This window comes from Lynx rufus, unplaced genomic scaffold, assembly GCF_022079265.1.
Source record: "Lynx rufus isolate CCGP_SWC_20201006 ecotype Redwood Valley unplaced genomic scaffold, mLynRuf1.p SCAF_4, whole genome shotgun sequence".
Classification (NCBI taxonomy): Eukaryota; Metazoa; Chordata; class Mammalia; order Carnivora; family Felidae; genus Lynx; species Lynx rufus.
In genome coordinates this window covers 61555626-61669794 of record NW_025814856.1, presented here as the reverse complement: position 1 = coordinate 61669794, position 114169 = coordinate 61555626, and the positions used below count along the sequence as shown (strand labels likewise).

The window sequence follows — 114169 nt, the reverse complement described above, 5'->3', positions numbered from 1 at the left end:
CCAGCAGGGGTGGAACAGGGAGAGGGACAGAGGATCCAAAGCGGGCTCTGTACTGATAGGCTGACAGCAGCGAGCCCAGTGTCGGGCTATAACTCACAAACTGCGAGATCATGTCCTGAGCCAAAGTCAGGTGCTCAACCAACTGAGCCCCCCAGGTGCTCCTAGTTTAAAATTTTCTTAGGTGAGAACTAACACAGGGAAAAAGAGGTGACCCTGGAACTTGTTAGCCACGCAGACCTCTGGCTTGGGGCGCCTGGGGACTAAGGGCTGTGGCCGGGACTGTGGCTGTTCTGCTGGAGCCCGGGCTGAGGGAGGGCAGAAGACTACAGCTAAGAACCAGAGCAGGCTTCCAGTCTGTCCACTACAGACACAGTCAAGTGGATCTTGGTTATGCCAGTAGGTCTGTGAGTTCTGGGTTTCTTCTGTGAGGTTTTGAAAGGAAGGGGTATGGACCACTGATGGGGCAGGTCAATGAAAGATGATGGGCCAGCAAGTGGTGGCTGTGGAGAGGAGGATCTTCGTGCTGGTGTGTGACATTCACATACCTTGTGGTCTATGAAAGGTTTTTTGTTTTTTGGGGTTTTTTTTTAGAAAACAAGTTTGGCTAGATTCAGGGAAATCTGATTTATTCACAATACTACCCTGATTACATTCTGAAATTCTTCCTTTCTTAGTGTGACATCCTTAACCACAAAAAAACGGTAGGGGGAGAGGCCTGGTCTCCAGCTCTGGGCAAAGGAAAATGAAGGTTGCTATTAACTAGGGAGATTATTTTGGGTTATCTGGGTGAGTCCAGCGGCATCACAAGGTTCACTGAAAGTGGAGGCAAAAGACAGCCATGAGACGTGAGGACTCAACCCTCCATTGCTGGCGCTGAGGATGAAGGAAGTGGACCCCCAGACAAGCAGGGCAAAGCAAATAATTATTTGAGTCTGCAGAAGCAAATGCAGCGTTGCCAAAGTTATTTCAGCCTGGTGAGACCTCGTAAGAGTGAACTACAGAACCATAGGACAATAGTTGTGTTGTTTGCTGATTTGTTACAGCAGCAGTAGGGAATACAGGTGGCCACCGAGAATCCTTATTTTTAACCACGTTGTGCAGGTAACTGATGGGTAGCCACATTCGGGAACTTCAGGCCGCCGACCTTCCTCTCTCTCATGCTAGTCGTTTTTCCAGCCCTCATCCCAGTACGGCCTAGGTGCTGCAGCCTGTCTGTCCTATGGAGTGCCTCGGGGCCCTGAGCCCTTGTGCTGGTGCATGCAGGGTCACCTGTTTTCTCTGCAAGCCGCCACCCCCTGCTCGGTTCCCACTGCAGCCTGGACTCCACGGACGCCGCAGGTGCCGAGAAGGTGGCCTCAAGCGCGGCGGCCCGGGGGCGGCCTCGGGGGGCCCCCTCCCCGGCGGGGGGTGCACAGAGGCAGGCCCCGACACTAGTCTCCCGGTGGAGGCAGTGCGGGCGGGACTCCTAGGGCGAGGCTGACAGAGGCAGCGCTAACTGAAGGTGGACCCACAGGCAACAACTGCGGACAGGAGGCGGGTCCGGGCCCTTGGTGGGCGGGCGGAGGCGGGCACCGAGAAAACCCCACCGGCGTCCACGCAGCCCCGCCTCCGTCGCCGGAACACCAGCCCGGCCGGGCCTGAGGATGAGGCTCCGCCTGCGACCCCGGACCCTGCGCACGGCCGCAGCTGCACAGCCCAGCCGGAACGCCGGAAGCCCAGCCGCAGCACTTCCGGGGGGTGTGGCCCATGCGCAGTTGCGCTCCGACCGAGGTGCGTTTGCGCTGGCGTCGCAGAGAGGCGGCATGGCGGACCCAGAGCTGCTGGGCTTCGAGCACATGGGTCTGGACCCCCGGCTCCTGCAGGTACCAGGGAGGGCTGAGGAGCCGGGCCGACGGGGCGGGGGCGGCCACAGCGCCGCGCGCCGCCTGAGCCGCGCCTCGTGTCTCCTAGGCCGTCGCCGACCTGGGCTGGTCGCGCCCCACGCTGATCCAGGAGAAGGCCATCCCGCTGGCCCTGGAGGGGAAGGACCTCCTAGCTCGGGCGCGCACGGGCTCGGGGAAGACGGCCGCTTACGCCATTCCGATGTTGCAGCTGCTGCTCCACAGGAAGGCGGTGGGTCGGGGCGGGAGCCCGGGGGGCGGGAGGGGCGAGCCTGGTGCTGGTCCGCGCACTGGGCTGCAACCGAGGTTGCCTGGCCCCGGCCCAGGCGCTGCCAGCGTTGTTCTTTGCGTAGAGATTGCATTACACTCACTTCTCTGTGCCATGGAGAGCGGGTACCTTTCCCGGTTCTGCTTAACTCACGTGAACCTCTAGCGTTTAAGTAACTTTGTAACCGCAAAGTAAGTTGCCGTTCGTGAGGGTCGGCGCCTGCGGAAAGAGGATTCCGTTCTGAGAAGAATACAAGTGAGCGAGGGCTTGATGAGGACACAGCCAGGTGGTTATGGGGAAGCCCCCACGGTTGGGTCAGATTGCCCGGAAGAGACGGAGGAAAGGAAAGCAAAGCGTCCGATGGCTCTGCGGCTGCGGGCTGGCCCGCTGAAGTACGACGTTTGTGCTCTTGCAGACTGGCCCCGCGGTAGAGCAGGCTGTGAGAGGGCTCGTGCTGGTGCCCACCAAGGAGCTGGCGCGGCAGGCCCGGTCCATGGTTCAGCAGCTGGCCGCCTACTGCGCTCGGGACATCCGGGTGGCGGATGTCTCCGCTGCTGAAGACTCAGCCTCTCAGAGGTAGGTGAGAGCATCAGGGCCGTGGAGGAATGAAGGGCATGGGCCTGGGGGGGTTATGCAGTCATGAGGAGGAGCAGGAAGGGGTGAGGCCCCAGCTGCATTCTTCTCCCCCATACTGAGGTGTTGCCTGCCTGCAGAGCTGTGCTGATGGAGAAGCCTGATATAGTAGTGGGGACCCCGTCTCGCATCTTAAACCACTTGCAGCAAGACAGCTTGACCCTGCGAGACTCCCTGGAGCTGCTGGTGGTGGACGAGGCTGACCTTCTCTTCTCCTTTGGTTTTGAGGAGGAACTCAAGAGTCTGCTCTGGTAAGGAGGATGCGTGGGGTGGGAACAGGCTCCACGGCCTGGAGCAGGGGGCTGGAGCTTCACCTGCTACACTTGGTGGCTCGGAGCTGGAGTCTGACAGGTTCTGCTTTGTTCCAGTCACTTGCCCCGGATTTATCAGGCTTTTCTGATGTCAGCTACTTTCAACGAGGACGTGCAGGCCCTCAAGGAGCTGGTATTGCATAACCCGGTAAGGGCCCTGCAGTACCAGCTGGAGCCGCTGATGTGAAACTCCCTTCTCCAAGGAGCTCTTTGGTATCTCGGGTGGGACGGTTGTTAGGGCGTGAGCGTCTCTGGTTCTGAGGCGCTAGAGGCTGGTGGTTGTTAACACGCTGTCTGCTACAGACAACCACGCGGATGTCCACTGGGGTGGTTCAAGGTATGAGCAGGGACCCCCAAGGGTCAGAAAGGCTGCTTTGAGCAGCATGGCCGAAGCTGTCACCTTACGTGAGCTGGACTCTTCTGAAAGGTCACTGCCGTAGGGCTTTCCTCCTGAGGGCCATTCCTCATGTTGTGTTTCTCTGTCACGTGCCTCTAGCGCATCGTAGTCTTGTGTCCTCCACCCATACGACGGTTAGGGTGCGTTGAATTGTCATGGCGCCCAGATGAAGGGGATGCAGGGTGCCCTGGCTCACACTTTTGTGCCCTGGTTGGCCAGCAGCTTGCGGTAGCTGACCTGACTGCGGGCCGCGGGGCTGTCTTCCCGTAGGTTACTCTCAAGCTGCAGGAGTCCCAGCTGCCAGGGCCAGACCAGTTAAAGCAGTTTCAGGTGGTCTGTGAGACCGAGGAGGACAAGTTCCTGCTGCTGTACGCCCTGCTCAAGCTCTCGCTGATCCGGGGCAAGTCCCTGCTGTTTGTCAACACGCTGGAGAGGAGTTACAGGCTGCGCCTGTTCCTGGAGCAGTTTGGCATCCCCGCCTGCGTGCTCAACGGGGAGCTGCCACTGCGCTCCAGGTGGGCCACGCCACCCCCCAGCTGAGATGCGCCCGAGGGGGTTGGTGGGGGTGGGCGCGGCTGGCGTTTTCTCTTAAGCACAAAGTAGAGGCCTGGCTGTGGGCCTGACTGATCTTCGCTGACTTTCCCTGTCACAACTCCTGCCGTCGCTTTGTCTTCAGCTGAGGCTGTTGAGGCACGACGGTTGAGCAGGAACAGAGTTGGAGAGGAGGAAAGTGTCAGGGTGGTGGTTACGATGATGTCAGGGTGGGAGGGGGACTCCAGCTGCTTCCTGGGCCCGACGCTTCCTCTGCCCTCGGGCCACAGGTGCCACATCATCTCACAGTTCAACCAAGGCTTCTATGACTGTGTCATAGCGACCGACACCGAAGTTCTGGGAGCCCCGGTTAAGGGCAAGCGTCGAGGCAAGGGCCCCAAGGGAGACAGGTGAGTGCTGGTCTCTCTTCCCAGCCCCTGCAGGGAGTCTGGTGTTCAGGCCTGCGGGTCCACAGAAGAGGGGTGAAGGGTGTACCTGCATGCGCCCCAGGGCAGCGGTAGGGGCCAAACATGGCTTGTTGGTGGGCCGTCCTGCGCTGGGTGTGCGTCTGTGATGGGTGAGGAGTAGGTTCCCCAAGGGAACGTGAGCCTAACAGACTCCAGGTGTGGCTCTCGGATCGCTTTGTGACGCAGTGAGTCTGCCCCCCCCCCCCCCCCCCCCCCCCCCCGCGCTGAGGTCAGGGTGAAAGGTTTGGCTGCTGCCACTACCCCAGGTCCTGAAACAGTACCAATTCTAGGGTTTTAAACCCATTAGGGTTTTACGGTTTCTTATCAGGCTTTATTGAGAGATGTTGTGAATTAAGAGGCTTGAGAGGCTGGAGATCGCTGGTCTGGAGGAAGGAGGAGGTCAGTCTGACACTGGGATGTCTCCCCACAGGGCTTCTGATCCAGAGGCCGGCGTGGCCCGGGGCATAGACTTCCACCACGTGTGCGCTGTGCTCAACTTTGATCTGCCCCCTACCCCTGAAGCCTACATTCATCGGGCTGGCAGGTAGGAGAGCTGGGGCGTGGCGGGCAGGCAGTGGGCCTCGGGCTGGAGATTGATGCCGGGCCACGTGTCCTTGCAGGACGGCGCGCGCCAACAACCCAGGCATGGTTTTGACCTTCGTGCTGCCCGCTGAGCAGTCGCACCTGGACACGATCGAGGAGCTTCTCTGTGGAGGTGAGAGCCCAGCCCTCCTCTCCAGCCACACCTCAGACGCAGTGGTGGGGATGGCAGTGGGGACACCAGCGTGGGCAGTAGCACCCCTGCTCGGCCCTGCTCTGCTCGGCCCTGCCCTGCCCTGCCCCTCCCTCCTGCTCCACCTTCTCACACTCAGGGTGGCAGGTGGCATCCCCCACAAATGATTAAGCTGAGGTCCAGAGCTGTCGGGCAGGTGGTCAGAGTCACGTTTATTGTCTGATTCAAGGGGCAGAAGGGCCAAGGGAGGGGAGGGGGTTTGGAGAAAAGGGAGGGGGCTGGTGGTGTCCCAGGAGAGGACTTTGAGAGAGGAGGCTACGCAGGGTGTCCTTCCCTGACCCCCAGGTAGCCCAGCCGTGGTCTGGGCTCCTCTGTGTCTTCGAGGTTACGTTGCAGCAGCGTAGCTGGCATCTTTCCAGGCCGAGGGGCAGGCTGTGCAAGGGGCGTGGCTGGGGCTGCCCTCCAGCCAGGAGGTTCTGGAAGGAGGTCCGGGCAGGGCTTCTGTGGAGTCTCATTGCTGCCTGTGTTGGGGGTGCGGGAAAGACACCATTCACCACGTGGCATTAAGCCTGTGGGCTCGTGCAGAAGATGGGCTGGGGCACCGCTTGGCAGGCGTGCGAGGGGTGCGTTGTGCCCTGGCTTCTTCAGCTGGGACGCTGGTTTGTCACGGACGCTGAGTGTCCCAGCGTGGCCATTCCTGCTCAGAACGGAGTGTGGCTGCAGGTGGTGGTGTTCTGTGCTGCCCTTTGCCGTACTTTTGCTGCTCTTATGGCGAGAGTGGGTAGGTGGGCAGGTTGCGAGGCTGAGGATGTGTCTGGCACCCAGGGGATGATGGGTTGCCCCAGCCACAGTGTCCTGGAGCAGCTGTCGTGGGCCATCCACAAGACTCCGGTTTCTCGCTGCACATGAATGTCACAGGGAAGCAGTGGGCTGGGCTCTGGGCTGTTTCGCCCCAGGGAGGGGTTACAAGGGGCTCTGAGCAGGTGACCCCCCAGTAGACCCACCCTGAACCTTCAGCCCAGGGGACCCTCTGTGCTGTTCTCTCCACAGAGAATGAGGCCCCTGTCCTGCTTCCCTACCAGTTCCGCATGGAGGAGATCGAGGCCTTCCGGTATCGCTGCAGGGTGAGTGGAACGTGGGGTGGGGGGAGGGGGGTCCGTTCCTCAGGGACCTGGGTCAGACCCCTGCTGCTGAACGCCGGGCACGAGGGAGGATTGGGCAGCCTCGCTGTCCTGACCTCTGGTGTGCACACCCAGGACGCCATGCGCTCAGTGACAAAACAGGCCATCCGAGAGGCAAGGTTGAAGGAGATCAAGGAGGAACTTCTGCATTCAGAGAGGCTCAAGGTGAGGGCCAGTGGGGGGGGGACTCGGTCTCTGTGGGGGACACATGTGGCTCTGAGCAGGGAGCACGTGGGGCGCAGCTGCTCACAGGAGGGCCTCAGAAGGAAGAGCGAGCCTGCTGTTTGCCCGTGTCCCCTGCAGACATACTTCGAAGACAACCCCCGGGACCTCCAGCTGCTGCGGCACGATCTGCCTTTGCACCCTGCTGTGGTGAAGCCCCACCTGGGCCATGTCCCTGACTACCTAGGTGAGCGCGTACCCCTGTGTGGGCGGGGGCAGGGACCCCACGCTGCAGGCACTGGCAGAGGCCGCACCCAGGCCCAGCAGCACCATCCCAGCCGCTGGTTATGCAGCAGGGCCAGTGTGGAAGGGGGTCATGGCAGGCGGTGAAGCGGGGGTGGGGGATTGGGGAACAGGCCTGTCTGAGCCTCATGGGGACCAGAGATGCCCAGGTTACCGTTATGTCAGGAACGGACCATGAGTTCAGCTTGTGGGGTACAGTCAAGGCCAAAATTCAACCAGGTGGTCCAAGTGTCTAGTTTTCTTTGTGCAGCCGTAATCCTGGTAAAGGTGTCCAGTGTGTGGTGTCTCTGGTAATAAGCACATGTGTTTTTGTGCTGAACTTGCTGAAGACAGGTTAAGGGGGAAGGGCCAGTAAGAGTTGGCCCTCTCAAGCCCGTGGGTGTGCAGGAGAGGCTTGGGCCAGCAGCACAGAAGGATTCAGAACACGGGAAGGTGCCACAGAGACTGGTGGAGCAGGTTCCCCAGGACTGACCTGGAGGGACTGGTGGGGGCCAGGTTCTCTAAAGACTGGAGGGACTGGTGGGGGCCGAATTCCCCAGGACTGATCTGGAGGGATTGGTGGGGGCCGAGTTCCCCAGGACTGACCTTTAGGGATTGGTGGGGGCCAGGTTCCCCAAGGACTGACCTGGAGAGATTGGTGTGGTAGGGTTTCCCAGGACTGACCTGGAGGGATTGGTGGGGGCCGAGTTCCCCAGGACTGACCTGGAGGGACTGGTGGGGGCCAGGTCCCCAAGGACTGACCTGGAGAGACAGGGAGAAGGGGGTGAGGGAACCCTGTCCTGCATCCCACAGGAGCAAAATCTTTGGTAAGAGTGTGTGGCGGGGAGCCTAGGGGGCCAGGTGAGGTGGGAGAGGGCGGCAGTGGGATGTGGAGGCCTGTGGGGATTGGGTGGGTGCCCTGCCAAGGTCAGGTGGTGGTGAGGTCAGAGGCCAAGGATCACAGCAGGTGGCAGCAGTGACCATGTGGCCTGGTGGGTGTAGGAAGGATGTGGGGGAAGGGCTCTGCTTGGGTATGAATTTGTAATAACAGACCACGTGTGAAGAAGTTACACGTGGGCTTTTTTCCTGTTTCAGAAGTATCTTTTTTTGCCTTAAAAATGCATGTGATTTTATCTTTCTGCCACGTTCTTACCGCAGCAAACAAACACTGTCGGGGAGGGACTTAACCTGTGTCTTTGCAATCTCGCCCCAGAACACAGCCACCCTCGCAGCCCTGGGCACGTGGCGGGAGGCAGCGGGGGCTCCTGGGCCCCTTGGACATAGGGGCAGATTGGAGCCAGCCCACCGGTCACTGGGGGAGTGGGTGGGCGGGTGGGCTACGTGCAGGGGTGGTGGCAGCCATGGGGTCTATGTGTCTTTTAGTCCCTCCTGCTCTGCGTGGTCTCGTCCACCCTCCCAAGAAGCGGAAGAAGCTGGCCTCTAAGAAGGCCAAGGTCAAGGTAAGTTTTCTGGGTCCTTGGTGATGCTGCAGGGCTCTCCTACCTCGTTCCATTGTCCTAGGGGTGTGCGTGTCCCTTGCCCTTGGGAGGTGGGGGAAGGGCCCTGAGAACTCAGCCCATGCTCTTGGGCTGCGGGTTAGTCATGGGGGCAGACACTCCCTGGGCTGCTTGCCAGCGGCTTCAAGAACACATGAGAGTCTGCTCTGCCCCTGCTGCCCACTCTGTCTAGCGGGGACCACGCCTCCCATCTCTCCCCGTCTGTCTCCGCTGAACCCAATTTCCTGGCTAACCTGTGACTTTGCCCCGCAGAAGGCACGGACCCGGAACCCACTGCGCAGCTTCAGGCACAGAGAGGAGAGACGTAGGCCCACCGCTGTGCCTCCCTGAGGCTGTGCGTGCAGCCTCTGGTCTTGGGGATGCGTTCTGGGGCTGAGCAGGGAGCGGAGGCCAGCTTCCCGCCCTGGATGGTCTGGATGGTGGGGCAGGCAGCGCCGTGGTGGTGCTGGTTCCTGGTGCCACCAGGCTGGCACTTTGTTCCTCGACAGAATAAGGATTCTGGCTGGCCTGGCCTGTGCTTCCTCTCTGTGTGAAGGTATGCTCATCCCTGGAAACCTTGGGAATTAAACCGCATCCAGGAGGCGGCGCCTGGCTCTCTGCCTGCTGCGTGTGGTACCTGCCGGGCCAGCAGAGGTCAGCCGTGCGGCGCTGTGACCCACCTCGCCTGGGTCTCTGGCCCAACCACTGCCGCGCCCAGGACTTGGGATGACCTTGCTCCCCTGGAGCACCACAAGGAGGCGGGCCTTCCCAGCCGTGAGCCCCACACCTCCCCCTCCAAGCCTGGGTGCGTCGTAAATGCCTCCCGGAGGCAGGGAGCCCAGGGAGTCGTCACGGGGTGTGTGCATGTGCAGCGTTCCAGGCTCTCCACCCAGCCAGAAGGCCCCAGAAGGAGCAGATCCCAGCGTCTGCTGCTGTCCAAAGGCAGGGGTCTCCCTCGTGCCGTGTCCTGGTGTGACTGTCACCTGCTGTGGGCCTTGTGAGGCCGGGCTGGTTGGGAGAGAACATAGGGCAGCGAGGAAGCTGTGTCTTTGCTTCCTGTGAGGGTGTGGTGGCGCTTGGGGTTGCTGGGGCTTGACCTTTCCTGCTGCTGTTGCATTTGAGGGTTTCTGAGGTGTGCTGGTGGGGCTTTGTGAGTGAGCGCGGGGGGCCACTGGGGTTCTAACAGGCCTGAAGCTGCTTTATGAGGCGGGGAGGAGCTGAGGCCTGGCCCTGAGCACAGGAGGGCCCTGGGTGTTCTGGGCTGCCTACGAGGGCACAGCAGCCTTCTCCCCAAGGTTCCCTGTCCCGCTGACCCTACCACCTCCATGTGCTCCTGGCCAGTGAGCTTGCAGCCTAGATCCAGGTGCAGGAGGGTTTGGGTCCAAGGGGACTGCCCTGGGCCTGGTCCCCACTTGGAGACAGAGCTGAGGCTGTACACCTGTTGTCTTCAACAAGCTCTGGAGAAGGCCGGTCCCCATTCCCCGGGTGGGAAGCAGGGTTCAGAAGTTCCCGGCGCACTGAGCTCACGGGGCAAGTGAGGGCTGGTGGATGGGATGTGGGCCCTGTGCTGGCCCAGCGGCCACCCCAGTGGAGGAGCAGCTGGCCTGACCAGCACTCTCACCACCATGGGGCAGGTGCCGTCTGAGGCACGTGGGAGCTGGGCTGTGCCGACGCACCCCTCCCTGAGCTAGAATGTCAGCCAGCTGGGGCAGTGGAGAGAGTGGGGCATCCCTGCACCCTGATGCCACAGAGGGTCATCTAGTCCCCACCCCACCCTGGGGATAGGCCTTGCTGTGTCCATTTACTTAATTTACATGTGGGGAAACTTAATTTACATTCTGGGGCTAGACTTGTCCATCCAATGTTGTGTCCAAACCAGAGCCAGACAGGCCCTAGGGATGTGGGCGTGTGGGCGGACACCCTGGACCTAGAAGGGGTGGGGTGGGGTGGGGTGAGCCTGCTATAAGCCTGAAGCATAAGGCTCACAGCCGAAAGGTCGGCAGAGTGCAGGGACCATGTCACCCCAAGCCGGCAGAGTCACACCCACACGGACGCCTGAGTGGGTGCTTCTGGGAGGTGGGAATCCGCTCTTCACTGCACCCGAGCCGCAAACCACACACTTGCTGGGACCTGCCAGGTGCAGGGTTGGGGTGGGGGGCTGGGCAGCGCACTGAGACAGACCTGACTGGAAACAGCCTGTGGGATCCTGACGCATCTGAGGGCGAAAAGAAAACAAAGTGGTGTCTTCCAAATAGGGAAAGGCTGAGGAAGTAATTTATTTCTGAGATAAGAGTCCTGTGCTAAGTGCTGAGAAGGTGGAGGGAGGAACAGGTGGTTTTGGAGCAGAGGAGCGTCCAGATCAGATAGCTGAGGGGCCGTGGAGATAAAGGACGGAAGAACACTGTGCTCCTAGAAACCTCTGGACCCAGAGTGTTTCCAGCTAACTGATACCCATCTGCCGCGGGCCAGTGACTCAGGGGAACGCGTTCCAGGCACTTTGGTCCCTAGGGGCAGGGTCCCTGAGAGGTAGGGGCAGTCCAGTGGGGTACGTGCAGGGAGGCGCCCCTGACAAATGCTGGCCTCTGTCCTGCAGGAGGAAGTGCTGGGGTGCCGTTTCTGTCTGTCACAGCAATTTGTGCATGCACAAGGGGGTGGTGCTCACGCACCTGCGTGGGGAGTGGGCCAGGCACCACTGGACAGATGCCTCTCGGGACATTAGAGTTCAGTGTCTGCTCGCCCACGAGCCCACCAGCAGTCTGTCCACTGAGCAGAGTGGGCACATAGGCAGGGGCTCTTTGTGACACTGCGGTGCGCCGGCCCAGCTGGCTTCCAGGGGGGGACCTCGCCTCTCTTGGTTTCCCCCTGCGTCTCTGTGAGTGGAGTGAAGTGACCCATCCAAGTGTTCCTGTGTGGGACATGCCCACGGGGGCTCTGCTCACGGCACCCCTCCCCTCACTTCTGCGGACACCTGAGGCACAGGCTTCCCCTTACGATGCAGGGATGCAGGTCTGAGCCAGCAGGTCTCGGGCAGGGCTTGGGGCTCTGTGTTCCTCACGACCTTCCTGCCAGGGGAGGCTGATGGTGCTGGGCTCAAGACCCCTTGAGAGGTGAGCTTTCATGTCTATGCACCTATCCCATTCTACAGATGGGGAAACTGAGGCTCAGAGAAAAGCCAGGCCAGTGGCACCTGGCTGAGGGACAGACTGGGCTGGTTTTGGGATCTGCAGACCCCACTCTGGAACCCCAGGTGAGAGAGCTCAGGTTGAGTCCTGTCCCATCCCTTGTCGAGCCTGATCATCTGTAACATATGTGATGAGGGCTGTCACTTTTTAGCATAAGTGTGTCCCATGCAATGTGTGTGATCTACAAAATTATCCATTGTCTGAAATTCAGATCTACGTGGCTGACTTTTTTTTTGAATTTTTAAAAAAATTTTATTTATGAGAGATTGAACACAAGCAGGGGAGGGGCAGAGAGAGGGAGACACAGAATCTGAAGCAGGCTCCAGGCTGCAAGCTGTCAGCACAGAGCCCAACGTGGGGCTCGAACTCATGAACCATGAGATCGTGACCTGAGTCAAAGTTGGATGCTTAACCAACTGAGCCACGCAGGTGCCCTTGACCTTCTTTTCTAAATTTGGAAGTTCCCTTGCTGGAGCACAGCCTTGTCCAGCAAGCCCTCCTGACTCCCTGCCTGAGCTGGCCACCCTCCTCTGTGTCTCTAGTATGGACTTGGCCGTCCTGCTGTCCACCTTGGGATGCAAGACCCAGAGGTAGGGGCTCGACTAAGGGACTGTCCTGGTGCCAGAGGCTCCTGACTGTTTACAATGAAAAGTGAAAGGAAAGGATGTACCGACCGGGCTGGACTCTGCCCTCTGACACAGCGGGTTGGACGCACCTTGTGTGTCCCCTCCATGACTCAGGGCGGAGACCATGGGGCTGCCCCAGCCTGGGGCTGGCTGCCAAGCTGTTGGGTATCTATCTAGTGACGTCAGGCCCACCCCCACCTGCCCTTGCCCATTCCCTGGATGGGGGCTGTGGGACCCCTGGCTGGTGACCTGCTTCAGGTCCCTTCGCCGCCCAACTCAGCTCCAGATTAGAAAGTGCAGGGGCAGTGCCAACAGAGACCACTATGGAAGGGCTACCGTGAAGTTGCCTAGCCAGCTCCAAGGGCTGGGAAGGACACGAGGAGCCACATGCTTGTCAAGTAGAGACTAGGCATCAGGGGTCAGCTTTCCGGGCCTTGTCCCCACTCAGCCCGGGTGCCTGAACTCCAAGCCCTGTTTGGTGGTCTGACTTCTGTGTTCTCAGCCCTGCCCACATCTTGTCACGTTAACATCTAACGTCTTCTTTTGCCAGATCCTGGAGATGGGCCAGGGGTGCCCATGGAGGCAGCAGTGAGGGATGGATTGTCCTAGCTGCCCGTCCAGGGAGTCCTCGGGAAGGACCTGAGGTCTGTCCATGTAAGGGTTCTATAAAGCGGACAGCTGGCCTTGCTGCTGGCCCTTCCCCATGTCAGCAGTGGCCTTGGAGGAGTGGGCTCCCTCCTGAGATGCTGGTGGCTGCCCCATGGGCAAGTGGGAACAAAAGAGCAGACAGCCTGAGCTCTCGAGCTTCTGCAGCTGTCAGTCCTGACTGCTGCTGAGCTCTGGGGACAAAGGATCTAATCTGTCCACTGAAATGTCTTGATGGGACCCTTATGTGTGTTCAGGATCCCTGTACCCAGGAACCAGGAAGTCAGCCTCCAGGAGCAGGACACACACAGAGAAGGCAGCCAACCAAGTGCCATGCTGGGTGGAGCAGGGGAAGCCCGCTGGAGTCTGGGTGGTGGGTTGTTTTGTTTGTTTAATTTTTTTTTAACGTTTATTTATTATCGAGAGACAGAGTGTGGGCAGGGGGGGGGCAGAGAGAGAGGGAGACACAGAATCTGAAGCAGGCTCCAGGCCCCGAGCTGTCAGCACAGAGCCCGATGTGGGGCTCAAACTCACAGACTGAGATCATGACCTGAGCTGAAGTCGGATGCTCAACCGACTGAACCCGCCCCCCCAGGGGCCCTTTGTCTGTTTTTAAGTTGGGTGAGTTCCTTGGTTATTTTAGGAGTTCTTTATATATTCCGGATACTAATTCCTTATCAGATATGTTTCCGATACTTTGCAAATGTTTTCTCCCATTCTGTGGGTTACCAATGCACTCTCTTGATGGTGTCCTTCGATGCACAAAGGACTTCAACTTTGATGAATTCTAATTTATTTACTGTTCCTTTGGCCTGTGCTTTTGCTACGCTGAATTCAACATCGTGAAGAATTTCCTCTAAATTTTCTTCTAAGAGTTTTATAGGGGGAAGCTTGGGTGGCTCAGTTAGTTAAGCATCCAACTTTGGCTCAGTTCATGATCTCACAGTTCAGGGGTTCAAGCCCCACGTCCGGCTCTGTGCTGACAACTCAGAGCCTGGAGCCTGCTTTAGATTTTGTGTCTCCTTCTGTCTCTCTGCCCCTCCCCCTCTCACTCGTGCTCACTCGCTCTCTCAAAAATAAACACTAAAAGAAAATTTAAAAAAGTTTTATACTTTTACCTCTTGAGAGTTTGGTCCATTTTTTTTTTTTAAGTTTATTCATTTTGAGAGACAGTGTGAGTGGGAGAGGGGCAAAGAGAGAGAGAATCCCAATCAGGGTCTGCACTGTTAGCGTGGAGCCTGATGCAGGGCTCAATCTCATGAACCTCGAGATCATGATCTGAACCGAAAGCAAGAGTCAGATGCTTAACCAGCTAAGGCACCCAGGCGTCCCTGGTCTGCTTTTTAAAAATGTTGATTTACTTTGGAGAAAGAGGGAGTCAGCGGAAAAGGGGCAGACAAAAGGAGACAGAATTCCAAGTAGGCCCCACACTGTCAGCACAGAGCCTGACACAGGCTTCAAACCCACAAACTGCAACATTGTGATCTGAGCCGAAATTGGATGCTTAAGCTACTACTGAGCCACCAGGCACACCAATTTGGTGTATTTTGAGTTAGTTTTTGTGTACGGTGATAGGTAAGGGTCCAACCTTACTCTTTTGCGTGTGGACATCCAGCTTTCCCTGCACCATGTGATGGAAAGCCTGTCCCTGGTCTATACATCCGTCCTTCCTCCAGTACCACACTCGTCTTGAGGACTGTGACTTTGTAGGCATTGTTGAAACAGGAAGTGTTAGTTTTCCAACTTTGCTCTTTTTGTCAAGATTGTTTGGATATTTGGGGCCCCTCAAGTATCCGTATGCATTTCTGCAAAAGTGTCGTTGGGATTCTGATAGGAATCACACTGAATCTGTAGATTGCTTTGGGGTAGTATGGACATCTCGGCAACACAAGCTCTACTGGTTCACGAACCTGAGGTGTCCTTCCCTCCTTTGTGTCTCCTTTCATCTCTGCAATGTTTGGTAGTTTTCAGCGTACAAGTCCACCACCGCCTTGGATTTATCCCTGAGCAGTGTATTCTTTTTGAGCCTATTGCAAATGGAATTCTTTTATTAATTCTCTTTTCAGATTGCTCATTGTTTGTGTGTGAAAATGCAGCTGATTTTTGTGTAACTGATTTTTTTATCCTGCCCTTTGCTGAATTCATTTATCCTGCCCTAGTAACTTTCTTGTAGCTTCTTTGAGATTTTCTTTTTTTTTTTTTTTAATTTTTTTTTCAACGTTTATTTATTTTTGGGACAGAGAGAGACAGAGCATGAACGGGGGAGGGGCAGAGAGAGAGGGAGACACAGAATCGGAAACAGGCTCCAGGCTCCGAGCCATCAGCCCAGAGCCCGACGTGGGGCTCGAACTCACGGACCGCGAGATTGTGACCTGGCTGAAGTCGGACGCTTAACCGACTGCGCCACCCAGGCGCCCCGCTTCTTTGAGATTTTCTACATATAGGATGATGTGACCTGTGAATAGAGATAGTTTTACTTTATTTTCTCCAGTTTGGACGCCTTCTGTTTCTTTTTCTTGTCTACCTGATCAGACTGGAACATCCAGGACGATGTCAAATAGCAGTGCTGAGAGGCATCCTTGGCTTGTTCCTGGTCTTGGGGAAACGTTCAGCTGCTCATCATGGTGTGTGATGTTTGCTCTGGGATTTTCATGGATGTCCTTTATCATGTTAAAGAAGTTCACTTCTATTCCTGATGTTTTTGATGACAAAAAGGTGTTTGATTTTGTCAGATAGCTTGTGTGCATCATCTGAGAGAACCATGTGGCTTTTCCCCTTTGTTCTAGTAAGGTGACAATGTCATACTGATTGATTTCCTTATGTTGAACTGTCTTCGCATTCATGGGATGAATTCCGCTTCGTCATGACATACAATCCTCTCAACATGCTATTGGATTTGGTTTGCTAGTTCTTTGTTGATGATTTTTGCGTTTGTATCTATAAGGGATCTTGATCTAATGTTCTTTTCTTGTAATGTTTTTGTCTGGCTTTGGTATCAGTGTAATGCTGGCCTCATAGAATGAATTAGAAAGTGTTCCCTCCTCCTCAGTTTGTTGGAACAGTTTAAGTAGGATTGGTGATAATTCTTTTTGAGGGAGGGGCAGAGAGAGAGAGGGAGACACAATCCGAAGCAGGCTCCAGGCTCCAAGCTGTCAGCACAGAGCCCGACACAGAGCTCGCACTGCAGGCCACAAGATCATGACCTGAGCTGAAGTCGGATGCTCAACCCACTGAGCCACCCAGGTGCCCCTGTTGTTGTTTTATCAACATTTCTGAGGGGAATCAAGAGCTTGGATGGGGTGCCTGGGTGGCTCAGTAGATTGAGCACTTCGGCTCAGGTTATGATCTCACAGTCCGTGGGTTCAAACCCCACGTCAGGCTCTGTGCTGACAGCTCAGAGCCTGGAGCCTGCTTTGGATTCTGTGTCTCCATCTCTCTCTGCTCCTCCCCTGCTTGTGCTCTCTCAAAAATAAATAAATGTTTAAGAATTTTTAAAAACAAAATGTTTTTTAAAAAAAGACTAAGGCATTTTAAAGAATGATAAGCTTATGTTTGGGGGCACACACTGTATAAAGGTGTAATTTTGCATTAACTGCAAGAGGTGGGGACAGAGTTATAAAGAAGCAGAGGTTTTGTATATTACTTGCAATTAATCTGGGATAAATTCAAATCTGTTATAATTTTAGAATGTTAAATGTAATCCCCATGGCAACCACAAAGAAAACAGCTATGGAATGTACACAGAAGGAAATGAGAGAGGAATTTAAACATTTCACTATAAAATAAGAAAATGAAGGACAAAAAGCTACAGGATATATGAAAAACAAATGACACAAGGGCAGAAGTAAGTCCCTCCTTTTTAAATTACTAAATTTAAAGTAACTACTTTCAATGTAAATGAGTTAAACTCTTCCATGAAACATCAAAAGTTGGTAGAATGGGTAAGAAAACCCGATCCAGCCCTGTGCTGTCTACAAGAGACTCCCGTGCGATTCAAATACACCCACAGGTTGAAAGTGACAGGATGGAGAATGATATTCCATGCAAATGAAAGAAAGGAGGGTGCCTATAGGCATCGGTATACTGTTACAGTATATCATACTATGTATATCAGTATACTGATAGCACACAAAATAGGCTCTACATCAAAAAGATTATAAGAGACAAAGAAGGACATTGTATATTAATAAAAAGGTCAGTACAGGAAAAGTGTGTGTAAACATTTATGCACCTAATGACAGACCATCAAAATCTATGAAGGGAAATTAATAGAATTGAAAGGAGAATTAGGAATTCCTACAGCAAGAGTAAGAGAGTCCATGGCTCCATCTCTCGATAATGGATAGGACACCCAGACATAAGTAAGGAAATAGCACAAACAACACAATAAGCCAACTGGATCTAATGGACAAATACAAAGCACTCTGCCTGCCAGCAACAAAATACACATTTTTCTCAAATATACATGCAGTTAGTCCACAAATTAAATCTCCACATTTAAGAAATAATTATCATCGGACATATATTCTCTGATCACAACTGGATAAAGTTAGAAAGCAGAAACATAAAACTGTAAAGCTCAAACTTGTCGAAATTATACATCACACTCATAAAAACATCATGCAATGGCCCAAGGAATAAATCACAAAAGAAGTCAGAAAATACTTAAGGATGAATGAAAATGAAAACACAGCATACCAGAACTTAACAGCATGCAGTGAAAGCAGTTACTGAGGGGGGAAGTTACGATTCATAAATCTTTACATTTTTTTTTCAATGTTTATTTATTTTTGGGACAGAGAGAGACAGAGCATGAACGGGGGAGGGGCAGAGAGAGAGGGAGACACAGAATCGGAAACAGGCTCCAGGCTCCGAGCCATCAGCCCAGAGCCTGATGTGGGGCTCGAACTCACGAACCACGAGATCGTGACCTGGCTGAAGTCGGACGCTTAACCGACTGCGCCACCCAGGCGCCCCAAATCTTTACATTTTTAAAAAGATCTCAAATCATCATCCTACCTCTACAACTTAAGGTGCTAGAAAAAGAGGAAGAAACAAAACTCAAAGCTAGCAGGATGAAGGAAATCATAAAGATCAATGAAACAGTGGGAAAACAGCAAAGAAAATTAATGAACCCTAAAGTTGGTTCTTCAAAAAGATCAACAACATTGACAAACCTCTAGCTAGGTTGACTAAAGAAAGAAGCCTCCAATGACTAAAATCAAATGAAATCCAGGACAAATACTGCCAATTCTACAGATATATAGTGTTAATAATAGAGGACAGTGAACAATTGTGTGGCAACAAATTGAGTAACCCAGATAAAATAGATTCCTAGAAACACAAAACCTATTGAGACGGAATCACGAAAGATTAGACAATCTGAATAGACCTCCATTGCAAGGAGATTGAAGCATTAATAAAAAATCTTGGGCCGCCTTGGGGGCTCAGTCGCCTAAGCATCTGACTCTCAGTTTTGGATCAGGTCATGATCTCATGGTTTGGGAGTTCGAGCCCCACATCAGGCTTGGTGCTGATGGTGTGAAACCTGCTTGGGATTCTCTCTCATTCTCTAACCCTAACCCTCCTCCCCACCCCACTCGCTGATGGTGCTCGCTCGCTCTCTCTCTCTCTCTCTCTCTCTCTCTCAAAATAAATAAAAAAGAAAAAATCTTCCAGGGCACCTGGGTGGCTCAGTTAAGTGTCTGACTTTGGCTCAGGTCGTGATCTCGTGTTCGTGGGTTTGAGCCTCACATCAGGCTCTGTGCTGACAGCTCAGAGCCTGGACCCTGCTTCAGATTCTGTGTTTCCCCCTCTCTCTCTGCCCCTCCCCTGCTCGTGTTCTCTCAAAAATAAATAAACATTTAAAAAAAAAAATCTTCCAACAAGGAAAGCCCTGGTCCCAATGGCTTCACGGGCAAATTCTACCAAACATTTAAAGAAAAGTTAACACCAATACTCCTCAAATTTGTCTAAAAAATTGAAGAGGAGGGAACACTTTTGATTTATTTTAAGAAGCCAGCATTACCTTGATACCAAAGCCAGACAAAGACACTACAAGAAAAGGATATCCCTTGGGAATATTGATGCAAAAAATCCTTAACAAAATACTAGCAAATAAATGGCAGTACATGTTAACAGGATTAAACACCATGAGTAAGTAGGAGTTATCGAGAAATGCAAGGATGTTTCATCATACAAAGATCAAGCCATGTAATATGCCACATCAACTAAATGTATAGGAAAAGCCCACAGGATCATCTCAGTTGATGGAGAAAGGCATTTGACAAAATCCAACATGCTTTCATGATAAAAATGTGCAACAAACCATGAGTGAAAGGAATCCCTCAACATAATGAAAGTCATCTATGAATAATCCACAGCAAATATACTCAGTGGTGAGAGACTAAGAGCTTTTCCTGTAAGACCAGGAAGAAGATGGACAGATGCCCATGTTCACCACTTCTATACAACCTCGTGCTGGAATTCTCAGCCAGAGCAGGGAGTAGAGAAGAAGAAGAAAAGCATCCGAACTGGAAAGGAAGAAGTAAAATGATCTCTGCTTGTGAATGATGTGGTCTTATATAAAAAACCCTAAAGACAAGGGGTGCCTGGGTGGCTCAGTTGGTTAAGCATCCACTTCAGCTCAGGTCATGATCTCACAGCTTGTGAGTTGAGCCCTGCATTGAGCTCTGTGCTGACAGCTCAGAGCCTGGAGCGGTTTTGGATTCTGTCTCCCTCTCTCTCTGCCCCTCCCCCATTCTCTCTCTCTCTCTCTCTCTCTCTCTCTCTCAAAATAAAAAAAAATTTTTTTTTTTTTTTTATATCTGAAGACTTCACAAAAATACCTGTTGGAACAAATACATTTAGCAAAGTTGCAAAGTCACACAACAATCAGTTGTATTTCTATACAAGAACAATGAACAATCTGATAAAGAAATTGAGAAAAATAGTTTCATTTGCAATAGCATCAAAAGGAATAAGATATTTAGGAATTAACTTCATTGAGGAAGTGAATGATCTATACACTGAAAATGAGAAAGCATTGGTAAAAGAAAGGAGATGTAAATATGGAACAGAATCCAGTGTTCATGGACAGGTTGGAATAATATTGTTATCCAAAGTGAGCTACTGATTTAATGCATCCCTATCAAAATCCCAAAGTCATATTTTGTAGAAACAGAAAAATCTATCCTAAAACTCATAGTGGCACCTCAAGAGACCTCAAATAACCAATGAAACAAAACAAAAACAAACTTGGAAAAAGAACAGTTTGAGGACATCACATTTCCTGATTTCAAAACTTACCACAAAAATAGAGTAATCAAGACAGTGGTGCTGACTTAAGATGGACATATAGACTGTGGAATAGGATGAACAGCCCATAAGTAAGCCCTTGCAAATAAGGTGAAATGACTTGACAAGGTAGCCAAGGCAGTCTTTTCATGAAATGCTTGGAAAAGTATATATTCACTCTGTGAAATAATGAACAAAGTTGGACCCGTACTAACACAAGAATTAGCTCAAAATGGATCAAAGACGAAACAGCTCAAACTATGAAACTCTTGGAAGAAACAAAAGCTTTGTGACATTGGATCTGTCGGTGATTCATTGGCTATGACACCAAAAGCACAGTTAGCAAATCAGCAAATTTGACTTCATGAAAAATTTTAAATCTTACGTGTCAAAGGTCATTATCAAGAGAGTAAAAAGGCAAGCTACAGAATGGGAGAAAATATATGCAAACTACGTATCTGATAAAGGATTAATATCTAGATTTTATGACAACTAAATTCAACAAATAATAATTTAAAAAACACCCAGTCTGATTACAAAATGAGCAAAGATTTTGAATAGACATTTCTCCAAGGAAGATGTAGGAATGACCAATAAGCACATGAAAAGATTCTCAGTATCACTGATCATCAGGGAAATACAAACCAAAACCCAGTGAGATACTACATCACACTCATCAAGATGGCTGCCATTGAAACAACAGGAAACCACGTGGAAAATTTGAAGATCGAGGACCTGAATGTCCCCGTGCACTGTTGGTGGGAATATAAAATGGTGCAACCACTGTGGAAAACAGTATGCTGGTTCCTCACAAAATTAAAAATAGAATCACTGTATGACCTGGCAATTCCACATCTAGAACTGTACCCCAAAGATTTGAAACAGGATCTGGAAGAGATGTTGCACACCCATATCCATAACATTATTCACAGTGGCCCAAACACAGAAGCACCCCAAGTGTCCATCAATGGATGGTTGGATAAACAGTGTGTGGTGTGTCCACAGAGCAGAATATCACTCAGCCTTTAAAAAGGAACTTCTGGCACCTGCTACTACATGGACAAATCTTGAGGATGTGATGTTGCGTGAAATAAGCCAATCACAAGAAAGACAAGTACTGTGTGATTCCCTTCATGTGAGGTGCATGCAGTGGCCAAAATCGGACAGATAGAAAGCAGAACAGTGGTCGCCAGGGGCTGGGGGAGTCGGGGTTTGGCAGGGACAGGAGTTCATATTCACAGGATGGACAACGTCAGTGGCTGCACAATGGAGCACACATACGTAATACACTGAACTGTGTGCTTATAGATGGGTAAGACAGGAATGTTTGTGTTATGTGTCTTTTGTTTTTAAGTTTTTAAAAAATGTTTATTTTTGAGAGAAACACGGAGCATGAGCAGGGGAGGGGCAGAGACAGAGGGAGACACAGAATCTGAAGCAGGCTCCAGGCTCTGAGCTGTCAGCACAGGGCCCGACTCGGGGCTCGAACTCAGGAACTGCGAGATCATGACCTGAGCTGAAGTCAGATGCTCAACCGACTGAGTCCCCCAGGCACCCCCAGGCTATGTGTCTTTTGCCATGCAGAATAGCATCTGTGCAAAGAGCTGTGGCTGTCGGGGGTTTGAAGGGCAAGTAACAGGTGGAGCATGGGGTTTTTGGGCAGAGAGACTATTCTGTATGATAGGATAGTGGTCCCATTTCACTGCGTATCTGTAACATCCCCCAGAGTATTGAGACAAGAGCCAACTCTAACGTAAGCCACGGACTTGAGTTGATAACATGTCGCTATGGGGTAATCAATTGCGGCAGATGTGCCCCACAAATGTAAGAGTAACGGGCTGTGGGGAAGTGATGGGTCTACAGAAGCTCCTGTACTTTCTGCTCACTTTTTTTATTTGCAAACATGAGACTGCTCAAAGAAAATGACACCTATGTAAAAAGAAAAGACCTTCACGTGGGCCAGAATCAGGTCCCAGGGCCACCGCCAGCTACAGAGGAGCCTGGGAGAGCAGAGGACACAGTCCTTAGCAAATAGTGGCAGGGTTTGGACAACAGGGAAGATGAAGGCTGCCCTGAGGTGACTGGACCCCTGGTCTTCCCCTGCAGGCTGGCCACCATGTGGGCTGGTCAGTGCACGGCACACACACCCAGCCAGGTGCCATGGCCCCAGCCAAAGGCTGGCTGAGCGTCATGGCCTCACCCCTGGACCTTGCAGCAAGCCAGCAGTGCAGGACCGGGACAGACTGCCAGGCATCCACCAGACCCGACCCCGTGAGGCTTCCCTGCAGGCAGCTGGCACCTCCCACCCCTGTTGCCCCGTTCACTCCTGTCCAGCCTGAGCAGGCACACCCCTCTCCCTGGAAACAAAGGAGAGCGGGAAACGAGGTGTCATCTTACTGACTCTGTCAAGTCTGACAACATGCAATAGACGGTGAAGGTGAGGCCGCTGACTGGGTTGCTGGCATCTGTGGGAAGCATTTCAGTCCTGGGGGTTCAGTCATCTGAGCCCTAAACCGCATACTATGAAGCAAGAGTGTGGTAATCACTCGACGTGTTCTAGATTAGTGCACGGGAAGAGCTCCTGGGCCGTGCACTTAGCACGCACCTGCTACGCTGACGCACTAGCCTCATTTCTAGGGTCTCGGTTTACATCAATGTGGAGTCAAGGAAAATAGAGTTGGGCATGAGGACATTAACCCAAAACTAATGGGATGCCCAGCCTCCGGCTCCTGGAGACTGGATCTGTCACTCTGTAGGACACAAGCCAGAGGGAATGCGCTGATCAGAGGGAAGGAGGCGTGGGGGATGTGTGCTCAAAGAAGAAAGAGTGGCAGTCAAGAGCGAACATACACACTCACAACTCAGATCTGGGTGGCAGTGTGACCTCAGAGATGCCGAGGTGGGATTGTGGAGAGCAAGTTCATCTGCTCAGAGCCCAGGTCTGCTTTCACCCTGGGTGTGTTTCAGGGAAGATCCCAGACCACGCATCTGGGCTCCGCCTCTTTGGGCCTACCCCCTCCCTGCCCCCTGCCTCTGTGGGCCTCCCCCCCACCCCACTGCCTCTGCGAGCCTCCTTCATTTCTGCATGGCTCTTCCGTCTCTGGGGGCCTCCATCTGCCAGCCTCTGCTGGGACACAACTAGGACTAAGGGGGCAGTGGCTCCACACACCAGAGAAGCCTGGGGCTAAAGCTGTCACAGGTCCCCAACCGGCCACTGGAGGAGATGCGGTATGTGCCCCACAGTCTCCAGGAGTCCCTGGCAAGCCCCGGGGTGCCCATGTGGCTTCCTGCCCTTTCCCCGTCCCTGCTGGTGCCATGTGGGGTCACCTCTCCGTAAACTATTTGCAGGGAAATCCCTGTCTCGGGTGGGCTTCTTGGGGAGGGTACGCAGGAGCAGGGAAAGAGACCCCAAGTGGGGCTGGGGTCTCAGCATCTGGCAGCAGGTGTACAGGGGGCTGGGCCCACAGGGAACTGGATGGCGGCCGGCAGCCAGCACAGCCCCGGGCTGGGCCGGATTCTTCCCCAACCTGTGGCTGACTCAGGGCCTGGGGAGGGGCCTGAGCCCCCTCAGCTTGTCTGGCTTGTCGGCTTGCGTGGCTCCTCTGAGTCAGGCCAGGGTCCATGAAATACGTTTCCTTCCTGCTGTGCGGAGGCGGGCGGGCGACAGGAGTCGCTCCCCACAGGCTCCCTTATCAGCTCAGCCTTGGCATGGGGGCCAAGGTCTGGCCCATCTGGTGATAGGGAGAGCCCGGGGGAGGGAGAGAAGGTGTCTGCTGCACACCTGGGGCTCCGGCTGACACTCTGCCCCTGTAGGGACAGTAGAGAGGGGGATGAGATGGGAGAGCCGGGCAGGCAGAGGAGGGCTGTGGCTGTCACATCTGGGACCTCTAGGACTGTCAGACCCCTCGGGAGATGGTCTGCCCCCTCCACCCAGAGGGGGCTTTGTCACTGGTCACTCCACCCATAACAGTCCCCTCTGTTATCAGGCTGTTAATATTAATTAACTGTTGCTAAGCTTGACAGTGCAAAGGTGTGTCCCAGCCGGAGCTGGCTGGCTCCCAGGAGGGGGCTGAGAGAGAGGGGCTCTGGGCTGGGCTGGGTGAGGGGGGGCAGGCTGTGGCGAGCAGGCTGGTTCTGGGGGCCAGTCCTTGCTTTGGGAAGCGGATGAAGGGGAGACTCCAGCGCCTCCCCGGGAGGCTCGTGGAGAGGGTGGGACTCAGGTGGGAGGGCAGGAGAAGGTGGATCATTAACCAGCTGGGAGCTGTGGGGCTCAGCCCCATTGGTCCCTGACCAGTCAGGTCAGGCCCTCCCCAACGGGGACGCTGCCTTGCTGAGCACCCCCGGGTTAAGTGTATGTGCTGCCTGGACCGGCACTGTGTGTCCCCAGGAGCCAGCCCTCGGCTGTCCCCGTGGCCTGGCCCCTCTCCCCTAGACGCCTTCCCAGAGCCAGGATGGCGGAGGCCAGACTGAGGGGCTGGCTGCTATGGGCCCTGCTCCTGCACTCGGTGAGTCCCGGTGCCAGTGGTCACCCCTCCACTGCTGCCCGCAGAACTGTCGGGCAGGGGGCTGCTTGGCCACAGTGAGGAGGGCCTGACTCTGAGGGGCTGGTCTATGGATAGATGAGGGACCCCCAGGCGCCCCAAGAGAGGAGTGTGGGCGGGGGTCCTGGATGGCCCATAGCTCAGGGTCATAGGGTGAGGTGGACACGAGTGCTGGGGATGGGGGGTGCCTGTGTGCCTCCCATCCCTGGTGCCCGCGGATGTCCTGGCCTCAGGTGGCCAGTGGAGGGACGAAGGAGGGTCCCATCGTGGGATGCCTTTGGGGTGGGCTGGGGGTGCATGGGAATCACCCAATGAGGGTTGAACGCTAGGTGGGGAGGAGTTCCTGGGCTGTGGCACGTCTGGGGGGGGGGCGGCTGAAGGCTGCCAGCCCCAAGCAGGTGAGGGAAGGTCTGCACAGAATCTCCCAGAGGGGCCCTGGGCCCCCAGATGCAGCCTGCAGCCCCCCAACCTGTCGTGGCTGCCGTTTCTCAGCAGGACTAGGTGGCAGCCTCCAAGGGTGTCCCCGCCCCGCTCCGCCGTTCTCCCCACCTGTTTCCTCACCCTCCGGCATGACCTTGCTAAATGCAGGTCTGCCGGCCACCTCCCTCTCCTCAGTAACCCCATCACTTGGGACACAGGCCTGGCTTGTCCAGTCATCACGCCCCGAAAACTGCGGGAGCGCCCATCCCTCCCCAGGTCCCCGGGCTGTGCACCCCATGCCCGCCCCTGCCCTGAGGCCATCCGCTGCGAGTGGCGCTGGGCCCCATGGTGATGGCATCCCGCCGTAGGCCCGGGCCGAGCTGTACACACCCATCCACCGGTCTGGCTACTGCGCCTTCTACGACGAGTGTGGCAAGAACCCAGAGCTGTCCGGAGGCCTGGCTCCCCTGGCCAACGTGTCCTGCCTGTCCAACACACCTGCCCGCCTCCTGGCCGGCGAGCATCTGGCCCTCCTGCGGCGCATCTGCCCCCGCCTGTACGCTGGCCCCGACACCACCTACGCTTGCTGCTCCGCCAAGCAGCTGGTGTCCCTGGAGGCGAGCCTGGCGGTCACCAAGGCGCTCCTCGCACGCTGCCCCGCCTGCACCGACAACTTCGTGAGCCTGCACTGCCACAACACCTGCAGCCCCAACCAGAGCCTGTTCGTCAATGTGACGCGCGTGGCCCGGCGCGGGGACGGCCGGCCGCCGGCTGTAGTGGCCTACGAGGCCTTCTACCAGAGCAGCTTCGCCAGGCGGACCTACGACTCATGCAGCCGGGTGCGTGTCCCTGCGGCGGCCACGCTGGCTGTGGGCACCATGTGTGGCGTTTATGGCTCCGCCCTCTGCAACGCTCAGCGCTGGCTCAACTTCCAGGGGGACACAGGAAATGGCCTGGCCCCCCTGGACATCACCTTCTACCTCTTGGAGCCTGGTCAGACGCCGGGGAGTGGGGTGCAGCTTCTGAATGGGGAGGTGGCACCGTGCAACGAGTCCCAGGCGGACGGCGCAGCCGCCTGCTCCTGCCAAGACTGCGCCGCCTCGTGCCCCGCCATCGCCCGGCCCCAGGCCCTGGACGCCACCTTCTACATGGGCCGGATGGCAGGCGGGCTGGCCCTCGTCATCACCCTCTGTTCGGCCTTTGCTCTACTTACCGCCTTCCTGGTGGGGCCCCGCCTGGCCTCCCGCTGGGGCAAGGGCAAGATGCGGGACCCCACGGTGGGCACCAGCCTCTCCGACAAACTGAGCCTGTCCACGCATAGCCTCCTCAGCCGGTGCTTCCAGGGCTGGGGCACGTGGGTGGCCTCGTGGCCGCTGAGCATCCTGCTGGTGTCCATCGCCGTGGTGGTGGCCTTTTCAGGAGGCCTGGCCTTCATGGAGCTGACCACGGACCCCGTGGAGCTGTGGTCGGCCCCCAGCAGCCAGGCCCGGAGAGAGAAGGAGTTTCATGACCAGCATTTCGGCCCCTTCTTGCGGACCAACCAGGTGATCCTGACGGCACCCACACGGCCTGGCTCCAGCTACAACTCCCTGCTGCTGGGGCCCAAGAACTTCAGTGGGGTTCTGGCCCCCGACGTCCTGCTGGAGGTGCTGGAGCTGCAGGAGACGCTGCGACACCTGCAGGTGTGGTCACCCGAGGAGCAGCGCAATGTGTCGCTGCAGGACGTGTGCTTCGCGCCCCTCAACCCACACAACACCAGCCTCTCCGACTGTTGCGTCAACAGCCTCTTGCAGTATTTCCAGAACAATCGCACGCGCCTGCTGCTCACGGCCAACCAGACGCTGACCGGGCAGACCTCTCAAGTGGACTGGAGGGACCACTTTCTCTACTGCGCTAAGTGAGTCCTCGCCGGCTGGCCCTGGGGAGGGAGGGGGACTGCCAGGTCCCTGCAGCGGGGCTTGGCCCGGCCCCTGGGGTCCTGTGTGGCCCCGCGTCTCTGTCTCAGGGGCTGCAACACACCCTTCCTTTCCACACTCCTCCCTGCCACCCCCGCTGTGGCTCCCACTGGCTGGCGTGGGTTTGTGCGTGGCCATCATGGCCTCCCTGGTTCTGACCCGCTCAGACAGAGCAGTTGCCTCCTTGCTGTTCTTTCTTTGAGTGTGATGGAGCGATTTGATGTGTGTGTGTCCATGCAGGCCCCCAGCACCGCAGGGTCACCCAGCAGGGGCTGGGTGCCCCTGTGCAGGGTGCAGCCACACACCGTGGTAATCTTGGGGTCTGGTCCCCAGCTGCCTCCACTCTGCTGTGCTGCAAATGAGACAGCAGTGAGACTGCTGGGCCTTGGGGTTGAGAGTGAAGGCTCACCCGGGAGGGCAATGGGTGGGCGGGCAGTGGCCGAGGCTCCCTGAGATTATAGTGTGCAGAAGTCCACAATGCCTGGTCTGGGCCTGCTGACACTGTCACAAGAGACCGAATACCCCGGTTTGCTCTGGCCCAGGTAGAGGCTATATCTACTGACATCCACCACATGATGAGACGACAGTAACAAGCCCCATTACATGTCAACATGAATAGCATACTTTTATACAAAATAACTATTTTCCAAACAAGAAGAGTCAGTGATAAGAGTGACATTGTTTTACATCTTTACAGATCTCTTTGTTGTCTTGTTTAATGGGGGATAGCTGGCTTCTGGCTTCTGCGCGTGGCCTGCTGGCTGGGGCCGTAGTGAGAGTCTCTGACGTCACGCCCATGTGGCTGGACGAGGGGGGAGCGTCGTGAGAGCCTCCCCACATACTTGGCGGTTTTCTTTGATATACACCCAAACTCAGCATGTGGTTTTTCCTAAATGTTAGTTGCGATATGGACTCTGAAGGCACATCAGCAGACTGTCTCTATGCCTTATACCCGATGGCAAATGAAGGGGAAAAGGCGGAAAGCATCTTATATTATTATGAGATTGGTTTTGACCTTGCAGACCCTTGAAAGGGTGTCTAAGACTCCCGGGCCCTGACACCGCACTGAGAACCACTGGATTAGGTGAGGGACCCAGGGTTCCACCCCTCGGGCTGCTTCCCAGAACTGGTGTCTTGGTCCTGGCTGGCGCTCAGAACTGGCGAGTCAGGGAAGGAGCTCTGTCCCCAGGTCCAGTCCTTGTGTTGGCATTATTTTGATTTTGGATGTTCACAACATCTCTGGGGTGGTCTGATTATCTCCATTCCAGAGACAGGAAAACTGAGGGCCAGGGGTGTGGTGAGCTGCTCAAGGTCACATAGCAACCGGCATGCCCAGGATAGCTGGTGACCCACATGCTCACTCACAAAGACCACTTTGTCAGGGTACCCAACACGCACTTGCAGGAAGGCTCAGTAGAGACATGTCCAAGGGGTCTGGGCTAGTAATTTGTGCACAGAAAGGAAGATCTGGTCTCAGGGCCTGGGGGTTCCAGGCTGGCGGGGGGACAGGCTGAACACTGTGAGGCTGTCTTGTAGGAGTGGAACTTGTGCCAGATTCCCAGGGCTAAGTCCTGGTGACCCCCGGTAGTCCACGTGTGTGACACTCATGGACCTGCCTTGTCTGGGATGTGGTCTCGAGCCTGCAGAGTCAGCAGGTGTGAAGGGAGAGCTCACACAGCCCTGGTCACAGAGCTCTGCTCCACTCTGGGTCGGGCTGAGGGAAATTTTTTGGGGAAAAGTGGTTCTGACCATGGGTCAGGGGACAGTGCTGGCCGTCTGGGGCTGGCAATGGGCACGGGGCCAGGAAAGGTCCTTCCTTCTCCCCCCAGTGCCCCTCTCACCTTCAAGGACGGCACAGCCCTAGCCCTGAGCTGCATGGCTGACTACGGGGGCCCTGTCTTCCCTTTTCTTGCTGTGGGGGGCTACAGAGGTAAGCCGGGTGGCTCTGGGGAAGGCCAGCAAGGAGGCAATATGGGGCAGGGACGGTGGGTGGGAGGGTGGGAATACTGATGGGCTCTCACTGCCTGGGGTGGCCAGGCTTGTGGGGGGCTGGCTGGGGCCAAAGGACTGCTACCTTTTTCATCTTCTCCCAGCCTGCTCAGGCCCTCTGGTTCTGTGCCTGAGTTCACAGGCTTGCCCTTGGCTAAAAGAGGGAAGTGGGGTGGAGGAGTAAGACAATGACTTGGATATGGACGGTTGGGGAGGGACGAAGGGGTGCTGCTAGAGGCGGGGGGGCAGGGGTGAGGCTGGAAGGGGAAGGGGAGCAGGGGTGAGGCTGGAGTGGGGGAATGGAGCTGGAGTGAGCAGAGGTGAGGCCAGAGGGAGGGAGGTGAGCAGGGGTGAGGCTGGAGTGGGGAGGGGAGCAGGGGTGAGGAAGGAGGGTGGCTGAACATTTCTTATCCCAGGGAAAGACTACTCTGAGGCAGAGGCCCTGATCATGACCTTCTCCCTTAACAACTACGCCCCTCGGGACTCCCGGCTGGCACAGGCAAAGCTCTGGGAGGGGGCCTTCTTGGAGACGATGAGAGCTTTCCAGCAGCGGACAGCCGGCAGGTTCCAGGTCACATTCATGGCGGAGGTAGGCTTCAGGCTCCCTGCCTCTGGAGGGGCGGGCGACCCAGGTGGCTTTGGTGGGTCACCGTGTCCCCCTCCTGGACCCCCCCACCCCGGGCGACCCTGGGCCTGCAGCTGCCCACGAGGAAGACAGGACCCAGCGGCCTGGCTGGGCTCACGGAGCCTTCAGGTCAGCGGGGCTGGGGGGTGTGCATCCACAGCGCTCCCTGGAGGACGAGATCAATCGCACCACGGCCCAGGACCTGCCGGTCTTCGGGGTCAGCTACATTGTCATCTTCCTGTACATCTCCCTGGCCCTGGGCAGCTACTCCAGCTGGCGCCGGGTGGCGGTAAGGATCTGGAGGGGCCCAGTGGGGTGGGCTTGCCTGTCGGGGCATCCAGAACCTTCCACAGAGCAACCTGTAGACATCCCCACAGTGGCTCCCCAAGGAGTGATACTTCTGCTCAAAAGGCCTCATGATCGACTCCCATCCTCCTGGGGCAGGACCTGTGCTGGGGGATGCGGGAACGCAGAAACCCCCAGCACGCCTGCCCCAGGCCTGCCACCCTTCTCCAGCTCGGGGTGGGGGGCAGCTGAGGAGACTGAACCCCGCTCCATTGCAGGTGGATGCCAAGGCCACGCTGGGCCTGGGCGGGGTGGCCGTGGTGCTGGGAGCAGTCACGGCAGCCATGGGCTTCTTCTCGTACCTGGGCGTCCCCTCCTCCCTGGTGATCCTGCAGGTGGTGCCTTTCTTGGTGCTGGCCGTGGGTGCTGACAACATCTTTATCCTAGTGCTCGAGTACCAGGTGAGAGGGCGGGGCTCTCTTCTTCTCGCAGACCCAGCCCTGTACGGGTTTGGGCCTCTGGCGCACTCCTCTTCTGCACCAGCATTCGTGTCCACAGTCTGTGCAAAACGGAGCATCCTGTATCTTGCACACACGTGCGTTCCTACCACGTGTGCCTCCTTGCCCTGTGCTGAACGTCATGCGGCACTACTCGGCCTCCTCTGTAGCAGTCCACGGACATGCAATCCCCGTGGATTTAGCCTCTCCCACTGGTGCACTTTTAGGGACCCAGGGATGTATTGGAAGGAGTGTGCCGTGCATGGCCTGGAACACGCCAAGCACGTCTCCCGGCCAGACCCTGAGAAGCAGGGTGTTCGCAGGGTCTGCTCCTCACTGGGGCGGGGCCTTCCTGCCAGGGCTGTGCCCTCCCTGCTGGCCCTGGACGCTGTCCCTGGTGTCCCCACACAGAGGCTGCCGCGGAGGCCTGGAGAGCGGCGAGAGGACCACATCGGCCGCGCACTGGGCAGGGTGGCCCCCAGCATGCTGCTCTGCAGCCTGTCTGAGGCCATCTGCTTCTTTCTCGGTGAGGCTGGGCAGCCCCTCCCCACCGGGGTGGTGCCTGTGGGCGGCCCCTTCCCTCCACTGTGGCAGCAGATGCCACGCCCTGAGATTTACCCCTGAACCCCCAGGGGCCCTGACCCCCATGCCAGCGGTGAGGACCTTCGCCCTGACCTCCGGCTTGGCTGTCATCCTGGACTTTCTGCTGCAGGTGTCAGCCTTCGTGGCCCTGCTGTCCCTGGACAGTAGGCGGCAGGAGGTAGGGCTGGGGCAGGCCCTGGGACCCGCCCAGCAGAACCGGCTCACAGAGCGGGGCTGGGTGCAGGGACGGCATGTGGGGCTGTGCGGGCCACGCAGTCCCTAGGACCCCACGGAGAAGCAAGTTTGGTTTGATAACTTAGGGGAATAGGATCAAATCTGCAAGGTACAAAGGGCCAAGAAAAGCTAGAAGTGAGATGTTGAGAGGGACGGTGCAAAGTGTGGTGGTGTTTCATCACCGTGGAAAGTAAAAGTTGAGAACACAGCACGCTGGCATGTCCCCCCACCCTGCGCCCCTGCAGGCCTCCAGGATGGATGTGTGCTGCTGTGCTGGCGCTCGGGAGCTGCCCCCCCCAGGCCAAAGCGAGGGGCTCCTGCTGCGATTCTTCCGCAAGGTCTACGTCCCACTCCTGCTGCACCGGGTCACACGTGTGGTTGTGGTGAGTGGAGTGGGAGGGTCTGCCTGCCCGCAGGGACCTCGAGCTCGCCCGTGTGCGGGATGGTTGGGACGCCATCGGCCCAGCTCCAGAGTGCCCCCCTTGCCTCCCCGCCCCCCCACAGCTGCTGCTGTTCACGGGCCTGTTTGGAGCCGGGCTGTACCTCATGTGCCAGGCCAGTGTGGGACTGGATCAGGAGCTGGCCCTTCCCAAGGTGAGCTGTGCCCTGTGACCTCCGCTCGGTGGCTCAGGGTTCAGGGGGGACAGGGCACACCCCCGGGGGCCAGGTGTGGGCGGGGGGACCTGGTAGGCAATGTGGGGCTGTTCACGACGGGGACCTGGGAGAGCAGCTGAGCCGGTGTGTGGATGCACAGGGGCGGCGCCAGCCCCAAGGCTCCTGGGGGGCAGAAGCAGGCCATGGGGGGCTGGCCGTGTGGGGCGAGCATCCAGGCAGAGTGACTGACGGCTCACCTCATGCCTGCCCTGTGCTGGCACACCACCTCCTCGGGCCCGGGAGACACGGAAGGTCAGGGGCTCTGTGGAAGGTAAGACCTCCATGGCTGGAGGGGCCAGATGGCCTCGTGAGTGGAAGAGAGGCATGCGAAGGATCTGAGGAGGATGGCAATGAGGGTGACCGCACCAACTCCCCCTGCCCTACCCACCCTGGTACCCACCGTGTCCTCTCTGTCTCTGTGGACTGGACCCCTCTCAGGACCCCCCCCCCCCTTCAGTGCGTGTCCTTCTGTGTCTGGCTCCTTCCACTCGGTGTCAGGTTCTCCGGTGTCAGAGCGTCCTTTCCTGTCAAGGCCGACGATGCTCACACATTCATGCGTGCGCGCGTGTGCGCACACACACACACACACACACACACACACACACTCTGCATTGTCTTTACCCCTTGTCTCTGCACAAGGCTTCCTTCCTGTCTCAGCGTTTGTAATAAGGCTGCTGCAGACGCAGGTGCACAGAGATCTCTCTCCAAACCTGCATTCCATTCTTCCGGGTGTGTTCCCAGAGGGGGAACTGCTGGGCCACGTGATAACGCTAACTGTAATTTATTTTTAACTTTATTTATTTATTTTGAGAGAGAGAGAAAGAGCACGAGCAGGGGAGGGGCACAGAGAGAGGGAGACAGAATCCGAAGCAGGCTTCAGGCTCCGAGCTGTCAGCACAGCCTGACGAAGGGCTCAAACCCACCAACTGTGAGATCATGACCTGAGCTGAAGTCAGACACTTAACCGACTGAGCCACCCAGGCACCCCCACCCCCCCTTTTGATAGTACCATCCTGCCCGGTGTGAAGGGGCATCTCACTGAGGTTTTGATTTACATTTCCCAGATAATCAGTGATGCTGAGCATCTTTCCATATGTTTATTGGCTATTTGTGTGTCTTCTTTGGAGAAATGTGTGTTTAAGTCTTTTGTTCATTTTTTATCAGATTGGTTGTTTTTGTTTGTTTGTCTCTTTGCTCAGTTTTGGGAATTCTCTAGATATTCTGAGTATTTTTAATCAGATACATGATTGGCAAATGTCTTTTCCACTTCTGTTGGTTGCCTTTCTACTCTATCAGAGATGTCTTTTGATGAACAGAAGTTTTCAATTCTCACAGCACCTGGCTGGCCCAGTCGGAGTGTGCAACTCTTGATCTCGGGGTTGTGAGTTCAGGCCCTGTGCTGGGAGTAGCGATTACTTAAAAATAAAACCTTTTAAAAAACTTTTTTTAAGTTTTCATCAATTCCAATTTGCCTATTTTTCCATTTGTTACCCAGGCTTCTGGGGTCATTCAAGAAATAATCACCAAACTCAGTATCTGGAAGGTTTCCCCTGTGCTTTCCTCTCCGGGAGTTACAAATTCAGCCCTTAAGTGTTGGGTCCGTTGGAGTTAATTTTTGTGCATAGTTATGTATATTTTTGAAGGTCCAACTTCATTCTTTTGTGTGTAGACGTCCCGTGTCCCCAGCAGCAAGCGTTGAAGAGACTCCCCTTCCCCACAGAATGGTCTTGGCACCCTTGTCAGAGTCTATGTTGCCATACACGCAAGGGTTTACATCTGGGCTGTCTTCTGTCCCATCGGTCTGTGTGTCTGTCTTTATGCCAGCACCTCACTGCTTAGATTACTATGCTTTTGTGGTCAGTTTTGAGATCAGGAAATGTGAGTCCTCCAACTTTTATTCTTTTTAAAGATTATTTTGGCTCTTTGGAGTCCCTTATGAATTTTAAGATGAATTTTTCTATTTCTGTAAGAAATGTCATTGGGATCTTGATAGCATCACACTGAAGCTGGAGGCTCCTTGGTGACCTGGATAATATTCATCCTCCCAGCTCGTGGGCACAGGCATCTCCCCATTTATTTGTGTCTTAATTTCTTTCTGAGATATGGCATGGCTGTCAGCATGCGGGTCTTTCACACCCTCGGTAAAGTTAATCCCTAAGTATTTTATTCGCTTTATGCTCTTATAACTGCACTTCCCTTGGCTTCCTTTTTGGGTTCTTCATTGTTCATGTATAGAAATGAAACTGATTCTTGCGTGTTGATCTCGTAACTTGCCACTTTGCTGAATTTCTTTACCAGTTTTAAGGGGTTTTTTGGTGGAATGTTAGTTTTATATACATACCATCATGTCATCTATGAACAAAATTTTTCCTGTATTTCGCCTTCTCTCCAGCTCTGGAATTTGTTCCTGGTCTCTGTTTTATGTCTTCTATTTGTTGGTCTTTCCACTTTGTCCATACTTTCTTTTCTTGACTTTGTCCGTATCTTATTTTAGCTCTGTAAGCATTCCCAAGACAGATGTTTTAAAGTTTCTGTCTGATTCTGTCTGTTCTTTCTCAAGATCATCTGTTGATTAGTTTTTGTTCCTAGGTATGGGCCACACTTTGATTCTTTGTGTGTCTTGCGATTTTTGTTGTTGTTGAAAAACACACAGTTGAGTTGTATCATATGGTAACTCTGAAGATCAGATTCTCCTCCCTTCTCTAAGGTTTGCTTTTTTTTTTTTTTCCCAAATGTGACGTTGCTGTGTCTGTGTCTGGGAGATTAGCCTGTGGTATAAAATTAAAGTCTGATGAGCCTGTGCCTTTCCCTGGTAATGTGCGGTGACTTCGGTATTTGCGTTTGAATGTCCTATTCCTTAAATGGCTGGCTCCCCAAAGGAGAAAAAGGGGAAACATGAAGCGGAAAATAAGCCAGTCACTTGCCATTTAAATATCCTGGCAGTCGGGCCAGCTGGAGGCGGGGGAGACCACGGTACAGCCTGACTCTGCACCACCGAGATCAGAAGCTCAGTGACCGGCAATCAGAACGCAAATCCGCCATGTATAGAGTGTGGGGTCCTTATGTCCCACACTGGACTCCGCAAGCGGTATACAAACTGCCCCTGGGACACCTACATGTGCTGGGAGCTGAAGGTGTAGACACGAAGCACAGTTCACCATCCAGGCCTTTCCCTGGAAGCTGCGAGCCCTCAACTGCCCCCAGGGCTGCAGACCCCATCAGACGGGTTGTGCAGTTGTGTCTAGGTTGGGGGCGGGGGTGGACTCCTGGCTTCTCGTACTCCGTCTTCTCTTCCAGCGCTCAGAGGTTTTGGGAGAAAGGAACAGGCCATGCAGGTGCCTGACACACCGCCTGTCTCCACGTGCACACGCCTGTGGGCTGTGCTGGAAGGGAGATAATAGGAAGGGATCATGTTACATGTGCATGCATGTTTGTATGCCTGTCAGAGTGTATTCACGTGGGGCGGAGTATGTCGCTCTGTGTGTGTACTGGTGATTAGGATACGATGTGCACACGCACCTCTGTGAGCACGTCTCTATGAGCAGGTGCGCCCATGTGTGTACCTCCTGCACACACTTCTGTGAGTGTGTACGGACCTCTGTGAGCATGAGCTGGATCGCGCCCCTGGGTGTGCGGCAGACCTCCGTGAGCACCAGCTGGAGTGCGCCCCTGGGGTGAGTCTGGCCCCAGCCTCACTGGCCGTCCTCTGTTCCAGGACTCCTACCTGCTCGACTATTTCCTCTTTCTGAACCGCTACTTTGAGGTGGGGGCTCCAGTCTACTTCGTCACCACTGGAGGCTACAACTTCTCCAGCGAGGCGGGAATGAATGCCATTTGCTCGAGCGCAGGATGCGACAGCTTCTCCTTAACCCAGAAGATACAGTTCGCCACTGAGTTCCCCGACGAGTGAGTGGCCAGCTGCCCCCTCCTGACTCTCCGAGGAAGCCCAGTACCTTGGGGCCACCAGAAGAACTGCCCACCTGGTCCCCCTACCCCAGCCTCCTCTCCATGTGCCCTCAGGTCTTACCTGGCCATCCCTGCCTCTTCCTGGGTGGATGACTTCATTGACTGGCTGACCCCGTCCTCTTGCTGCCGCCTGTATGCCTTTGGTGCCAACAAAGACAAATTCTGCCCCTCGACCGTTAGTGAGTGCAGGGCCTCTGGGGGCTCAATGGCCTACCTAACACAGCTTGGGGAAACTGAGGCAAGAGAGGAGCAGACTGGCGAGGACCACTTGCAGGGTCGATTGGGGTGGGGGTGTGGGCTCAGAGCACACGTGTGGGTGACCACGCCCCACTGTGCAGGCGCCCCCTGAGTGGTGATCTCTGGGCACACCAACACTCGAGGGTGGTGGGTGGTGGAGGGCCAGGTTAGCATGTGGCTCTGGTCCCAGAGCAGATGCGATTGTAGGGGAAGTGGGGAGGCCCAAGGGGGTTGTTTCTTTGCCCTGCACATCTCTTCCTCACCTGCCTACAGCTGCCAGCAGTTTCCACAGCCCTGTCCTACAGAGACAAGGGCAGACCCCTCCAGACCACACGTGTCACATGGCTGTTGGGTGGTGGAAATATGTGGGGACCTTGGTGGGAATGGAGCCAGAGGGGGGGTGACGCCTCTGCCCAGAGCCCCCGCTCTCTTTGCAGACTCCCTGGCCTGCTTGAAGAGCTGTGTGAACTTCACTCTGGGCCCCGTCCGGCCATCAGTGGACCAGTTCCACAAATACCTGCCCTGGTTCCTGGAGGACCCACCCAACATCAAGTGTCCCAAAGGGTAAGCCTGGGGTGGGTGCTGGCGGGGGACGGTCCCCGAGTGTGGCCATGGCCTTGACAAAGCCTTTGCTCTGACTTTCTGGCAGTGGACTGGCAGCGTATAGCACCTCCGTGGATTTGGGACCTGGTAACCAAGTTTTAGGTAAGCGTGACCTCACCTGGCAGGGAAGACCAGAGTCAGCTGCTCCCAGGGCAGTGGCGGGGGGGGGGGGGCAGGTCCCTGCAAGCCCCGGGGAAGAGCCTCTCAGCCTCCAGTCTTCTCTCCTCCCTCCTCCATGGGGGCTTTGGCCTGCCCTGGCCCTGTCCTCAGAGGTCGTGTTACCCGGCTCCACGTTCTCAGACTTCACCCCTGTGTGCCCTGCTTTTTTCTCCCCCACGCCCTGCCCCAAATCCTCAGTCGGTGAGACATTCACGGACTCTCACCAGTTGGTGCCGCACCAAGCCACCCACACCTCTTCCTCACATGCACAAATCACGCCCAGAGGCAGTCACCTGGTTAAGCGAATGGCTATTGCACCTGCCCAGGGGTCACCCACAGCACAGCCCTGTCAGGTGAACTACTTGCAGGGTTTTGTCTCCCTTTCTGGATCTTCCCTCTAGGAAGACGCACATCGAAAAAGTAATTGAATTAATCTGAAACATCCGATGCATGTTTTGAAACCCCGGACAACAGCATCTGGGTTTATCCTGGTGTCTTTAGGCTGTGCCCATGGCAGTCAGGCCGGGCAGGCCTCCCACAGGGGTGCAACCCCCAAAGGCAGGGCCCCTCACTCACAAGTTAAGAATTCCATCCTGGTGGCTGCCCAGCCCCATCCCCCAAGTGTCCCTGGGGTTTGAGGGCGCCTGCAGTGACCTTGACCTTCCTTGGCCCCACGGGGGCGCAGCCTCGAGGTTCATGGCCTACCACAAGCCGCTGCGGAACTCACAGGATTACACGGAGGCCCTGCGGGCGGCACGCGCACTGGCGGCCAACATCACCGCCCACCTGCGGCAGGTGCCGGGCACCGACCCGGCCTTTGAGGTCTTCCCCTACACGTGAGGCCCGTGGCAGGGGTGGGAGGGTCCTCGGGGAGCCTGGAGCCTAAGCCGGAGGCGGGAAGTGGCGCGCCCCCGGCGGTGACAGCGCTCCGCTGCCCCGCCCACAGGATCACCAACGTGTTCTACGAGCAGTACCTGACGGTGGTCCCCGAAGGCCTCTTCATGCTTGCCATGTGCCTGCTGCCCACATTCGCCGTCTGCTGCCTGCTGCTGGGCATGGACCTGCGCTCCGGCCTCCTCAACCTGTTCTCCATCGTCATGATCCTTGTGGACACCGTGGGCTTCATGGCCCTGTGGGGCATCAGCTACAACGCTGTGTCCCTCATCAACCTGGTCACGGTAATGTGCCACGCCGGACACTCTGCTTCCTTCCAGAGACCCCACGCCCCGGCCCTCGCATGCCTAACGCCCCTCTCTGCCCCCAGGCAGTGGGCATCTCCGTGGAGTTTGTGTCCCACATCACCCGCGCCTTTGCCATCAGCACCCGGCTCACCCGGCTGGAGAGGGCCAAGGAGGCCACAACCTTCATGGGCAGCGCGGTGAGTGGGCCGGCCACCCCCCTGCAGTTCCCGTCCCCACCCACTCTGTGCCCCCGTCTCACGGGGCCTGTGACCCCCAGGTGTTTGCGGGCGTGGCCATGACCAACCTGCCGGGCATCCTCGTCCTGGGCCTGGCCAAGGCGCAGCTCATCCAGATCTTCTTCTTCCGCCTCAACCTCCTCATCACCCTGCTGGGCCTGTTGCACGGCCTGGTCTTCCTGCCAGTCGTCCTCAGCTTCGTGGGTGAGTGCCCAGAGGCCTTCCCGCACCTGCTGGCCTGCAGCACAGCAGGGCCCCTCCCCCACCCACTCCCAGCAGTCCCAACCCAGGGGGCCCTCCCCCACTCCCACTCCCAGCAGTCCCAACCCAGGGGGCCCTCCCCCACTCCCACTCCCAGCAGTCCCAACCCAGGGGGCCCTCCCCCACCCCCGCACCATCTTCTGCCCAGCACGTGGCCTCCCTGATCTTGGGCCTCTGGGGCTGTTCCTCTGCAGGGCCCGATGTCAATGTGGCTCTAGTGCTGGAGCAGAAGATGGAAGAAGCTGCCAGGGCCAGGGTGGCCTCCTGCCCGACCCACCAGGCCCCGACATCCACAGCCAGCAGCACCTACATCAACCATGGCTTTGAACATCCTGCCAAGAGCATGGGTGGTGCTGTCGGTTCTCTGTCCCGCGGTGGGCAGGAGTTCTGAGGAGGCTGGAGCTCCTGTCCTGGCTCACCAGCCCTGACCCCTGGGGCTGTGCAGCTTCCCTAATGGGGGTCCCTTCACCCGTCCTCCCACTCAGGGCCTAGGAGAGGCAGTGGCCATGGGAGTGCCTGAGGCGGGTGGTTGGTCTCTGGCCACCAGGTGGGACCCAGGAGGACAAGATTAGGATGAAGGAGGCATGTGGCAGCATGGGTGTGGTCTGTTCCTGTCTCTTGAAGTTGACGTATGTCTTCCCGGAGCAGGTTTTTACACTCTAATTCCGTGTCTATATGTGAACAGAGATAGAGTATCATTCCACGTTTAAATGTCTTCCGTAAATGACTTGACACATCCCTTCACTAGCTTCCCCCATGCCCCATGCATTTTGCATTTATTCACGTTGGTCCCTGTGGGCCAGTCACTGCGACTGCCCTGGATTATTCCATTGCATGAATGAGCACGATTGCTTTATTTTTAAAGGTTTCATTTCTAATCCCTCCACCCACTGTGGGGCTCGAACTCACAACCCTGAGATCAAGAGTCAGGTGCTCCATCAACTGAGCCGGCCTGGCCCCACGAACACCATGATTCTATCTGTTCCCTGCTGGTGGGCAGATTGGTCCCAGTTGTTTTCCAGTACAGCGCCAATCACTTCTGTGGAATCTCCAAATCCCCAAATCTCTGAAAACTGCGTTTGCTTTTTTTCTCTTGTACATTTGGGACAATCTCATTGGACCAGATGAGAGGTGTTTATTTACACCTTTACGACTGGGGTCCTTACGCCCTTTGTCTCCTTGATGTGAGCGGTCAGATATTTTGGCACGTTTGTGACTTTGTGTGCTGTGTGCGGCCCCGGGCCCTGATGGGGGGTAATATCTAAGGCAGTGTAAGCATCAAATTACTTTCCTAAAAACCTTCTAAATTCTGAAATTCATCACACCAAGGGGATCTCAGGTGCAGAAGATGAAACTCTGTGAGGCTGAGCAGGCATTGATGTGTCTGTAGGTGTGGGAGAGCTGCCTGGAGGCAGTGTCGCCGAGGGACTGCAGGGGACCCACAGCTGCCTCTGGAAAGCGCTGCCCTATTCACACCCCACCCGCCGGCCTTGGTGAGGGGCCTCCCTCCCCGTACCAACAACACTGTATGTCCACTTGCTCTTTGGGGGAAAGGGTAGCATTGTGGGTGATAATCATTTTTAAATACATTTTTCAAAAGAAACCTTTTTACAATTTTAGAATAGTTTTAGATTTACAGGAAAATTACAAAGATAGTACAGAAAGTTCCTGCATACTTCACGTCCAGTTTACCCTATCAATATATTAGTATGGTACATTTGTCAATATACAATTAATAAACCAGTATTGATAATTACTACTAAAGTCTATACTTTTATTTAGATTTCCTTAGTTTTTATCTAGTGTCCCTTTTTCTGTTCCAGGATCCTGTCCAGGAGAGCATGTGACATTTAGTTGTTACGTCTCCTTAGGCTCTTGGCTGTGACAGTTTGTTAGACTTGTTTTTGATGACCTTGACGGTTTCGAGGAGGACTGGTTGGGCATTTTGTAGAGTGTCTATCCCTCTAACGGGATTTGTCTGGTGTTTTTCTCCCGATTAGACCAAGGTTATGGGTTTTTGGCAGGGAGACCTCAGAGGTGCAGCACCCTTCTCGGCACACGTAAGGGGTGCACACTGTCCCCATGACTTCCCACCATTGGCATTGAGTCTCCTCATCTGGCCAAGGTCATGTCTGCCTGGCATCTCTTCCACAGTTATCCTTTGCCCCTGTCTACACTGTCCGTGCTGTGCATCTTGGAGGGAAGTCACTCTGCACAGCCTACACTTAGGGAGTGGGGAGTTACGTCCCACCTTCTGGAGGGTGGAGTATTTACATAAATTTGGAACTCTTCTTAACAGAAAGATTGTCTATTCTCCTGCATCTATTTATTTGTTATGACATATACAGTATGGACTCGTGGATATTCATTTTTGTGCTTTGCGTTCTAATATGGCACTACTTTATTTTCTTGCTCAGATCGCTCCAGCTTGGGCTATCGGGAGCTTTTTTTTTTTTTTAAGATTTATTTATTTATTTGAGAGAGATAGAGACAGCGAGAGCAGGGAAGGGGCACGCAGAGAGGGAGAGAGGATCCCAAGCAGGCTCTGTGCTGCCAGTGCAGATCCTGATGCGGCGCTCGAACCCACAAAACTCTGAGATCATGACCGGAGCCAAAACCAAGAATTGGACGCTTTACCAACTGAGCCCCCCAGGCGCCCCCCCCCCCCAGGGGGCTCCTTCTGTTGGCTCCTGTCCCTTGTCACACCCCCAGCATGGAGGGTTTTCCCATTTTGAGCACTTACCTTGCTTTCTGGCACTACGAGTTGGTCCAGGCTCAGCTTGTATATTTTCTGCCCCGGTCCTAGAATCAGTCATTTCTCCAAGGAGCCCTGGCCCTTCTACTGGAGATGGGATTAGAACCCAGGATCTGGTGTTCCATGTGTGCTTTGCTGCTGGGGCATTGTTGCTGTTGGGCTCTCTCAGCTGAGACAACAAGGAAATATACGTGTGTGTGAACCCACACATATATGTACACATTTCTTGAAAAAAGTTTTTTTTAATGTTTTTTGTTTTTTTTTTAAATTTTTTTTTCAACATTTATTTTTTTATTTTTGGGACAGAGAGAGACAGAGCATGAACGGGGGAGGGGCAGAGAGAGAGGGAGACACAGAATCGGAAACAGGCTCCAGGCTCTGAGCCATCAGCCCAGAGCCCGACGCGGGGCTCGAACTCACGAACCGCGAGATCGTGACCTGGCTGAAGTCGGACGCTTAACTGACTGCGCCACCCAGGCGCCCCTAATGTTTATTTTTGAGAGAGAGAGTGAGTGAGTGTATGAGCGGGGCAGGGGCAGAGAGAGAGGGAGACACAGAATCCGAAGCAGGCTCCAGGCTCTGAGCTGTCAGCACAGAGCCCGACGCTCGGCTCTAACCCACGAATGGTAAGATCATGCATGACCTGAGCCAAAGTTGGACACTTAAGCGACTGAGCCCCCCAGGCGCCCCATATGTACACATTTCTAGAAATATTCCTATACGTAGCCATCTATAGCTGTGTTAAGCTAAATTGGAGTTCCTGCCGATGCCTCCAGGGGGAATTCATCACCTCAGGAATACTTCTAGACTTCTCCCTTGCTTCTCTGTAACCTCTCCTGCCAACAGCAAGAAGCCTGGCTTTACCCCCAACTCGATCTGCCTAATTGTTGCCTTCCACTGTATATGCTTAGTGTTTTCAGAGATGACAGCCCACACTGCCATGGCAAACAGCTGTAGAGCGAAGCAGCCCTTTTTCATTCCTTTTGCCCTTTGTCTTAGACTCCATTCATTTCCAAAGTCACTTAGGTCAGCGTGTTTTCCTACCATCCTCCTCACTGCTTCTTACATTTGTAACACAGTTCGATTGTTTTGTCACGTTCTGCATTCCAGTCTGGTGTTACAAAACCATGCATATAAAAGATCCATTCAAAGTGCAGGACATACCACGGGTATGGATATTGTTTCAGATTCCATATTACCACTGTTGAGAAACTACCACCTGTTCAATTTTGGTTTAAAAAAATACTTTTATTTGAAAAGACAATTAAAATATTCCTCTCATTTCCAATTACAATCTGTGTGAGACTGGTTTCTTCGTATTTTTTCAATCAAAACAACATATTGCAATTCAGTGCATGCAAAAGATGTGAGAATCTTGGTGTCTTCAATTAAGCCAGACATTAAAGAGATTTGCAGAAATGTAAAACTATGCTATGCTTCTCGCTACACTTCATTGCTTTGAAGAACATTATTTCCTCACAAAAATGTTAACATGTGGGGGTGCCTGGGGGGCTTAGCCCGTTAAAAGTCCAACTCATTTGATTTTAGCTCAGGTCATGATCTCGTGGTCATGTGATCAAGCCCCCAGTTGGGCTCTGCGCTGAGCATGGAGCCTGCTTAAGATTATCTCTCTCCCTCTCTCCCTTTCCCTCCCCTGCTTGAGCTCTCTCTCTCTCTCTCTCTCTCTCAAAAATAAACATTAGGAAAATGATAACACACTATGGTAACTATAAGCACAACCCACATCAAAGGTCTTTGGAGTCTTCAATAAATGTTTAATTTTTTAAGTTTATTTTGAGAGGGGGGGGGATCCCAAAAGTTTAAAAGTTTATTTTGAGAGAGAGTCCTCGCTGTCAGTGTGGGCTCTCACAAACCGTGAGATCATGACCTGAGCTGAAATCCAGTGGTATGCTTAACCGACTGAGCCACCCAGGTTCCCCTGGAGTGTAAATGACTCAAAGAGGTTTCAGGACCATTGCCCTAGGGTGATTTATCTGGTTCTGGTTCTGACTTTATTTACAATTAATTGGAGCCCGTTGACTCTGAAGATAGGTGTTCATTTGTAGACCTTAGTCCAGTTGTCATGGAAATCATTTGTATCCAGTAGAAAAGGTAACTTACGGTTTTATTATTTTGCGGGACACCGGCCAGCTTTGTACCCATCCTAACGATCTTACTCGGTTTCCTCGAAATGTTTATGAATACCCGCTTCCTGCCAATACTCTTGGGACCGGCTTTACCATATTACTGGTTACTCGGTTAACCCGATAGTCCTCTGGCGTATGTTTATCGGGTACCTGAATGAGGATTATAGTGACAGACACTGAGGACACGATGCACGCCGCGCGTGTTCACAGATTCTGCCACACTCGCGTCCACACGTCGCGCTCGCTCGGCCTGCACGTCACTGGGAGCCTGACACACCGCCAGCCCCATCCAGGCGGACCCGCCAGCTTCCCGGCTGGCAAAGGGCGGCGCCCCGCCCACCTCGTGACGACACAGGGGATCACGTGACGCTGCCCAAACAGAACTTCTTCCGCCCGCTTGCAACATGGCTGCCGGGCGCTCTCGGTCCCGCCGCCCCGGGCCTTCCCGCGCCTAGCAGCCACTTCGGGGCCCAAGACCGCCCCTTGGCGGGGCCGCCCGGGAGAGCCGGCCGGGAGGCGGGGCGGGGCCCTCGGCGGGGACGCTCCGCTGCTGCCCGACCCGGCCCGGCCGCGGGGGGCTGGAGCGAGCGCGGACCGGAAGTCGCGCCGGGCGGCGGAGCCGTTAGCGCAGCGTGCCGGAAGTGGCCGTGGGCCGGCGTCCGGGCCGCGCCCGCAGTGAGCAGAGTCCCTCCGGCCGGCGACGCCATGGAGCCCGGAGCGGCCGAGCTGTACGACCAGGCCCTGCTGGGCATCCTGCAGCACGTGGGCAACGTCCAGGACTTCCTGCGAGTGCTCTTCGGCTTCCTCTACCGCAAGACCGACTTCTACCGCCTGCTGCGCCATCCGTCCGACCGAATGGGCTTCCCTCCTGGGGCGGCGCAGGCCCTGGTCTTGCAGGTAACGCGCGGCGGGCGGCTCGGGCCCGGGGCCGGGTGGGGGTGGGGGCGGCGGAGCCCGGCCTCAGTTTCTCCTCGGGCGCCCCCCACCCCGGACCAGCCTCCCGCGGCCGCGCCTGCGAGTAAGCCGAGGCGCCGTTCGGGTGTCGAGTTACCGTCCTGCGGGAGCGGGCCTGGCTCGGCGTTCGGGGCGCTTGGAGGTGCCAGGACGGCCCGGCAGGGAGGGGGGCCGAGCGGGACGCCCCGGGGACACCTGTGCGCCCCACAGGCACGACGCGTGGAGGCGGGAGGGGGGCCGCGGAGTCGGCGGTTCGAGGCCGTGTTCGCCGTCCTCCTCTCACGTGGGGGCGAACTCGCTGAGCGCTGGACGGGCGTCGAAGTCGACCGGGTGCCCAGGAGCGTCCCCGTAGTAAGCAGGTGCTACACCGCAGTTGCCGCAGGCATTGGAGGCGCACAGTCCGAGTGCACGGCTCCGAGTCTCCTGCGACGTCTTCCTTCCTGTTGGGGAGACAGAGCACAGACAGGGACAGAACTGTGTGAGGCCGGTTGTGTGACAGAGCCCATTGCCGGGAAGGGGTCAGAGACGTGGTGTGGAAATCAGGAAAAAGGTCTTGTAGGGGAGGTGGAGTTTTTGACGGGATTGGAAGCAGGTCTTCAGCCAAGCGTTGAGCCTGGGTAGATGGAAATGCTGGTAATAGCTCCCTGCACTTTACAGATTGTGTACAGCCTGAGCGAGTGGTCAGGCCGTTAGTTTCTCGGTGGAGTTTCCAGTGGTCAGGCCGTGACTTTCTTGGTGCTCCTGTGGAGAAGCGAAAGCTTAGGGTGTTTGAGTGACTACTGAAGATGAATCGGCGGTGTTGGTACTCTGGGTCGGAACTGAGGCTGTTTCTCGTGCCTTCGGTGGCTGAGTGTCATCTGGGTGATCAGAGGACCGTCAGAGATGGTTTCTGGCAGACTCCTAATGGTAGCTTATCACTTTCATGCAAGCCCCAGGGAAACAGGGTTGAATTTTATGTGAGATGAGGGTGCCACTTCGGCAAGGTTAGGTGATTGGATGGAACTTATCGTAGAGCTGGAACTCGGAACTTCATCTTTATGGGTCCAGATCTTAACATAGTAGAGCGGGAAGACTGTTGTTTGGGGTGACAGTAGCTTGCAGAAAAGATGTGGAGGAGAAAGGAACACTTACTGAGCAGCGGGTATGTACTGGTTAGCGTGCTGGGTGTTAACCTTGTTTAGTACCAATATGCTGAAAGGTGGGTCTTTGCCCTTGTCTCACACACGAATGGGCAGAGGGAATTCATTTTTCTAGTAACAGGGATGAAGTATGTCCGTACCTGGTGAGCAGTGTAAGGAAGAGGAGGTGGGGAGGGAGGAGTCACAGATGACCCGTGGTTTCAAACTTGGAATAATCATGCACTGATTGAACTGTCCCCTGAGTTTAGGGGGAAAAGCTTAGTTTCAGACAAGTTAGGATTGAGATTGCAGACAGGAGTCCCTGCTGGCAGGCTCTGGAACCACGGAATGGAGGAACCAGAGTGGTTTGAGGGGAAGAGAAGAGCCGAAGGTGGAGGGCAGCATTTTGAGGGGTGTCTCCAGTGAAGAGATGGGAGAAGCAGGAGGCTGCCTGAACAGCAGTAAGGGAGGGGAGGAAGTGGGCAGGGCAGTACCCAGGGGACACTTCCTAGTGATGGTTAAGAGGAGCGGTGTTTCTGCAGTTTGTTCCCAGCAGTCAGCAATGCCTGAGGGACTCTGAAGAAGCAGATGTTCCCAGGGCATTTTGTTGGGTGGGTGGGGGTGAATCCTGGGGGGACTGTTCTGGCCACAGAGGCATTTGGCAGGAGACTCGTGAGTTCAGTGTTGGACGGGAGTTCCATTGTGGGTGGGACATTAAGATGCCGAGTCCCACTGAGTAACTTGCTGTGGCACGGTGTTCCTTCCTGGTGTTGTGTCCTTCTGACCCCCCATCCCTGCTCATTTGCCTCTTAGGGGTTTTCTTCCCTGCACCTGACTTGATGGCAAGAGACCCCTTCCTGAGGTGGGCAAGAGACCCACCTCAGGTGGGTGGTTGGAGTCTGTCCTGAACATAGGCAAGCAGGGCTCGGATGGGAGTGCTGGGGTGCTCCATTCTGGAACTTGAAAGTGTCCTGATATATTGAGGTTGGACTGTTGGTGTGATGCATGATTCTTTCTCCTAATTCTAAGGGCTTGGCCAGCCTGGGTGCAGAGCTTGAGGGACGACCTTCAGCAGGAAAGATGCACGTGCAAGTTGTATTCCTTGCCGTGATATTTTAGTGTATTTTTTGTTTGTTTGTTTATTTACTTAGCATGCGTGTGAGAGGGAGAGAGGGAGAGAATCCCAAGCGGACTCTGCGCTGTCAGCACAGAGCCCTATGTGGGGCTCCATCCCACGAACCCTGAGGTCATGACCTGAGCCAAGATCAAGAGTCGGACACTCAACTGACTGAGCCACCCAGATGTCCCTTTTATGTGTTTTTTTTTTTTTTTCAACGTTTATTTATTTTTGGGACAGAGAGAGACAGAGCATGAACGGGGGAGGGGCAGAGAGAGAGGGAGACACAGAATCGGAAACAGGCTCCAGGCTCTGAGCCATCAGCCCAGAGCCTGACGCGGGGCTCGAACTCCCGGACCGTGAGATCGTGACCTGGCTGAAGTCGGACGCTTAACCGACTGCGCCACCCAGGCGCCCCTCTTTTATGTGTTTTAAGAACAAAATAGTTTACAGTGACACTTCATTCATTTGATACTTTTTGCTTTTCTTGGGTCCAGTTTGAGAAGCCTGCTTAGTAGAAGGTCTCTTGCCCCAGAATCAGGAGAGCCTCCCCACTTGTCCTCACCAGACCTGCTGGGAGGGTCGTCTCCTCTCTGTCAGTAGAGAAGTGGATTGGAGGTCACAGACCTCTCCTCCAGCTCCACGGTGCTGTGGTAGTACAGCAGGCGCCTGGGTCTGTAACGACCGGAGCCAAGGACAGGGGAGGTGGGTGGCAGGTTAGAGGAGGTAGGGGGCTGAGTCAGCAGAGGTGGTGGATGCAGCGAGGAGTACCAGGCCCAGGGGCCGGGGAGGTCCCGGGGGGTGAGGAGACAGAGTCCTTGCTGTTCCTTTTTTTTGTGAAGTTAGGATGAGGGTCTCGGGTGTCCAGGGCTGTATGGCTGTGAGGGTGAAGTCAGGTGTTGCAAGCACGGGTGTGAAATGTTGTCGGGCTCAGGTTCTCTGAAGGAGTAGAAATGGGTCTGGAATTGTTGCCTTGTTTCAGCTTTAGGGTTTTGCTTCTTTCTGCCGACGTGGCCTTTTGACGTCAGTGTTCTTGTAATATTTTTATTTTCCTCTTTCACCTGCAGGACTCAGACAAGACACTTACCTCCTCTGAGCTTAGTGTTTCCTCATGTTGGAAATGTCAGTGCTGTCTTCCTCACAGCATCTTCGGGAAGGTTTTGGGGAATCCAAAAGCATTTGGCATAGTTCAGTAGTTAGTTAGAGACCTTTTGTTTTGTCTTCCTGCTCAGCACATGGGACGTGGAACATGATTATTTAACGTATGTCTGCATTCCTGTCCTTTGGAAAGGGACTCCGACCTGCTTCTGACCATTCTTCAAGAGCAGTTTTAGGTTCAAGGCAAATTGAAGGGGAAAGTACAGAGGTTTCCCATGTACCTCCTGTCCCCTCAGCCTCCCCCATTACCTGCACCCCCACCAGATGGTGCCTGTGGTACAGTCGATGCACCTGTGTTTCGTGTCAGACTACCCAAACCATAGTTGGCTTTAGGGTTCAGTCTTAGTGATGTCATTTTATGAGGTAAGGACAAGTGTTTAACTGGTGTCTGTCACACAGAGTATTTTTCATGCCGGGAAAATCTGCCATGTTCCACTCATTCCTCCCTCCTGCCCCGTTCGTGGCAACCACTGAACTTTTTAGTGTCCCGTGGTTTTGTCTTTTCCAGAATGTCATAGAGTTGGAATCCTACAGAACATGTATGGGCTTTTTTGATTGGTATCTTTCACTTGGTGATATGATTTAAGTTTCCTTCTCATCTCTTTACGGCTCCATAGCTCATTTCTTCCTAGTGCTGAGTAATACTCCACTGTCTGGACAGACCGCCATGTGGTATCCATTCACCTGAGGGACATTCTGGTTGCTCCCAGGTCGTGGCAGCTACGACTGAGGCTTCTGTGTGAACCTGTGGGGAGCAGGGCTGCTAGCTGGGCCCCTCCAACCTCTCAGGGAGGCTCTCCCAGTCTTCCCGCCTCCAGTTGCCAGAGGAGCAACCCCCCCCCCCCATGGCCCCACCCCTCGGAGCTCTGGTCTTGCCCCTTGTAGCCCCCAGGGTAACACGTGCCTTTTCTTCAAGGTCTACCCGAGCCTCTTCCTTCCAAGGAACTTCCTAGATTTCCGGGACCTGCAGCGAGCATCTGTGCGCCCACGGCGAGGTACCGCAGCGGTTCCTCACGGTCTCTCCCGGTGGCGCTGTCGTGGACGGGTCTGTGCTAGCCATGTTGGAAGTTGTGTGCGCCCTTGAAAGGTGCATACGAAATGCCATGTTTCTTGTGTGCTCTTCGGGTGGAGAGTCCCAGCGCTTGTGTGGGTGTGACTGTCCCAGAAAAGAGTAGGGGCTGGTCCTCATACCAGAATGTTGAGTTCGTAGAGGGTAGGAGCTGTTACTTGGATTTTTTGTGTTCCTTGTTCGTTGTAGACACGGCGTGGTTATCTGGGGGATGAAATTCCCACGTTTTTTAAGAGCCACACCCCTTCCACCTGTGCATTGTGGGAAGACGGCAGCTGTCTGGTGACTCTGCTGTACTGAGTGGGTTCAACTTGATTTCCTGTCTTCTCGAGTCTGAATTGTTGGCGTCTTTACAGCTCTTGCTACCAGGACGGTGTCTTCTTCCCGTGGCAAGCAGGTCTCACCGGGGGCTGTAAAAAGAACTAAGGACAGGTGAGACCATTTAGTTACATGTCCTTTAGACCCAGAAGTTGGCCAGTGGGCGCATAGGTGCCATGAGCGTTGGCTTACCTGGTTTCCCTTCTGCGCATTTGGAACGCCTGTTAGAGATTCCTTCACGGCAGCTCCTGGTGAAGTTGAAGTGCGTTTGCGTTTTGCCAGGGGGAGCACGTCTGTGGTCTACTAGTTTTCCATTCTCTACTTACCACGTTTGACCACCTATGCATGGCATGTGTGGCCCAGTACCGGTCGGGAAACTCACGGCCAGTTTGCTGTTCGATTGTAGGTGTTCACAGCCTTTGAGCACATGGCGCGCCAGGATGACGAGAAGAGGAGGAAGGAGCTGGAGGAGAAGGCCAGGAGGAAGGAGGTGGAGGAGGCCGCGGTGGCCGCAGCCGAGCAGGAGCCAGTGCCGGCCGCGGGGCAGGAGGTGGAGGTCGGCCCCAGCACAGACCCCGGGCCTCCAGGACCACCGGGACCCCGGGACGCTGAGCCGGCGGTGGCCCCCAGCTCGGTGGAGGCAGAGCCTGCGGGAGCATGTGCAGGTGCCACGGAGGCTGCGAAAGGGCCACCAGCCCTTCCCAGGTAAGAATTCCTCCTTTGCGGTTTCTTTCTTGCTCGACATCCGGTGGGTGGCGTGGTCGTCCCTGGTTCCTGCTTGGTACCACACCGACTCTCCACGTTTAGGTCCCAAGCTACGGTGCGTCCCAGTAGTGTGCCCATGTGGGGCAGGAGGCCAATCTGCTTCTGTCCTCATCCTCTTGTCCTCCCCATAAGGCAGGGCCGTGATCCACCCCACTTGTGCAGCCAGTTGAGAGCTAGAGCCGGAATGAGAGCACCGGGCTCCCAGATTCAACCCGCCTGTGTGGAGGCTGTGTCTTGGTGCCGTGGGGACATGTGCCCACTGTGTACCTGGAGTCCCCTGGGAGATGGCCATGTCATGAGTGGGGTGGTTGGCAAGTAGCCAACCTGTGTGTCAGCTTTCTCCCCTGTGGAGCAGAGGTGATAATGCAGCACCTGCCTCGAAGTCCTCTGTGACTGTCACTTGAGCCTGGGGTCTTGCAGCCTGTGTGTGGCCATGCTGGAATCCCCCCCCGCGCCTGGGGCCATACTCTCCTCCCTTTCCAGAGGCTCTATTTCCTGGTGCTGAGCAGGGCTACACCGTGTGAAGATCTGGCACCTCCTTGTGTGCAAGCGAGGTGGTGGCAACGGCTGCTTCTGGCCTCCTCTCTTCTAGCACAGTCCGCTCTCCACCTCTGTCCCTTCTCCCCCGTAACTGCTCCATGCTCTTCCCTCTCGTCGCACTCTCTGATGCAAGTGAGAGGGTCTGTGAATGGAGCTCTTCGGTAACGGTGACAAGCAAAGCAGACAGCCTGCGGCGACACAAAATGTAGGGTAGGGAGGGTTCGTTCCATGAGATTAGGTGGGTGAGACTACGGGGTCATGACAGCCGTACTAGGTAGTGGGGCTCACGGTCAGCAGTTGTCGGGGCAAGCCTGTTGATGAAGACAAGCAGTTCTTGCAGGTGGATCTTGGGTCAGAAAGGGGCAAGATGGGGGGCGCCTGGGTGGCTCAGTCGGTTAAGCATCTGACTTCAGCTCAGGTCATGGTCTTGCGGTTTGTGGGTTCGAGCCCTGCGTTGGGCTCTGTGCTGACAGCTCGGAGCCTGGAGCCTGCTTCGGATTCTGTGTCTCCTCCTCTCTCTGCCCCTCCCATGCTCGTGCTCTATTTCTGACGGTCTCTCAATAATAAACATTTAAAAAATTAAAAAAAAAAGAAAAGGGGGCAAAATGGGGCCTGGGGCCTGGAAGTGGAGGGGTCTTGGCAGAGAGTCACCAGGTCTGGCCGTTTCCTCCCTCCTCTAACGTTTCCTGTAGTGCAAATCTGCTGGAGATGAATTCCGTCAGCTTTTATTGGTTTGCACATGTCTTTCTTTGATGCCGATTTCTGAGAATACTTCTGTGGTCTGTAGAATTCCAGATAACTTTTTTTCTTCAGTGTTTTAAAGAATGTCGTTTCATTATTTTGTTGTCTTGTGATGAGAAGTGAGTGAGTATTCTCTGTTCCCCTTGGTGGGTCCCCTCTCCCAGGTGCTTTTAAGATATTTATCACTAGTTTCAGGATCTGATTACAACCTTCTGCGGTGTGGTGTTCTCCGTGTTTGTACCCTGGGGGTTTCTCAGCTGCCTTCTGCCTCTGTTGCATTTACACCCTTCTAAGATCCTTAGTGCCTCCTTTGGAACAGTGTCTAACTCCGTCTTCACATTTACTCGTTTCTCCTTTTTAGTGTCTAACCTTCAGTTAAATTCATCAGCACGCTTTTTATTTTCCAGCTCTCCAAATTCCTATTCATTCTTTTTTATGGCCTCGATCTCTCTTCATTGTTTTTCTCTAAACACATTCCATATCTCATAAACATGATAGCTGTGTAAAGCCTTTATCTGCCAATTCCATCATCTCTGATTTCTCGGTTTGTTATTGGCTGTTTGCTATTGCTTTCTCCTGATTTGGGATTACATTTTCCCGCTTCTTGACATATCTGGTAATTTTTTACTGGATGCCTGACATTGTTGATGTTATGTAGCTGCGTCTCTGGATTTTGTATTCTTCCTTTAAAGAGTGCCAAGTTTTGTTCTCATTTTTTTTTTTTTTTTAGGTTTATTTACTTGAGAGAGAGATAAGGAAAGAATCCCAAGCAGGCTCTGATGCAAGGCTCTGACTCAGGGCTCCATCCCACGAACCATGAGATTGTGACCTGAGCTGAAACAGAGTCCAGGACCATTAACCGAGCTACCCAGCCGCCCCTGTCCTCACAGTTATTTATCATAGATTAGTGTGATTTTTCAGAAGCATGTTTTTCAGCTTTGTTGGGGGTGTGTCTAGAGCACCTCTTATTCCAGGGCTATCTCAGTCCCTGTCAGGATCGCACTCCAGGGGCGCCTGTTTCCCAGAAGCTGTGTTCCCTTGGGGTTGCGTTCATGTGGGGACAGTTGACTGTTTGGCAAAGACTCAGAGGGACCCTGGACAGTTTTCTGAGTTTTTCTGTGTGTAGCTGCCTGCTTCCTGTGGTCTTTGCATAAAATGTTTGGGTATCAGACGGAAGACTGAGCATACAGAATTACTCATGTTTATAGACTGTCTTAAAAAAGGTGACCAATGTGGGTGTCGTGATGGCCTGTTTTACGTGGTGGCCTGGTGGGCCCCATCCCAGGCGTCGCTGTGGGGCATTCTGTGGAGGTCACCGGCGCCCGTAACCACTGGACTCCAGGTGAGGGACATCATCCTTGGTGACCTGAGTGGGTCTTATCAGTGAGGTGAAGCGCACTGGAAGCAGGGCAGAGGCTTCCCCGAAGCAGGAGACATTCACACCGTGGAACAGCTTTGCCCCATTCCCAGAGAGCCCGCTTGTGGCCTGCCAGCCACCACAGCTACGTGAGCCCGTTCCTCGCGGGACTCTCCGAGTGTCTGCATGGCGTGCTACTGGTCATGTCTTTGTGGATGAACCCTGCTGCACACAGATACTCCTGTCGTATGATGTTATGTGAGAAAAGCAGTTTTCAGTGTGATGCCGAATTTGAAAACCGTGAAGTTATATGCATGCAGAGAACACAGCCTTCGAGGGGATAAATGGTGAGTCCTGGTTATCAGAGAGTGGTGGTTTGGGTTTTTATTATCATCTTTCCCCCCTTACCGTATCTTCTAAGTTTCCTACAATGAGCATACGTTTTGTTTTACTAAATTTTTTATCTCATTTTTAAAAATAATTCAAAAAGCTTTTTTAAAAGAGGGGATTTGTTTTTAATTTGTGCGTTAGGGTTCGAATGGCTGCTTCATTCACATGTTGAGACCCTATTTTTCTGTTCTCGAACCTACAAGTTGTATTCTGGGCTGGAATCAGCCTGAGTTGTGCGAGTTGCGCACCAGTGTGGGTACAGAGTGAAGACTGGGGTGTGTTCCGGGATCCTTGGCCTCGTGCCGCAGGACCAACCCTTCCAAAGATGGGCACCTTCTTTGCCTTCAGGTCCTAACTGGCTTTCCGTGAGCGGATCAGGAAGTTGTGGCTCCCACGTCTCTCATTGGAGCGGAGCCGCAGGGCTGCGGCAGTCCTGGGGAAGGAATGGAAAGCCACCCTTTCCCGGTTCTGCCGTTAGTGGCACCCCACGTCCTTCCGGTCAGTGCTCAAGATCGCTTGTCCTATAAACTGTAGCTCTCTGGGGTTGTGCTGAGTAGTGTAATGACACAGGGGCCCTGCCCAGTGTGGGCCATCTGTTCCCAAGCAAGTCACCTGCACTCTGGGTCTGAGCTGGCTGATTTCTGCTCCTCCTGTTTGCCACCCGTGTGCTGGCAGTCCTGCCCGGATTGGCAGTGATGACGGGAGACTCTCCCTTCTCTCGTTGGACAGGAAAGTCACATATACACTTACTGAATTAAACAGATTCAGCATAGGCACCAGGGAAAAACCAAGTAAGAGAGTGAAAACCTACATCTTTGTGTCTTACGTGTGTATGTTTGTCATCAGCTATTGGTTGTGGATGGTAGAGGGATGTTTTGTCTTGCTGTGATGTAGTTCACCCTGCAGCACAGTTTGCTCGTTGGCAGTAGTTACTGATTTCTGCAGGTGTGGTCTTGTGAGCGCCATCATGCTTCGGACAGGGTCCCACCCAGTCCCCCATCTGGACCTATGCCAACCATGGGTCTGTTCTTTTTTTAAATTTTTTTTAATGTTTGTTTATTTTTGAGAAAGAGAAGCAGAGCATGAGAAGGGGAGGGGCAGAGAGAGAGGGAGACATAGAATCCGAAGCAGGCTCCAGGCTCTGAGCTGTCAGCACAGAGCCCGACACACAAGCTGTGAGATCATGACCTGAGCCGAAGTCAGATGCTTAACCAACTGAGCCAGCCAGGCGTCTCCATGGGTCTGTTTTCTTCCCCCCAATTTTTGCAGTCTATGTTTTTATTTGTCTGTAATTGCATACTGATTTTTATCTTAAAGCCACACATACGGGTTTTTTTTGGTGAATGAGGGGTTATTTGAGGGAAACTTGAATTGGATCTAATTTTCCCGTGGCTGTGAATTTCATTCTCGATGCTGCCCTGCTGTCATTGTCAGGACTTTTCCAGTGAAGTTCAGGAATGCCCCTCCCCGCTGCTTAAAGTGCTTAGTTTTGTTCTTTAGCGGAGAGAGGGCGTTTGGGTGCACAGATGTCCCTGTGCACACAGCAGCTTAGCATTGAGAACATGTCTGTGTCTGCAAGGAGCGTCCACAGTAAAGACTGGAGGAGGTACTGCCTGAGTCCTGGCGTTTGCCCCGTGCGTGGCCCTGTGCCCTGGGCTCAGAGGACTCCCGGGGTGCTGGGCAGCTTTCAGAAATGCCGCCCGCATCACTGGTGCTGTGAAAGGACAGGGGCTGAATTCCAGTAGCATCAAAGGCCTGTGAGGCCCCTCTCGGAGCCCCCTGGGGGGCTCCCCTCTTGCATTCTGGGTCTGGGGTCTCCTGCAGCCCCCCTCTTGGCCAGCAGGTGGCGCTGTAGGTAATGCAGTGATGGTTGCATTGGCTGGTGCTGGCGAGCCTACTGGAATCCGCAGAGGCTGTGCCTTGTCTGGCTTTTGCCTTTAGAAGTCACAAACAGAACTCTTTAAAAGAGAAGAAAATAAAGGAATAATTATCAGGGAGTAAATGATCACTTGGAAATAGTGTCTCTGTCCTTAGAGCTGTGCCTGGATGAGGGACAGGGTGCTCCCAGGCTGCCCATGTTGAGGGTGGTGTGTGCCCCGGGAGCATCCAGGCCATCCTTCCCTGTGCAGGAAGCACTCCACTGAGTGGCGGGGGGTAGGGGGGAGGGGGGTCTCCTGGAAGAGTGTGGTGTGCTGGACAGCTGCTTGCTGCGGTCCCTGGTTTTGGTGGCATGGCCCTTGTGTCCTGCTGTGGGACAGATCCAGGTGCTTCCTGGGATGGGGACGGAGTCATTTGGAGGAGAGCTTTCAGGTTTCCTAGCGGCACTCTTGGCAGTTGCTTTGTTTCTGTCCCGGTTTGGCTGCCCCCAGACCCGGGCGCAGCCCCCTGTTCCTCCGTGCTCCTGTCCACGCCCACCCTCAGCAGAGCCTCCTGGCCGTCTGTCCTCATCTCACGGTCCACTCAATGCTGGTGGTTCCGCCGTGTTTCAGCGTTGGGGCAGCAGCCTGCTGGACATGTGAGCTGAGCCCGACAGGTGTACTGACTCAGTTTCATAGCGTGTCTCCTGTGGTCCCGTGCCCTAGGGGTGCTGCTTCCTGCCGGGGCATCCACTCCTGATGAGCTGGCTTCTTGGCTTTGTCTCTAAACGGGTCCTTTGTCTGTTGGCCCTGGCCTCTCCGGGTGCCCGTGGCAGGAGGCCCCTTGCCAGAGTCACATGGACATGCCAGAACACCACCCCACAACACCACCCTGTGTAGCCGCCCCGTTGGCTGCATCACACCTGCTGAACGCGAATCCCCGCACATAGTGAGCGGGCACGAGCTTCTGCGAACAGTATTCCTTCTCTCACACGAGCCACCCGTCTCTCTCTCCGGCCCATCTGGGGTGGACGCTGCTGTCGCCCTCCAACCATTCGCTCTGAAACTGCCCCTTCTCCGAGCCCCCCTCACGTGCCCTCCACAGGGTATGAGTTCTCCAAATCCAGAGAGTCTGATTCAGGTTGTTGGTTACAAGTACTTTTTTTCTTTCTAGAAGCTGCAGTTTTGTCTTTGTTTTGCAGTTAATTTATAGCTTACAGGCTTCATCTTTAGAAGAGGTTGGCCTGTACATCTTAGAACAGTGACTTGTACTGAGTGTGTTGGGTACTGAAACTGTGTGGGAAAAGTGACCTTGCATCCTGGCCTGTGGGGTGGAGGCCAGGGGGAGCGCATCTGTGTGTTGGGGGGAGGCGTGTGGAAACCCGGGGAGCTCGTCCCCCTGGAAGTCTGCTGATTTTTACAGATAGAGGGATTGGGATGTAAGTGCCGAAGATTTGCTTAAAACCTTGTGGTTAGAAGGCAGGGCCAGCGTCAGTGGGACTCGAAGCCTTAAGTATTTGGTGCTCTCCAAGGCCTGAACTTGGATGTGTTTGCTTTGCTGTGTTAAGAAAAAAGTAGCTGGGGCACTTGGGTGGCTCAGTCAGTTGAGCGCCAGACTTCGGTTCAGGTCATGATCTCACAGCTTGTGAGTTCAAGCCCTGTGTCAGGCTCTGTTGCTGACAGCTCAGAGCCTGGAGCCTGCTTCGGATTCTGTGTCTCCCTCTCTCTCTGCTCCTCCCCTGCCTGTGCTCTGTCTCTCTCTCTCTCTCAAAAATAAATTAAAAAAAAAAAAAAAAAAGAAAAAAGAAAAAAAGCAGCTATTACCAGATCTGAGAAATACTTTTCAGAAGTAAAACAACCAGCTTGTAGTTAAACATATTTCTAGAACATTAAAGAATGTAATGTTTTATGCTAGCTGCTTTTTTTTTTCATTGAAAAGGAAATATATACACCTTGCCAAAAACGCATCAGGTAGAATTTAAACACGGAGGAGAGCAGACAGCGTGTCATAAGGAACCCACACACACTTGTTGCCGGCCACCAGCCTCGGCACCTGACACGGCCCCCTGTGGAGTCATTTTAAAACAAATTCTGGGGCACCTGGGTATCTCAGTCCCTTATGTGTCCAATTCTTTTGATCTCAGCTCAGGTTGTGATCTTGCAGTCGGGGGATTGAGCTCCGCATTGGGCTCTGTGCTGAGCTTGGAGCCTGCTCAGGATTCTCTCTCTCTCCTCCCTTGCCCCTCCCCTGCTGGCATGCGTGCTCTTGCTCACAAAATAAATGAAAACAACAAAAAGCAAATTCCACTTCATCTGTCAATATTTTCTTTTTTTCTTTTTTCTTTTTTTTTAGAATAGTTTGTTTTTTTTTTTTTTAATTTTTTTTTTACCGTTTTATTTATTTTTGAGACAGGGAGAGACAGAGCATGAACAGGGGAGGGTCAGAGAGAGGGAGACACAGAATCTGAAACAGGCTCCAGGCTCTGAGCTGTCAGCACAGAGCCCGACACAGGGCTTGAACTCACGGACCGCGAGATCATGACCTGAGCTGAAGTCGGCCGCTTAACCGACTGAGCCACCCAGGCGCCCCTGTCAATATTTTCAACTAGCGTTTAAATTTCCAGCTTTCTTCTATGCCCTACTTTAATAATAAAGATTTGTTTAAATCTGTAAATAAGGCTCCAGCCACATACCATTTGTAGCTGACCTACTTATTTTATTTTCTCACAGTTGATTTGTTAAAAAAAAAAAAAGAATCAGGGCACTCAGCTGGCTCAGTTGGTGGAGAACTTAGCTCTGATCTCAGGGTCATGGGTTCAAGCCCCATGTTGGGCACAGAGTGCACCTAAAAATAGCAAACAGGTTGTTGGTGTGTTGTTTCCCGCTAACTGATTGTTATAGGGTGAAGTAAATTGGCAGTTACGTTTTGGGTGAACATTTTGGAAAGTTACAAGAGTGTGTAGTGGAAATGAGTTCTCCCTAATAGGAACCATTGTCCATACTTTCTTTTTTTTTAACGTTTATTTATTTTTGAGACAGAGAGAGACAGAGCATGAACAGGGGAGGGGCAGAGAGAGAGGGAGACACAGAATCTGAAACAGGCTCCAGGCTCTGGGCTGTCAGCACAGAGCCTGACGCGGGGCTCAAACCCATGGACCGTGAGATCATGACCTGAGCTGAAGTCGGATGCTTAACCGACTGAGCCACCCAGGCGCCCCATTTTTTTTTTTTCATACTTTTGTGAAATGCGCATGTTCTCTACAACTTTTATTTTTTACGTTTACATGTATACATATGTCTGTGTTGTGTCCCTCATCACATATGCTGTGCTGCGTGTGGACTTTCTGTTTCACCTGCAAGCGTGCTGGGGTCTCCCTGCTGCCAGGCACTCTTCTCGCTTGGGGGCTCTGTTGTGTCCTCACGGCCCCCACGTCACGCAGGTAAGGACCCGCCCGAGCTGGGGCTGCGTTGGAGATGAGCAGAACCTGGGTTTGCCTTTGGCGGGGAGGGCAGTGTTCCACTACACAGCCCACAGCCCTGCTGTCGCGTAGCCCTCCCCGCTCCCCAGCTTGTCCTTGAAATCACTTGTATTTGGGGCTTTAAAAGCTGACTCCTGGACCCACCCCTACTGATCTGATTGAATTGCCCTTGGTGGGAAAGGTGGGGGGGAAGCATGTGTCGCGATTTTCAGGAGCTTTCCAGGTGACTCTGTTGCCAGGTTTTCTCCTGACTGCCTTCAAGTATTCCACCTGGTGGGTGTAGCGTCACTAACCAGGGCCCCCGTGGGGAGTGTAATTAGGTGGTTTCTGGTCTGCTGCCGTCACCGATGATGCTGCAATGAATACGCTGTGCGTGTTTCTTGGAAAATGTGTATGAATATCTGTTGGATGAATTCCCGGGACAGGAGTTACTGGGTCAGAGGGTGCAGTGTGTGTAACTGTGACGGGTATTGCCGTATTGGCCCCAGAGAGAGTACCAGTTTTCCCACTGCCAGGCTCTCGGTGGCACCTGACCCACCCTGGACGCCCACTGAGGCCCTCGCCTGCCGCTTGGCCACTCTCGCTTTGTTACGTTGTTTTATCTGACATATGTTGGGTTCTGATTGGCTTTGTGTATGTCGCTGTGTTTTTTTTCCTTTTCTGTTCTGTTTACTCACAGGTATTAAACGCTTTGTTTTATTTGTTTGCCAGGACTAGGCTATTTTGTTTACCAGCACTTTATTATAACACGTTTTCGCACGTGGTGGACTAGTGGTTTATCTCTCTGTCCCCTGCCCACCGACCCCCCAGCTTTTCTGGAAAAATTTTCCATGTAAAATTCTGTTGAAATCTTCATTGAAATACATTAAATTTATGTTTTACATTAGAGGTAATCGACATTTTTACATTATTGAGTCTTTTTGTTTGAGAACAGGCTATGTCTTCATTACTCGTCCTGTTTTATGTTCCCCTGTAGAACGTCAGTGTAATAAGACTTTGTCTTCTCTGGCTGACGTCATTGTAAAAATACAGCATATGACACAGGAAACATGCAAAGTATGTGTTAACTGACTGTTATCACCGAGGCTTCCAGGCAGTGGTAGGCTGTTACTAGGTAAGGTTTTAGAGAGGCAGAAGTCAGAGGTGGATTTTCCACTGCAGGGAGCAGTTGGCGCCCTTAACCTCTGCATGGTTCAGGAATACAGAATAGTTAGTATCTATTTCTTAATAACAACTGTATTTAGTAATAAGTTATATACATTTTTAACATTTAGAATTTTAAATGCTCCTGCATTTTTTCTCGCCGTTGAAATTTGCCCAGAGCACCTGGAAGGATGGGGCTGATGGTTGCTGAGGGAAGAGCAAAAGAGGGGCTGGTCCTGGGGGCCTCGGGTTGGGCCAGGGCTGCCTTGGGTCTGAGGAGCTGAAAGCCGTGTAGAGGCAGCCTGGCCTGGTATAGCGATTCAGCAGTTCCACATATCATCAGTGCTCATCATGACCAGTGCCCTCCTTAGTCTCCATCAGCAGTTTTCCCTCTGCCCCATTGACTTCCCCTCTGCCCCATTGACTTCCCCTCTGGTAGCCAGCAGTATGTTCTCTGTAGTTAAGAGTCTGTTTCTCAGTTTGTCTCTCTCTCTGTTTCTTTTGCTTGTTTCATTTCTTAAATTCCACATATGAGTTAAATCATGGTATTCGTTTTTCTCTGACTTATTTTGCTTCGCATTATATTCTCTAGATCCATCCCTGTTGTTGCAAGTGGTTAAGATTTCATTCTTTTTTATGGCCGAATAATATTCCATCATGTATACATATCTCATCTTTATCCGTTCATCCATTGATAGATACTTGGCTTATTCACATAATTTGGCTATTGTAAATATGCTGCAGTAAACATAGGAGTGCATATATCTTTTCAAATTAGTGTTTTCATAGTCTTTGGGTAAATTCCCAGTAGTGGAATTACCGGTTCACATTTCTATTTTTAATTTGTTGAGGAACCTCTATACTCTCTTCCAGAGTGGCCGCACCAGTTTGCCTTCCCACCAACAGTGCTCGAGGGTTCCTTTTCCTGCACATCCTCACCATGTTTTTTTGTCTTTTTGATACTAACCATTATGACAGGTGTGACATGGGATTTCATCATGGTTTTGATTTGTATTTCCTTGATGATGAGTGATGTTGAGCATCTTTTCATGTGTCTGTTGGCCATCTGGAGGTCATCTTTGGGGAAATATCTGTTCATGTCTTCTGCCTATTTTTAATTAGATTGTTTGATTTTGAGGTGTGTAAGTTCTTTATATATCTTGGACACTAATCCTTTATCTGAGATGTTATTTGCAAATATCTCTTCCCATTTTATATGTTTTCTTTTAGATTTAATTGATTCCTTTGCTGTGCAGAAACTTTTAATTTTGATGAAGTCCCAATAGTTCATTTTTGCTTTTATTTCCCATGGCTCAGGGGACATATCTAAAAAAATGTTGCTATGGCTGATGTTGGAGAAATTACTACCTGTGCTCTTCTCTGGGATTTTTTTTTTTTTAAGTTTATTTATTTATTTTGAGACACAGAAAGAAAATGTGAGCAGGAAAGGGGCAGAGAGAGAATCCCAAGCAGGCTCCATGCTGATAGCAGAGAGCTCAATGCAGGCCTTGAACTCAGAAACTGTGGGATCATGACCTGAGCTGAAATGGAGTCAGATGCTTAAGCAACTGAGCCACCTACGCGCCCCCCTCCTTCAGACTTTTGATGGTTTCTATCTCACATTTAGATCTTCCATCGTTTTGAATTTATTTTTGTGTATGGTGTAAGAAAGTGGTCCTGGGGGGCACCTGGGTGGCGCAGTCGGTTAAGCGTCCGACTTCAGCCAGGTCACGATCTCGTGGTCCGGGAGTTCGAGCCCCGCGTCAGGCTCTGGGCTGATGGCTCGGAGCCTGGAGCCTGTTTCCGATTCTGTGTCTCCCTCTCTCTCTGCCCCTCCCCCGTTCATGCTCTGTCTCTCTCTGTCCCAAAAATAAATAAACGTTGAAAAAAAAAAATTAAAAAAAAAAAAAAAAAAAAAGAAAGTGGTCCTGGTTCATTCTTCGGCATGGTGCTGTGCAGTTCTCCCAGCACCATTTGTTGAAGAGACTTTTTCCAATTATATATAGTTTACCACTTTGTTGAAGATTAATTGACTGTATAATTGTGGATTTATTTCTGGTTTTCTGTTTTGTTCCACTGCTCTGTGTGTCTGTTTTTGTGCCACTACCACACTCTCCTGACTACGGCTTTGTAATATAATTTGGAAGTCTGGAATTGTGTTGCCTCCAGTTTTGTTTTTCTTTTTCAGGATTGCTTTGGCTCTTTGGGGTCTTTTGTGGTTCCACACAAGTTTTAGGATTGTTTTGTTCTAGCTCTGTGAAAAACACTGTTGGTATTTTGATGGCGATCGCATTAAACGTGTAGATTGGTTTGGGTAGTATGGACATTTTAATAGTGTTTGTTCTTCTAATCCAGGAGCATGGAATGTCTTTCCGTGTGTTAGTATTGTCTTCAGGTTCTTCCATCAGTGTTTCATGGTTTTCAGAGTACAGGTCTTTCACCTCTTTGGTTAGGTTTATTCCTAGATATTTTATTATTTTCAGTGCAATTGTAAATGGAATTGTTTCCTTAATTTTTCTTTCTGCTGCTTCATTATTAGTGTATAGAAATGCAACCGATTTTTGTACGTTGATTCTGTGTTCTGAGATTTTACTGGATGTGTCAGTTCTAGTGGTTTTTTTGGTCGAGTCTTGTGGGTTTTCTATATAGAGTACCATATCACCTACAAAAAGAAGTTTGACTTCTCCTCGCTGCATTGGATGTCTTTTATTTCTTTGTGTTGTCAGATTGCTGAGGCTAGGACTTCCAGTACTATGTTGAATAGAAGTGGTGACCATGGACATCCCTGTCATGTTCCTGAACTTAGGGGAAAAGCTCTCAGTTTTTCCCTACTGAGTATGATATTCTCTGAGGGTTTTTCCTACGATCGCCTTTATCATGTTGAGTTATGTTCCCTCTAAATCTACTTTGTTGAGGGTTTTTATCAATGAACGGATGTTGTACTTGGTCAAAGGCTTTTTCTGCATTCATTGAAATAATAATATGGTTTTTGTCCTTGCTCTTAGGATGTGATTTGTGAACAGTGAACCACCCTTGAATCCTGGGAATAAATCCCATGTGATGGTGGCAAATGATTTTTTTTAATGTACTGTTGGATTTCATCTGCTAGTATTTTATTGGGAATTTTTGCATCTGTCTTTGTCAGTGATAACGGTCTGTAGCTCTCTTTTTTAGTGGGGTCTCCTCTGGTTTTGGAATCAGGGTACTGCTGTTGGCTCTGTGGGTCTTGTCAACTCTGTGTCCTGTCGCCTGGAGCATACCTGGCACATAGTTGGCACTCATACCAGTTGAGCGAATGAATGATTCTGGTTTAAAGTCACGTCAGAACATGATAAACCCTTGAGCTTGAGCACATCTGATGGATGCCATGACCTAGTAACGCTCGGCTTCCCTCGAGTTTTCAGAGTAATGGCGCTTGCCTTATGCCTGCTGTCTTTCTCCTGTCGTCTTTTATGGCAACTCTGTGTTCTTCAGCCCCCCTGCTGGGCCCGGAAGCCTCTGTGGCATTTCCGGAGAGCCTCCCTGGTAGCATGAGCCGCAGCAGGCCAGCGCCCTGGACGGTGCGCCAGGGGGCTTGTGAGCCTTCCCTCGGGAGCAGGAGCGATCTGGCCTGCACGCGTCCTCCTGGAAGTGGCGTCCTCTCGGAAGCCCACAGTGGGTGGCAGGCAGAGTTGGAGCGTCCAGGGGGTGCTGACAGAGGGTGTGTGGCGGCCTGGTCGCGCCCCTTGCCGCGAGGACCCACGGAGGAGGCCCTGTCGGATGGCCGTGCTGTGAGCCAGGCCTGGAGGCCTGGGTCTGGGGCGGCGGAACAAGGCCAGTGGGTGCTCTCCTGCTGCTTGTTTCGAGGTCTCTGAAAACACTTTGTATTTTTAGATTATTCAGATTTGCTGAGAAACCTGTTACAAAGATCTTACAGAGAGTTCCCACATCCCCAGATGCCAGTGTCTTCTGTGAGTGGGGGCTGCCCAGGGCTCATCTGAAGGCCGCCTTCCCACATTGCCCCTGGTCCCCGCCCAGCTGCCACCCTGGTCCTCACTCCCCTGGCGCCCGGAGCAGCTACTGCTGAGGTCCCAGACTGGCTTGTGCAGGTGCCCATGGGGCTGCCTGTGGAACAGCTTCTCCCCCCTCCCTGCTCTCTCAGCTGCCCATGTGCTTGTGTGGACGCGTCTTCACTGGTGTCCACCTCTGGTTCTTTTGCTCAGGGTGCCCCATGCTGTGGACTTGTCCTGTTGACACGTTTTCACAGTTTCTGAGCATGTGTCCGTGTTGTCACACCATGTGGTGTGCAGATCCTCCTACACGGTTCCAGAACCGGGAGCTGGAGCCAGGCCTGTTCATGCCCATTGCCTGGTCTGGATTTTGTCACCCGCTGAAACCGTCCTCAGCTTTTCACTTCCCGATCACAGCCCATGTTCCCTTTTGTAAATTGTATGGTGCGGGCTGGAGGAAAATGCATTCACATGCCAGTCCCATGTTGCTCAGCCGCTGGCCTCTGGGCCACTGTTTCCCTGCATGCACTGGGGGGAAGCCGTTGGCTTTCTGGCTCACCCGAGGGGCGTGTGAGGCAGTGCTCAGGCGTGGGAACCTGGCTGGGCCCGCCGCTCTCTCTCAGTGGTGCTTGTGCACTGAGCGTGTGGGTCCCTTCGTCTCTCTTCAGGAGCGCCAGCCCAGGGGGTCTGCTGACCGGATGCGGTGGAGATGGGTGGCGTGTCATGGTCCCTGATTGTATGAGTGGTGCTGTTTTCCTTGGGCGGCACCGTCGTGTTGCAGGGTGGGAAGGAGCTGCTTCCCTGCAGGGGTGTGGTGTGGCTGACAGTGGGTGGAACCTGGGGGGGGTCAGTGAGGGGCTGCAGGGGTGTGGTGTGGCTGACAGCAGGTGCAGCCTGGGGGTTGGTGAGGGGATGTTGGAAGGAAGGCAGCCAGTGCCCTCAGGTGTCCACAGCAGTGGCCCCAAGTCCCCATGTGCTTGCATAGCATCTTCAAGGGTGTCATGCTCCCTTCCTGGCACCTGTAGGGTGGGGGACAGGGGACAGGTCTGGGTTGCTCCCCCCAACTGGTCCCAGTGCCCTGCCTGGGCCATCCCTCTGTCCACCCCCCCCCCCCCCCAGCGTCCCTGTGCAGTCAGACTCCCTGAGAGCTTTGTCTGCTCCAGCGCTCTGCAGTAAGTGGGCGGTGGGACTAGCTGTGACCTAGAAACACTTGAGCGTTTTCCAGGAGGCCCCCGGGAAGCAGAACACGGGAGGAGGATGTCATTTCTGATGCTTGTGCCCTCTCCCAGGAGAGCAGACTTCTGGTCCTCGTTTCCTCTTGTGGCCGTGACCCAGTGCCTGCGCCCCGGCACGGTGGGTACTGCACAGGGTGGGCGTGGCAATGACGGACTTCCTGACCTGCTCCCGGGTGACTGCCCACCCTGCGCCCTAAACAGGAGGACCCCCGAGGAAAACAGGTCCCAGGCTCTCGGAACAACAAAAGCAGCAGAGCCTGCGTCAGAGTCAGGAAGAAAGGGAGCAGTCACCCCCCACGAGGGCCCACAAATGTGGTGCGGTCCCCTCTCTGGCGGGTCAGCACGGCCCTCTCTGGTGACAGGGTCCTCTGTGGGATGACAGGGGCATGGGGAAGGGCTCCGCCGAGCGTGGTCCTGGGACGAGACTCTGTGGGCCTGGCAGCCCGTCCCGGCTGCGGGCCTGTCTGTGCCGGCATCGTGTCCCCGCTCTGGATCTCTGCTTGAGCGCCTGGGGTTTTGCTGCTGTAGCCCTTATTTAGATCTGTTTCCATGGTAGCTCTCCAGCCTTGGAGCTTCCTTTTTCCTGAAACGTAGGTTTTTGTTGGCAATTTGGAAATGCTGCCTGCAGATACTTGAAGGGGCCGTGGTGGTGGAAGAGGGGGTGCAGTGGGGCTCTGTCTGCTTCACTGGGACCCCTGCCTCCGTCTCTCCATGGAGAGGCCTTTTGGGAGATGTGTGAGGGCACAGGATGCCGATGCCTCCCCTGCTCGCCACGGGTTCTGCATTCTGGACCAGCTTTGGGCTCCACGCCTGAGTGAGCAGGTGTGGTTCTTACACCCCTGCCCACACGGGGCCTCCCCCCATGCCATCTGCATCCCTGCTGCCCACGGTACGTCTTGCACGAGCATCCCCATCGACCTCGATGCTGCGTGTCCTCCAGGGTGGGTGCCCAGTGTACTCTGCTGGGCTGTGCTCCACGACCTGGCCTTCTTCTGGAATTCTGGCAGGGTGGGGACTATACAGATGACCACAAGGTCTCCAGAAGTAACCCGTACTCATTGGGGGAAACTCAGAGATACGTATTTAAACAAGACAAAAGGATTAAAAGTGCCTCTGACACTGGTAATGACCATTATGTGTTCTCTGGTTGCTGGGGTCGTGCCCGGCTGGGCTCCCACTGAATGTCGGCCCCTCTGTCCTGCAGACACTCAAGAGTTAAAGCTTTCTGGTGTAGACGTGAGTTTTCTGTCTGCACCCTTACCCCGGGGGTCCTGGGATAGAGTGATTCGTTCCCACATCAGCTGGACCACGGGGCCTTTTCTTTCCCATTTAGCCTGCTGTCCCCTTGAGGGGCACTTGTCTGGAGAAGCCTAAAGTAGATTTCGTCTAGAAAGTAGATTTCTTTGCAATTTGTCATGATCTTTCCTTGACACAGGTGATGAAGCCGCTCCTGTGCAACTGTAGATGCACTTGTGGTCACGGTGCTCCCACCCGTGAAGGTGTGGACTTAAGAGAGCATGGTGGTTCTAAGACGGCCGTGGATGCTTTTGAGTCTGTGTCCCTCCCCGGTGTCACTTGGCGCATGTGGTCTGCTTGCTGCGGTGTCCTGGGCGTCACTGCTCCCTGTGGGATCCCGTGCCCTCTCCTTTCCGGGAAGCTGGCTCTTCTCAGGGTTCAGGGAACCATGGCCATGCGTTCCAGGTTCCCGGGAGTGCTGTGAATGCTGTCTCCTTTCTGTGGCGGTGCTGTCTCGTGTCTCTGGGGTGACCTGGGGTGGGGGGGGATCTGTGCCGGCGTGGTTCTGTGTCAGCGGAGCCCCCGACACCAGGCATCTGTCCTCCCAGCTGGGCCTCATGCCCCCTGCTCCGGAGCTGGGCTTGGAGCCTTTCCCCCACTGTCACCTGCTCGTTCCCTTGAGTGTATAAACTGGCTGCCCCATACACACGTGTGCACACGTGCAAACATGTCTGTGAACCCGGCAGGCCCTCACCTCTTAGGTTTCCTGCCTGCTCCGCCCCTCACACTCTGCCTTCTTTGCACACCCTCTCCACTCTCTGAGCTCAGGCCTTCCTGGGCAGTGTCCCCTGCTGTCCCTCTTCTGTTGGGCAGTCTCTGTGGGGACTTCCCTGGACCTGCCTTGTGCAGTGGGGGCTCCTTCCGATCCTCCAAGGCAGCCCCTCCCATGCCCTTGCTCTCGTTCCATTGTCCTCTTGCACATGAGCTGTGTACATTCTTGTGCGTGAGTGTCACTTAAGCTTGAGGCGTGAGGCCTGCAGCCCAGGGTCCAGGCCATGTTCTCAGGTTGTCAGGCACCGAGAGTATCACCCTGCCTGGCCTGTGCTGGCTCTTTCCTCCCTAGAGGAGGGGGACCCTGACGCTGCCTCTGCCCATCCACTTGGCAGGGTCCCCGCGGCAGCCCTTCCCTAAGTGAGCCGTGTGTCCGCTCTCCGCCACACTCTGTGTCGTGGGGACTGTCCTCAGTGTCTTGCAGCTGTGACAATGGGGTTGAGCCCCGTGTCTGTCGGGTGTCTCCTGACTAACTGTGAGCTACCTGGGAGGGGTCCAGGGAGACAGGCCCCCTGAGCCAGCCTGCTGCGCCACACGCATCTGCGGGTGTGGTTGTGAAGTCCCGGCCGATGGCACTTGTACAGGCCAAGCACTGCCACAGATGACCACCTGGAACAAGGTGTTCCTCAATGAGAAGTGACTGGAAGCTTCCCCAGGCCCCCCATTTTTCCCACTGCCCCCCAGGTGCTACATTTGTGCACCCCGTTCTGGTAGATGGGCCCCCCAGCCCCCTGTGTGGATGGCTGTGCACACGCGTGTGTGGCAGTCTGTCCCCACCAGGGGACCACGCTGCCAGGGGAGCGTGCTACATTGTCCAAGTTGTACTGGCCCGAGAGGGGCGTGTGAGGTTCAAGTGTTTAGTTCTCTCGCGCATGAGGTGTTGTGTTTCTGTGCATCGAAGGGCCCTGGTATCTCTTTCTGAGAGTGCTCCTTATGTTTTCCGTCCATTTTCTGTGGGACCTTCTTATCTTATACGTCGGTTTTTAAGAGCTCTCTGTACATACTGGGGAAATTCGATCTTCATCTGTGATGTATTTTTCTCCAGTTTGTCTGTTTTTATTTAAAACTTTTAAAAAATGTTTTTATTTATTTTTGAGACAGAGACAGAGCATGAGCAGGGGAGAGGCAGAGAAAGAGAGGGAGACGCAGAATCTGAAGCAGGCTTCAGGCTCCGAGCTGTCAGCACAGAGCCCAACACGGGGCTCGAACTCATGGAGTGTGAGATCATGACCTGAGCTGAAGTCAGACGCTCAACCGACTGAGCCACCCAGGCGCCCCTATTTAAAATTTTTAAACTATTCATTTATTCATTTATTTATTTTTGAGAGAGAGAGAGAGACAGAGCATATGAGAGAGAGAGGTGAGCATGGGAGGAGCAGAGAGAGGAGGAGACACAGAATCTGAAGCAGGTTCCAGGCTCCGAGTTGTCAGCACAGAGTCCGACACAGGGCTCGAACTCACAAACTGTGAGATCGTGACCTGAGCCGAAGTCAGACACTTAACTGAGCCACCCAGGTGCCCCTAATTTGTCTGTTTTTATTTGTCTGATACTGCTTGTGATAGTTTTTTCTCCAAGCAAAGGTGTTTAACATTTAAAATGCTATAAAATTCATCCTACCTTTATTTTCTTTTGTGTCTGGGTTTTGAGTTAGAAAGGTTTCCCTACACTGAGGTTATGAAGGATTTCACCCATTTTTCCGTTTTGTGCTTTATTTTATGATTCTGTGAAAGTGACCTGGTGTGGTGTCACTTTTCTGTTCATGCCTGCAATCCGTGTGCTCTGTGTGTGTGTGTGTGTGTGTGTGTGTGTGTGACTGTGATCTGTGTGCTGTGTGTGTGTGTGTGTGTGTGCGCTGTGTCTGCACTGTGTTTTGTGTGTCTCTGTGTCTGTGTGTGTATCTGTGCGTGTCTGTGTGCTGTGTGGTTCTCTGTGTGTGTGCTGTGTGCATATCTGTGCGTGTCTGTGTGCTGTGTGTGTCTCTTTGTATGTGCATCTGTGTGTGTGTGCTGTGTGTGTGCTGTGTGTCTGTGTCTCTGTGTGTGTCTGTGTGCTCTGTGTGTGTGAGCCCCATGTTGCTGTTGGCCTGGCACACTTGTTAGGAATCGTGTGGACCTTCCTGAGGCTGGCCGGGCCACCGTGCTCCCCTGTCCATCTGGGTCGGGCTGTGTGCCCACGGACCAGCCCTTGTACCAGTGCACGTCTCTGCTGCATGAGTGGAGGGTCCTGCCGGCTGGTCCGAGGTGTTCAGCCCAGAGGCCGTGAAGCAGTGTGAATGGTACCCGTCCTTCCCTGAGCCGCTGCATCTTCTGAGCCCTGCGGACACTGCTCCTGTGCGCTCGGAGGGCCGGCTGGCAGGTGGCTCTGTCCGCAGGGAAGAGCTGGTGGTGTAGACCCCACGGCAGCGTCCTTCCTTAGGTCTTGTTTTGCCGTGGACACCTGTGTGTTTATCTCCAGGGGTGATTCTCCTGCAGGCAGCTTAGTGTCTGTTTAGGATGTGAACACAAGGTTTCCTTGTAAACTACCCTCTTAGGCCTGCCCGCCCAGTGCTTCTTTTTTATAAGGAATAATTTGCAACACTGCCCTTCCCACCTTGAGGTCGGGCCCCTGCGCAGTCACCAGAGCAGTGCTACACCTGTGTGAGTTTCTGGAGGGCGGGAGACTTTTCGCAGAGCCCAGAATTGAACACATTTGCATGCAGATGTGTGCCTGCAAAAGTCACACTGTGGTGAGCTGCGTGAGAAATGTTAGGGTTTCTGTCTACGCTGAGATTATCTGTACACAGGCTTCTGCCTACTGGTGTCTGGGGTGTGCGTGGAGGGTGTGGGGCGGAGGACAGTGCCCGGGGCCCTGGAATCGCCTGCTCCCTCCAGGCCCCCGGCACTCGGCAGCGCCCGTCGGCTGGGACGCGCGTGGGGAACAACCTGCTTCGGGGTCCTGTGCTCCATGGGGAGTGAAGGCGGTAGGTCCACTGGTGAATTCCTACTTAGAAATGTCCCCCGAGACACAGCGTGCAGGCACTTCCGTAGCGGGCATGCTGAGGGTGCTGAGGACTCAGTCCAGAGCCTGGATGGTAAGCTTTTCATGCGAAATTTCACAGCAGTTCACGGAATGTGTTTGTAAGCAGAATGGGTCTGGCTGTTTGATGAAGTCACTTTATACGTCCTCAAGGAGGCAGAGGTAAGACACATGTCTCTGTGTCTCCCTCTCCCCTGTGTGTCCATGCGTGTCCATTCAGACCCGTGGCTCAGGGCTGTGGGAGAACTCTGCCTTTGCCCCCACGCTGCTCGTATTCTTGGTCCACGGTGCCGAGTACCTCCCTGGGACACCACCTGCTTGGCGGTTGGGTCTGAGCACCAGGCTGTTGCTGTGGAAGCCCCATTGTCACCTGCTCATCGCACCGCTGGGCAGCTTCCTTGTGGCCCCCAGCAACTGCCACATCCCTCTGTCTGGGCTTGGTCCCCGGGCTTCCCTGTGTCCTTCCGTTCCGGGCACCGGGGGCAGGGGGGTAGTGGGAGATGTAGGAAGGGCTCACCTCGAGGTGGCACAGACAGACAGCCTCAGTCTGGACCGCGGGCCATCCAACACTCTTCCTTCCCACTTCCTTCCACTGAAGGTGGGCTGGGGAGGCCCTGGGGAGCCACGTGGGGTGGGTGGGTGGGGGTCCAGAAGGAGCAGGTGCAGCCAAGGGAAAGAGTGACGGCGCACTTCACACGGGCTCGGAGGAGACCGCGCTCTTCCAACAGAGCAAACGGGAGGCCCTCCCCGTGGGCTTCATGGGAGGTGTGGTGGCCATGCCTGAGCAGCGGTGACCTTCCCCGGAGCGTGCTGTGCTCTGTGTGGTGTCGCGAGCTGTGGTTCTCTTGTACCCAGGCCTTTTGCCCCCAAAGTTGGAGCATCGGCTCTGTCTCGCCTTTATTTTCTCAGTGCACTTCTAGTCTCTTCTCCCGTGTCCTTGGTGTGGGACAGGAGTCACCAGGCCACAGTGCTCAGAAGTGTTTTCTTCTGATGGCAGGCTTTTGTCTTGGCCAGTGTGGCTTAGGTGGTAGTGGTATCACCCGCACTGCCAGTTCTTGAAAAGGGCCTGTGGTCGTGGTCTGCTCTCTGCAGACGGGCTGTGGGCGGGCCGGGGGGTGGGGGGGTGGACAGCACGTGGCTTGAGACGGCACCCATGCATGTGTGGTGGCTCCTTACACTTTGTCCTGCGTCCGTTGGAAGAGAGCTGACATGTCCTGCACAGTGACTTGCCCTCAATGTTTGCTTCTGTTCATTACTCCAGGGCCTGGAATCTGCTGCCCTTCGGGCCAGTTTTACAAATAAAACTTAGCGTGTCTTCTTACGCACCACTTTCCTTTTTCCAGTTGGTCCACTGCATCCTGGGGAGGATTTTCCCAAACAGTGTCTTGTCTTGGGTGATTTCCTTTGTGCTACAATGTAGCAATTTCTGCCTCCCTTCACGTTGTGGGGTGGATGTACCCTTCTGTCATCTACAGAAGGACTCCAGACTGTTCTCTAATATTGTTTGATTCCTTTAAAATTAACACCACTGTGACCAACTTCTGTTTTATAACCTTGAGCTCTTCAGTTGGTATCCCAGTGAAACTGCGTGTTAACCTGAAGACTGTCACTGGCTTAGTCTTAACTCTGCTACTGAAAGCTGGTGTCTCGTTGCATTGTTTGTGGCTCCCATTTCCCTCCTTTCCCCTTATATTCAGTTACTGACAGTTGCCCTGCAGAATTAGGTACAGATTTCGTGTGTCCTGAGTTCAGTTAATACCCAGATATTTATTGTTTGTGCTGAGTTTAGGAATGGTATCTTTCCCACTATGTGTTACAGCTTGTTAGGAAAGTGGTTAATTATAAAAGTAATAATAAAAGCAGGTTTTAGAAAATTTGGAAAACAGAAAATTTCTCTGGTTTCATCATTATTAGTATCTTGTTAGATGTCCAATTAAAAAACTATATTTGCTATATATTAAAAATTATAAAATAATTTATATATAAAATAAAAAAAAATTTAATGTTTGTTTATTTTTGAGAGAGAGAGAGAGCATGAGTGGGTAGGGGCAGAGAGAGAGGGAGACACATAATCTGAAACAGGCTTCAGGCTCCAAGCTGTCAGCACAGAGCCCAACGTGAGGCTTGAAGCCACAAACTGAGATCATGACCTGAGCTGAAGTCGGACGCTTAACCAATGAGCCACCCAGGTGCCCTAGATCATTTTAATATTAAAAACTACTTGGCTGTTGTAACAGGAGAGTTGTAAGTACGTATGCATAAAAATAAATTCTCCTAATTCTGTAGCTAATGTTACACACCACAGAGAATGTCCTCACACAGGTTTTAGAAATGGGGACATAATCATCCACATACTGTAAAAGTACTTACTGTCAGGTACGGTTCAGTGTTTAGTGTATCTGTAAGGCTGCCCAGCCATCACACGGCCTCATTCCAGCCATCGTTCTTACCCCAAAAAGAACTCCCCTCCCCATTTCCTCCCTAACCTCCCGTCCCTAGGCAACCACCAGCTTACTTTCTGTCTCCATAGTTTTGTCAGTTCTGGCATTTTGTGTACTTGGAATCAAGCAGTCTGTGGCCTTGGTGTCTGGCTTCTTTCACTCAACATAGTGTTTTCCAGGTTCATCCGTATTTGTAGCAAGTATCAGGGCCTCATTCCTTTTGTTGGTCAAAACCTCATTGTATGGATGGACCACACTTTGTTTACTAGGTCATCAGTTAACGGACACTTGGGTTGTCTGTTATGAATAGTGGTGCTATGAATATCTGTGTACATGTTTCTGTGTGGACGCACGCTTTTGTTTCTCTTCAGCATATACCTGGGGGTGGATTGCAGAATCATACAGTAGCTCTGCGTTTGACCTTTTGAGGAACCATCAGAGTTTTCCACAGCCGCTCTAGCCTTGCATACCAGTACCGTGAGGGGGTTCCCATTTCTCTGCAGCCTTGCCGATGCTTGTGATTATCTGTCTTTTTTGTCTTGATGGTTTAGATTTGCATTTTCCAGTGACTAAAAATGTTGCACATGTTTTGCATGTGCTTATTGACTGCGTATCATCTTTGGAGAAATGCCTATTCAGGCCATTCACTCATTTTTAATTAGGTTATCATTTTAGTGTTAGATGGAAGAGTTCTTTATATATACCGGACACTAGGCCCTTCTCAGATAAATGATTTGTCAGTATTTTCTCGCATTCTGTGGGTTCCCATTTCTCTTTCTTGACAACGATCTTTGATGCACAGAAGTTTTTAATTTTGATGAGGTCTGATTTATCTAGTTTTTCTTTAGTTGCATATGCTTGTGGTATCGTATTTAAGAAACCATTGCCTACCCCAAGATCACAGTGATTTACTTTTGTATTTTCTTCTAAGAGTTTTATAATTTTAGCTCTTGCAATCTCTGACCCTTCTGAGTTCATTTCTGTGTGTCTGAGGTTGTGGTTCAACCTCAGTGTTTTGCATGTGGGTATCCACTTGTCCCAGCATCACAAACGGACTTGGTTTCCCTGTTGAGAAGCAGTTGGCCGTGAACTTGAGAGTGCGTGTTTGGGCCTTCAGTTCTATTCTGTTGCCTCTCCATCTTGTCTGTCCTCATGCGGGTACCACGTTGTCGTGGCTGTCGAGGCTTGCTATAAGCTTTGAGGTTAGGGAGTGTGAGTCTTGCTGTTGGTTTTCCTTTTTTAGGATTGTTTTGGCTATTCTGCCCTTGCATTTCCATATAGATTTTAGGGTCAGCTTGTCAGTTTCTGCACAGAAGCCTGTTGGGGGTATTGACAGGTACTCATTTATGCACTGGCTGTAGATGAGTTCGGGGAGTTACCGCTTACCAGTATTTAAATTTTCTAGTCCATGAACTTATGAGGCCTTTCTGTTCTAGTTCAGTTTATCTTCAGTTCTTTTCACCATGTTTTGCTGTTTTTGGAGATTAATTTTTTTGTGAGGTGTTTTTGCTGTTAAATTTATTCCTAAGCATTTTATTCTTTTTCTAAATTTTATTTATTTAAGTAATCTCTGTACCTGACTTGGGGCTTGAACTCATGACCTTGAGATTAGGAATTGGACGCTCAACCAACTGAGCCATTCAGGTGCCCCTGGAATTGTTTTCTTCTTAGATTGTTCATTGCTACTGTATAGAAATGCAATTAATTTTTACATATTGGTTTTGTAAGCTGTAACTTTGCTTAACTCATCAACTGTAAGTAGTAGGCTCTTTTAAAAACAATTTTTTTTAATGTTTATTTTTGAGAGAGAGCAAGAGCATGAACAGGGGAGGGGCAGAGAGAGGGAGACACAGAATCTGAAGCAGGCTCCAGGCTCTGAGCTGTCAGCACAGAGCCTGATGTGGGGCTTGAACTCATGAACTGCAGGATCATGACCAGAGCCAAAGTCAATGCTTAACCAACTGAGCCACCCAGGTGCCTGAAAGTATTTAGTAGGCTTTTAAGGATTTAATGTATTTATGCAAGGCCGTATTATCTGCAAATAGAGTTTTACTTTTTCCTTCCAATCTAAGTGTTTTACTTGTTTATTTTCTTGCCCAGTCACCCTGCCCGGTACCTCCAGCAAAGTACTGGATGGAAGTGGTCACAGCGGCCCCTTGTCTGTTCCCTAGTCGTGGGGACAGTGCCCAAACTCCAGTTAAGTGTGATGGGAGCTGGGGCCCTCGCTTTTCCCATGTCTCATTCAAGAACATCCTCCAGCACCTTCAGCGGAAGCGACCATGACAGGAGGCTGTTGACATCTCACCACCTTACTGATTTCCTGGGATTAAGAGCATCTGGGGATAAGGGACTTTTAGTTTGACAGGTGGGCGGTCTGCCCATCACCCAGTGGGGCTCCAGTGCACAATGAAGGAAGCCTCCTGGGAATCACGCAGGCCGTTGGAGCTTCGCATGTGTGAGGTGACTGTGTCTTTGGGGTATCGGGGTGGTGGTGACCTCCCAGGGATTTGGCCGTCACTTGGACTCTTGCTCCCGGTGGGCGCCGGAGTATGTAGGTGCAGCTCTGGGTCAGACCCCGGGCGCCTGTCAGCCTGTGGGGGCATGTCCCGCGTCTCCACTGACACTCCTTAAATTCTTTGTGCTTTTCCTTTCCCCTTTATTTTCTTTTTTTTTTTTTAATTTTTTTAAATTTTTTATTTAAAAAAAAATTTTTTTTTAACGTTTATTTATTTTTGAGACAGAGAGAGAGACAAAGCATGAATGGGGGAGGGTCAGAGAGAGGGAGACACAGAATCTGAAACAGGCTCCAGGCTCTGAGCTGTCAGCACAGAGCCCGACGCGGGGCTCGAACTCACGGACCATGAGATCACGACCTGAGCCAAAGTCGGAAGCTTAACCGACTGAGCCACCCAGGCGCCCCTCCCCTTTATTTTCTTTATCTTCATTTAGTTTTTCTGTTTTTCAGGAACTGTATTGCCACCTCCAGTGTCCCAGCTGCTTTCTTTTGTATTCTGTCATTTTAGTTTGTTTTTTTTTTCTTTTTTAACATTTACTTACTCTTGAGAGACTGAGAGAGACAGAGCGTGAGTGGTAGAGGGGCAGAGAGAGAGAGGGAGACACAGAACCCGAAGTGGCTCCAGGCTCTGAGCTGTCCGCACAGAGCCTGACGCGGGGCTCGAACCCACCAATTGTGAGATCATGACCTGAGCCGAAGTTGGAGCTTAACTGACTGAACCACCCAGGTGCCCCTGGTTTTGTTTTGTTTTTTCCCCTGGGAAACTCATGCATGATTCCCTCCACTGTAGCTGCTGGTCCTTGTGTTGGGTTGGCTTTTTCTTTGTGGTCATGCCTCCGTCCCACAGTGTGTGTTTTCTGAGTGGGATTGTAGCTGCTGCTCTCATTTCACAGCTGCAGGGTCATCTTACGGGCAGGCGGATGCACACAGCAGGACGGAGACACGTGTGGGTGCGTCTGTACCTCCAGTGCCATGTGGAAGAAACCCTGGGTCGTGTGGCTGGGACGGCCGCCTCTTCCTGGACACACTCCTCGCCCCTGCCAGTACTGACCCCACCTTTCCGCTCCTTATGGAGCCTCGGAGCTTCTGTGGTGTAAATTGGTTGCTTTGTAAGTTTGTTTTTCAGTTCAGAAAAGAGTTCCTAAAACTTTGTTTTTACTTTGGGATAACAGAGTTTGACCTGAGAATTCCTGACTTAATTTTTAAATTTTAAAGCCCGAGTTAAAACCTTTCCTATTCTTGGCTGGGTCTTGTTTCTATATTTGGAGGTAGGAAGGTTTCTGCATGAAATTTCTCATGCATCTGTCTTGAGAACACCTGTTGTGTTTGAGATGAGAGCAAATCCAGGCAAATTTAAAACCACGGCTTATTGCAAGAAAATGGACTCTTGGGGCTTTTGCATGAAGGAATCTCCCCTCCGCCGAGCACGCTGTTTGTGAACACGCGTTAGTGCGGAGAAGATGTTCATGTAAGGGAACCCTGTCGTTTATCATTTGTGTTAGAGAACGGTGCTGGCGGCTGTCCTTCCTTCTGAACTGCTGTGAGCAGTGTGTCCTTGTCTGGATGCTTCCACTTGTGTGTGCTCCTTTGCTCACGGACGGGGAAGGGGGTGCCCGGCGTCCGCGTTTCCTAATAGTCCGTTCCTGCAGCGGCTCACATCGCTCTTCCTGGGTCATGGTCCCCGTGCAGACAGGGACCGGGTGACACGGCTGCTGGGAGAGGGCGGAGGCAGTGGGATCGGGCCGGCACGTCCCCCCTCTTGATACCAGGTGCTCAGCTCCCTGGGCCTGGTGTGCTGATGTCACCTGTCCAGAGCCCTCCTGTGGTGCTGCTGCTGGTAGCATCTTGGGAAGGGTGGGGGGCTGGCCGAGGGGCACATGGGCTGCGATGTGCAGGTGCAGTGCAGGGCTGGCAGGAAGCGGGTGTGAGGGCCAGGCAGAAGGATGGGGCCACATGCGTCGTGTGATGGGGACCTGAGCATTCCTGCAGCAGCGGGCACACTAGGTGGGACTGCTCCTTCCACGGGTAGGGAAGGGGTGTGCGGTGATGAGAGGTGATGACAAACAGGTCCGTAGACTTGCTGGCTGCAGGCCACCTACTGGTGGTGTGTCCCTGGCCTTCTGTGCTCCCGCGGACCCCATGAACTGGCCTGGTCTCCCTTCCCACCCTGCCCTGTGTATGCTGCCCCTGCTCGGGCCACCCATCCTGGGTGTCCCAGCGTTCACCAGTATGGGATGGGCTGCCCCTCCTGGGCACCAGGATGAGCAGAGGGTGGGCTGTGTGTGCCTGAGGCTCGCCCATCCACCCTGACGTTTTTGCTTTCACTCCGCTTCTGGGCCTCCCAGTGTCCTTCTGCCACGTTTTCTTGTTTACTTTTAATGAACTGATACCTGCTGCCCCCCCCCCTCCCCCGACCTTGGCGTACCCGAAGCGGGCCATGGGGGGCAGAGGGGTGGCCCCATAAGAAGTGGGTCTTGCAGAGTGAGGGTGGGATGGGGTCCTGACCCTGTAAACCCTGCTCCCTGGGGAAGCCACTCGGGGGTTTCCATGGTACCCCCGGCCCCGCCTCCTGCCACCAAGGGCTCTCTGCATGCCTTGGTGGATGTTTGGGCCGTTGGCCCTCCTGTCCCTGCTGTCGGTGAGTGTTGGAGGTCTGGTGCAGTTTTCTTGGGTGGGATTACTGCTCAGCTGGGGAGTCTGTTGAGAGCAGAGGTAGTAAAAAAGCTGGTCATGACTTGTTTGATTTTGGATGATGAGGAGAAGAAAATGGAGTTAAGACTAAGAATTCAGCCTTCTCCACTTGTCATGTGTGTGCAGGTTACCTCATTTTTGTTGGAAAATGTGTACTATGTATTTACATACTTGGAAAATATTTGGAATGTTCTTTCTCTTGTCAAAATAATTAACGTGAGGGACATTTGGGTGGTTCGGTCAGTTAAGCGTCCAACTTCGGCTCAGGTCATGATCTCACGGTTCATGAGTTCGAGCTCCGCGTCGGGCTCTGTGGTGACAGCTCAGAGACTGGAGCCTGCTTCGGATTTTGTGTCTCCCTCTCTCTCTGCCCCTCCCCTGCTTGTGCTCTGTATCTCTCTCTAGCAAAATATAAATAAACATTAAAAAATTTTTTTTTTAAATGACGTGATTTAAGAGGAAGTCTTGCTGTAAGAAACCTGCACTGCCGGTTAATGAAAACAGCATATAGTAAATGTGGATGGTGTTTCTGCGGGCTGACCTTCCGAGCAGTTTGCATTAAAACCTATCAAATTATTCATGGGCGTATTATGAGGGGCTTCAGGTATTTCAGGTGAATCATCTGGTATTTTTAATTGTGCTACATAATTAAAATGTTAAAGGCAGATTATCAAAATATACTTTGTGACAAGAATTTTGTATCAAACGCTGATGGCGGTGGTGGAGAGTCTCCTGGGGGCAGAGTGAGCGGGAGCTACAGGCCGGGGGCATCAGTGCCCTGGGTGTCCCCACGGCAGCACACTGTTGTCCCGCAGGCTTCTGCTACGACTGGTCAGGAGCAGAAGCAAGAACGCAGGGGAGCGAGGTAGGACGTGGGCTGATGGCCTCAGGGCACAGGGATGGAAGCCGGGTGGGGGGTGGGGGGTGGCAAGTGTGTCCCGAGATGGGCCTTGGGTTAGTGCGACGCCGGGAGGAAAGTAGGAGGCGGCACGTGGGAGCTGCAGAACCGACAGTCTTTCCAGCACGTGAAGAGCACTTCTGTGGCCAGGGAGCACCGACAGAGGCTGCGGTGCAAGTGGCTCAGAAGGAGCTCATGTGGCCAGTAAGCACGAGCACACGAGACTCCTCTCTTGTGTATTCGGGGGGCAGGACCCCTGCCTGGGCACGCCGCAGGTGTGGGGTGGTCCTGGGCCAGCAGGTCCCCCGCTGGGTGCTCAGACTGACCCTTAGGTTATAAAGATTCCACGAAAGGAGAGAGTGGCACCATCCATGCCCTCGAAGCTTCCCTCCACTTCCTTATGTGGCATTCTCGACTCCTGTCTCGTTTCCCTGCCCCCAGACATGACAGGACACACCCAGAAATCACAAAACTTCATCGTGCATAAGTCAGTAAAACGAACACTTCAGCTTAATGTGATTGTCGTGAATTTTAGTGCCCAGTCTGTGTTCATGTTTTCCTGAGTGTCTCTGTCTTCTCATGGCTGGTTTTTCTGGACCAGTGTTCCGGCAGGTCTGCCGAGCCTTCTGATTTAGAACTCTTCCGCTTTCCTCTTTAACTGTTGCTGTTTACTTGTAAAGAAACATGGAACTTTGTTGTAGTTTCTAGCATTCTGGACTTGGTTCTGGTGAGAATGTTCTCTGCTCCTCTGCCTGCCGTACGCTGGCGGAACGGGATGGATTTTAGGTCCCTTGTTGGGGCAGGATGGTGACAAGCCTCTGTCCTGAGCCAAACTTTCTTTCCAGGTGGGAGTGCGCTGAAGAGGGTGGCGACCAAGTGTGAGGGGGACAGTGGCCCTGGGCAGGACGGGGTGTCAGGCACCTGGAGCGTGGGACCCGAGGTCGTGGGCTTCTGCTGCTCAAGGAGCCTGGAAGAGGTGGCAGGAGGCTGTGAGCACGCTGGGCCTGCCTGGTGCCCTTTGTGTGGGTCACTGTGCACAGACTGTGCGGTCCAACCCTTCCTGTCCAAGGTGTGTGGGGAACATGGCCGTCATGTCTTGGTGCTGAGATGGGGCCCACGAACCTGCTTGCAGGCTCCCAAAGCAGGGCATTGGCCTCCAGGGTGGGTTCCCCTCACCCAGCTCGGGAGTGCAGGAGCCCACAGGAGAGTCCCTGTGCCTCCACCTGCTGTGTTCCCTGCCCAGGTCCTGGGGTCAGTGAGGGAGGTCGTGGGAGGGATGGAGGTGGTGGGAGCATTGAGGGGGTGGAGGTTGTGGCAGGGACGGAGGTGTCCCACGAGGGGAGAGGGTAAACTGCCTTAGACGTGCCACACTCCACACGCTCATGCCACACACATGCACAGGCCCTGATCCCTCCCATGGGCACACTCTGGGGAGCCACCCCTACTCCTGGAACCTTGGAAGGGGCCCGAGGGTGGCCCCCGTGTCCCCAGTTAGAAACCATGCCCTACGGTGCTAGCTCCTGCTCAAGCGCCTGTAGAGGCCGTGACTCCTTCGCCTACCACTTGTCACGCTGGCCACTGCTGGAGGGGCATTGGTTTCTGCCCGCACAGGAGTATGGAGGGGCGGGAGTGACCTGAGCAGAGCTCCCACCCCGGGAAGGGGGTGCTGGCTGTGGCACAGGAGCCCGGCCTGGCAGCTCCTTTCACGTGGCCGGCCGTGGGCTCCTGGGATGCCCACACTGCAGGGAGGCTTGCGTGCTGACTCACGCTCCTCCCCTCCCCTCCTTTCCCCTCCCCTCTGCAGCTACATCTGCAGCTGCGGGGGTGTGGCTACGGCCAGTCAGGGATGACGGGGCAAGGGGGCCCAGAGCACCTGCACATGACAGGAGGCTTATTTTTACACGTCGTTGACTGCAAATAATCCACTTTATTTAAAGAGAATGTGGATTCCAAGTGTTAAAAAAAGCACCCAGCAGTGTGCCGGGCTCTGTGGTGCTGTGTGAGCAGAGCCCCTCTGTGAGCCCACAGCTCTGGGGTGCAGGGCACCCCCGAGCAGGAGCAGCTCTGGCCGTGGCTGAAGGCTCAGCCCTGTGTCGTGGGATGTGGCTGTCCCTCCTCTGTGAGGGGTCCCGAGATTTGTTTCTGGATTTCTGCCAAGTGCCAGACCATGTTGGCCTCTGTTTTGTGTGTATTTTATTTCTGAGTTTCCATAACTTGGATGGTTTCAAATAGTTAACGCACACACTCCGTTAGGCCGTGCAGCAGGCTGTGCGGGGAGGACGACACCCCCCACCCCCATCCTGGCCAGGCCCTCGGGTGCTCGCTGCACACTCCAGCATGGCTGTCATGCCAGGGCTCTGGAGCTGCATTGGGTGCTGGCGGGCCTGGTGCAGGTGTCTTGGTGTCAGGTTGCAGGCCGATGGCCGCCTGGTCCTGGGGACACAGGCTGGATCGCCGCCTCCTGTCCAGGAGTCCTGAAGAAGAGCCTTTTTTCTCTGGATAGGATGTCTGTGTTGCAAGGAAGTTAATGGTTAAAGGAACAGAAGAAAGCCAAACTTCCTGTTCGTCTCCCACCCGAGACACCACGGAGACTTAACACTCTGGCGCTTGCTTTTACCCACACGCCCATGAGTGTCTCTTAGTAAATGGACCCACGCCATACTCAAAGCCGCACACTTTCCTCATGTAGCCCAGCGGCCTCTGCAGACTTGTGTGTCCTGGCATCCGTGTCAAGCCTGCCCGGTCTTGACCTTTCCCGCCTCTTCTGCCCTGCTCCCTGGGGCTCTCTCCCGAGCTCCCTTCCAGACTCTGGGTGGGGTCCTCCGTGCCTCTGTCAGTTTCTGGGGATGTGGACAGCTACTAGCCCCTGGCCTGCAGCTGCCCGGCCGTCCTCACACCGCCGTCCCTTTGCATGTATTTCGTGTCTTGGTCCCCCCTTGTGAAGGACCCAGATGGGACCAGGGCCTCCCAGTGACCTCATTTAACTTTGTTTTTAATTTTTATTATTTTTAATGTTTTATTTATTTTTGAGAAAGACACAGAGCATGAGAGAGGGAGGGGCAGAGAGAGAGGGAGACACAGAATCTGAAGCAGGTGCCAGGCTCTGACTTGTTAGCACAGAGCCGACGTGGGGCTTGAACCCACGAACCGTGAGATCATGACCTGAGCTGAAGTAAAGACGCTTAACCAGCTGAGCCGCCCAGGCGCCCCCTCATTTAAACTTTTAAATAAGGCACATTCTGAGGGCTGGAGGGTAGGACACCATAGAATTTTTGGGGTCACGCTTCAACCCCCGATAGCAGCCAGTTATCAGCTGCGAGAGCTGGGCGATGATGGATGCCAGCCTCACGTATAAGGTGTACGAGGCAGACCCACAGGAGGTACACACGTTACTTGCGAACCACCACCTGACCAGAGATGGAGGGCTGCAGGGGTGCTCGTGTTCCGACCCTTTTCTGCGCGTCTTCATCTGCACAGATGAACATGTGCTCGCTTCTGTGTCTCCCCATGAGTGCAGCCTCGTCCTCGGGCCTCTCCCTCCACGTGTGGGTGCCGGGCTCCCTGAGGGCTGGAGAAGGTGGGCGAACTGCACCTGTTGTTGGGACGGCCTCACTCAATGGTGTCGCCTTGTCCACAATTAGGCTTCTGTCCTTAATTTAGATCTAAAACTCACGTAGTAAGCTTGAGAGTCCAAACGTTTCTATGTGGTGTTTATGCTATTGTTAGCACTGTTAAGTTTAACAGCAAATCTCTTCTCCTGTTTTATTTGTAATGTCAGCCAAGGCGCTCGGCCAGGCCCGTGTGCACCCGTGCTGGGTTGGCCCTGCAGGGACAGTGGGGTGTGGCCGACGGGTTTTTCAGGCAGCTCCAGCACACCACTCAGGTCTCAGGAGAAAGCGGGGCCGCGTTTGAGTTTGCGTGGAAGCTGCGGGTAGAAGTTGTTGGACAGTTTCTGGGGGAGCAGGATCCCCGGGGCCGTATTACCGAGGCCCTTCGCTTGAGGGACTGAGCAGTGTTCTGGGGTCCACAAAGGCCGGCAGGCTAGGCTGTGCCGTTGACCGCGGCCACATACCCCGTCCCCGGCGTGCTGCATTCATGGACTTCTCTGCAGCATGTCCCTTTGTCCCTGGGTTCCCCGGGAGGCCTGAGGAGGAGGACCAGGAAGGAAGTCACCCTGCCTCAGAGAGGGAGCCCCTTGGGAGCTGGAGGTGGGGCGTGGCTGGGGCGTGGTGCTATCTCACCTGTCCTTCTTCCCCAGGAGGCAGGAGCAGTTCCAGAGAAACCCCGACAGCTACAATGGCGCCGTGCGTGAGAACTACACCTGGTCGCAGGACTACACTGACCTGGAGCTCAAGGTGCCGGTGCCCAAGCACGTGGTGAAGGGCAGGCAGGTAACCTTGGGGCCCCTCCAGCTCCTCCACGCAGCTTTCTCTGTGGCCGCGGCTGTCTAGTGTGGGCTGCGCTGGAGCCGACTGGCCTGTCCTGTGGTCTCCACTGTCCTTCAGCCGCAGACGTGACTGCCAGCCCTGCTGTGCTTCTGGGGTGCACCTGCTGCTGGGTGTTGAGCTCCAGTGTCCTCCCCCTCCCGTGGTTCATTGCGTGGCGTCCCCACAAAAAGCCTGACAAGGGAGGCAGGGTGATCCACGTCACGCCCATTTCACGGATGGAGCAGGCGCCTGGAGAGGCAGGGCGGAGATCCCCAGGTTGTGCAGTGGCCCATGGTTCCTGGGCCTGTGCTGTCTGGAGCACTGGGTGGTCACGGGGTGGGGGGGCGGGGGAGGGGGGGCGTCGGCCTGAGCAGGGGCGCTCACAGCCTTAGCTGGTGTCTCTACTTGAGAGCAGGAGTAGAAATGTAACCTTTGATGGGGAGAAAGAGAGATGTTTACTCAGTAGTCGTGCACATAGGGAGGCCTCACTTTAAAGGAAAAACCCCATGTAATTTGTGAGGTTGTCCCCTGAGTGCTGTTGGCTGGAGAAGCTGTATTCTTGCTTCTGTCTTCACAAGACTCTTCAGCCTGCACGGTAAGCAGTGCCTTCCGTGTTTCGTAGGCGAGATGGCGGGGCCAAGCAGTTCCTCGCCACCCTCCCCCCCAAGTGACACAGGTGCCCCTCACTTGTGCCTGGGATCACCGAGTGCTCTGGGAACTTGTGTGAATGACTGTGGTCAGTGCAGGTGCGCTGCCTCTGAAGCTCTGAAAAGCTCTGAAGCTTTTCAAAGAGCAGTGCCGCTGGCTTCTTTCAAAGAGAAGGTTCCAGAACATGCAAAGTAGAGCTTATACATGACTAGCTCCTACATTTTCTGGAAATGACTGCTGTGTGAAGCGGCACCAGCTTCAGCTGGCTTGGCTGTGTGTGAAGAAAACCAGGCTGGGCGGTGAGCTAGTCCCTCTGGGGCCCCTGTCCTGAGGTGCTGACCCTAGACTGTCCAGGCTGCACCTGGAACGGGCCCAGCCGTGTGCAGGACACTGGCAGGGGCCAGGGAGCCCCCAGAAGTTGCACTCCCACCAGTGTCGGGAGGGAAGGCAGGAGCCCCGAGGCTTCTTGGCTGCATGTGGTTGTGGGTCAGGGGTCTTGGGCCATGCTAGCTGGAGCACTGCGTCCACTCATTTCTCCCTCCGCCCTCTTCCCACCTGTGTGCAGAGATGTCACCAGAGCACGGTGACCCCTGTCACGTGGACTTCAAGGTCTGCGTTAGACCTGATGACCAGGGGTCATCCACACAGCATCTCGCTCTGATGACCATGTCCCCTCCCGTGTTGGTAGGTGCAGGCCAGTCTTCCTGTGGGGGGGAGGGGGGACTTTGCCCAGTGTACCCTGGGGCTCCAGTGTTGGTGGGAACTTGGACCAGTGTCTTCTGAGGCTCCAGTGTGGGGGGAGTCTTGCCCAGTGTCCTCTGGGGCTCCAGTGGCGGGGGAGGGGGGACTTTGCCCAGTGTCCTCTGGGGCTCCAGTGCAGGGGGACTTGGCCCAGCATTCTCTGGGGCCCGGTGGGGCAGGCGTCATGTTGTGTTGGGATTACCTTGTATGCAGGTAAGTCAGTTAAGAAAAGCGCTGGCTACAAACTTTGCTGAAGATAGCTCCAGCTTCCTGGTCCACTTCCTATCTTCCTACTTCTCCACAAACTTCTGGAACTTTCTTCAGGAGAATTTGTATCAGGCCTAACCTGAAACTGGTTATTTTCTCTTTGACTCTGGAGACCCAGATCACCTGGTCTCTGGCTGTACTTCCCACCCCAGGAAACATACATGCTGACTCTCCCCCAAGCCCTGTGTCTTGAGGGTTCTGTTCCCTTCATCGTGTCCCCCTAGGGGACAGGCTGTTGCACCTGGGGGTCAGATGCATGTGTCGTGACTTCGATATGTCCTTACTTTCACCAAGGGTGGTTCTGGATTGTGCTCGTTCCCTCCTGAGACCTTGACTGAGCATGGGATGGTCCCCAAGGCTTGGACAAGATTGCTGCTCTGGGGCTGACCTTGTGGGGTGCAGGCAGTGACAGCCGGCACTGGTGTGGCAGTTCCAGGGAGTGGTGGCTGCCCGCAGTGCGTCGGCCGCTGGTGCATTTGCGAGACCAGCACGGTGCTGGAAGAAGGTGATTTCTGTGTTGGCATTTTTATGACACCTGATGACCGTATTTCTGCCGGCCTGGCTTCATCTCTGACGTGATTCAAGTTTTCTTTATCTTCTTCGGGAGTATTTTTGGTCCATGTTACGGCTTTTTTTTTTTTTTTTTTTTTAAAGAAATTGAGGTAATATAGGCATACTGGCTTCCGGTGTGCAGCATGGCTATTTGATGTATGTCTGTGCTGTGAAATGATCGGTGTAGTAAGTCTGGTGAACACCTGTCACCTCACATGGTAACACTATTTTTCTTGTGATGGGAACTTTTAAGATAATCTCTTGGCAATCATCAAATTCCCCGTTATTCCTATACCGAAGCAGGGGAGGGGTAGAGAGAGGGGCAGAGAGAATCCTAAGCGTCTCTGGAGAGCCCAATGTAGGGCGCTTGAACTCACAAATCGTGAGATCATGACCTGAGCTGAGATTAGCCCGACTGAGTCCCCCAGGCGCCCCCTGAAACCTTCTTGTGAAACTCTGTGGCCTCACATTTTTTAGTGATCTAAGAGTTTTACCTACAGTTCACTTAAAACTTAGCAATAGGTTTATTTTGGATGTCTTGGCTTTTGCTGGTCTCAGGGGTTTTTCCCTTGGAGTAGTCAGTTTCTTTCTGGACTGGCTACTTTCCAGCCCTTCCCCGAGGTGCCTGTCACAGCTACCTGTCAGCAGTGTTTATTTTAGGGTTTTGACTGTGGCACCTGTCAATCGTCGTGGAGATGGTGGCTGTGGTCGCAGCGGTCCAGTGGTGAAGTCACGGTGGTGGGTGTGCCGGTGGCACTGCGAGTGCATGAGGGGGCAGCAGGGGTCCCCGGGCCCCCTGCCCGGCGGTGACTGGCGCCAGCAGCAGCAGCAGAGCGACCACTGTCCCTCTGTGCTGGTGCTCGGGTGCAGCAGGCGGAGGAGAGCGCATGCGTTGCCCTTGGCGCCAGGGTCCTGCCTTTTCCCGTAGCCTTTTTGCTGGTGAATCTAGAGCCAAACTCTAGAGGCTTTCGCCTCGAGCAGGAGTGAGTGCACTCAGCCGCCCTTCGCCCGCTGTGCCAAGGAGCAGGGGACGTCTGCGCTGGGGTGGAGGTGCCTCTGCCCCTCCTGGCATCCCCCGGCACCAGTCACTCCTGGCATCTCACCGAACGCCAGGACTTGGCCACCGGGAAGTGGAGCTCCAGAAATTTTGAGGCCAACCCCCTGTGCAGACGAGAGAGCCTCCGGGCCGCTCCTGCCCCGTTAGACCATTGCCCTTGGCCGAAAGCGTGCAGAGTCCCGGCTGGAATGCATGACCCCCCTCCTCCCCGGGGACCACGCGTGGTCTTTGCTGAGGATGAGTCCTGCGCCTTCGCCACGGGAACCTCCCACTGCGGCACTGGCACTGAGGCTCCTGCTGTGGCGCTCGGCCCTGAGCCGTTGGGGCCACCTGTGGGATTTGTCCTGCAAGCGCTAAGCTAGCGAGCAGCGGAGCTCCCTTCTCGAGTGGGGAAGAGCTGTGGTCCCAGGACCATTTTTATCCACTTCATGCAGGGGCGTGTGCGGTAGGGTGCTCACATGTGACGTTTTCACAAGGCCTGCCCCTGTCCAGCTGTCCTCCTCCAGTCCCCACCCTGGCCTCAGTCACCATGTCGTGAGCTTCTGGGTCACGTGTGAGTGTGCGCTGCCACGTCCTGGGCATGTTCAGGGGCGGGCGGTTCCTGACCCCGCCTGGTAGCTGGCACTGCAGTCATTGCCAGTGTCTTGCTGTTGGAGACGGGGACGCAGTGAACGCCCTCTGGTGCATTCTGTACTGCACGTGCGCGTGCCACGTAGCACGCATGCCGGGAGGCGCTGTCGCACGTGCAAAGGGTGAGGCATCCCTTCAGGACTGCTGATGGCCCCTGAAGGGGTGGGCACCGATCCACGTTCCCGTCGTCATCGTGCACAGGAGTACAGCATCAGGTTTGGGGATGGTAGAAGCTGGATGGGTGGAAAGGGAGCTTCTGGGTGTATGTGGATTTGTATTCCTCTTGGGAGTATGGTTAAGCATGTTTTTACGTGTGCTGGTTAGACCTTAGGCCCTTTGCCCTAATGATTTCTAGGAGCTCTTTATAATCTCAGGTCAGCCCCCGGTCTGTGGTGTGTGTTGCAGACCTATTGCCTCATTTTGTTACTAATATTTTGAGTTGGCTTCTGGTATTTTTTTCCTTGGGGAACTTACTTTATTTTTATGTAGTCAAATTAGTCTCTTTTCTTGTGGCATCTGGAATTAGAAAGGAGTAGGTTGTGTTTTGATGGAACTTCTTTGAACCTTTGCTGCCTTATAATCCACTTGGATTTTCTCGCCCCTTTTGAGCAGTTTCGTCTAAATTCTAATGGTTTCTCATTCAACTGTTACGGAAATGAAATGATTTTTCTCTTATGGAAGGCACTGCTGTGTGGTGATCTGGGCCTTATCTCATTGGTTACTAACCAGGAGGCTAACTAACACAGTATGAATTTTGTCACTTAGGAAGTTGATTATTGTATTTGATTAGGTGGAGACACTCCAGAAATGCTCCTGTTCAAAAAGTACAGGGAGAACTTGAACAGAATTAGTTAAAACTGAGAATGGAAATGGACACTAGTGTTGATTTTTAAAAATGTTATTTTAAGGAAAGGAACTGCTACAGATCGCTGTGTGTGGATAAGGGTGGTGGGCGTGCTGGTGAGGAGGGAGTGCTCTGGGTTTGAAAGCAGGTCCTGGGTGGGATGGAAGGTTAATTATGCTTAGTAAATGTGGATGTGTTCTCTGGATGTGTCCACACAGTGCGTTCGCATGTTTTCTTTATTTATTGTTCAGTAAGGGACACATCTCTCAACCTTGTGGGTGTTCTTGATCTCATGGGGGCTTCCTTGGTAGGGTCCTTGTCAGCACCTTGGGGTGATGGCCTCTGGCCTTTGACAGGACATTCCTGAACATGAGATTTTTTTCCATGGTGGTCTCAACCTCTGTTTCTACATTGGGACCGCCTCCCTGGTCCTTCCCCGGCATCTCAGGCCTGGTCACTTGGGATGAGGCAAGGGAGGGGAGGAGGCATCTCTGCCCTTCCCACTGCATACCCACGTGTGTCAGCCCTGTCTTTCCCTCTCTCCCCGCCCGTGGACACACATTCTGAGTTCTCAGGGGTATGTACCTGGTGCACACGGTAGCAAAGGTAGCTCCCTTTCTGAAGGGCTGCAGACTGTATTCCAAAGTGCTCGCACCAGCTTTAACATTTTACATACCCACCAGAAGTGTGTGCGGGCTCCTGTTCCACGTCCCCGACACCTGTTGTCACCTGTTGTCTGCCTCCTGATGACTGCCCGGAGGTATCTCGTTGTGGTTTCCGTTTGTGTTTTCCGGATGACTCATAGTGTTGAGCATCTTTGCATGTGCTTATTAGCTATTTGTATGTCTTTTTTAGAGAAATTTCTATTCAATGTCTTTGCCTTTTTAAAAATTGCTTTCTTTTTATTGTTGAATTGTAAGAGTTCTTTTTAAATATAAATATTATACCCTTGTCAGATAATTTGTAGATATTTTCTTTTGCTCCATGAGTTGTCTTTTTACTTTCTCAAGAGATGATGGGTTTTTTGTTTTTTTAATTTTTAAAAAAATGTTTATTTTGAGAGAGAGAGAGAGCAAGCCAGGGAGGGGCGGAGAGAGAGGCGAGAGAAATCCCAAGCAGGCTCTGCGCTTTCAGTACGGAGCCCAGTGCGGGGCTTGAACTCAAGAACTGTGAGATTATGACCTGAGCCAAAACCAAGAGTCAGATGCTTAACCGACTGAGCCCCCAGGCGCCCCAAGAGATGATGTTTTTTGAAGCACAAAAATCTTTATAAAGTCTAGACCGTATTGTCTATTTTTGGTTGCGCATGCACACCTAAGAAACTGTTGCCTGATCCATGGTGTGGATATTTACGTTTTTGTTTCGTTCTGAGAGTTTTATGGTTTTAGCTCCTGCATAGAGGTTTTTGATTCATTTAGAGTTCATGTTTGTAGAAGGCAGGAGGGAGTGCTCTGACTTCATTCTTTTGCATGTAGACATCCCTGTCACCGTCCTGTTTATTGAAAAGACTTTTCTTTTCCCCATCGAATTGCCTTGGCACCCTTGTTTAAAATCAACTGACTATAAAGCTTATGGGTTTATTACTGAATTTTAAATTTTATTCCAATGATCTGTATATCTATTTTTATGCCACTACCACAGTTTTGGTTATTGGATCTTCGTAGTACGTTTTGAAATTTTTTGTTCCTTTTTTCCTCCATGACTGCTTTCTTTTGTGTTAGAGATTTTCTAGTGTAGTATTTTAATTACCTTATCTTTTATTAAACTGTATTTTGGGGATTATTGTCTTATTGTTTTCTCTGGATTACAGTCAATATAGACTTCAATGTGTATGCAGAATTGGGTTAAAAAAATTTTTTTTAATGTTTATTTATTTTTGAGAGATAGAGACAGAGCATGACCAGGGAAGGGGCAGAGAGTGGAGGAGACAGAATTGGAAGCAGGCTCCAGGCTCCGAGCTGTCAGCACAGAGCCCGATGCGAGGCTTGAACTCATGAACCGTGAGATCATGACCTGAGCCGAAGTCAGATGCTCAACCGACTGAGCCACCCAGGCGCCCCCAGAATTGGGTTTTATATGGTAATTTCTGTTCTCTGCTACTTTGTGTTGCAGCTCTTTTTTTTTTTAAGTTTATTTTTTTATTTTGAGAGAGAAAGCGTGTGTATGAGCACGGGAGGGGCGGGGGGGGGGGGGAGAGAATCCCAGGCAGCCTTCACACTGTCAGTGCAGAGCCTGACACAGGGCTTGATCTCACAAAATGTGAGATAATGACCTGAGCTGAAATTAAGAGTTGGATGCTTAACTGACTGAGCACCCCGCCCCCCCCCCCCCGCCCCAGTACAGCAAGCGCCCTGTGGTACAGTTCTTTTAAATCAAATAGGAGAGAAGAAGAGTTAACAAACGAAAGGCACACTTACGCTGTCTTCTGTATTTCCCTTTACCAGCACTCTCTATTTGTTCATGTGGATTCAAATTACTGTTTAGTGTCCTTTCATTTCAGCTTGAAGACGGCTAGTGTTTCTTGCAGGGCCTGTGCAAGGAAAGATGAGCCTGTTAAGTGAATTCCCTCAGGATTTTTGTTTGTTTACTCTGAGAATGTCTTAATTTCTCCTTCATTTTTGCAGGATAGTGTTGCTGGGTATAGAATTCCTGGTTGACACTACTTCTCTTCACCCTTTGAGTACTCCCTCCCACCACCTTCTAACCTGGTTTCTGGCGGCAGACCAGCTGGTGCACCTGCTGAGGAGCATGCCTGGTGTTGAGTGGCTTCACATCCTGCTTTCAAGATTCTCTCTCTGGCTCTGGCTTTCTTGACAGTTTGATCTGGATGCGTCTAGGTCTTGGTCTCTCTGGATTTATACTACTTGGAGTTCATTGAGCTTCTTAACGTGGGTTTTCAGCCATGTTTCATATATTCTTTCTACTCTTTTTCTCTTTCCTTCTGGGGCTCCATTATGCACGTTGTGGCATGCTTCTTGCCATCCCCCTGGTCTCTGAAGCTCTGTTCAGTTTTTCATTGTTTCCTTTCTGTTCCTCAGACTGACTACTTTCATTTGACCTATCTTCAAATTTTCCAGTTCTTTCTTCTGGCTGCTGTAATTGGCTTCTGAGACCCTCTAGTAGATTTTTTTGCTTCAGTTCTTTTTCCCCCAGTTACTTTTGAATTCCAGAATTTGTATTTGGTTCTTTTAAAAAAGTAATATCTATCTCTTTATTGATTTTCTTATGAGATACTGTTCCCATACTTTAGTTATTTATACATGGTTTTCTTTAGCTCTTTGAGTGTATTTACCATAGTTGATTTATAGACTTTCTACTAAGTTCATGTCTAGACTTCCTTAGGAATAGATTTTGCTTGTTTTTGTACATTGTGTATGGGCTGTCTTTGTTTTTTGTGAGTCTTGTAATTTTTTTTGTTGAAAATTGGGCGTTTTAACTAACAATGTGGTAATTCTGGAACTCAGACTCTCCTTTTCTCCATGGTTTATTGCTGTTGGTACTTGATGGAGTTCTTGTTTGATGACTTCTTTTCTTTTCTTTTCTTTTCTTTTCTTTTCTTTTCTTTTCTTTTCTTTTCTTTTCTCTTTTTTTTTCTTTTCTTTCTCTCTTTCTCTCTCTGTCTCTCACTCTCTATTTCTCTCTCTCTCTCTCTTCTCTTTCTGTCTTTTTAAGAGAAAGAGAGAGAGAGAGCCCAGGAGCAGGGGAGGGGCACAGAGGGAGAGAGAATCTTAAGCAGGCTCCATGCCCAGTGCAGAGCCTGACGTGGGCTCGATCTCACAACCGTGAGATGATGACGTGAACTGAAATTGAGAGTCAGATGCTTAACTGACTGAGCCACCCAAGTTGCCCCTGATGACTTTTCTGAACTAATTTTCTAAAGTGTGTATTCTTTATCATGTGTGGCCAGTGAAGTCTTTATTTGGTGAGCTTAGTGATCAGCAAATGATTGGACAGACTTACTTTTTTTTTTTTACATTTATTTATTTTTGAGAAACAGAGTGAGACAAAGCGTGAGCGAGGGAGGGGCAGAGAGAGAAGGAGACACAGAATCTGAAGCAGGCTCCAGGCTCTGAGCAAGTGGTCAGCACAGAGTCTGATGCAGGGCTTGAACCTGCAAACTGTGAGATCATGACCTGCGCCAAAGTCAGACGCTCAACCGACTGAGCCACCCAGGTGTCTCCCGATTGGACAGACTTTCTTAAACACCTAGAACCAGTGAATCTTTCTTCCATGGAGCTCCATGTACATATCGGGGCATGCCTTTAACACTTAGCCTCGCAGTTGAAAAGTCTGCCATAGCCTCCATTTCCTGCTCATGCAGAGTCTCAAAGTCAGCTGGTGGTGAGGGGTTAGGACCTCACCTAAGGATTTTTCCTAAGCTTACACACGGCCTGCACATTCACGTGGCCCAAATGTTCAAAACCTCCATGAACATTGTATTCCCCAGCGTTTTTTTGTTTGCCTCAGCTGTTATCCACTATTGCAGTCCACAGTGAAATTAAAATACTTGCCTCTAATTGTTTGCAGCAAACACTCTCTGGGGAAAAGGCTTTTCTGAGTCCATTCAAAACCAGCCTAACAGGTGGGATCTTCCAGGGAACTGTCACACAGGACAGGTACTCACAGTTCTTTAGGAATGGAGTTTTGAAGGAGCCCCAGCCCCTTTCTGCTCTCTCAGGTGTGCCATACTGTGCTGGGAGCGCGGGTTACCAAGGGACTGGAGAGTGAGAATGGGTCTAGGGTAAGTTATAAGGTCACAAAGCTTGTGTTGCTTGCATAAATGCTCTCTGGATTCCTGCAAACCTTTGGTTAGTTTCCAAAGTTCGGAAACTACATATTGACAGTTTTCACCAGTGTTCTTGTTGCTTTTTTGGAAGAAAGCTTTTTCAGGGTTTTACTCCATTATTTTCTGTTTCGGATCAGGAAATTTCTTGTGTAGCTTCTTGTTTTCCTGGTGTGTTTCTTGCTTTCTTTTTCTTGTAAAAAATAGTATGCTTTCATCATAACCTCAGAGCCACCCAGACTCTCTGGTACAGTGTATTGTCTAGAAACCACTTTCCTGAGGTCCTTTCACCTCTCATTCCAACCTGGGCCGATTGTGTTTGAGTTCTGTACAGCTCCCATCCAGGAGCTTCCTTTCACCACACTTCTAGATGAAATTCAGTATGTTGGGGATCTCTGTTGCACCTTCCTCTTCCCCCTCCCCCAGTTTTAGTAAGATATAATTGACATATAATGCTGTTACTAGCTCAGGTGTATAGAGTACTGATTTGAAGTCCGTGTGTATCATGGGATGATCACCATGGCAGGTTTGGTGGCCTCCTTTGCCATACGTAGTTACGGTTTTGTGTGTGTGTGAGGAGTGTTTCAGTTCTGCTGCCTTAGCAACCTGCGCACATGAGACAGGGATGTGAGCTGCGGTCACCAAGCTGTGCGGGAGATCTTCCTCTGGTTTAATTTTCTTCTCATTTTGCTGTGGTTTAGCCTCAAGGAACTTTCTCAAGATACGTTATAAATCCAGAGATCCCGAATGTTTTAAAATGTAGTTATTTTAAACCTCTGCTTATTCTCTGGTTTGGGTATGAATAGAAATCTAACTTCACGAAAATTCTCCACTTGGAAGATGGAAGGCATGGCCTGCCTGTGCTTCTGCATCCAGTGTAACTGATTCTAGAGATCTTCCATTCAGGTTCTTTGTGAGTAAACTTTTTTTCCCTGGGGAACTTTCGGGGCCTTAAACACCTGAGGTTATGAAACCACTGAGTTTGTGTGAGTCATCTTTCATTCGTTCTGTGTAGCCCTCAGTGGGTTTTTTGTCAGCAGGCACGTTTTCCTTCAACTCTGGAGCGTTGTCCCGTGGCTGCCGTGGTTTATGGCATGCCACACTGACCGCCTGATGCATCTTGTCTCTCCCTTGATGCTTTCCAGACTTGCTGTTGGGAGTTTTATTTTAGCCTCTGTGTGTTTAGTATGTGTGAGCATTCTGTTCTCCTGTTTCTTTTTGCTTCCACACTCCTCTCATCTCTCTGAGGGTGTGTATTGGAAATATTTTGGAATTTCCTTTCTTCCTAATTAGTTCTGTAGTCTTTGTGTTCCATGCTGCAGATTTTCCTTCAGGATGCAATTCTGAGTTCCCTGGTTGTTTTTTATTTAAAAACCTATTTTCCACATTCTTTAGGCTAGGGGATGGTGTTGATGATTTTCCCCATATCGGTCTGGGGTCTGCTCCTCTCCCACCTAGGAGGGCTGAGGGGCTGGCTGCCCACATGGCCCCCACACACTGCCCGTCACACTGCTGACCAGGGTGTTTGGGATGGCGCCCCGCGCTGGTCTGGGCCATGGTGTGTTCTGTCCTTTCTGATGGGTCCTCCCCAGCACAGCCGTCCCCGGGCTGACCCTGACTCTGAGCTGCTTGGCGTCTGCCCTCCCTGCCTGCCGACTGCCAGCCGGAAGCCCCAGGTGGCCATGGCCCCCAGGTGCAGACCAGTCTTTTGTCCCTGCTCCACACTGTCTGTCCCCATGCTCGTGCTGGTCTCCCTGGAGCTGCTGGAAGCTTGTCTGTGCTGGTCTCCCACCTCCTCCCTTGTGCCGTCTGGGCTTTTCCTCTTTGTGCTTTGTTTCTGTGGGTCGCAGAGGCTGGGACATACTCACCCCTCCCAGAGTGACATCTCGAACTGGAAGCGTGTCCTGTCTGGGTCCCCTCGATGCTTTGGCCCATCCCCTGTTGTGCAAGACCAGCAGCGTGAGCAGCTTGCCCGAATTTGGAGATTACGGTTATGTAAGGCCGGCTGGGAGGATTTTATTAAAGCGAGCTTGCTCCTGGGGTGCCTCCACTGCAGCCCAGGTTCATGGTCAAGAACATCTGACGGGCCAGTGATTGGATCCCCCAGGAGTGTGCTGGGTGCCGGGTAACGCCGGGTTGTACCCGTGTCTTCACGGAGCCGGCCGAGTCGACAGTAAACTCTCCCAGAGGTTAGGTGCGGGGCAGTCGTGCCCACAGGATGCTACCCAGCCTGTGTGCGGACACGTGTGGGCAGTGGCTCACCCGTCCCCAGGCGCGGCCTGGAATTCTCCTTGTCTCCGAAAGCCAAAGTTGATGGAATGGCATCTTGCCACGGGCCATCTTCCACCTGAGGGTACTTCACGTTAGGTTACGGCAGTTAGGTTACAGCAGCCAAGCCTGAATATCTATCTGTGACTCTCAGAGTTTGTTTTCAACACTTTATGTTTAATGAGCACTTGTGGAGTCACACGGTGGGGGGGGGGGGCGGGAGGGCGACGGGGGGCGGGTGTCGCCTCCACACAGAACCGGATGGAGCCCACCCTTAGGAAGGCCTGGGTTCCCACCTCCAGTGTCCCTTCACCTGATGCATTCTTCAGGTGTGGTCACGAAAAGACTTTGCATTATAGACACAGACTTCAGAGTTTGAAAAGGGACAGGACTGGTTTGCTCTCCTCGTCCAGTTCGTGATCTGATGAACCTCCAGGGGTTTGGGAGCACTGGGTGCTGGCCAGCGAGGTGGGTGCCTCTCTGCTCGGTGCAGCCTCAGCAGCTCCTGGAAGAGGGCATGTGGGGGGGCTCTGCGCCCCCTGCCAGACGGCGGGATGGGAGAGGGAGGCACACCCCAGCTGCGCCACCCACGCCTGCCTGCCGCGTGGGGCTCGGTCCCCTGATGGAGCAGGGGCTTTGGTGAGAAGCCAGTGGTTTTCCCCATGTCATCGTTGCGCACGTGGAAACAGAACTTGCAGTACATTTACTTGAAGGAGATTGATGCGCAGGCCTCCTCAGGTGTCCCTTGGTTGGGACGATGGACTTCATCCAGCTGCCTGCTGCCCCCAGGTAGTCCTGTGTCGTGTTCTGGTCTGCACCCGGCTCCTGCTTTGGAGTGTGCTGGGCACCCATCAGGGTGCCAGGTGACTCCCTTCTCCTCGGTTCCAGGTCTCGGTGGCCCTGAGCAGCAGCTCCATCCGGGTGGCCGTGCTGGAGGAAGCTGGGGAGCACGTCCTCATGGAAGGGAAGTTCACCCACAAAGTCAATACTGAGAGCTCCCTCTGGAGCCTGGAGCCTGGGAAGTGCGTTCTGGTGAGTGTGGGCATCCATGCTGGGCTGCGGGAAGGAGTGGGGGCTGGGGGCAGTGGGGGGTTCCTGCGGTCTAGGGCACCGCTCAGGGCGCCTTTGCTGGCCTCGGCCCTACAGGCCCCCACCACTTGGCACTCTGAAGTGGAGCCACGTTAACATGAGACCCACGGTGGTCCATCCTCGGGCACACGTGGTGGCTGCACTCGGTGAGCATGGAGGGGCTCCTGGCAGGGTCATCCCTGCATGGCAGAGCTCGCTTGGATGTGACCCCTGGTCCCAGAGGCTCCCGCTTGCCAGGTCCTGGGTCATGTCGGAGGCAGAGTCAAGTAAGGCGAGGATTGAGAGGCAGGTTGAATTTCCGGGATGCTGCAGCAGAGGACGCAGAGCACAGTCGGACCGCTCGTTGGACAGCGGGGGTCTCATTGAGCCACTCGGGGCTGCAGAGCCCCAGCAGGAGCTTCAGTGCCCTGTTTACTGGAACCTTCCATGGCTCCGCCCCCTCTTCAGGGTCTTGGCCTGGTCGGTGGGTGCTGCCCAGCGGGACCTCGTATGGCACGGGGTGCCTCACCAGACAGGAAGATACCAGGTCTTTGGACAAAACCTGAGGGTTTTAAAGGCACGTTCTTCACGTGTGCCAGAAAGGAAGGAAAGAAGAAAGCAAAAAAATGTGTGTTTCGGTTTTATGAAGATCTGCATCTCCGCGGGATGGGTGCCAGCGGGCCAGCCTGTCTGTGGGGACCATCAGGGCCGTGGGGTGGAGAGGGGTCTGTCAGTGCTGGGGTGCTGGAGTCCCTTGGCACACGGGGCCCCTCCACGTGATGAGGACAACGGGTCGCAGAGCATAGGCCCCTCCGCATGACAAGGACACCGGGTCGCAGAGCACAGGCCCCTCCGCATGACGACAACACCGGGTCGCAGAGCACAGGCAGGTCTGCTTGGCCCTTGTTCTGAACCTAGCTTTGCACGTCCTTGTCCTTGCGAGGCTTCTCTCCGTGAGACCGTCTCCCTCTCGTCAACCTGGGGCTCAGCCCTTCTGGCCGTCAGGCTGTGCCTCCCATCCCCCCCCCCCCCCAAGCCATCCCTGCACCCGGCCATGTGGGCGGCGGTGTCTCCAGCTCCTCTCATTTGCAAAATACCTTCACGATGACGGCCTTACTTCCCACGGTCGTGGGAGGCACAGTCAGGGTCTCTTTGCCCCTCGCCCCATGACAGCTGCTGGCAGCTCCTGTGGCACAGGTGGAGCTGTGAGGCCGAAGCCCGTGGACAAGGGGTGCAGTGGCTCCAGAGCAGTGCCCAGGGTGAGTCCTGGTGGTACCGTTGCTGTGCTCCCCAGAGGAGCATGGCTGGGAAGCCCTCACCATGCAGTCTGTCTGCCCTGACACTTCCTCTGGGATGCACGAAACCATGTCCGTACAAGGACAGGCTGGCCTCACAGCCACTGTGACTGGTGTACCTGACATCAGTGCTGTGGAAACATGCTGCTCATGACTCGGTAGCGCGTCTCGTAATGGCTTTGCTTGGCAGAGGTGACTTTGACGTCCTTGTGGCCATGTTGTCTCTGTTTTGTGCGCGTGTGCCTAAGCGGGGCTGTGGCCGGGCCGGAGTGCGATTCATCGTCCCGGCTGCCACTTGCAAGCACACAGGGGGCCGGGCTCTCAGAGTGGCCTGGTAACACGGTAAACTCTCTGGAAGCTTGCTTTCTGGACACGGACCCTGCACCTGGAAGTGGCTCACCCGAGCTGAAGCCTGCCTGTTCCCTCCCTGTCGGCCTTCCCGCTGCAGGACGCCCAGGACGGGGCTGGGAGGAGTGCCTGTGGCCGGTTGGAGGCCTTCCTGTGGTCGCCCTCGCCATCCCGGAGCTGGTGCACTTGTTGCTGCCAGGAACACAGCTTTGAGGAGTTTTCCCTGTGGACCTCCTGCCAGCAGGGTCCATGTGGAAACCCTGGATCCCCGGGTGCCGGACAGGTCCCTCCCCACTGTCTGCAGAGTGCTTGGCTGTCTGTGCTGGAGCCACGTGTGTGCGGGCCTCACCGCCTGCCTGTCTGTCCCCAAGCTCACTCTTCAGCCCGGCCATGGCATGGCTGACGTGTCCTGCCCATGGGATGCAGTCTTTCCCCCATGTCTCCTCGCTCCCGACCACAGGCCGTAGTCTGGGTTTGATAGTTCATCTGTCGGTGATGTTTGGGGTCATGCATCTGAGATGATACCGTGGCTCAGCTGTTCTGACACGTGAAGGCCCTGCTTGTGTTTGCTGCTAGGAACAAGCCCGTGTCGCTCGGGCATCGGGGGCAGACGGCAGGGCTGGCGAGGCCCCTCCTCTGGTCAGCATTGCCTGGCGTTGGGAACCTCATCAGCCATGGGAGCTCGGTTCCTCACCCTCGAGATGAGGCCGAGAGCCGTGGTCGGTCACTCTCGACATGTGGGCCGCTAAGGAACATGGTCAAGGGCCCCTCTCCTGAGGGCTGCAGAGGGCCCCACATGCCCTGGTGTCCTCACCAGAGCCTGGAACCTGCACGTGCTACCTCGCGGGAGACGAGAGGGAAGTGTGAGACAGAGGAGGATGCGCAAACCAGTAGTAACATGAAGACAGGCAGAGACTGGGGCCACAGCCCATCCCTGGACCCCTTGGGAGGGGCTGGTTGGTCTCACCCGGAGAGGGCAAGTGTCCCCCGCTGCCCTGGGGCAGTGGCACAGGCCTCGGGTGTCAGTATGTCCATGAGGGCCTCACAGAGCAGGTGGGCACCCCAGGACTGCCTTCACCTCAACAGAGTCCTTGGTCCGCGCCCCTGACCTCCTGACAGTCGAGACCGCCTGCTTCCCAGCCGCCCCCCTCGCCCAAGTGGTTGCTTTCGGAGCAGGCAGGGGCGGCAGCTAAAACCGGATGACAGCTCTTGCCTCCCTCCCTCCCACACTCGAGAATGCCTCTCAGGCAAGAGACGTGAAGTCAGCGCCTCCCCCGACCGTTCTGTCCCAGAACCGCCCGGCACACTGTCCTCGGTTCCCCTCCAGGTGGTGCTGGTGGCTCGGTGCCGAGGGCCGGGGGCCGGGGCCAGGGGGAGGGTCTGGGGGTGGAGGGTTGAGATGCACCCCAGGCGGGGGTGGTCCATCAGCTGACCCTCTAGCCATTCAGGTTGGCTCAGCAGGTGCAGGGTGTTCTGGGGCCCGTGTCTGCTCGGGGGACACGGGGGTGAGCATGTGTACATGCTGTGCCTCCGCGTGCTTGGATGACTGACTTAGGTCCTTAAGTTCAGTTCTCAGAAGCAGAGTTGCAGGCTGACTGTGGTCCTTGGCCGTTTGCCAGGGGCTCCCCCCCTGCGCTGTTTCTGTGGTGACCTGGGTCCCTGTGTGTCCTGACTGCTGGTCCCCCTGCACTCCTTTCTCTCTCTCTCTCCCTCTGCTGGTGGGGATGTGGGTTTCTCAGGAAGGGCCTTCCCGTTGCTGTTTCCTCGCTGGTGGCCACCAGTGTCACAGAGAGCGTATCCTTCTTCCTCCCAAATGCAGGTTAAATAACGTTAGCATTTTGGCGTATGCCGGAAGCCTGAAAACCAGTCGCCAGAATGAAATGCAGGCCCTTGGCTTTCAGCACTCTCATCTCCCGGGGTCCTGGGAGTTTCTTGGGACAGTCAGCACCTTGGCACCACCACAGGTGTCCCTGAGCCCCAGCAGGGAGTGGGGGCGGGGGGCCAGGGCAGTAGGGATGTGCTGACAGGACCGGTGGGCCGTGCTCCCAGGGGACCCAGATACCGTCCCTCTATCCCGCAGAGACCCTGCTCAGCACCACCTGGCTGCCCTGTGCTTTCAGCACGTGGGTCCTCCCACCTCCCCCACACCTGCACCACACACTGTGGCCCTGTCCTGTTTGGCCCACGTGGTGCTTTGATTTGTAAGCTTAAAAAACTTGTGGACAACATGGAACACCAGGAGATTGCCCATCATGGCACCGCCTCCAGCAGGTTCTAGATGTGGATCCCGTCCCTCATGGTGCACCTCCGGCAGGTTCTGGAAGGTTCTGGATGCGGATCCCCATCCCCTCACAGAAGCGCCTGCAGAGGGCAACTTCCTGTCATCTGTCCTGGGCTTGACGCGCCTCCGCGGAGCCCCTGTCCACAGCTTTCATGGATGCCTCCCCAGCCTGCACTGTCCAGAGGTCACCTCAGCAGGCACTTGGCCGCCTGCTTGGACACGGCTCTGCCATGGAGGGGGGTGGGGGAGGCAGAGGTGGTGACTCACCCGCACAGGTTGTGGGTGTTATGAGCTCGTTCATGTGGAGCTTGAAGTTTCTGTGAGGACATTTCAGGAAGCTGGTTCTGGGTCTGGGACCCAGTCTGTACAGGATCCTGGAGGGAGGCCAGGTAAGGGGGGGCATGTTACCAGGTGGCAGTGAGCTTGCCGACCTGTCAAGCCAGGAGACTGAACACCAGCGTAGTTGGGGACGGGAGTGAGTGGGGGCCTTTGAAACACTGGGCGTCCAGGAGGAAGCTGTCGTGGAGGAGGAGGCCCCTGCCACCAGTGTGGGGAAGATGGGGTCAAGGAGGAATGCACAGAGCATGTGGCTGCATGACGTCTGTGCCTAAACGGGGGACATGCTAGGAGGGCACAGCGTCACCTTTGCTGTGTCCTGTTGGGGACGCTTCTCTGAGTTTAATCAGGAGGAAACACCAGACAAACCCCGAATGAAGAATGGTCTTTAGGAGAGGCCGTGGAATGTTCCAGTTGAGTGGGGACAGGACCCCAGCGCACATCCCGTGCTGGAGGGAAGGTGAGCTGCGGTTCTAGTAGAGGAAGGAGGCCCTCATGGAAATATCAGGGGTCAAGGGTCAAGGTGGTTCAGAAAAAAATCCTGGAGTTTGCTGTGTGTTACGCATGTCCTTAAACAGAGAGGGTTCGTGTGCAGACTCGTGATGATAAAGCATGTTGCTGGGAGGTCCGGGGAAAAGCGCACGGACGTGTCTGGAATTATTGCAAGTAAAATGTTCAAAAAACCATGATGGCAGAGAAACTTGAGAACAGGTGCTTGCACCCTTGGTCGTCAAGGACTTGTGACCCGGAGCTGCTGGCTGTGTGGCTGTGTGTTTGTCGGGGCTCAGGACGTACCCCCAGACCGCGTCTCCACAAACCTGATTTTTAGGAAAGTAACAATGTTACAGTGAAAAATCAAAACCCCACGTTGAGCCATCAGGCTCCTTTAGACCCAGGGCCTCGAGCTCTGTCCCAAGGGCGTCTCCTCAGCGCCGTCTTGTTTTGGCCACTGCAACGTGGATGTACCTCGAGGACACCATGCTGAGTTCAAGAGGCGGGGCACTGAAGGACACATGACGTGTTTCAGGGCCAGGAGGAGGGGCTGCTTGCGGGCACAGGGCTCCTTTTGAGGTGGTGACCCCGTTGCGGAACCGGATACAGGTGGAGGCTGTACAACACTGTGTATGCACTGACACAGACTCGTTGACTTTAGTTTTTTGAAGTTTACTTATTTTGAGAGAGAGAGAGAGAGAGAGAGAATGAGTGGGGGAGGGACAGAGAGAGGGAGAGAGAGAATCCCAAGCAGGCGGCACACTACCAGTGCAGAGCCCAGCGTGGGGCTCCACCCGGTGACCCTGGGATCATGGCCTGAGCTGAAATCAAGAGTTGGACGCTCAACCAACGGCCACCCAGGCGCCTCCTGTGAGCTTCACCTCAAAAAGAATTTTTTTAAAGGTGGTGTTGGGATTGTCTTGGTTTTTGTTGGGTTTGCAAAGGGCCCGGGAGTGCTTGCTGCGTGGACCCAAGATGCGCGGGCAGTGCAGCCCACTGGGTTCTTTGTGTGCAGCATCAGCCCGTCCTATCCCCAGGCTGCACGGGGCCTGGTCATGCGTGCACACCTGCCCAGACACCCTGCGTGTGGTTCGTGGTTTGGGTGAGAAGAGCCAGCGGCGGAGCCTGGGGCAGGGCAGGGCTGGCCCCTGGAGCGGCGGCCTCCAGGGTGTCTGCAGAGACCCCAGCCAGGGTGACAGCGGAGGGAACACAAAATGAGCCTAGAGGGCCTCTGTTTCCCGAGATGGATCAGCACCTTGAGCATCTCTCCAGGAACGATAAAGATGGAGTACGCTTCCACTCGGGAGGTTTTCATTGCTTTGGAAGGAACACAGATTTGCACCTCAGTGAAGATTCTCAGTGTTGGGGCCTTGGCCGGGTCGGGTCCCCAGGCCCAAACTGAGGAGCAGAGTCCATAAGAAGCCAGCTGAACGGAGCATCTGGAAACAAAATCCACCCCACACGCAGACCACGGCATTGGCGGGGAGAAGTCCTTCCTCTGCTGGGCTGGCAGGCGGGGGCGCTCAGAGCCCCACGCCCCCTGGGACAGTCGGTGCGGAAGAGGGGAGGCTTATTTCTGTTGTGCTGACGTTGATGCCACGCTGTCACCGTGCTGTGATCCTCTCACTTGTGGCCCGCCCTGTTTCAGTGCCCACAGCCTGAATCCTTCTCAGGGACCTCGCAAGTGTCACTGGTGGGGACCAGGTCTGGGTTTGTGGTGTCATGATCGCTCTCCAGCCAGTAACCCTCTTCCCAGGGTGCTGCCCCGACGTGGACCTGCTCTGGCTGCTGGCTGGTCACATCTGCTCTCCCTCCTGGCCCTTTGGGTCATGATGGGTTTCAGGCCATTGGATGGTAAATGGACAGTGTGAGGGAGAGTGGGCCGCCCACTTGTCAGTTCTTGGCTACCAGTCCCCAGGAGGCGTGCAGTCTGGGCCCTCCCTGTATGCAGTCCCGACACTGGCATGTGCCGGGTGAGCCGGCAGGGCCGGGCCGAAGGATGTGGATAGAGGCTCCTGTTTGGGGTCCAGTGTATCCCTGGTGGTGCAGGGAGGCTGTGAGGGGGGCTGGGTGGGGTCCTGGGCTTCAGAGAGGATGTGGGGGGTGGGGCAAGGCCTGATCCCCCGGGCCCCTGACTGGTGCCCCGTCCCCCACACTGAGCCCCCTGCTCCCCGCCATGTGCCCCCTGACTGGTGCCCCCACACACACTGAGCCCCGTCCCCCCCACAGTGTGTCCCCTGACCGGTGCCCCACACACACACTGAGCCCCACCCCCCCATGTGCCCCCTGACCGATGCCCCCACACACACACACACACACTGAGCCCGGCCCCCCCACATGTCCCCTGACCGGTGCCCCCACACACACTGAGCCCCGTCCCCCCCATGTGCCCCCTGACCGGTGCCCCCCCACACACTGAGCCCGGCCCCCCCACGTGTCCCCTGACCGGTGCCCCATACACACTGAGCCCCGTTCCCCCCTCCATGTGCCCCCTGACCGGTGCCCCACACACACATGCACTGAGCTCTGCACCCCCCTGCCCCCCCTGCCCCATGTGCCCCAGGTGAGCCTGAACAAGGTGGGTGAGTACTGGTGGAGCGCAGTCCTGGAGGGTGAGGAGCACATTGACATCGACAAGATCAATAAGGAGCGTTCCATGGCCACGGTGGACGAGGAGGAGCACGCGGTGCTGGATAGGCTCACCTTTGACTACCACCAGAAGCTGCAGGGCAAGCCGCAGAGCCATGAGCTGGTAAGGGGGCATGTGGGGGAGGGGCTGTGCTGGGCAGGGAAGATCCGGTGGTGGCTGGTGGCGTGGCGGGGCTGTCCCTGCCGTGGCATAGCCGGCTGTCTGCTGGGTCCTCGCAGGCCGCTCTAGCCCGGTCGCCTGGTCTCTGTCTGGCATGGGGCGCGTGTTCCACACCTGGACAGAGCCCAGGTGGTGGGGCCGCGACGGGCAGGTCCACACAGATGCGGTAACTCCACGTGTGACCCTAGCTCTCTCCCTCCCACAGGGCTCATGGGAGTCTGACCAGGGGCCCCACGAGGCCTCCTTCCAAGTCCCTTTGGAACAAATGTCAGAGGCCTGAGATGTCCGGGGGGCCGGCGGGAGGGGCCCCTTGTCCACAAGAGGCCCACGCTGGGGGCAGAGAAGAGGGTGGGGTGGGTGCATTCATTCATTCCCAAGAGCGGAAGAAAGGGTCACTTTTCTCAGGTTACTGTTTGCTCCCCTTGTTGGGAACCAGGACCCCAGTGTGACAGGGACTGGACGGGTGAGGGGGTGTTGCTGGGTACCAAGCCACCCACATCCTAGGGTTTGTTTTCTTTTTCCACGTGCGTCACACACAGGAGCCCCCCAGTGGCGTTGAGATTCGGAGGTGTCCTCTGCGTCCTGGGGCGTTCACTGTGGTCCTGCTGATGTCGGGGGTCCACTGCTGGTGTGTCCCTTCTGCCTGCCCTGTCTTTATCCCCTCCTCCCCGTGCAGCCGGCTTTCCTGCGAGGGTCACTCGGAGCGCTGACTGCTGCATCCCGAGTGGGCTTCTGCCCCCAGTCTCCAAATCTTCTCTCAGCCGGGCTCCCTGATCACCAGGGCTCACAGGGCAGGAGGGGAGGCTCTTGGTACCTCTTGGGCCGAGTCTTTGGCTGTGACCATGGAGTTTGCGGGCAGGGGACTTGTCTTTGTGCGAGTTTAGCAGCCGGGCTAGTTTAGTCACGTGACAGTCGCCTGTGGCTGGCGGACGAAAGCTGTGTGGACGTGGGCCCCGAGGGAGGGTCTAGGGTCGCTGCCCGGGAGGGGGCCGGGTGCTCAGGCCCAAGGGGGAGCAGGAGACCCTTGCTGACAGGCCCAAGGCCAGGCAGCCGACGGGGAAGTGTCTGAAGATCTTTGAAGATGCCGCTGGCTTGTGGGATGAGCTCTGTGCCTGGAGTCGGAGGGGAGTCCAGACGGACTTGTGTGCTGGACAGCATGCTGGCCCCGGGGCACGAGCGATGCTTTCTGGGCACCTTCAGCAGGCACGAGGGAGCCAGGGGCCACACGTACTCCTCTCCCGGGTGAGACGCTAGTGAATGAGTGGGACAGGCTCTGCTGTCTGGGACGCGCCCGGGCTTGGGATTCGGGGAGGAGTATGTGCAAACGAGGGCCATCCCTGCACGCGGCCATGGGGGAAGCACGGTGTGGGGGGTGGGTTTGGGCCACAAGGAAAGTGTGAGGGCCGCAGGCGGGCTGTGCCGGGAGCAGGGGAGGCTCAGAGGTGCTGAAGCCGCGCACAGCTGTGGACAGCTCAACTGGTGGCCTCTGGAGGAAATCTGGTCCCTGGGAGAAGGGCGATGTGTGGGGCCAGAGATGCAGCAGGGCTGACTGGTGGCTCCCCGTGAGGGCCCGGGGCAGGGCTGGTGTGGGGAGGGGGCTCAGGGCCCACTCCGGAGACGCGGGGCCCATGCAAGTCATGTCCAGCGTGGAGAGAGTGTGACTGAGGAGAGGGCTTGAAAGGGGGTGGCAGGAGGGAGTTGGAGCTAAAGCAGTGGGTGGGGGGCCCGTCGTACCCACTCTGTGTCGGCTGGGGCTGGTGTCCAGGTCCCTGGTGCGAGTCTGATGTGCTCGCCCCTGCTCCGCTGGGTTTAGCGACGGGGAAGAGTGGTCCCAGTCAGGACAGTCCCTCAGCCTCATTGGACACCAGGGTTTCTCCCCCTGCCCTGTGTGTGGGCGTGCGCGTGGGGGCCTGCGGTCGCCCAGGCAGGTCCTCCCATGGAGGAGGCCGAATGAGCACTGCTCTGAGCTGTGCGGCTAACCTCTGTGTCTGTTTTCTGTTTGTAGAAAGTCCATGAGATGCTGAAGAAGGGGTGGGACGCAGAAGGCTCTCCCTTCCGAGGCCAGCGGTTTGACCCAGCCATGTTCAACATCTCCCCGGGAGCCGTGCAGTTTTAGCGCCCTGGCGCCCTCCTGCAGGGGCTCGCCGTCTGGTTGGCCCCTGCCAGCCTTTCTCTCAAGGGTGAACCCGTGGCTCCCAGCCCCGCATCTCCAGACTGTTCCGGAGCAGCGTGGGGTGAGCGGGCCGCTGGCCCCCCCCCCCCCCCCCCCGCTCTCCTCTCGCTGCTGTGCGCGCTCTGCTTGCTTTCCCCGTGGGGGGGGGGGCGGGAGGGGGAGGTGCTGGGCCAGCACCCCCAGGTGCAGGGGGCACGGGGTCCGAGCCTTGACCTGACTCTGGGCACGCACGTGTGGTCTCACTTGGCCTTTGTGTGTGTCCGCTGCCTGCTCAGACCCGTCGAGGAGCAGAGTGGGGTCTTGGTCGCCGCTTGGGGACGTGGGCCACAGGCGCAGCAGGAACTGTCCTCTGATGTCCTCCTGTGGACCCGGTCCTTGTAAGAGAGCTGACTGGGCGCCCTCGGGAGATCACAGAGACCACGATGCGGCGGCCCCTCCTCTTCCACTGAGCCCAGGGCCACTGCCACCTCTGCTCTGCCAGCCCCGTGGCCGTCGCCGTGGGCCACCCTTGTGGGCTCTGCCCTCGGGGCTGGGGAGAAGGACTCCTTCTGGGGGTGGTCCTTCAGGAGACCCCTCCTTTCACCTGAGTAGCTGGGAGCTGGCATGTCACAGTCGTGTGGGGACAGGTTTCTGGCTCAGGGTGGCCAGAAGTGGGTGGGGAACCCCTGAGTCTCCTGATCGACCAGGCATCAGGTGGCTCTGGTGCCATCGAGGGCATCGCCAAGCTGCTGAGACCCCTCTTCAGGCCCCCCGGATTTGCACGCCTGTGTGTTGACGTGCGCGTGTGAAAACTGTTGGTGAGGGTGTGCTACTTGGGAGATGGGGGGGCCGTGGACTCTGTGGTCACGTGTCTTCCTTTGCCCGACTTTGTTTTCAGTGTTGCGTTTCTGCCCACCCTGCCTGCCGTGACCATGTCCCACCCGCGTCTGGGAGCGGCCGGTGGGGCCAAGGCACCCGTCCACGTGGCTGCTGCTGGGCCACCCTTGCCCTTCCATTGGGCGTCCTCTGCCCCTCGCTGCTGGCCTGGGCCCTGGAGCCCGTGCAGCCTGCGTGTTTTCTCTCTTTAGACACGGCAGCTGCAGACCGGCTACTGAGCTCTGTCAGCGGAGGTCCGAGGAACCGCGGGGTGCCTGCCTGCGAAGTCCCCCTTCTCCAGTGTCTGTTTGCAATAAATCTGTATTTAAGCACTTCAGGGTCCCTGTGTGTCATTTGAGACGTTGTCTGTGTGTGTGTGGAGGTTTCTGGGACTCCAGCCACAAGGTCCTTGGCTCATGTCCACTGCAAACACCAAAGTGGAGAACGCCTCGGTGTCTTGTGAGCCAGGCTGGTCTCTGACCTGGGGTTTTCGGAAATCTGATGAGTTTTGGATCAAGAGAAAAGGATTGTAGCTGCAGGGCCCCCATCTGTCTACGGCAGGTTCTGGAAACCCAGGGTGAGCAGAGATCCCAAACTGTGGCCAGTGGACCCTCACGCCCACGTTCCTGTGCACTCTGTCGCGGGGGGGACCGCACTCAGTGGGCAGGGCTGGCGCTGTTGCCTGGTTTGCGATTTTTGAACCAATGGAGGGGGCACATGACCCCATTACGCACAGATGCCCAGGGCCAGAGATAACCCGCCAGGGAGGAGTGGCCCCATCTTTCACGTTTGCCCCAAGGTGTGTGGGAGGGGGAACAGGGTCCGCGATCTGTGTGGAAATGCGTCCATGGGGCCGTAGCTCTTGCACAAGGACATGTGTGCCCAGAAACGTCTGCCCCACGGGCAGGCCCAGCTGCTGCCTGTGAGTCCCCTGGACAGCAGGTTGGCGCTCATGTGGACATGGTGGGGACGCCACGGTTCTGTGTTGACACTGTCACGGCTTCAGGGGGTGGAGGTGTGGGGAGTTAACCTCTGTCACTTCAGGCTCTGCTCCCCAAGCGCCCAGCCGCACCAGCCTGGCAGTGTTCTTACCTGGCGGGATTCTTTACGGTCGGCCTGCCCACGCAGGTCTGCCAGAGTGCGGCACCTCCTGGACGGGGTCAGGGGACAGGACCAGGTGCGCGGACACTGCAGCCCATGCCGGGAGAGTCTGGGCTCCCGGGACTCAGTCTTGTTCGTGTCGAGGGGAGGGGGTCACACAGTGGGATGGGGGCACACCCCTGCTGTGGACAGCAAGCCTGGCAGCCTGACGTGGCCGTCCTGGGTAACTGGTGTCCTGCCAGGCAGACCTGAGACCTCCATCCTGGAGAAGGAACCCAGGCCTGGCCTCCTGCTTCCCAGGCTTGTTTACCAAAGCCGGATGGGCTCTTTTCGGTCCACACAGTGTGGGAGGCCTGCAGAGGTGACACCCCTGAGGCTGGAGCTAGTCCCCGCTCCTGCCCCATGCCCTGCGGGGCCCACCGGCCTCTGCTGTACACATGGCACTGGCCTGGCAGTGGCCGGGCACTCTGCAGGTGGGGGTTAGGCCCCCGGCGTCATTTGCCGACGGAACCCCCACACGTTCCAAGGAACCCCAGACGTTCCAAGAGGGGCCCCTGAGATGTGGCTGACCACTTCCTAATCTGGGTCTGGGCCAGCTGCTCTCCTGGGGCTCCTCCCTAAGGAGGGGTTCCAGTGTAGGTGTAGAGATGGTGGGGCCAGAGGCCAGGGGGAGCCCACCCGTTGGGCAGAGTAGTAAGGAAGCTGGCCAGGTCAGGACCATCCTGTGGCCTGGGGTGTGGCCCCCGGTGGGCCGTAGTGGGGAAGTGCAGAGCCATCCAGGGTGTGCTGTCCTCAGAGGGGTTGATAGCAGCCACAGGGGGGCCTGGGGACAGGAGACCTTAGACCGGGGCTCAAGATGCTAGCAGAGCCACTGAGGGAGGAGGAGGCAGGGACTTGGAAGGAGAGAACGGTCCTTGGCCACGAGGTTTTCCCTCACCCAGACAGGTGACCTCTCCCCATTTAAACCGACACTCTGGGCCCACGTGGTGAGGGAGGGAGTGGGCAGGGGGCCGTGTTGCCCACCCTGTCTCTACTTCCAGTGGGGAAGGGGGCAGGGCCCGCCCCTGCCTTCTGGAGCGCCAGCATCCTCAGGGACACCTGGCAGGGTCAGGACTGCCCCGCAGGCCAGGTGCGTCCCTGTCCTGGTCTCTGGATGGGTCAGGTGTGTCATCCCCCTCAGTTAAGGGGAGGCAGGCCGTGTTTCTGGAGCACCGGGCACACTAGAGGTCACAAAGTGCATCCTGGGACTCGGCAGGGATTGTCATTGCCCCTGATAGTCACAGGACAGTGTGCACTCTGTGTTTACAGTTGAGTACGCAGCCCTGTCACCAGAACCCTGGGTTACCTGGGCTCGTGATCCAAATAAAGCACAAAGATCTGGGGTGAACGCGACTGAGGATGGATTCTGCAGGCCAGAAGAGCCCCCAGTGCACCCCAGGGCCGGGACAAGGGGTGGTGAGGTCCGCTCACCTGCCGGGAAGGTGCAGGTCAGGGCCCAGGTGCAGGATGGCAGTCCTGCAAAGCTCCCTACTGACCCCTGTGGGGGCGTTGTAGCCCCTGCAGAGGTGGGTGCACCTGAGGGTCTCCCCAACCTCACCCCAGGCCAGAGGGTACCACGGAGGTGTGGAGAGGGCCCCTTGCTCCTCAGTTTCCGCAAGAGAACCCTGTCAGTGCCTGTGGCCCCTCTGGGGGTCCCACAAAGAGGGCTTAGCACTGGGGGATGCACCGTCTGCTGCCCCCTTGCCTCCAAGAGCCGGACCTCCCACCCACCCTGGACCCTCCAGACTCCTGCCCCCTTGGGAGCTGGACCACGCCCCGGACCATCTTCCTTGGACCCTTGACCCCACCTTCCTCAACTGTACCCTTGTGACACCAGAGAGTCTGACAGCTGCCACCAGCACCCTGTCCTTCAGGGACCCCCACTGCTGGGCCTGGTTCCCTCGGCCCCCTCCCCACCTCCTCCCCCACCTCCAGGTGGGAGGTGACCTGGCAGCCATGGCCACAGCTGTCAAGAGGCCACAGCTTTTAAAATGTGGTCAAAGCCCCAAACCTAAAGCTCACCGGTTAACCGTGTTGGAGTACGCACCTCTGTCACCACTGTCTGTCCTCAGATCTTTCTCATCGTCCCAAAGTGAAACTCACACCCATCAAACTATCTGCATTTGTTGCTGGCGTTGAAAGGGAGATTTTACCCAAGTTCCGGTTTCTGGGCACTCTTGTAACCTTGGGAGCCAGGGAGTGCCGGGGCGGGGGATCTGGCAGGCAGAACTGACCAGCATGGCCCCACCACTGCACCAGGCAGTGGGGAGGGGGCACCGTTGTGACCCCAGCTGACCTGGATGGAGCAGAGCCAGCTACCCTGGCAGAGGGAAAGCCCAGATAGTGTGTGTCGGGGGCTGGGGGGCCAGGGCAGGAATGTGCTTGGGGCACAGGGGCCAGAGCCAGGGGCCTGGGGTGCAGACCGGCTCTGGGATTTAGGTCCCGGGCAGAGGTGGGGGCTGGGTTGCAGTTCTTGCCCACCCAGGACAGGTGAGGGGCCACTCAGAGCGGGGGCTGCCAGGGTGGGGGAGGTGGCCAGCAGCACAAAGCCCCCCACCCAGAACTGGGGCTATGTCCCCTGACTGTGCTAACAGGGACTACAGCCAGGTGGTAGCCCTGGGATGAGGTGGTCCTGGACTATCCAGGGGCCCCGTGTCCTCACAGGCAGCCCCTTGGGCAGGAGGGGCCAGGTAGTAGAAGGAGACATGGCCACAGAAGTGGGTGTGGGGGTGATGTGCTTCAGGGGTGGGGCGGGTGGCCTCTGGATGGTGGGGGGTGGGGATGCTGCCCCTCCTGATTTCAGACTTCTGACCTCCAAACTAAGGACAACTTGTGTTCTTAAGCCCCTGAGCCTGTCGGCTACAGCAGCCCCAGAAACTCCTGTGGGAGCGGCAGGGAGTGGGGGGAGCTGTGACCTTGGGGGCCGAGGGTTTCTGCACGCGTATTTGCCCAGTGGTGCTGGAGGGATTGCCCCCTATGGCTGTTGCTTCCCTCCTGGATCCTGTCTTACCCGGTCCCAAGCCAGCACAGCCTGGCCTGTAGGGTGGTCGCCAGCTGGCCTCCTGGTCCACCTCCCTCCCTCCCTGTCAGCGCAGAGCCCGACGCGGGGCTTCAACCCATGAGAGCTTTGAGATCATGACCTGAGCTGAAGTCGGATGCTTAACCGACTGGGCCACCCAGGCACCCATAAAAAAAATTGTTTTTAATGTTTATTTGGAGATGGAGGGAGAATCCCAAGCAGATTCCGAGCTGTCCGCACAGAGCTGGACTCGGGGCTCGATCCCACAAATTGTGAAATCATGGCCAAGAGTCAGACACTTAGCCAACTGAGCCACCCACGCACCCCTGGGGTTAACTCTTGACTTCTGACGTTGAGATAATTATATGGTTAGCCCTCCAACAGCACAGGTGGTGACGCTGTATAACCTGGGACCCTCTGAACTGACTACTGATGGTCTACTGTTGACTGGACCCTTACCAGTAGCATAACGGTCAGTGAACCTGTGTTTTGTGTGGTCCGTTATTACATGCAGTATTCTCACAATAAAGGAAGCCAGAGAAGAGAAAGCGTTATTAGGAAAACCAGAAGGAAGAAAAAATAACATTTACAATTCTGTGCTGTATTTATCGAAAAAATTTACGTATAAATGGATCTGCACAATTCAAACTGTGTTGTTTGAGGGTCAAAGAAGTCTGTGGCGTGTCCTGGGCCCCGTTCACTCAGCCCCTCCCCCAGTGGCTGCAGGACAAGGGCAAGCCAGGGGACTGACTGGGACAGCCCACGGAACTCGGATTCCCAGCGCTATGCGTCCCCAAGCGTGTGCAACGCTGTGGTTTCATCACATGACGCTCTGTGCATCTGTTCTGTTCATCATGGGGTGGCCACAGGCTCCTGGACCCCTGGGAACCCCCGTCAGTTCTCGGCCACCGCCATCACGGGCGTGCAGAAGGCTGTGCTCCTGGATCACGTGGTATTTCCCTGAGACCGCCGTTCTCAGCTTGAGTTCATGCCAGCCGTGTGAGTCAGGAGCTGACTCCTCGCCGCTGCTGGTGCGAGGCCCTGGACGGGAATGGGCCGCGCACGGGGCCCAAGACGTTCTGGTTCCCAGTTTGGTCTATTAATTTTTTTTTTTAATCTTTATTTATTTTTGAGAGACAGAGACAGAGCACGAGCAGGGGAGGGGCAGAGAGAGAGGGAGACACAGCATCCGAAGCAGGCTCCAGGCTCTGAGCTGTCAGCACAGAGCCCGACGTGGGGCTCGAACTCACAAACCCTGAGATCATGACCTGAGCCGAAGTCGGACGCTCAACCGACTGAGCCCCCCAGGTGCCCCTCCAGTTTGGTCTATTAAATAGAGCTGCTCTGAGCGTTCACGTGGAGGCTTTTTGTGTGAACACAAGTTTTCATTTTGAAACCAGCCACTGCTGGCCGTGAGCCACGCAAAATGGGCACCTCTAGAAGGTGGGAAAGGCGAGGAGAGGGGTTCTCCCCCAGGCCCTCCAAAGCAATCAGCCCTGTGGACACAGACTCTAGTCCCGTCTCAGGCTCCTGCCCTCCAGGACCATCAGATAATAGCTGTGTTTTCTCAAGCCGCTGAGTTGCTAGTACTTTGTCACAGCAGCAGCAGGACGCTAATTCGGGCAACCTCTCCGACAGGTGTGTGCTGGCGTGTCGCCAGGCTGGCAGCTGCATTTCCCCGGTGGCCGGACGGCTGGCCTTGTCCGGAGCTCTCCAGCCGCGCGTCTTCCTCAGTGAAATGTCTGCCCTGTCTTTTGCTTGGTTTCTAATTGGATGGATTGTTTTAATGTTAAGTTTTAACTCTTTAAAATATATTCTAGATAAAAGTCCCTTGTCAGATGTGTGATTTGCAAGCAGTTCCTCGTAGTCTGGAATTAGTCGTCTTAGCCTTTTAACTTATTCTTTCTCAGAGCAAAGTTTTTAATGTCATGAGGTCCAATTTATTGAACTTTCCTTTTATGAATGATGTTTTCAGTGTCTAAAAGAGTCTAAAAAATCTTTGTGTGGATCTCAAAGATTTCTCCTGTTTCTTTTTTCTCTGAGTCTTAGAGTTTGTGTTTTCATTGAAGTCCATGATCCATTTTGAGTTCATTTTTGTCAAGCGTGAAGCTTAGGGTCAGGTTGGCCTATGATAGTCCAGTTTCTCCGGCATTTATTGAAAAGACTCTTTCCTTCCCTGAATTGTTTTTGCTCCTTTGCTGTAAATTAACTGGACACAATTATGTGGATTGGCTTCTGAGTCTTCAGCTCTGTTCCACAGCTCTGTGTGCCCGCCCCCCACCAGCACAGCCCTGCCTTCCTCCCTGGAGCGGTGTGCTCAGCCCTGACCCTGTGGGTGCTATCCTTCTTATTCATCATTGTTTCGGTTATTCCAAGGTCACTCCCTTTTCCTATAAAGTTTAGAATCAGCCTCTTCATGTCTACAAAAAAATCTCACTGGGCTTTTGGTAAGAACTGCATTGAAACTGGACCAGTTTAGGAGGAATCACCATCTTTGCCATGTTAAGTCTTCCGATCCTTGAACATGGTATGTCTCTCCCAAGCTGTTAGATCTTCCATTTCTTTCATGGGTGTTTGTAACTCTCCTCATGTAGATTCTGTACACATTTTGCTAGATTTTTTTTTTAAAATCCTATTTCTGTAAGTATAGTTTATGTTTTTAATGTTTATTTATTTGGGGAGAGAGAGAGGGAGGGGCAGAGAGAGAGGAAGAGTTACAATCCCAAGCAGGCTCCACGCTGTTATCACAGAGCCCAATGTGAGATCATGACCTGAGCGATATCAAGAGTTAGACGCGTCACTGGGTTAGAGCCACCCAGGCGCCCCACATTTTGTTAGATTTATGCCAAGTGTTTTGTGTTCTTTGGGCCAATTAGTAGTGGTGGAATTGCATCTTTACTGTTGGTTTCCTCATTTGTTGTTAATATACAGAAATGAAATTTACTTTTGTCGGTTTGGTATCTTGTGAGCTTACTCCATTCATTTATTGTAGGAGTTTTTGTACATTCCTCGGGATTCTGTTTTCTATGTAGTCTATCATGTCATCCACAAATAAAGATAATTTTATGTCCAATCTGGAAGCTTTTTGCTTAATTATACGTCCTTATTGCAGGGGCTAGAACTTCCAGTACTATGCCGGGCAAGAGTGGCAAACCCAGACTTGCTTGCCTTGTACCAGACCTTAGATAAGCATCCAGTTTTTCACCATTACCTATGATGTTAGCTTTAGGGTTTTGGTAGATGCTGTTCATGAGGTTGAGGAAACCCATCTCTGTTCCTAGTGTGCTGAGAGTTTTTTCATGAATGAGTTTTGAATTTTGTCAAATGTTTTTTTTTCTGTATAAATTTATATGATAATATGATCTTTTCCTCTTTAACTTGTTGGCATGGTATATTACAATGATTGATTTTCGAATATTGAACCTGCCTTGCATACTTGGAATGACTCACATTTGATCTATACCCTGCTGAATTCAATTTGCTAATATTTTATTGAGGATTTTTTTATGTGTAGAAGTTGACAAGAGATTTGTCTGTGGTTTTGTGTGTCTTTCTTTCTTTCTTTCTTTCTTTCTTTCTTTCTTTCTTTCTTTCTTAATGGTCATAGGACTATTTAGGTTATCTACTTCATCTGAGTTTTGGGTGGTTTGGAATTTTTGAGAAACTGGTCCATTTCTTCTAAGTTGTTCAATTTATGAGAGTTAATGCGCTCACACCACCCTCTTATTCTCCTTTTAATGGCCATAGGGTCTGTCATATCCCACCTTATTCCTGATATTGGTTATTTGTGTCTTCTCTCTGTCTTTATCAATCTTGGGAGAGGCTTATTAATTCTGTTGATTTTTTTTTTGTTTTTGAAGAA

At 54.1% G+C, this 114169-nt stretch overlaps 3 protein-coding genes and 2 long non-coding RNA genes across 6 annotated transcripts; 3 read left to right on the top strand and 2 right to left on the bottom strand.

The window, feature by feature from the left end:
* The first annotated feature begins 172 nt into the window (after positions 1–172).
* On the top strand, positions 173–8955 carry DDX56 (DEAD-box helicase 56). The gene is made up of 14 exons (XM_047096511.1): positions 173–1862; positions 1951–2112; positions 2564–2724; positions 2862–3032; positions 3150–3240; positions 3760–4004; positions 4311–4430; positions 4918–5031; positions 5108–5202; positions 6271–6344; positions 6477–6566; positions 6705–6810; positions 8229–8305; positions 8615–8955. The coding sequence occupies exons 1-14, from the start codon at positions 1644–1646 to the stop codon at positions 8690–8692; spliced, it is 1803 nt and encodes a 600-aa protein (XP_046952467.1). The 5' UTR covers positions 173–1643; the 3' UTR covers positions 8693–8955.
* A 15387-nt stretch (positions 8956–24342) lies between these two features.
* Positions 24343–38906, top strand: NPC1L1 (NPC1 like intracellular cholesterol transporter 1). The gene is made up of 19 exons (XM_047096019.1): positions 24343–24595; positions 25420–26948; positions 28836–28936; positions 29412–29584; positions 29781–29909; positions 30184–30366; positions 30814–30928; positions 31035–31162; positions 31464–31601; positions 31723–31812; positions 35588–35778; positions 35893–36017; positions 36513–36639; positions 36725–36780; positions 37523–37673; positions 37784–38015; positions 38102–38215; positions 38296–38458; positions 38710–38906. Exons 1-19 carry the CDS (start codon positions 24542–24544, stop codon positions 38904–38906), a joined length of 3996 nt encoding a protein of 1331 aa, XP_046951975.1. The 5' UTR covers positions 24343–24541.
* LOC124524023 (uncharacterized) lies at positions 34075–38392 on the bottom strand. Its single transcript, XR_006965146.1, has 5 exons — positions 38323–38392; positions 37812–37981; positions 35900–35976; positions 35597–35736; positions 34075–35255 (listed from the first exon to the last, which is right to left on the bottom strand). It is a non-coding gene; the product is annotated as an uncharacterized LOC124524023 (long non-coding RNA).
* Positions 38907–39099: 193 nt separating the features above from the next.
* On the bottom strand, positions 39100–43712 carry LOC124524024 (uncharacterized). Its single transcript, XR_006965147.1, has 3 exons — positions 43568–43712; positions 41259–41439; positions 39100–39186 (listed from the first exon to the last, which is right to left on the bottom strand). It is a non-coding gene; the product is annotated as an uncharacterized LOC124524024 (long non-coding RNA).
* Positions 43713–43830: 118 nt separating this feature from the next.
* NUDCD3 (NudC domain containing 3) lies at positions 43831–106480 on the top strand. 2 transcript variants are annotated; one of them, XM_047094844.1, is made up of 7 exons: positions 44029–44314; positions 49558–49856; positions 82533–82665; positions 95380–95523; positions 102875–103063; positions 105126–105354; positions 106361–106480. In XM_047094844.1, the coding sequence occupies exons 1-6, from the start codon at positions 44123–44125 to the stop codon at positions 105234–105236; spliced, it is 1068 nt and encodes a 355-aa protein (XP_046950800.1). In that variant the 5' UTR covers positions 44029–44122; the 3' UTR covers positions 105237–105354; positions 106361–106480. The 2 variants fall into 2 exon arrangements, with proteins under 2 accessions (XP_046950801.1, XP_046950800.1); XM_047094845.1 differs by lacking the exon at positions 105126–105354 and having other exon boundaries at positions 43831–44314.
* The last annotated feature ends 7689 nt before the right edge of the window (positions 106481–114169 follow it).

Coding starts and splice junctions, on each gene's coding strand:
- NUDCD3 (XM_047094844.1), top strand. CDS start 44,123: ATGGAGCCCGGAGCGGCCGAGCTGTACGACCAGGCCCTGCTGGGCATC. Junction 49,857..82,532: donor GGGCCACCAGCCCTTCCCAG/GTAAGAATTCCT, acceptor CTTCTTCCCCAG/GAGGCAGGAGCAGTTCCAGA. Junction 95,524..102,874: donor AGCCTGGGAAGTGCGTTCTG/GTGAGTGTGGGC, acceptor CATGTGCCCCAG/GTGAGCCTGAACAAGGTGGG.
- NPC1L1 (XM_047096019.1), top strand. CDS start 24,542: ATGGCGGAGGCCAGACTGAGGGGCTGGCTGCTATGGGCCCTGCTCCTG. Junction 28,937..29,411: donor TGCTGTGGGGGGCTACAGAG/GTAAGCCGGGTG, acceptor TTCTTATCCCAG/GGAAAGACTACTCTGAGGCA. Junction 36,640..36,724: donor AACATCAAGTGTCCCAAAGG/GTAAGCCTGGGG, acceptor ACTTTCTGGCAG/TGGACTGGCAGCGTATAGCA.
- DDX56 (XM_047096511.1), top strand. CDS start 1,644: ATGAGGCTCCGCCTGCGACCCCGGACCCTGCGCACGGCCGCAGCTGCA. Junction 4,005..4,310: donor GAGCTGCCACTGCGCTCCAG/GTGGGCCACGCC, acceptor CTCGGGCCACAG/GTGCCACATCATCTCACAGT. Junction 6,567..6,704: donor TGCATTCAGAGAGGCTCAAG/GTGAGGGCCAGT, acceptor TGTCCCCTGCAG/ACATACTTCGAAGACAACCC.